The sequence below is a fragment of the Heloderma suspectum genome, chromosome 6, assembly GCF_057233095.1.
Source record: "Heloderma suspectum isolate Gila_16-S chromosome 6, 16-S_ref, whole genome shotgun sequence".
Classification (NCBI taxonomy): Eukaryota; Metazoa; Chordata; class Lepidosauria; order Squamata; family Helodermatidae; genus Heloderma; species Heloderma suspectum.
Genome location: NC_139463.1, coordinates 128926206 through 129066630, shown reverse-complemented (window position 1 = coordinate 129066630; position 140425 = coordinate 128926206). Strand labels below are relative to the sequence as shown.

The window sequence follows — 140425 nt, the reverse complement described above, 5'->3', positions numbered from 1 at the left end:
ATTTATTTATTTATTTATTTATTCATTCATTCATTCATTCATTCATTCATTTCATTTCTATACCGCCCAATAGCCGAAGCTCTCTGGGCGGTTCACAAAAACTAAAACCAAACAACACACAATAAAACAATTTAAAATATATAGAACATTAAAACCACAATATAACACTACAACCACAATAAAACCTAGCAGCAGTACAGGAGTTTAAAATACAGATTTAAAACAGCAAAGATAAAAATTTAGAAAGCTAAAATGCCTGGGAAAATAAAAAGGTCTTCACCTGGCGCCGAAAGGAGTACAATGTAGGCGCCAGGCGAACCTCACTAGGGAGCTCATTCCAGAGCCACAACAGAAAAAGCCCTCCTCCTAGTAGCCACCCGCCTCACTTCCTTTGGCAGGGGCTCACGGAAAAGGGCCGCTGATGATGATCTTAAGGTCCGGGCAGGCACATATGGGAGGAGGCGATCCTTCAGGTAACCTGGCCCCAAGCCATTAAGGGCTTTGAATGTTAACACCAGCACTTTGAATTGGGCCTGGAAATGGACTGGCAGCCAGTGCAGCTGGAAAAGTACTGGCGTAATATGAGCTCACAGGCCAGTCCCTGTTAACAATCTTGCTGCCCTATTTTGGACCAGCTGAAGTTTCCGGACCGTTTTCAAAGGCAGCCCCACATATAACGCATTGCAGTAATCCAGACGAGAAGTTATCAGAGCATGGATAGAGGGGTCCACACTAGAGGGTGGACCCCTGGCTCCATCCTTCCCTGGACCTCCCCCCTACCCATATATCTGCCACCTCAGCTCACCGGAGGGTGCTCAGCGTCTCCTCATAGTTGATGTCTGCTGGGCTGAGGGCAGCAATCATGGCGGTGCGGGAATTGCCCCCTGAGGAACAGGAAAAGAGGAAGTGGGGCATGGAAGGAGGCGCATAGGGTGGGCTGGGAATACCCACTTCCTAGCTGCCTGCCTTTGGAATGGTTAAAAATAACAATGTCCAAAGCTCTGGGGCGCCAATGCCAACATTTCTAGGCCCTTGAGGCTTTCCCCCAGCCCGGCCTAAGAGGACACAGAAACACCCATCTCTGACTCCACAGGACCAGCCTCCTGAATCTTCCTAGGGAAGTTCGTCCCAATGAAGCAGCCTTCAACCATGCTGGCGAGGGCTGCTGGGACTTGTGGTCCAACACATCTGAAGGGCACCAGCATGGGGAAGGCTGCTGGAATGCAGTAATCCTAAAATGTGAACTTCCTCCTCCTCCTCCAATCCACGTTCACATTTTTGTCCCAACCTGAGCCTTTCCCCCCACCCACTGCCACCCTCCCTCTAAAGCAGAGGTGGGGAGCTTATTGGGGGGGGGCAACTTATCCCCCCACGACCCCCCTGTGGGCAGTATGAGAGAAGGGGCAGGGCCACGCCCCCTGACACTGCCCGGTTCCGGGCTTCAAGGCCTGCAGGCCTTCCGCCACACCTGACGGCTCAGTCAGGACACCGGACGGGTGATGCACGTCGTGCGCTACTCGCCCTCCCAGCTGCGAAGACAAGCAGCACGCGAAAGCCGAACAACCCCCGCGGTTACTTCCAATCAGGATCAGAAGTACGGTATGGATGACAGCAGGGATTCCAGCTGCGGCGTGCAGGGGAGTCCCACTGTTGCCGCCAACTGCTGACAGGAGACAACGGCGGGATGCCCCTCCGTGTGGCGGCAGGGCGGCAAGCCCCGCTGCCGTCCCACAGTGGCCTCCAGGGCCCGGATGGGGAGCCTCCATGGACTGGATGAGGCCCGTGGGCTGGAGGTCCTCCACCCCTGACCTAAAGTGATCCCTGCCTTCCTGCCCCCAGCTCTGCCTTGCCAGAGTCTCTCTCCGATGCCCCTGCCTTCCCTGTCCCCACCTCCAAAAATGGTCCCTTCTGCGCTCACCCAAGTTCTCTTTCAGCAGCCAGGTGAGCACAGAGTCACGGTAAGGGATGAATTCAGACTTCTTTTTCTTGCTGTTTTGCTGGAGAGGGAGGAAGGGTGAGAGAAAAGCATCCCCTCCCCTCCCCCCCATCAGCCTACCGTTCTCCCGCACTGCACAGACGTGGGAGGAGGAAAAAGGGAACAGCAAAATGAACAAAAAGAGGCGGTTTCCTCCTGGCCCGGTGGGAGGGTCAGGGGGCTGCACGGAAACGCCGAGCCTGAACCCAGGAGACAGCCTCCAAAGCCAGGGGGGGACAGCTGTGCCCCTCCCCCGTGCTCTCCCAGGGCGCTTCGCAGCGGGGCCAGAGCCTGCAGAGCGGCTGATCAGAAGAGGAAGCCCAGAGGGCTTTTCACAGGGGACCTTTCTGCAACATCCCCCAGGCTGCTGGCCGGCCGCGTACTGGGGAGGGGCTTGGCTGCTCCCTCTTCGCCAACCTTCCTGGGACTAGCAGAAGCAGAATCCTGGCCCTCCACTGTGTCCTGCCCCTCACTGCCCCACACAGACATTGTCCCTGAACCTCTGCAGCACCTTAGACTGAAGAATGAGGAGAAACCTGGAACCCTAAACAAGCCCCAAAGAGCGTCGCTTACCATCTCTGCCAGTGCTGAGATGACTTTGCCCAGCGTAGTCAGAGATTTGTTGATGTTGGCACCTTCCTGGAAAAGGGGAGGGGGGAGGGGGGGAGCAAGAGCGCGCGCATCTTGGTTAGAATGAAGCCCCATATACGCTCATGTGCGCACAGAGTGACTGGGAGGGCTTAACCTATTTATTATTTATTTATTATTAAATTTATTAATCGCCCATCTGGCTGGTCACCCAGCCACTCTGGGTGATGTACAACGTACAATAAAACAGTTTAAAACAATAAAATTCTACAATAAAAACATGTTCTAAAATACCCTAACCCACCCCAAATGCCTGCCTGAACAACCACGTTTTTAATGCACGATGGAAGCTCATTAAAGAGGGGGCATGGCGGAGTTCCCTAGGGAGGGAGTTCCACAGAGCGGGGGCCACCATAGAAAAGGCCCTCTCCCTCATCCCCACCTGTCTAGCTGTCCTGGCTGATGGGACAGAGAGAAGGCCATCTGAGGCTGATCTGGTTGAGCGGCCTGTCTGGTGCTGCTGGAGGCGCTCCTTGAGATAGGCTGGGCCGGAACCATATAGGGTTTTAAAGGTCAAAACCAACACCTTGAATTTGGCCCGGAAAACAACTGGTTTTCCAGTTGTTAAAAACCTAGACTCACCCCCACAAACATGGCCACTTCGGCATCCACGAGGTGAGCTCTTACCTTTAACCTCACGCCCTTTGCCCCCGACGAATCCGCTCGCTCGCTCCCAGCCAGGTCTACTAGGCTGATCTTGCTCACCTGGAAAGGAAGGAGAGAGGGGAGTGGAGAAGGTACGGGGCACGGGCGGCCCTCCTGGTGCTGGGCTGCTCTGTACCACAAGGGGTGGGAGCCACGCTCTGCACCCGCTGCTGGGACGCAAGTTGCAAACGCGGCGGAACGCCGGGGGTTCAGGCAACGAGGCCGGTTGTTCCAACCCAACCACAATGTCAGCACTGCTGCTCATCCCCGAGCCCAGTGTGATACACCAGTGATGATGAGCTAATGCTGAGGAGGAGGGGGGGATGACACGCACGTTTTTAGTTTTGCTAATGTTACCGAAGGGCCGAGAGAAGACGCAAGACATTTGGCATACGCTGCAAGGCACAGGTGCCCCAGCCAACCTCTTGCCTCCGCAAGCACAACTCCCTTGGCTGAGGAACAAAAGCCTCCACTGTGGATTGGGGCCGAAGCCAGGCCAGGCCTGGTGCAGAGGCTGGCTCTCCACCACACCAAGTGGCCGGAGCGTGCCCACCTCCCAGAAGGCCCCCCCACCCCCCGCCCCGCCCTGTGACTGCCACAATCTCACCTTCTCAGTGTCAAGGTCCGTGAGTTCGTCATGACGGCGCTGGGTGAACACAATGGTGAAGACGGCGTGGGAGCGGCTGCTGGTCTCGTTCATGTTGGTGGCAGCGACAGTCCTGGAAACCGGGGGGGGGGGGGGGGTTATGCGAGTGAAGGCAGGAGAGGACTCCCAGCCACCATCAATTCTGGCTCACACACACCCACCCCTGCTCCAAGTTGGTCCATTTCCTTCTTTCCCAAAAGAATCTAGAACTCCTAGAAATCTCCCCATCCCATGTTTTGGGATCCCTTTGCAAAGCCCCTTCTCCTCTCTCAGTCAGCAGAGAGCTACCTGGCTTTATTGCCACAGTCCATGAGATCTGCAATATCTTCATAGGAGGTTACAGCAAGCTTGGAGAGGTCTTCAACGTAGGGCCCCATGATGGGGTGCTCCCGCACACGCAGGTTTCCACGACTTTTGGGGTTCAGGAGATCACGCACACGCTCACAGTAGATTTCCATGTAGCTCACCTGGGCAAGGCGGCCGGACACAGGACGTTATGAAAGGAACACCCAGCAAGGGGGCAGGAGGCTGGGAGCATGGAAGGGGCGTCTGGGGGTAGGAAGGGGGGGCAGGAAGGGGCAGCACTGACCTCCACAGAACAGGAGAGGCTGGGGGAGTTGTTCTCATTCACTCGGGCAAAGAGATCTTCACAGAGCTGGAGAGAAGGAAGAGGGAGGAGCAGATCAGAGCTCGTGGGGGTCGGGGCAGGGTTTAATTCATCCAAACCTACAGTGGAGCTCAAGGGGAGGGGAGGGAAGGGGGGCAACAAAAAACAAGGACAGCCTGGATCATCTTCCCTCGCTGTCCCTCTTTACTATTTTATGCTGTAAGCCGCCTTGGGAGGGCTTCTGCCCTGAAAGGCAGCCAAGAAATGTCTGAAATAAACACACACACACACACACACACACACTATGTTCGGTCCCCAGCACCACTGTCCAAGCCCTCCCCCCTTCTCTCCACCCCCGCCCCCTGGCCAGCACCTGAGGGATGATGCCTTGCTGGTTCTGCTCCTGCTTGCCCATCATGGTGTACGACTTGCCAGCCCCTGTCTGCCCATATGCAAAGATGCAAACGTTGTAGCCCTCAAAGGCATGGAGCAGCATCTCCTCGCCAATGTCTTTGTAGACCTGCCTCTGGGACACAAAGTTGGGGTCCTCCTCCTAGAAGAGAAAGAACCCGCTGCATGGCGTTCCAAGGGCTGCGGCTGCCTCCCTCTCATTGGCCTGGCTCCAAGCCCAGGGCTCAGCCGAGGGCTGTTCTGCTGCTGGACCAACCCAGGCACCTGGTTATGGCACACACCCACCCCCAGAGCTCTTATCCCCCCACTCAGGAAACTCACCGAGGTATGAGACCAGTAGGAATAGTCAAAGGTGAAATTCTTGAGGGCATCCTTTGCCTGCTTGGGATTGGCAATACCTGCAGAGAAGGATTGAAGAGCCCAAATGAAATTCAGGCGGGAGAGCATACGCGTGCGCCACCTTCATGAACTGCTTGCTGTGAGGCTGAATTATGGGAGCTGCGGTCCAACAATTCCGGAGCGAGGCGCGTTGGGACAGCTGGCGAAGAGGGACAGCGGCGTATTCTGCACACGCAAAAAGGAGTTGTATGGCTTATGAACCACAATACTAAATCCGAAAATGATTCTGGCAACACCATGCCTACGAGGCCCACCTTCAAGGGAGCTGCAAGTGTTGATCAAGTGACTGGGTAGATGACCCATTCAAGCTGTACCAAAGCCTTTCCCAACCTGGGTCCCCCATCATGCTGCGGGCTACAACTCCTATCAGCCCCAGGTGGCATGGCCAATGGTCAGGAATTACGGGAACTGTTGGGCTACTACAGAGAGAGCTTCAGCTATTGGGTGGTATAGAAAAGAAATGAAATAAATACAGCAGATTGGGGAAGGATGTGTATGCCATCTCTCTCTCCCCCTCCCCCCCACTCTTCTCCCTGTGCCAACGTGGAGGAGGAGGAAGAGCAGGATGGTTGTCCAGCATGCATCTCAAGCAAGCTGGGATTTTGCACTTCAGGCGTGAAACTGGTTTTCCTTCTAGCAGCCACACAGAATTTAAGAGGGTGCTCTTGGCTGACCTCAGAGCACACAAGGTCTGATCCTGGAACTGGATCAGACCAAAGGGGGCCCCTCAAGCCCGCAGCATCCTGCATTCCCACTGTGGCCATCCAGATGCCCCAAAGGGGAGCCCACAAGCAGGGCAGGAAGGCAAGAGCCCTTCATGGTGGGCTGCCTCTGAACTTGGAGGCTCTATTTAGCTCCTGTGGCCAGCGGCCACTGGTTGTAATGAGACCTGGGAGAGGAGGTAGGTAAACCATTCACAGCTTTGGAGGCCAGACCCAGCATCTTGGGTGGTGCCTTAAGACAATCAGCTGAGATGCATTTCCTGCACACATAAAAAGCATTAGTCCACGAGGGGGAAAATCCACAATGGGGCAATACTATTATTAGGATCAGCCAAATTGTCGCAGAAGAACCCCAAAGCTTGCATGTTCTTTCGTGACATTATGGTTGGCCATACTGAAGGTACTGCCCGACTTTATTCTTCTCACACACACATGCAGCATGTTCACCAACATCAATGGCACCTCTGAAAAGTCTACCCTGCTCTGCATCCCATCCCATCCCAGCCCTGTCTCCCTCCCTCCTGCTCTCTCCCAACTCTACTGCTCAGTTTGAAACCCCTGTTCATTATGTCTGCCCATGGCATGGCAGGAGGGTGATGGCAAGGAAGGGGCTAGGAAAGAGTCGGGTAGATGGCCAGGCTCTCGTTTAGTAATCCCAGGTTTTGCTGATGGAAAGTTTGTGTGTGTGTGGGGGGGTCCTTTAAACAAGACAATATCAGACAGTGCCAGTCTCCAGGACTGTCTGATTTACTCCAGAGAAAGAGTCCCCAGTGCACAGCACCACCAGTCTGCAGCACATGGAGGTCAGTGGCTGGCTTCTGAGCGGGGGGCGGGGCAGGGGCGCCCACCTAGAAGGGGCCACAGCTCAGAGGCAGGGCACGTGCTTGGCATGCAGATGGTCCAACATTCACTCCCCAGCAGCATCCCCATTTGTTTTAAAGGATCAGGTGTTTATTTCATTTATTTACAAGATTTATAAGCCGCCTTTTGTAGACCCAGGAAAGCTGCTGGTCGTCAGGGTGTAGCTCAGCCTTCCCCAACCTGGTGCCCTCCAGATGTAGAATCATAGAATCATAGAATCATAGAATCATAGAATAGTAGGGTTGGAAGGGGCCTACAAGGCCATCGAGTCCAACCCCCTGCTCAATGCAGGAATCCAAGTCAGACCATCCCTGACAAATGGCTGTCCAGCCTCGTCTTGAAGGCCTCCAGTGTGGGAGAGCCCACCACCTCCCCAGGTAATTGGTTCCATTGCCGTATTGCTCTGACACTCAGGAAGTTTTTCCTGATGTTCAGTCGGAATCTGGCTTCCTGTAACTTGAGCCCATTATTCCGTGTCCTGCACTCTGGGATGATCGAGAAGAGATCCTGGCCTTCTTCTCTGTGACAACCTTTCAAGTACTTGAAGAGTGCTATCATATCTCCCCTCAGTCTTCTCTTCTCAAGGCTAAACATGCCCAGTTCTTTCAGTCTCTCTTCATAGGGCTTTGTTTCCAGTCCCCTGATCATCTTTGTTGCCCTCCTTTGAACCCTCTCCAGCTTGTCTGCATCCTTCTTAAAGTGTGGTGCCCAGAACTGGACACAGTACTCCAGAGGAGGCCTAACCAGTGCTGAGTAGAGGGGAACTAGTACTTCCCGGGATTTGGAAGCGATGCTTCTATGAATGCAGCCCAAAATAGCATTTGCCTTTTTTGCAGCCACATCACATTGTTGGCTCATATTCAGCTTGTGATCGACGACAATTCCAAGATCCTTCTCGCTCGTAGTGTGGTTGAGCCACGTATCCCCCATCTTGTAACTGTGCATTTGGTTTCTTTTTCCTAGGTGCAGAACTTGGCATTTGTCCCTATTAAATGCCATTCTGTTGTTTTCTGCCCAGCACTCCAGTCTATCCAGATCACTTTGAATTTTGTTTCTGTCTTCCAAAGTATTAGCTATCCCTCCCAATTTTGTGTCATCTGCAAATTTGATCAGCATTCCCTGCACCTCCTCCTCCAAGTCATTAATAAAAATATTGAAGAGCACTGGGCCCAGGACTGAGCCCTGCGGTACCCCACTCGTTACCTCTCCCCAGCTTGAGAAGGTCCCATTGATAAGCACTCTTTGAGTCCGATTCTGTAGCCAACTGTGGATCCACTGGATCGTTGTTTCATCTAGCCCACTTCGAGCTAGTTTGCTCATCAGGATATCATGGGGCACTTTGTCGAAAGCTTTGCTGAAGTCGAGGTATATGATGTCTACAGCATTCCCACGGTCTACAAGGGAGGTGACTTGATCAAAAAATGAGATCAGATTTGTCTGGCAGGACTTGTTTTTGACAAATCCATGTTGGCTTCGAGTAATCACGGCATTGTTGTCAAGGTGCTTCCAGATGGATTGCTTTATGATCTGCTCCAGAATTTTCCCAGGGATTGATGTCAGACTGACTGGTCTGTAGTTCCCAGGTTCCTCCTTTTTACCCTTTTTGAAGATAGGGACAACGTTAGCCCTCCTCCAGTCATCTGGCACTTCCCCGGTCCTCCATGATTTCTCAAAGAGAATAGACAGCGGTTCTGAGAGTTCTTCTGCCAGTTCCTTTATGACTCTAGGATGCAGTTCATCTGGCCCTGGAGATTTGAACTCATTCAAAGTAATGAGGTGTTCCTTGACCATATGCCTGTCGATCTCAAGCTGCAATCCTGCCCCTTCAGCCTGTACTTCGCCTTTGCCAGGGGGGTCATAGACCCTCTTTTGGGAGAAGACTGAGCCAAAGTAGGAATTGAGCACCTCTGCCTTTTCTTTGTCCTCTGTTATCATTTTGCCATCCTTATTTAATAGCTGAACAACCATTTCTTTCCTCTGCCTTTTACTATGCACGTAGCTGAATTAAGCCTTTTTGTTGTTTTTAGCATCCCTCGCTAACCTCACCTCGTTCTCCGCTTTAGCCTTCCTGACGCCATCCCTGCAATTCTGTGCTACCTGCCTGTACTCTTCCTTTGTTACTTGGCCTTCTTTCCACTTCCTATATGTGTCCTTTTTTGTTTTCAGGTCATCCCTAAGCTTTTTGTGAAGCCACATTGGCTTCTTCTGTTGTCTTCCACCTTTTCTTCTTGTTGGAATTGTTTGTGATTGTGCCTTGAGAATTTCCTTTTTTAAAAGTTCCCACCCATCTTGGACTCCTTTTCTCGCTAGCATTGCTTGCCATGGGACCTTACTGATCATTGTTCTGAGTTTATTAAAATCAGCTTTCCTAAAATCCAGGGTACGCGTTTGAGTACACTCAGCTTTTGCTTCCCTTAGAACCAAGAACTCAAGTACAACATGGTCGCTTTCCCCCAGAGTTCCTGTAACTGCTACTTTATCCACTAAGTCATCTCTGTTGGTTAGGATCAAGTCAAGGATAGACGATCCTCTAGTTCCTTCCTCTACTTTCTGTAGGAGGAAGTTATCCGCCACACAAGTCAGGAATTTCCTGGAGGGGCCATGTTTTGCAGAATTTGTCTCCCAACAAATATCGGGGAAATTGAAGTCCCCCATTACTACTACATCATGCTTCCTTAAAACATTGGCTATTTGCTTTTCAAAAGTTTCATCCTTGTCTTCTCCTTGATTGGGTGGCCGGTAGTAGACTCCGACCACCAGGTTCCTTTTATTCTTTGCTCCATTTATTTCAACCCAGATGCTCTCGATGGGGCTACCAAGCTCATCCTCCTGTATTTCTGTGCAGAGATATGTATTTTTCACATACAGTGCAACCCCGCCTCCCTTTCTGTTCCTCCTGTTCTTTTTGAACAAGTTATATCCTTCAACTGCTGTATTCCAGTCATGAGAGTCATCCCACGAAGTCTCAGTTATACCTATCAAGTCATAATTTCCCTCCTGTATTAAGAGTTCAAGTTCGTTCTGTTTGTTTCCCATACTCTGGGCATTAGTATATAGACATCGATGTGCTGGACTAGATATCCCAGCGATGCTGGCTGGGGTAGTTGTAACCCTACACATCTTTGGGCCACCAGGCTGGGGAGGGCTGGAGCAGTGGGCTGGGTGGACAAACCAGCAGCTGCCTCAACCCAGATCAGACGATGTTCGACCTGCTACGAAGCCGCGCCTTTTGACCTAGAAGCTGGAGGGGACAGGACAGGACGGGATTAAAGGGAGACAGTCAGCACATGCTCAGAAGTACTCTTCTTACTTCACACGTTCCGTGTCAAACAGGCCCTGGGGTCGAGCCCAGACAGGAAATAAAGGCCAGCAATAACATGTTGCTAAGCATGTGTTGGACTGATGGAGGCCTTGCTCCGCTTTTCATGCCAGCCACCTGGGGGCATTATTCCAGCACTGTGGCCTATGCCCTGGTTCAGAGAGCTTCTCATACTCTACTGTCAGGATGTTGGCAACCACTGATCACCTGTCTACTGTGTCTACAGTCAGGTTTCTCTTACAGCCAGATACCATCTAGAGCCAGTTCAGTACTTCACTCTGATATGGGTAATACAGAATTCTATTTCTGAAGAAGCACTCTCTCAGACAAGATTTGTCTTTTTGTCTTTTACCGCAAAGTATTAGCATTACAGAGCTTATGCATGCAGAAATTCAAACACATGAATCATTCTAAACAAACTTTCTAAGCAGAGTCAAGTACATTTGCTAATTCTCAACAATACTCAATATCAACTTACCTGGTTGATTCTACAGGCAACACGTTACGGAAAGCTGATCCTACAGGAGAGCTTCCACTGTTGCGTGTTCCAAGCCTCCTTTATATACTTTTTGGACGCTATAAAATATGTCCAAACTATTTTTACTATAACTTACATTTCGTATCTAAGAATTCCAAAGATATTCTTTAAATATGAAGATTTAAAGTAGAAAGGTTATCAAATATTGATGCTTTTTATCAAAATTAATGCATGTAACAACATACTTATCCAAACCTTTTAGCTTTCTTTGACATGTTACAGGTATGGTTTTCACACAAACATATTCCGTTGATATCATCCTGTCATGTGAGCTTGTTTCTCTTACATATTTACAGTCTGGAATGAGGTCTCGCTCACTTACCTGATGGCCCATCTGGCCTCATTATTTTATGGTACCCTGCTAAGTGAAAGTTGTCACCCTAAACAACTAGTAGTCACTAGCACTTCTTCATCTGGATTCCTTTCTAATCAGTAAAAGGGTGCTAATGATCTATTTCTAGTGGCCTGGTACAATTGTCTCTCATCTGGCAAACCTCAAAGATGAGACATCTTTATTACTCCTGGATGTGAAAGCGTTGGGATCTCACTTTTAATTCCAGAATTTTCGTGGAGGCATTTGATTACAGTATTTCCTAACTGAGCAGCAAGGGTAAGATGATGCACATAGGAAAGAGGTGATGATCTGCCACAGCACGCCAGAAAGAAGCAGCCCTTTTCTTCCATCAGTTTGAACACCCTGCTTGGTCCAAGAAAGAAAACCCCCACCATGATCCAAGCAGTAATTCTACAGAAGCAAAAGTCCAACTGGGGATCTTGAATGGTGCTGGGGAAGAGGAGGACTGGTTCAGCACACCAGAAGTGGTCTGCCTGTGCAGCAGCTGACCCAGGAGGGTGGTCTGGGTAGGGCTGGAGGGAGGGAAGCAATCCTCAGACATCCCTGCTCCAGCCTAAGGCGACTGGACCGCTGGCAGATGTTACCAGATGCTCTTGATGAGAAATGGCTCATTAGGTGGTGACTTCTGTACCACCAGTCTCAGCCTAACCCTCCTCGCAGGTAAAAGAGGGGACACCATGTATGCTGCCCTAACTCCTTGGATGAAGAGCAGGATAAAGACAGAAGAAACAGGCACAATAAATATGTAATGAGTTAAGCACCCCACTTCTCTGCACAGGCCTGTAGCACACAAGAGGTTAAGTCGTGGGTTTCCCCGACAACCCGCTTGGCAGGGTTGACTTTCATCAGGACACACGAGTCCCATTCATGGAGGACTGGGCTCACAGCCAAAAGCTGGGGAAGCAGACGGCAACGCATCAGCCACCAAACCACAGGTCGCGTTGTATGCTGGTTCCTCCATGGCGGAAGTTTGAACCACAGAAACAAAAGACAAGGACCAACGGGGGTAGTGTAGAGAGGCACCAAGCTGCCTTCCCATCCCTGTTTTCAGAGCCCCTCCCCCCTTTTTTGCAAACTGTAGCACTGACCCAAATTTATATCTCCATATAGGAAACTAGCCACGGCCATCGTTTCACCATATCTACAAGTCGCAACTGACAACGTTCTCACTCAGAGGTTTGATGTGTGACAAAACCAACTCAAGTTGGCGGCAGTGTCAAGAAGCGAGCAGGTAAATGACCATATGGTCAGGCCCAACTTCCTGGACTGACAGCGCCCAGCTTCCGCACTGCGGTGGGCCTTGCAGTTTATAGCCATGATCCGATCAGAAGTAGTCTGGAGAGGTCTGGGCTTATTCACCCTGTGGAATGTCAGAATCTGTGTGAGTTTATCTCTGTCAGCATTCCCGGAGCAGAGCCAGGGGAGTCCCCTACTCCCTGTGTCTACCTGCTAGATTGGTCTTGGCAAGAAGGGAGGCTGGAAGCTCTCCATGAGAACGTGGCAGAAGCGGGGTGGGGTTGCAGGAGGGTTGCTGAAATTGAAGCATCGTCGCTAGAGGGCTGAGCAGCGATGCCCTCTTTGGGCAGGGCCTTGCTGAAAGGCCAAAAGCCCTTCTCCATCAGGCGTCCAGACGAGGTGTCCTACAATCACATCATCCCCGACTACACTGAAGCAAAGGCGAGCAGCCTTTTCTAGAAACATCTCATCTTCATTGCTCAAAACCCTCTCTGTTTGGATCCATCACTGTCTGAGCCTCTGCAGGCACTCTGCACATGGACTCACTTTCAAATTAGAACTTTGGACTGCTAAGGACTTGCCATGACAAGTACCATGATGCTCTTCATAGACTTTGAACCCTTGTTTTTGCTGTGGACTGTGTGTCTTCCTTGTTGTCAGCCCAGAGTCCTGGAAGGCTGGGTTTGATTTTGACTCTTGGACTTTTCTCTGCTTGGACTCATGCAGTGTGGGGGCGTGGTACCAAGGCAAAAACTATGGGATAGAACTCTCTGCTCATGTGGACTTCCTCTTAGACATAGCAGGCCTTGCCATGCATTGCAGAGATCCCAATGAAGATTCGAGGTTGGACGAAGTCTCTCTCTGTGTGTACTTGTCCAGGCCTTTCTAGAACTCTTATCTCTGATTGCCTGGGAAGCTTGACCCCAGGAATTATTCAGGTTACTGTTCCTTGTCTTTGTTTGCCTAGAATGGCTTATGCCAGGAATCACTGAAGCCCCTTTCCCTGTGTTTTGATCCACAGAAATTTCAATGAGGAAACCTGTTATGTGGATCTCTGTCATGGTTCTAGTTCTAGCTTTAGGCAGTTCTGGAATTACACAGAGCCTATATCTACTGACCATCAGCTATATGATTTCTGAACAGTGTAACCATTAAGCTTTCGCTGTGAGATTGCCTACAATAAAGAACTCTCACTGATTTGGGTGTTCTGTGTCGGTTTGCCAGAACTTGTGCTTGAAAGTTCGAGATCATGACATGGACAAAAACATCTGGCTAAAAACGTGTCGGGGGCCTGTGTGAACACCTCTAAGCTCACACTTGCAGTCTATGCACCATTCAGGCTGCTGCTTTGGACTGCTAAAACCCCAAAAGGCTTGGAGCGAAACAGGACACCCTCTTATGTCCCATCACCTTCAATCAACCAAGGGCGCATCTCTTAAAATAGGCTAGCCATGTGGCACGGCCTCCAGGACTCGGAGCACTTTTTCGCAGCTTTGGCTAGTTCACCATCTGCAGCCTTTCCTGGGCAGGGATAGCCTTGCAACGGTGATACTCTGGTAATACCCAGGGTGATTATTGTAATGCATTATGTGTGGGCCTACCCTTGAAAACGAAACAGAAGCTTCAGCTTGTGTAGAATACTGCAGCTAGGATTCTGTCCAGCTTACCTAGGCGGGAACCATGCCACACCAATTCTTAAGGAATTACACTGGCACCCTATTTGCTAGAGTCCAGTTCATGGTTCTGGCCATCCCAACAGAAGTGATCCCAACAGAAGTTATAATTTGTTCATCAAGTTACAAATTCCTCCTCTGAATCCTGTACGAAAGTTCTCCATGAGTTTAAGATCTTGTTGTGTATGTATGAATCGTTGTGCAACCACCTCAACAAAGTGCATCTTGGAAATTGTAGCATGGCTGCACGCTCTGTGTGATGACATCATGCAGCATTACGGCACGTTCTCCCCTCTGACTGACTGTTTTCACATGCCCCAGGGTTTACCACGCGATCGGCACAGAGCCGCAGACGTCAGGCCAAGCAGCTGACACGAGAGGAGGAGCTGCAGAAGAGGAACTTCCATCAGCCGAAACACAGGTCTCCTCCTCACCCACCTGCTGCCCTAGGGTGACCCATTCCCTTCCCAGCCTCCTCCTCCTTTGATTCCCTTTCCAGCACCCAGGTCTAAAGTAAGCTTTTATTTACAAAACAAGACAAAAAACTGCCTGATGCTAGAGCAAAATAGCCTCAGTTGACTAGCTAAATACAGAAATGAAGCCACAAGCAAAAAAGAGAGGCTGAACAAGGGGTGGATACTAACCTTTGTGGCTGCTTTGCACACTCCACGTCCTCCCCAGTAGGGAAAGGCATGACAAGGCAAAGCCTCGTTGACCAGGTCACCTGATTCTCCAGCCAGGGCCTCGGTCATGGACCAAGCTGGGGAAAGCCCACACACAGCAAAGGCTGATCCCTGAGCAAAGCGCCGTCTGGGGGAGCTCCCGTTGGGCTTTTGACCACAGACTAAATGATTCCAGGGGCATGGCCCCATCCCCCAATGCCATCCAGCTGCCGAGGGCTCGGTGGGGAGTCATCCAGCCCCCCACCTGCAAAGCAGCTCCCCACCCCTGGCTTAGACAAACTTACAGAGGAGAGGACCAGAGGTCCATCAAGCCTATTACTAGTCATGATGACTAGGTTCAAGTGGAGAGAAAAGTCCTCCTGCCTCTGTGGCAGCTCCTGCCCGACTGCAAAGATCGTCTTCGGAGGCACTTTTCTGGGCAGTGCGAGATGGGAAGCCATCAGGGTAAGGGCCTTCTCTGTAATGGCTGCCCCTCGGTGGAATGCCCTTCCCAGAGAGATCCTCCTGGCATCGTCACTGTATACATTTAGACACAAGGATAAGACCTTCTTCTTTAAGCAGGCATTTAACCTTTAATCTGTTGCTTTATGAATTTTACTGTGGTTCCTCAATGTTCTTAATATTTTTAATGTTTAATATTGTATTATTTTGATACTTGTATTGTCATATCCTTCTTCTTCTTCTTCATTTATTTTGGTTATTTTGTTGAGGTTGTTTGATTTTATGATTTTAAACCACCCCAACAGCATTTGCCAGTTGGGCGGTATACAAATCGAATGAATGGAAGAATGAATGAATACACGTGCTGCTAGAATAGGGTGGGGACCACCCAGTGAAACTGACTGACAGCAGGTACAGAACACATACGAGAGCGTATCCTTCACACACTGCAGAGTTAACTTGTGGAACTCATTGCGACATGATGTGGTGATGGCCACAGGCTTCAACAGAGATGAAGCCACTTCTCGGAGGAAGGCTGCTTGTCATGATGGCTCTGTGCCTCTCCTCCTGGGGTCAGAGGCTCCATGATGTGGAATGCCACATGCTGGGTGGCACAAGGGAGGAGGACTTTTGCCCCATGCTCTCCTTGTGAGCACCTGGTGCAACACTGTGGGAAGCAGGAGGCCAGGATGGACAAACCCCTCAGGTTTGGTTCCATTCATATGCATTTTTGCAGGCACCCTTGCCCAATACATGCATTTTTGCAAGCCTTCCCCCCTAACATAATGCATGTTTGCATGTTATTTTCACCAGTATATGTACTTTTATGTGCACATTCCGTAATATACATTTTTGTACACATTCTTTTGGCTGGAGAGCTGCATGAGCTTCAGTTTGTGTATCCATCCAGGAAGTGTGATGTACATCAGTTCATGTGAAAATGTGACTTGAAAAAAAATTCTCCCCCATCTGTAGGTGGCAGAGGTCAGCATTCCTCAACCTGGTGCCCTCCAGATGTGCTGGACTACAACTCCCAGCATCCCCCAGCCAACCCTGGGAGTTGCAGAGGGTACACATCTAGAGGGTACCAGATTGAGGAAGGCTGGACCAGAATGGACCTTTGTTCTGATCCAGCTTCAGAGCTCTTCTTATGTTCTTATGAAAAGCCCTGCCTTAAGAGGCTCAAAATCCCAGCCTGAACGTTTCCACGGGTGCTACAGTGACCTTTCCAACTGCCATTTGGTGACTGATACTGCAGCGTGGGAAGGAGGTTTCAAGGCATATTCTTGTTTTATTGCTGCTTTCAGATTTATTAACTCCTGTGTTGCCTCCAAACTATGGAATGCACTCCCTCAAGAACTACAACTGGCCCCCAATCTCTTGGCCTTTAGAAAAGGTGTACATAGGAACAGCAAAGCTGCCTCATACTGAGGTCAGACCCTGGGTCCATCTAGTATTCTTGACACTGACTGGCAGCAGCAGCAATCTGGGGTTTCAGGCAAGATTAATTCCTAGCCTTACCTGGAGATGCTGCTGGGGATCAACCCTGGGGCCTTCTGCGCACAAAGCAGGGACTCTCCCACTGAGCTACGGTTCCTCCCCATGTGTAAAGATGCATATTTTCAATTTAGCCTTTTAAAATGTGCCGTTTGTAATGTCTTTACTGCTTTTAATGTTCTCATGTTTTAATGTTCATGTTATTGTTGGAAGGCTTTATTTTTTTAAATCTTATATACCGCCTTGATGGCTCTTTGGCAGATAAGGCAGTATATAAATGATAACAATAAATAAACAACTGGCAGTTCGTATACAGGCCTGAGCATATTGTTTGTCTTTGAGAGCTTAAAAGAAAAGGCCGCTTACTCTGCAGAAAGCTGCAAGGCGCTCTCTCTCTCTCTCTCTCTCTCAGTGGAGCCAGGACGGAGCAGGCTGAGAGCGTCGGAGGCCAAACGCAAACGAGCCCTCCAGCATTCTAGGAAATCCATGACCCCCTCGACGGAGCAGCGGAGGGGAGCAATGCCGCCCAGCCTCCTTGCAACGACAGCGCAGTGGCTGGATTCCTCAGCCTCGGCTCTCGGGAAAACATTCCGCACATAACTCAAATAGCAATGGCTTTGAAGCTGCCCTCTTGGCCGGGCGGGGCGGGTGGATGCTGCCTGGCATAATGCATTTAGGGGGACGAGAGGACACAGAAGAGCAGCATCCTTACTTTGGGAATACCACTGGGTTCACCCCCTCCCCCTGCCCACCACTGCACCCCTTGCCATGGCCTCTCAGCTGTTCCAGGGCTAAACATAGACAGGGACGAACAGCTGATGAGATGGCCTAGTTGCGCAGTTTCGAACGCCAAAGCCAATAAGTAAGATCACGCTGGGGCAGGCAGAGGCTGCATCAAGAATGTGGGGAGATCCTCTTTGACCCACGCCATCCCAGGCAACGAGGGGGTTGATTTAACCTTTACACTGCCTTAGCAAAAGGTGGCTGAATTTTTAGAGATTAGAACGTAAAACAAAAACCAAATGAAAAGCCCCCAGCAACTTCCATTTTTGCAGGTGATGAAAGATAACAGATTTCTTGAGAAGTATTTATACAAAAACACAGCCAACTGAATGCAAAGGGTTTTGGATGTTCACAAAATCCACTCCCCCATCCCATCTCCAGACGACAGGATTAGTTCAACATAAATGAGCCCCAAAAGATGCTTATCCAGTTTGTTTTTATAAGCTGTGAACTCGTTCACTTGCTCAGCCAGCAAAATCTCTTTCTCTCTCTCTCACACACACACATCCCCATATAATGGTTTACCTACAACTTTTAAGTCAACTTCCTCTCAAAAGCAGTAGGTAGCATGTTTGATTCAATCAAAGAATCTTTAGAGCAAGTTATGTAAGATGTTTGCAGTCTTAATAAAATTAGCATGGAAATTTACTCGCAGAAGCTGTTTTTTTCTTTACTTTCACGCTTTTTATTCTTCCCCCACCGATCCAAAGCAAACTTTTCCAGACCATCCTCTGTTTGGGGTTGAGTTACAGAGTAGCAGAAGAGGGGAGGAGGTTGGGTGGGGGGGGAGGGAGGACCAACCCTATGGCTTAGTGGGGCTGGAACTGTCCCAGAGGAACCCAGGAAGTTTGGCAAAAGTGGCTGAGGAAACAAATAAGAGTTACGGCTCTTGGCAATTAAAGTTCTGCCCTGATTAACTGATTTAATTAAAGTTAACCCATGTGACCACATTAGAGTATTTTAAAAATGGGTGACATTTTTGGGATAGTTGACTAAAGCGAGCAGTGACTAAATGGACAGTTTGTTCTTAGGAGGGCCCACCGATGGAGGCTTAAAGCTACACAATTTGGCAGCATGACCTGTCCATTAGAACAGCCGCTGTGCCAAATTCCTATACAGGAGGGGAGGCGGGAAGAGGCCAATTTAAAGTACAGAAGACATGGGAGGAAGGGAGTACTGAAGCCTGCCCATGATTCTTGGACCCCAAACCCCCCCTCCCACTTTCCCACAGACCGTTTTTTCTCCCAGTAAGAAACCAAAGTAAGAAGTATCCCCATCAAGGCAGAAACACCTGGGAAGAAGCGGGAGAGCCAGCAGAAGGATTGGGGGGGCCTCACCCAACCTGGTGCCCTCCAGGTGGGTTGGACTACAAGCCCCGTCATCGCACCCCACCAACAAGATAACTTACAGGTGGTTTTTCCCTGCATCTGGATCACACATCTGGCATCCCGGCTGATTTCGCGGGCGTTGAAGGGCCTCACCCGGACGGCCACTTTGACAGATGCGCCGGCCATTTTGGGTCTGATTCACCTGCAGCTCACGGTGAGATTACCTGGGGGGAGAAGGCAAAACAAGCCCATGTGATATTCGCACTCTTTTCCCAGCACGGTGGAGACAAATGTGCCCTGCATCAAGAGTCAAAGGGAACACGCAATGCCCGTGGATGGGCAAATCAGTCTATTTCCAATCATGTAACGTTTGCAGGCACTTACTCATAACTCCATTCTGTCTCATTTTCAGATTAATCTGTGAACCTTTTTAAAAATCTACAAAAAATTAACATCTAAATACATATTTTTAACACTACTGTCTTTCAAGATATACGCTTTGATCCTTCTTCTCAGAGCCTCAAACTGTGTTGGAATGTTCAGGAAATGCAAACGCCTGCGGATAACTGAGTTCCAACCCACATGTTGGTTCCAAAGAGGGGCGAAGCCAATCAGTTTGTGTCAGAATTCAGAAAGATCAAATTCCTCAAGCAGCCCTAATAGCCACCCAGGGGGCTTCGGGCAATGCGCATATTTCTGTGGCACACTGGTGGTATGAGGACTATCCAGGCCAACTTTCAGGGGGCTGCATGCCAGAAGTGGCTCCCCTGCAAAACACGGGCAGGCTCAAAGCTAACGTGGGTGGCATCACCCGTACACTTTCTCATACACACACACACACGACAACCCATGCTCACTAATAACATGCTCAGTACTACACACAGGTGGAGACGGCTCTAGAGGCCACATCTGGGCTGTGAGCTGGAGCCTCTCCACCCCTGTTGCAAAACCTCTCCAGAACACTCTGAGGTTTGGGTCTCTGAAGTGCTTGCAGAAACCTCTCTTGGTGCCCACTCGGCTTCCTGCCCCTCCTAATTTTTATTTTATTTCTTACAGATTTTTTAAAACTGGGACACTGGCATGTGGCAAACCAAAGTGCTGCCCTCCAGCACCATCTTTGTTGGGGTTCCAAAGCGTGATTGTGTGTTTTGGAGCTGAGATTCCACCTCTGCCTTGGACTTAGGTTCTTGGGCAAGTTCCTTTTTGTTTGGTCTCACCAGTTTGCCTCGTGGGAAATGAGTGTTTTCGACTGGCCATGCACACCGTAGCAGCCATCCTGGTAGCCATTTTGTGAGAGTGCTCATGACACTGCCTCAAAATTTCAAACGTGCCCACCAGCCAATAAAGGTTTCGCTCTAAAGCGAAGCAGAGCAGGGAGGGGGCCATAGCTCGGTGGCAGAGCCCTTGCAGAAGGCCCCAGGTTCAATCCCCGGCATCTCCAGGTAGGGCTTCGAAAGACTCTTCTCTGCCTGAAACCCTGGAGAGCCTCTGCCGGTCCATGTTGGCAGCCCTGGGCTAAATGGACCAATCGTCTGACTCAATATAAGGCAGGTCCACCCGTTTCTGGAGCACACACAGCTCGCCCCTGCCCCCCACTGCAACCCCAACAGGAGCTGTCAGGAGCTGAGGCGAAGGTAATCTCGTCCTTCAAGACAGAAGGGCGCGCCAAACACCTTCACAGCAGCACGGACTGCTCAGCTTCCCCACCCACCGTGCTCCAATTCTCACCCGTATGTGGGCCGCCTTGGGACGCACCAGCCGCCAAAAGGTTTCAAGCAGGAGTCAGGGTTGGGCTCCCTTAAGCCTCCTTCTTGCCCACCGCTCCAGTGCTCTAATTTAATTACACCCCAGGAGAGAAGATGTGCGAGCCTGGAAAGGGAAAAGGAGCACAGGCAGTGCTAAGATCTTAGGCTGCCCTCATTCCCCTTCCAGTGGCCTGCATTCTTGCCACAGGTGCTCTTCCAAGCACACTTGCGACTCCACCCAACGGCTCATGGAGATAATGGTTGTGGCACTGATGAGGCAGCTCAGCAAACTCACAGCAAAAGGTCTTCAGGTGCCTCAAGCCGAGTTTCTAGGGGCATGTGAAGACTAGAAAGTGCACCTGACTTCATTCCCAGCACCCTGCCATAACTAGACCTAAGGATGCATGACTCAAATGAACATGCCTTCCTCCCCTGTTTACACCTGCCCAACACCATCTCTCCATCTGTTGTCTTCCCTGCCCCAAATCTTAGACTGTAAGCTCCTTGGTGGCAAGGACCTGCCCTCTTATATTTTGTAAAGCAGCCTTCCCCAACCTGGCACCCTCCAGATGTGTTGGATTACAACATAGGGCTGGCTGGGGGATTATAGGAGTTGTAATCGAACACATCTGGCGGGCGCCAAGTTGGGGAAGGCTGTTGTAAAGCAACATGTACACTGATGGCACTTTATAAACAACAAAAATGAGCATGTAATAACAAACAGACATCCCATGCTCAATAAAGCCCCTTTGGACATGCCACAGTGCTACATTTTCCCCAGCTAGTGAAGGAAAAGATGGGTATGCACGCGCACACATTCACACACACACACACACACACAGAGTCTCGGACAGACCCAGAGTTCTTCCACTGGTTTTTTTTAAAGTGTATCAGAAATTTAATGAATGACTTAAAATTCAAGGTGGTTATAATTCAGTGAGTGACAGAGTCTTTCTAGAAGAGGGGTAATGAGAGACTAGAAGGCACAGGGCCCATGCCCCCTGCAGCAGAAACATGGATTCACCACACTTTGTGAAGCCTTGGAGCTGTTACTAAGAAACAGCAGCCCCCCTGACCTGCTCCTAGTCACTACCATTTCGATGACTGGTTAAATTTCCCAGCCATTCTGCCCCCACCAAGGACTCCCTTCCTGGATCAGATAGGGGCAGCTAAACTCCCAGTTCTGGGAGCTAGTTGTGATTGCTCAGCAGTGAGACAGTATCTCTCTGAACATGCTCAAAAGCACCTTTCTATTAAGTTACAAGTTTTCAAGCCATCATTAAAACAGGTACCACAGATGATCTGCGTGAAGGTTTAATTAAATGTTTGCCCAGGCATTTGAAACCCCAAACACTGAATAACTATGAGGTACCAGAGGCAGATGAGCAATTATATTCTGGGTTGGAACGCACAACGCATAACATAAGTGCACAGGTGCGCTTTTAAAACAGTCACAAGAAATTCATAGGAGCTCCACTCAGATCTCTTCTTTCCAAACCAGCAGTAGAAAGAAATGGCACCTACAATTAGCAGAAGCAACCCACAATCACATCTTCAAAAGATCCAAATACTCTAAAGTCTGTGGCAGATTCTGCAAGAGAAACTAACCAAAGTATTGGAGGTGAAAGTGCCTTTTCTCTGCTAAAACCAAAGCCTTTGCTCTGTGGCTCCCAGCTTTCAAAAGGACTGAAAACAACAGAAGTCAGCTTCTACCCCTTAAAACTGTGAAAACAAGTTTGAAGTTGTGCACATTTTGTGAATTTTTAAAAAAGGCGATGGGGGTACAACATCCAGTGTCATTAGCAGGAGGCCCAGTGCCCAAGGGGGAATGAACGGCCTTTCGGTGCTCTACCAAGACCCCTCTCATGCCAAACCACAGCCATGCCCCCCCATCCCCCACTGCTCCACTCGCCCCTTGCAATACAACTTGTGCCTTTTCCTTCCACAATGTGACCCCAAGGACATCAAAGGAACAGCATAGAGATATGCAACAAGTCTGTGTGCTCACATGATGGCTGATGACAGCTAAAATGGAATTATTTTTAGCCAAGACAGCTGTTCCCTGGCAACCAAGAGTGGGAAGAGAGATGAAACACGTCAGATGCGCGCTTGCACAAAGACGCCAGCAAGAGGCGATTGAGCACGTGGCTCTTCCACCCCTACTCACACACAATGCAGGGGCACACCTGTGCCTCCCACCTACAGGTTTAGGCCTCCACCCCAAAGGAACGCTCGGGAGAGTTAGGGTGAAATACATGGGAAGAAGCCCATCTCCGCTGAAACAAAAACATCCAAGTCAGAATTATTTCACAGAATCATAACATTGGAAGGGAGCCCAGAAGTCACTTGTTTGTTTTTTTGTTTGTTTATTTATTACATTTCTATCCCGCCCAGTAGCCGAAGCTCTCCGAGCGGGTTCACACTTAGCCCTACCCACTGCCCCAAGATAAGATATCCTGGACTTGCCCAACCTTTGGGGCGGGGGGGGACCTTCCACGGAAGGATATTCCAGAAGGTATTTAGTACATTTAACATTTGTATGCTTCTTTTGGACCAAGAGGCCCCCAAAACGTCTCACAAACACTAAAAATAAAGTGCAGTTAAAATCGAAACAGCACTCCTTGAAGTGTAGGTGCAAAAATAGCCTCGCAGTCCTCGAGCCAGTCTTAATAAAACAATCCAAAGGGCCAGGCCGGGGCAACAACCTCTGCCAACAGATCTGAAAGAAAGGAAGGGGCCAAAGAGGCCTTCCCAGGGAGGGAGTCCCAGAACCACAGCACCACCACAGAGGAGCCCTCTCCCTGCCCTGTGTACTCACCAAGCTACCCTCAAGTGCCGGTGAGACACAGAGCCTCCTCTGAAGTGCTCAGCTCGGGGGCAGTCATTTCCGCAGAGGTATCAGGTGACATACCAAGTCATCTTGTCTGCCTCCTGAGGAATCTGTATAGCGACCAACTAGCAACGGTAAGAACAGACCACGGATCAACGGACTGGTTTAAGATTGGGAAAGGAGTACGGCAGGGTTGTATACTCTCACCCTACCTATTCAACCTGTACGCAGAACACATCATGCGACGTGCTGGGCTTGCTGAAGCCAAGGCTGGAGTTAAAATTGCTGGAAGAAACATTAACAATCTCCGATATGCAGATGATACCACTTTGATGGCTGAAAGCAAGGAGGAGCTGAGGAACCTCATGACGAAGGTGAAAGAAGAAAGTGCAAAAGCTGGGGTGCAGTTAAACCTCAAAAAAAACAAGATTATGGCAACCAGCTTGATTGATAACTGGCAAATAGGGGGAGAAAACATGGAGGCAGAGACAGACTTTGTCTTTCTAGGCACAAAGATTACTGCAGACGCTGACTGCAGTCGGGAAATCAGAAGTCGTTTACTTCTTGGGAGGACAGCAATGACAAATCTTGATAAAATAGTTAAGAGCAGAGACATCACATTGACAACAAAGGTCCGCATAGTTCAAGCAATGGTATTCCCCGTAGTAACCTATGGCTGCGAGAGCTGGACCGTAAGGAAGGCTGAGCGAAGGAAGATAGATGCTTTTGAACTGTGGTGCTGGAGGAAAATTCTGAGAGTGCCTTGGACTGCAAGAAGATCAAACCAGTCCATACTCCAGGAAATAAAGCCAGACTGCTCACTTGAGGGAAGGATATTAAAGGCAAAACTGAAGTACTTTGGCCACATCATGAGAAGACAGGACACCCTGGAGAAGATGCTGATGCTAGGGAAAGTGGAAGGCAAAAGGAAGAGGGGCCGACCAAGGGCAAGGTGGATGGATGATATTCTGGAGGTGACGGGCTCGACCTTGGGGGAGCTGGGGGTGGCGACGGCCGACAGGAAGCTCTGGCGTGGTCTGGTCCATGAAATCACGAAGAGTCGGAAGCGACTGACCAAATAAACAACAACAATCAGGTGACATTGGGAGGCTGCTCCGCAGGCATGACATCAAGTCAAAAATGGTGGAACAGTGGATTGCGTGCCACTGGGATGCTGTGGGGACAGTCAAGACCTGTAAAGTGCTTTGCATGGAAGGCCACGATTCCCAGCTACAGGCCTGGAGAAGTCATTAAATCTGCTCTCAGTTTTTGATCAGGTCACCTCCCTTGTGGACTGTGGGAATGCTGTAGACATCATATACCTCGACTTCAGCAAAGCTTTCGACAAAGTGCCCCATGATATCCTGATGAGCAAACTAGCTCAAAGTGGGCTAGATGAAACAACGATCCGGTGGATCCACAGTTGGCTACAGCATCGGACTCAAAGAGTGCTTATCAATGGGACCTTCTCAAACTGGGGAGAGGTAACGAGTGGGGTACCGCAGGGCTCAGTCCTGGGCCCAGTGCTCTTCAACATTTTTATTAAGGACTTGGAGGAGGAGGTGCAGGGAATGCTGATCAAATGTGCAGATTTGTACTGTACTGGAGGTTGGGCCCGAAGGGCAGTCTGGGGATTCTGCTCGTGTACCGTCCACCCCGCTGCATGACTGACTCCCTGGCTGAGGTGCTTGGGGTGGTCTCTGATGTGCATGTACAGTCTCCTAACTTATTGGTGTTGGGGGACTTGAACGTACATTCGGAGGCCATCCTCACAGGAGCACCTCGGGACTTCATGGAGACCATGGCCTCCTGGGAGCTGCACCATATTCTAACTGGGCCCAGCCATGTAGCCGGTCATGCACTAGACCTTGTGTTTGTTTCTGGAGAAGTCGGGAGTCATCTGGAAGTCGGGGGCATATCCACCACCCCTTGTCATGGTTAGACCACTATCTGGTGGCGTTGGACTTCTCGGTTCCACAACCCCTCTGCAGGGGTGGAGGACCCATTAAAATGGTCCACCCCAGGCGTCTTATGGATCCAAATGGATTCCTGAACGCGCTTGTGGATTCTCTGGGGCACGCCAACGGCCACTCGGTCGAGACCCTGGTGGGTGGCTGGAATGCCACCATCACTGGGGCATTAGATCAGGTGGCTCCGAAACGCCCTCTCCCCCTGAACAGGGCTTGGACTGCACCATGGTTCAATCCACGGTTACGAGCTCTGAAACAGGAGGTGAGACGGCTAGGGTGCCAGTGGCGGAAGTCTCGCTCCAAAGACGATCAGACACGGGCTAGAGCTGTATCTTCAGCCTATCACATGGCGGTGAAGAAAGCAAAAAAGGAATATTATGCTGCCTCTATCACGTCTGCAGAGTGCTGTCCCAGGAGGCTGTTCCAAGTGGTCCGGAGCCTGGTCGATCCTGTGGCTCCTGAACCACTGGAGCATTCTAAGGCCTCCTGTGAGACCTTGGCAAGGTACTTTGCAGATAAAATTGATTGGATTAGGTGTGTTACTCTGCACGCTATGGATACAGTTAGTGAGCAAGAGGCAGCCTGTGGCAAACCGGTTTTGTGGGATCGGTTCCAGCTTCTTCCTCCTGATGAAGTGGGCAAGGTGCTTTCATCTGTAAGGCCGACCACCTGCTTACTTGATCCTTGCCCATCTTGGCTCATTATGGGCTGCAGAGAGAGACTGGGTGAGGGGATCAGGGCGGTGGTGAACCTTGAGGAGGGAGTGATGCCATCAGCCCTCAAGGAGGCAGTGATAAGACCGCTCTTAAAGAAGCCCTCCTTGGATCCTCAAGTTCTGAACAACTTTCGCCCAGTCTCAAATCTGCCATTTTTGGGCAAGGTGATTGAGCGGGTGGTGGCGATGCAGTTGAAGGCACACTTGGAAGAAACTGATTATCTAGACCCATTTCAGTCAGGCTTCAGGCTTGGGCATGGGACAGAAATGGCCTTGGTCGCCTTGGTAGATGATATGAGGAGGGCTCTGGATAGGGGTAAATGCTCCTTCCTTGTTCTCCTCGACCTCTCAGCGGCTTTTGATACCGTTGACCACGGTATCCTCCTGGACCGCCTGGAGGGGTTGGGCATTGGAGACACCGTATTGCGGTGGTTCCGGTCCTTCCTCTCCGGCAGGTACCAGAGGGTAGCACTGGGAGAGGAGGTGTCGGACCCATGGCCACTCACTTGTGGGGTGCCACAGGGTTCCATCCTCTCCTATTATGATGCTATTATGATGCTATTTAATATCTATGTGAAGCCGCTGGGGGCTATCATCAGGAGGTTTGGGGTGCGGTGTCATCAATATGCGGATGACACGCAGCTCTACCTCTCATTCAAATCTTCACCAAGGTTGGCCATGGAATCCCTGTCCAAATGTCTGGAGACGGTGAGTGGCTGGATGGGGAGGAATAAGCTGAAGCTGAACCCTGACAAGACCGAGGTACTTTTGGTGGGAGACAAGAGGAGGCTGGGGGATGTTGACCTGGTGTTGAATGGGGTACGGCTACCCTTGAAAGACCAGGTCCGCAGCCAGGGGGTCATTTTGGACTCCCAGCTGTCCATGGAGGCTCAGGTGTCAGCTGTGAGCCGGACAGCGCTGTATCAACTCCATCTGATACGGCGGCTGCGCCCCTTCCTTCCCGACCATCTGCTCCCATCGGTAGTACATGCCCTGGTCTCCTCTCGTTTAGACTACTGTAATGCGCTCTACATGGGGTTACCCTTGAAGACGGTTCGGAAGCTGCAGCTGGTACAGAACGCTGTGGCTCGCCTGATTAAAGGGAGCCGCCGGCGAGATCACATCACTCTGGTGCTGAAGGAGTTGCAATGGTTACCAGTTGTTTTCCAGGACAAATTAAAGGTGTTGGTTTTGACCTTTAAAACCCTATATGGTTCCGGCCCAGCCTATCTTAAGGAGCGCTTCCAGCAGCACCAGATAGGCCGCTTAACAAGATCAGTCTCGGATGGCCTTCTCTCTGTCCCATCAGCCAGGACAGCTAGACTGGAGGGGACGAGGGAGAGGGCCTTTTCTGTGGTGGCCCCCGCTCTGTGGAACTCCCTCCCTAGGGAACTCCGCCATGCCCCCTCTTTAATGAGCTTCTGTCGTGCATTAAAAACGTGGTTGTTCAGGCAGGCATTTGGGGTGGGTTAGGGTATTTTAGAAAATGTTTTTACTGTAGAATTTTATTGTTTTAAACTGTTTTATTTATGTTGTACATCGCCCAGAGTGGCTGGGTGACCAGCCAGATGGGCGATTAATAAATTTAATAATAATAACAACAACAACAACAACAGATGACACCAAATTGGGTGGGATGGCTAATGCCCTGGAAGACAGAAACAGAATTCAAACTGATCTTGATAGGCTGGAGCACTGGGCAGAAAACAACAGAATGACATTGAATAGGGATAAATGCCAAGTTCTGCACCTAGGAAAAAAGAAACCAAAGGCACATTTACAAGATGGGCAATTCTTGGCTCAACAACACTACGAGCGAGAAGGATCTTGGAATTGTGGTAGATCACAAGCTGAATAAGGGCCAACAATGTGATGTGGCTGCAAAAAAGGCAACTGCTATTTTGGGCTGCATTCATAGAAGCATAGCTTCCAAATCAGTGTCAGCACTGGTTAGGCCTCATCTGGAGTACTGTGTCCAGTTCTGGGCACCGGACTTTAAGAAGGATGCAGACAAGCTGGAGAGGGTTCAGAGGAGGGCAACAAAGATGATCAGGGGACTGGAAACAAAGCCCTATGAGGAGAGACTGAAAGAACTGGACATGTTTAGCCTTGAGAAGAGAAGACTGAGGGGAGATATGATAGCGCTCTTCAAGTACCTGAAAGGTTGTCACAGAGAGGAAGGCCAGGATCTCTTCTCAATCATCCCAGAGTGCAGGACACGGAATAATGGGCTCAAGTGACAGGAAGCCAGATTCCGGCTGAACAGCAGGAGAACCTTCCTGACTGCAAGAGCAATACGACAATGGAACCCATGACCTGGGGAGGTGGTGGGCTCTCCCACACTGGAGGCATTCAAGACGAGGCTGGACAGCCATCTGCCAGGGATGCTCTGACTTGGATTCCTGCATCGAGCAGGGGGTTGGACTCGATGGTTTTGTAGGCCCCTTCCAACCCTATTATTCCATGATTCTATGGTTGTGTAGTGCATTGAACTCAGGTCTTCTTGGTGCTGCTTTGGCTCTCCTAACCATCACTGTACCAGGCTGGCTGTCTCAGACTATACCACTTGTGCTGTTACCTCTCGTTGGAAGTACAGCCAGCTCCTCACAGAATTTCTTAGTAAGAGTTGTGCCTGTGTTTTCATGGCCAACTGGCATAAAGGCCCAACCAAATTCTATGGTTTCCTTAGAGCAGGTGTGGGGAGAAGGTAGATCTCCAGATGCTTTGGACTTCAGCTCCCACCTTTCCTGACCATTGGGCATGCTGGCAGGGGCTTCTGGGAGTTTATGTCTGAAACATCTGAAGATCTACCTTCTGCCCACACCTGCCTTAGAGCCCAGGCTGGGTTCTGGAACATAAGTGGAGGCATGCGTAGAGCACCTTTTCCTCACCAATTAGTCCCTTCACATTTGAAAGGAAAGATCCCCAAACCTAGCACTTCTTCATTAGAAATAAATGATTAATACATATCTCTGGTATTAACCCTGGAAGGCAGAACAAGCCTACTGCCGTGGGACCAACCTCTGGAGGTGAACGTGCCACCGGTGCAGAAGAACCGAAGCCTCCTTCCATGTTGTACACTGCTCACATGTTGTCACTTAATATTGGCAAATTAAAGTCAGATCTTGTACTCCTGCAACGCCAAAGGACAATAATAATGTGTGTGAGTCTGAGGAGCGGGAAATGTACACATTGCATCCTCTGTGACCCTAACCCTTGGCCTTCCCAACCCTGCAGTGTGCCAAGCAATTGTGATGATCAGTGGTGTGTTGGTTTATTTATTACATTTCTATACTAGTCATTAGCTGAAGCTCTCTTATCTAGGGTTTTGCACCAAGTCACCAGGAAACAGAGGGTCGGAATAAAAGGGGCTTTCAAAATGGAGGGAAGTAAGCAAGGCGTGTGTTCACCTCAGCCATAAATGATCTGGTGTGAGGGTGAACGAGAAGTAGCCGTTTTTGCAGATCATTCAAGGACAATGAAATTGAAAGCAGACCGCAAAGCTCCAGAAGATCACTCCAGACTGAACAAAGGGACAAGCAAATGGCAAATGAGATTTGGTGACAGTGAAGGTACAATGATGCACCTTGTTTCAGCAAAATCCTAAATTCACACATAAACTGATGGGGTCTGGTGACGGCTAACTGGGAAAGAGATTGTGAGTCTGTTGTGGATAACGAAGTGAAAATGGAGGAGGAAAGGAATGGTGAATGGGCCTGACAGAGGTTTGCAAAACTCTGACTGGTATGGACTACGGACTTTGCTCCCTTTCCCAAAATAGTGGAACTCAGGAGGGTCACCCAACAAAATGGACCGACAGTAGGCTCAGAACAGAGAAGAAGTCCTTCCTGCATAACTAACGCTTATGGAATTCGCCGCCACATGGTTGGTGAGTGATGGCCATGGGCTTAGGCGCTCTAAAAAGAAGTAGACAAATCAGTGTGTGGGGGGGTGTCTCTCAGCAGCTATTAGTCCTCATAACCCAGTTGAACATCCATGCTGAGACTCTGTGTGCCTCTGGATACCACAGTGACTGTGCGGGGGGGGAGGGGGCTTGTGGGCTTCCCAAAGGCATCTGGCAGCCACTGCTGGAAGCAGGATGAAGCTGACCCAGCTGGGTCCGCTGTCCAGTCCAGCAGGGCTCTTCATTGGTCGAGCCGGCCTTCCACAACCTGGCACTCTCCAGATGTGCTGGCTACAACTCCCAGCAGAGCTGGCTGGGGAATTCTGAGCATTGTAGTCCAACACATCTGGAGGGCACCAGGTTGGGGAAGGCTGTATTGGGTTCTTAAGCTGGAGGGTCTGGTCAGTCTCCCATGATCCAGCATGCGCCACCCCCTCCAGGGCCACCCTAGAGAGATCTGCGTCACCAGCTCCACATGCCCAGGGGGGCTTTGGACTCTCCCCTTGCTGCCCAGGGCAGAGTGCTTTGGAGTTGCAAAAACTGGTGTTTCGTGAACAGGGACCTGCTCAATGGCAAATGCATATGGCTGGTCCAAGTCATGAGGGGCGCCCAGAGGAGCCCTTAAGACCACTCTCCGTAGGCTGGTGGGAGTGTCAAGCGCCCTCTTCTTGGTGTAGCCTCACTCTGGCCTGCCAAACAGTAATGATCAGCAGCAGGCGCGGTGGGTGAGGCTGTTAATCATAGTTTGAAGAAGAGTCTGCTGGGGAGGGTGCCTCATCCGTGCTGCAGGGTGTGATTATGGAGGTGCAATGCTCGGCCAGCATCCAGCACCTTCTTTTGGATTTAGAAGCCCTTGGGAAAAGGCCTGCATTGTTTCCGCCTTTTCACTGAACTTAAAACGTGAAATGATGCAAAATGCATCCTCTGACAAAGAACATGCTGGCCGCTTTGTCATTCCCTCAGCAGCCCTTGAAGCAACATCTCAGACGAATGCTTCACACTGCAGAGGCAGCAAGGGGGGTATTGAGGCTGGGTGTGTCCTGCCCCCTCCCTCACACCATCCAAATTCTGAAACCAGGTGAACCCTAATTTTCTATAACTAGAGACATGCAAATGCAGTGGATTTGCTTCAACTTTAGTCTGCTTTGCGCTTTTCAAGCAATTTGATGGTAAAGCACCTCCATGCTTTCCATGCATGAGATCCCTGCTTCAGTTCCTGGATTTCTAACTGGTGGGAACCAGGGTTGCAGGTCATGGGGAAGGCCTCTGTCTGCCTGTGACTTTGGAAAGCTGTGATCAGTCAAAGCAGGAAACCTTGGGCTAGATCTGACCTGGAAGAAGGCAGCTTCTGGTGTTCTCGTGTTACAGAGGAAGGTGAACTGCATGTACCGGCACTTGGCTTCTCGCTGCAATGACCTAAAGATCCCTTTAGCCACCCAGCTGAGATTGTGGGGAAACACACATCAGTATAACTCCATAGGCACTTGCCTAGCCCAGTTGGAGGGCGTGACTTAGCTGGCTTTGGGAACTGGGACTGCCGGTGTTGTTGCATGGGGTTATGAGGCTGGAGAGCAGAGGGAAGGCAGTGGTGAGCATCCATGGGGAAAGACCAGTCGGGACTCAGTGGACTCCGCATTTCAAAGGAAAAATCTTACTCAGCACTGGTTAGGCCTCATCTGGAGTACTGTGTCCAGTTCTGGGCACCACACTTTAAGAAGGATGCAGACAAGTTGGAGAGGGTTCAGAGGAGGGCAACAAAGATGATCAGGGGACTGGAAACAAAGCCCTATGAGGAGAGACTGAAAGAACTGGGCATGTTTAGCCTGGAGAAGAGAAGACTGAGGGGAGATAGGATAGCGCTCTTCAAGTACCTGAAAGCTTGTCACAGAGAGGAAGGCCAGGATCTCTTCTTGATCATCCCAGAGTGCAGGACACGGAATAATGGGCCCAAGTGACAGGAAGCCAGATTCCAGCTGAACATCAGGAAAAACGTCCTGACTGTCAGAGCAATACGACAATGGAACCCATTCCCTAGGGAGGTGGTGGGCTCTCCCACGCTGGAGGCATTCAAGATGAGGCTGGACAGCCATCTGTCAGGGATGCTCTGACTTGGATTCCTGCACTGAGCAGGGGGTTGGACTCGATGGCCTTGTAGGCCCCTTTCAACCCTACTATTAGAATCATAGAATCATAGAATAGAATAACAGATGAAGGGTTTCTTTTCAAAGCTTTATTCTTCTTTTACAACTTAACCACTATACCGTTTGCAACTAGATCTGACCAGCACCGAACATATGCCCTAAGTTGGAACAGATGGTCCCCGTTTGAAAGGGAATTACTGGCAGACCCCTGAACTTAAGGACTAGGGAGAGTCCCTCCCCTTTTCCCTTGGATCCTCTGGGCGCAGCTGTTGTTTGCACGCCAACCGGGCACTCCGCCTCCTTTCTGCGCCCTCCATCTGGCGCCGCTCTCTGCGTCGGCGTCGCGCATCCACCAAGTTTGCTATGCGCTCTCTGTTACTCCCTGGACTGCTATCTGAGCTAGGAATGTTGGTGGGAGGAATCTCCGTCAGCTGTTGGCCCTGGGAAAGAGGAGCACGCACCCCTCCCAGGAGCGACTGCTCTTCCTCAGAATCAGAACTACTCTGGGATTCTATGGGCTCAGTGTCCACCCTGACAGTAGCCAACTGTGGATCCACCGGATCGTTGTTTCATCTAGCCCACTTTGAGCTAGTTTGCTCATCAGGATATCATGGGGCACTTTGTCGAAAGCTTTGCTGAAGTCGAGGTATATTATGTCCACAGCATTCCCACGGTCCACAAGGGAGGTGACTTGATCAAAAAATGAGATCAGATTCATCTGGCAGGACTTGTTCTTGACAAATCCATGTTGGCTTCGAGTAATCACAGCATTGTTTTCAAGGTGCTTCCAGATGGATTGCTTTATCATCTGCTCCAGAATTTTCCCAGGGATGGATGTCAAACTGACTGGTCTGTAGTTCCCAGTTTCCTCCTTTTTGCCCTTTTTGAAGATAGGGACAACATCAGTCCTTCTCCAGTCATCTCACACTTCACGCGTCCTCCATGATTTCTCAAAGAGAATAGACAGTGGTTCTGAGAGTTCTTCTGCCAGTTCCTTCATTACTCTAGGATGCAGTTCATCTGGCCCTGGAGATTTGAACTCATTCAAAGTAATGAGGTGTTCCTTGACAGGATGCCTATTGATCTCAAGCTGCAATCCTGCCCCTTCAGCCTGTACTTCGCCTTTGCCAGGGGGGTCATAGACCTTCTTTTGGGAGAAGACTGAGCCAAAGTAGGAATTGAGCACCTCTGCCTTTTCTTTGTCATCTGTTATCGTTTTGCCATCCTTATTTAACAGCTGAACAATCATTTATTTCCTCTGCCTTTTACTATGCACGTAGCTGAAGAAAGCCTTTTTGTTGTTTTTAGCATCCCTCGCTAACCTCAGCTCATTCTCAGCTTTCGCCTTCCTGACACCATCCCTGCAATTCTGTGCTACCTGCCTGTACTCTTCCGTTGTTACTTGGCCTTCTTTCCACTTCCTATATGTGTCCTTTTTTGTTTTCAGGTCATCCCTAAGCTTTTTGTGAAGCCACATTGGCTTCTTCCGTTGTCTTCCACCTTTTCTTCTTGTTGGAATGGTTTGTAATTGTGCCTTGAGAATTTCCTTTTTTAAAAGCTCCCACCCATCTTGGATTCCTTTTCTCGTCAGCGTCGCTTGCCATGGGACCTTACTGATAATTGTTCTGAGTTTATTAAAATCAGCTTTCCTAAAATCCAGGGAACGCATTTGGCTACACTCGGCTTTTGCTTCCCTTAGAACCAAGAACTCAAGTACAACATAGTTGCTTTCCCCCAGAATTCCTGTAAGTGCTACTTTACCCACTAAGTCATCTCTGTTGGTTAGGATCAAGTCAAGGATAGCCGATCCTCTAGTTCCTTCCTCTACTTTCTGTAGGAGGAAGTTATCTGCCACACAAGTCAGGAATTTCCTGGAGGGGCCATGTTCTGCAGAATTTGTCTCCCAACAAATATCGGGGAAATTGAAGTCCCCCATTACTACTACATCATGCTTCCTTAAAACACTGGCTATTTGCTTTTCAAAAGTTTTACCCTCGTCTTCTCCTTGGTTGGGTGGCCAGTAGTAGACTCCGACCACCATGTTCCTTTTATTCTTTGCTCCATTTATTTTGATCCAGATGCTCTCGATGGGGCTAATATTCTATGATTCTATTTCAAATTCCTGTGTGGCAGCATCTTGTTTTTAGGTGTACAAAGTGCCCGGGGTCTTCCAGAATCATGCTTATTCCTGGAGGGGTTATTTTCAGTTTTGACTCGCCTACTCACAGCATCAGATCACCAACCTGATTTTTATACCTGCTGATGTCTTAAAAGCTGGTCGACCAAGCAATGCTGATGTTCTTTTATACCTGGTGTGTTGCAAAAATTCCAAGCTCTCAGCTCCTCTGCAAAAGGGGATATTTCTGTTTGACAGCCAATAATGAGGAACCAACTCATCCACTTGCTGTCTGCCTTGGCCCTGTGATTTCTGAGGTATTTACTTCTGAGCAGCCCTATTTAATTAATCTGGAGTGCACTGGGCTAAGCCAGCTGCAGACTGCAGCATTCAGTTATAAACAATGCTCTTTTTGAAAAAGAAACTGTTTCTGCAGGCATTTTTTACTATATCGATTTGACCGCGAGGGAAATAAGCTGTATAGAAGATAAAGGGGTGAGGTGGGGATATGGTTTTTGCACAGCAGACCCTCCGTTTGCATTCGTTCCGCCAACAGGGCAGCCAGCCAAGTAGCTGGCATTCCTGAAGGGTGTGTGTGTGTGTGAAACATGTAAGTGAATAAGTGCACTGGAATCTCAACAAAGAGATCCTTCCTGTTGTGAGGGCTCCTCCCAGCCACAGCACTCAGCTAAGCCCAGCCCAACTAGTTCATCTGGGTCCACAGGCCTTGAATAAAGGGGGGAAAGCAACACAACAGCTCCTGGGGCTAGCTGACACACTCGTCACATTTATAAAACCATGCGCCACCCAAGGGTGAACACTCTTCCTTATATGTAGTTTCAGGGCAGGCCAAGATGGGCCCACCCATCACTTTTGCCGGCACTGCCCTCTCCCACTGGGAAATGGAAAGGTATAGCGAGTACATCAACGTAAGAACATAAGGAGAGCCATGATGCGGGATCGGACCAAGGCTCCATCTAGTCCAGCATTCAGCTCTGACAGTGGCCAACCAGCTGCCTCTGGAAACCCAAAAGCAGGACAGGAGTGCAAGAGCGCCCTCCCGCCCGTGTTCCCCAGCAACTGGTGTACGTAGGCTCACTGCCTCTGATACCAGAGGTAGCATAGAGCCATCAGGACTAGTGGCCATTGATAGACTTTTCCTTCAGGAATTTGTCCACCCCCCTTTTAAGGCTGTCCAAGATGGTCACCATCACTACTTCTTATGGTAGCAAACTCCATAGTTTAACTCTGCGCTGTGTGAAGAAGCCCTTCCTTTTATTTGTCCTGAATCTCCCACCATTCAGCTTCATAGGAGGACCCCATTGGGTTCTAGTATTATGGGAGAGGAAGAAAAATGTCTCGCTATCCACTTTCTCCACACCAGGCATAGCTTTTTTTTGTATCTGTCATGTCTCAATTGCCTTTTCTCTAAGCTAATCAGTCCCAGATGTCGTAACCTTTCCTCACAGGGGAGTTGCTCCAGCACCATGATCATTTTAGTTGCCCCTTTCTGCACTTTTTCCAACTCTACAATATCCTAGGGAGGATATTTACCTAGGGAGGTGGTGGGCTCTCCCACACCGGAGGCGTTCAAGACGAGGCTGGACATCCACCTGTCGGGGATGCTCTGACTTGGATTCCTGCACTGAGCAGGGGGTTGGACTCGATGGCCTTGTAGGCCCCTTCCAACCCTACTGTGCCATGATTCCATTCTTTTTAGGTGTGGTGACCAGCACTGCACACATTTCTGTACAGAGTTCTGTATACAATATTATATAATATCAATAATAATGAGGTTGAGGATAATGTCAATATAAGGAACTAACGTTTCTCTCCTTTTCCTCCCTCTGTGCTTTCTGGGGAGGTTTTCTTACTGCTTCAGGTATCTCTCCACTACAGGTCCCTCTCTCTCATTTTTTGGGCCCCGCATCCCAATTTTTTTCCACTCAGAAGGTGTTGTGGAACTTGCTCTCATAGAAGCCAGTTTTGGACATCATGATAGAGACCAGAGATTTGGCACTCCGCTGTATTCTGCTGTTTTGCTTGTTTTTTGCAATATTTATTACATGTAGTTTTGAATAATTCAGAAATAACACTTGTTTGCATATATCGTTTCCAGGGAACTGTTTACAGTTTTGGCTTTTCTATTCATCTCAACTTTGTTTTATTGTATATAATTACCTTTTTAAAAATAATATAGCAGTAAGGCCTGAAACAGTGAACAATAGGCTGATTGTTTGTTAAGGAAAATACCTATTACCTGCGCCCCAGGCCAAGACATGTTTTTGATAAGAATTAAGAGAGAAGTTTTAAATTTCAGTTTCATTTTGCAAACTATCGCTCTTCTTATGCTACGAGCTGCAAAATCAGATCCAGCTACACCAGCCTTCCCCAGCCTGGGGCCCTCTAGATTTGTTGGACTACAACTCCCAGCATCCCCTGGCCAGGTGGGGGAAGGCTGAATTGCACCATGTTTCCCACAGCGAGGAGATTGCCAGCCCCTGCCCAAGAAATCAAAGTGAATTTAAGCCCTGTCTAAGTCAGCCATTCGTATTTCCGCCTGTTACACTAGAAACACAGACAAGACAGTTTGCAGCAGGACATGTGTTTCGAAGGCCAGAAGACGGGACATCCCTCGCTCGGTGTGGAATTTGACCTCCTGAAAACAAAGGTTGGGGAGGCCAGCCATGGAGTTTAAGCAGCATGCTCTCCGAAAGACCTGCCTGTGAAGACATCTAAACCTTCTTTGGCTAGGCACAGATTTCCTGCTGGGCACATTGCCAAAACATGCCAGCATCAGTCTAAACTATTTATGGACAAGTCTGAGGAATTTTTTTTAATGCATCAGTCTCTACTGTTTAAATGGTTGGTTGCATCTGATGAAGTGGATGGTGCCTTATGCCAGAATACATTTGTTAAGTCTTTAAGGGGCCACCAGACTCTTTGTTGTTTTAAATGTTTGGTGTTTCTTTTATCTCCCCACCCCACCCCACAGAACTTTGCCTCAGTGTAGGATGGGGCAGAACACCTAAGGAAGAGGCTGCTTCCTTGGAACATGACCCAGCTGGCAATGAAGCAACAAAGAGAAGACACAGTGAGGAAGTAGTGGCTTGGCTGGGTTTAAATGGACCTCTCCACATTCCTCCAAGCCCGCAAACCCCAGTTCCTAAAGCCCTCCTTGTTATTCAGCAGCAGTTCTCCCGACCACTGCACCCACCTGCCTGAAGCTTCGCTCCCCACTGGAAAACACACACACATCCAGCGTTCCTTTGAGCCTGCAACACTCTCAGACACTCTGAATAAAGCACAAGGGGATGTTTCAAAGGCCTCTTCACATTTATGTGCAGGGCAGAAATCTTCCCCTCACCCACTTCTGATTCCATGAGCAGAAATTTTCATGGCATGGCGACTGAGGATTGTATGTTTAAAACATTTGCTGTTTCAGCTCTGTTCTCTGAGCCATACTCCCATTCCGTGCCCTCCTTCCTCTTCCCATCTGCCATCACCCCTGGACCCTCCTGGCTGCAGAACTACTCGGACTGGGGAAGGGGGAGGGAGAAAGAGAAACAACCGCTTTGGGTTGGCAGCATCATTTTTAATGCACAATAGAACTTGCAGAAAGCTAAGAAGGGAATGTCTCTTACTCTGAGCCACTTGGCCAGTTCTGACCAAGTGAAACTCTAGATAGCATCTCCACTGGTGTCAGAGAGGGGTGAGGTGCAGAGGCAGCCCCCTCTGCTTTATGAAAGACTTGCCAAAACCAAGTGGGAGAGTTTAGGGAAGCTTGGGTGTACCTGCAAATGAACTGGGGTGAACCACCTCTCCCATCTGGACTGGTTCAGAGCAGAGGAAGTGCGGAAACCCACTCACCTCTGCGAAAGGGGAGGGTGTCTGGGAAGGAGTGACAATGCTCGTGGAATAAATCTTGCTAGACCTTTTCCGGAACCCCCACAGGCTCACCTTCGGAGCTCCTCCTCTGCCTCACTGCTCAGTCTTTAGTTTCTGACCTCTCCCTCACTTGACCATCCTAACAGCTGTATGCTCATGGATGCAGAGGCTGAGCTGGCACTAAATAAACCTCTATAAGAGCAGCACCACTCCATTAATTTACTCATCTAAAAGCATACATCACACAATTAGCAAAAAAGATACCACAGGTGTGGAGGTTAACTTCCAGAAGGGTGCTGGGGCTAAAACCTGCTCAGAAAGCACACCTTGTTTTGGAATTGTGCAGGTGATGTTTTGCAAGTTTTAGCAAGGCAGGTTCTGATAAACTCCCAGTTAACCTTAGCTCTGCACCCCGGTGGCATTAGTTCATGGCATGACTTATTAGATCTACGGCCACATGCTTCTGCAAATGATAACAGATCTGTCACTGGTTATTACAAAGGAGCATTCCCAATTCCATCCTCACCTGAATGTCCCACACTAGTTCTCTCTCTCTCTCTCTCTCTCTCTCTCTCTCTCACACACACACACACACACACACACACAGCTGCTTCTATAAACTGGCTGTCAATTCAGTCTTTCCTGTGGCACCCTGAATGTGAAGGAGCCACCCCCATGCAACTCAGCAGGGGAGGCAATGACCATAAGACTTTAATTACAGCTTCTCAAACATCAAATAGTGTTAATTACCATAATCATACAGCTGGTAAGAAACTGACACACACCCTGCATAAAAAGCACAACTGAAACATCCACTTGAAGAATCCACCCTCTCTCTCCTCCTGCCCTCCCACCCCACACACAAATGAGGGTTGGAGATAATTTCCAAACAACTATAAAGCATCCAGAAAATGGATGGACACTTGTAAATCCAAGGCAATACTTGAATCAAGTGGTGTACAAAATTATGCATAGTGCAGAGAATGTGGATAGGGAGATATTTTTCTCCCTCTCCCATAATACTAGAACCCAACGGGGTCATCCCATGAAGTTGATTGGTGGGAGATTCCAGACAGATCAAAGGAAGGGCTTCTTCACACAGCACATAGTAAAATTAAGGAATTCGCTACCACAAGATGTAGTGATGGCCACCAATTTGGAAAGCTTTAACAGGGGGCTAGACAAATTCTTGGAGGAGAAGGCTATCCATGGCTACTAGCCCTGATGGCTCTATGCTACCTCCAGTATCACAGACAGTAAGCCTATGTACACCAGTTGCTGGGGAACATGGGCGAAAGGGTGCTGTGGCATTCATATCCTACTTGTGGACTTCCCACAGGCAGCTGGTCGGCCACTGTGTGAACAGAATGCTGGACTAGATGGAGCCTTGGTCTGATCCAGCAGGGCTCTTCTCATGCTCTTAACATTTGCTTTCCTGAAATGCAGCCATTTGGCCCAACAAAATTACAGTGCTGTGCAAAACTATAAAACTATCAACAACTTCGATCCAGACAGGCATAACGCATAGTCACGATCAGGCTCTTTGGCAAGGGAGAGCTAGAACTGACTGCACAGAAGATATTTGGAAATAAGATTTCTTGCAAGGGCAAGTCATAACTTGGCTTGGGGCAGCTGCAATAGCACAGCAACTCAACAGCATTCCGTCAACATCGTGGGAAGTTCGGGTGGTGATGGTGACTGATTTGCCACAGAGAAGAGTCTTACTGGAAAGGCAGGAGGGGCACAGATGATGCAGAATACAGTAGGGACTACACTTGGGAGCCAGATATAAGGCAGTAGGGGTAGGGGGCAGCCTGGGGCACAACCTGACATTGAACTCAACTCATCACACTGCTCCAATGGTTATTAGGAGGACAGAGTGATTGTAAGGGGCAGGCGGGGGTGGGGTGAGAACAGCAAAGGCTGTTTAGAGGGCAGAGTCAGCAACTAGACGATGCTCTTTTCCTCTCTAGAGGCACCATTAGACATCATCACCATCATCATCCCAGATACAAGGGCACCTAATAAGAATTTGATCCTGGCACTAAGGAACCTGAAATATCATCCAGTCCTTTGTGCATACAATTGGAATCAAATGTGCTTCAGTTGAGAAGAATAGAGCAGTAAGGAAGCAACGGCATCCCTTCCCAGCAGCCACACTCCCCGCAAAAGGCTGAGCTATCAGCAAACACCACAGAGAGCCTTCCTTCTGGCAACTGAAAGGCTAACAGATTAAGCATGGCAGAAGCTTTTGCAGACTAGAGCATGACTCCAGCAGATGCATGAAGCATTATCCCCAGTTGAGGACACACAGACACGGGTGTAATAGGAGGGACTGTAAAACAGTAGGGGCCAAAGGACTCTGAAATGCAAAAGGTACCATCTGCAACAATTCTATGTAAAGCTTAAATGTATACAAAGAAAGTACAGTGGGCATTTGCAACAACAGCAATTGGAGCAGGTGCATAGATTGGAGATGCTCTTTGATCCAGCATGGCCACCAGAGGCTCGGGTGTCTTTGGAGGCTTGGAGTGGCTGCCGCTATGCTGCCAGGCCAGGGCTGAGGCTTTGCTTCTTGTTTACAAAGCCCTAAACAACTCGGGACGAGGGCAATCAAGAGATCACCCAATCCCCTGCTGGCTTGCTCAGTGGTTCCTAAGGTATCAGAGGCCCAGTCCATGATGGCTCAGAGCAGGGCCTTCAGTATCACGGCGCCCGCTCTCTGCAACACCCCACTAGTGCAGATGAGGCACCAACCCTTCTGGGTTGAGGCACCTCCTGAAAACTTACTTGTTTCACCAACCTTTTCCAGAACAGTGACCTTGTCTTTTTCTTTACTGGTGCTATTGTCTCTTCTACATTTTATACAGTATTTTATTATGCTCTTATTGTTTGTATATTGCTTAGAAGTTTATTTTAATGCAAGTGATTCATAAATATCAGTAAATAAATATATAACACAACAATGTGTTCATTTGTTTTATTTACGAGTATTTGTAAACTGCTAATATCTAAAGCCCCTTCATGGATCACTGCCTTGCTGTGGCGAAGGGGCTTGCGTAACTCAGTGAAGCCATAAGCTATGCCGTGCAGGGCCACCCAAGACGGACAGGTCATGGCAGAGAGTTCTGACAAAATGTGGTCCACTGGAGAAGGAAATGGCAACCTACTCCAGTATTCTTGCCAAGAAAACCCCATGGAACGTACCACAAAGCTAAAAGATATGACGCCGGAAGATGAACGCCTCAGGTCGGAAGGTGTCCAATATACTGCTGGGGAAGAGCAGAGGGAATTTCCAAGTAGCGCCAGAAAGAGTGAAGCGGCTGGGCCAAACCCGAAAGGACACTCAGCTGTGGATTTGTCTGGTGGTGAAAAGAAAGTCCGATGCTGTAAAGAACAATATTGTTTAGGAACCTGGAATGTCAGATCAATGAATCAAGGTAAGCTGGAGGTGGTCAAACATGAGGTGGCAAGATTGAACATCGACATCCTGGGAATCAGCGAACTAAAATGGACAGGCATGGGCGAATTTAATTCAGGTGACCATCATATCTACTATTGTGGGCAAGAATCCCCTAGAAGAAATGGAGTAGCACTCATAGTCAACAAAAGGGTGGGAAAAGCAGTACTGGGGTACAATCTTAAAAATGATAGAATGATCTCAGTACGAATCCAAGGCAAACCATTCAACATCACAGTAATACAAGTCTATGCCCCAACCACTGAGGCCGAAGAAGCTGAGGTTGATCGGTTCTAGGAAGACCTACAACACCTTCTAGAACTAACACCAAAAAAAGATGTCCTCTTCATCATAGGGGATTGGAATGCTAAAGTAGGAAGTCAAGAAATCACCGGGATAACAGGCTTGGTGTACAAAATGAAGCAGGACAAAAGCTAATAGAGTTTTGCCAAGAGAACACGCTGATCATAGCAAACACTCTTTTCCAACAGCACAAGAGGCGACTCTACACATGGACATCACCAGATGGTCAATATCGAAATCAGATTGATTATGTCCTTTGCAGCCAAAGATGGAGAAGCTCCATACAGTCAGTAAAAACAAGACCTGGAGCTGACTGTGGCTCAGATCATGAGCTGCTTCTTGCAAAATTTCGGCTTAAATTGAAGAACATAGGGAAAACCACTAAACCGTTCAGGTATGACCTAAATCATATCCCTGATGAATATACAGTGGAGGTGAGGAATAGATTTCAGGGATTAGACCTGATAGACAGAGTGCCTGAGGAACTATGGACGGAGGTCCATAACATTGTTCAGGAGGCAGCAACGAAATCCATCCCAAAGAAAAAGAAATGCAAGAAAGCCAAGTGGCTGTCTGATGAGGCCTTACAAGTAGCTGAGGAAAGAAGGGAAGCGAAAAGCAAGGGAGAAAGGGGAAGATATATCCAACTGAATGCAGAGTTTCAGAGAATAGCAAGGAGAGACAAGAAGGCCTTCTTAAATGAACAATGCAAAGAAATCGAGGAAAACAACAGAATGGGAAAGACTAGAGATCTCTTCAAGAAAATTGGAGATCTCAAGGGAACGTTTTGTGCAAAGACGGGCATGATAAAGGACAAAGAAGGCAGGGACCTAACAGAAACAGATGAAATTATGAAGAGGTGGAAAAAATACACAGAAGAACTATACAGGAAAGATCTGAATGTCCCTGATAGCCATGATAGTGCGGTCACTGAACTTGAGCCGGACATCCTAGAGAGTGAAGTCAAGTGGGCCTTAGGAAGCATTACTAACAACAAAGCTAGTGGAGATGACAGTATTCCAGCTGAGCTATTTAAGATCCTAAAAGATGATGCTGTTAAAGTGCTGCACTCAATATGATTTTACTTTCTTGGGCTCCAAGATCACCGCAGATGGTGACTGTAGCCATGAAATTAAAAGACGCTTGCTCCTTGGGAGGAAGGCTGTGGCAAACCTAGACAGCATAGTAAGAAGCAGAGACATCACCTTGCCAACAAAGGTCCATCTAATCAAAGCTATGGTTTTCCCAGTAGTAATGTATGGCTGTGAGAGCTGGACTATAAGGTAGGCTGAGCGCCGAAGAATTGATGCTTTCGAACTGTGGTGCTGGAGAAGACTCTCACGAGTCCCCTGGACTGCAAGGAAGTCAAATCAGTCAATCCTAAAGGAAATCAACCCTGAGTGCTCATTGGAAGGACAGATGCTGAAGCTGAAGCTCAAATATTTTGGTCACCTAATGCGAAGAGAAAACTCTCTGGAAAAGACCCTGATGCTGGGAAAGACTGAAGGCAAAAGGAGAAGGGGACGGCAGAGGATGAGATGGCTAGATAGCATCACCAATGCAATGAATATGAACTTGAGCATGCTCCGGGAGAGAGTGCAGGACAGGAAGGCCTGGCGTGCTATGGTCCATGGGGTCACGCAGAGTCGGACATGGCTGAAGGACTGAACAACAACAACAACATCTAAAGATTTCAAAACAGTAAACAGAATTCATAAAAAAATAAAAATAAAGACTAGTACATACAGTTAAAAACAAATCATCAAATATAACAGATAGCCTAGCTACAGTTATCCATGCTCTGATAACTTCTCGTCTGGATTACTGCAATGCGTTATACATGGGGCTGCCTTTGAAAACGGTCCGGAAACTTCAGCTGGTCCAAAATAGGGCAGCAAGATTGTTAACAGGGACTGGCCTGCGAGCTCATATTACGCCAGTACTCTTCCAGCTGCACTGGCTGCCAGTCCATTTCCGGGCCCGATTCAAAGTGCTGGTGTTAACATTCAAAGCCCTTAACGGCTTGGGGCCAGGTTACCTGAAGGATCGCCTCCTCCCATATGTGCCTGCCCGGACCTTAAGATCATCATCAGCGGCCCTTCTCCGTGAGCCCTGCCAAAGGAAGTGAGGCGGGTGGCTACTAGGAGGAGGGCTTTTTCTGTTGTGGCACCCCGGCTCTGGAATGAGCTCCCTAGTGAGGTTCGCCTGGCGCCTACATTGTACTCCTTTCGGCGCCAGGTGAAGACCTTTTTATTTTCCCAGGCATTTTAGCATTTCAGCTTTCTAAATTTTTATCTTTGTTGTTTTTAAATCTGTATTTTAAACTCCTGCACTGCTGTTAGGTTTTATTGTGGTTGTATTGTTATATTGTGGTTTTAATGTTCTGTATATTTTAAATTGTTTTATTGTGTGTTGTTTGGTTTTAATTTTTGTGAACCGCCCAGAGAGCTTCGGCTATTGGGCGGTATAGAAATGAAATGAAATGAAATAAATAAATAAAAACAGAGATAAAAACAGAGGCATAGAATTAAAACATATCTGTTTGATAAAACTAACAGCTGCCTAAAGATCCCATTAATGGGGAGAAAAGCCTCTTCCATTGGGGAGGGGCCACAGCGCAGTGGTAGAGCCCCTGCTTTGCATGCCGAAGGTCCTGGTTTCAATCCCCGGCAGCATCTTCTGGAAGGGAACCCTGAAACCCTGGAGAGCCACTGCTGCCAGTCAGTGTTGACAATACAGGGCTGGATGGGCCAAGGGTCTGACTCGCTCTAAGGCAGTGTTCTATGCGCCATCAAAGCTGCCAGCAAATCTACCACTGTACATCTGCCTCAGAGTTATCACAGTGAGCATGGAAAGGGTCAGGAAGCTACTGAAGGAACGCAAAACAAGCAGACTCAGGCCTAGATTTGAACCATCAGTTGATGTTTAATTGACTGCCAAGATGTGAGGAAAATTCATCAGGTTCCAAGTTCTCTGTGAAATTTCACTAACCACCACTTCTGGTTACAGGAAGGACGCGATGCCAAAGGCTGCTGCGGATAAGCCACGAAAGTAGAGGGAACACACCCACATGTTATCTCAGTTTGATGGCGCAAAGGGAAAAAGAAAAAACAAACAAGGGGAGGGTGAGTAAATGGGGAAGACAAAATCCTCTCCTTTATCAAGCTAAACATGAAAAATAAACTCAAGGTGTTTGCAGTGCCAAAACCCAAGCAAAACTCCTGTGGGCCGGATCAACAGGCTGTAGCATATGCAAACAGAGAGAGAAAGGAGAAGAGCCAGCTCAGCCAAGGAGGCAGCTGAAAAAAGAACAGATGATAAGAACACAGGGTTGCTGTCATGTTCACAGTGTGTGTGCATAAACGGCACACCCTGTATTCATATAGAGAGCAAAAAAAAAAAGCATGCTTGAAAGGCATACAAAAACCTAAGCAACCTGTGGAGATTCCCAAGTTATCTTTCTTTGGTAGAATTGTGAGCACAAACTCAAAGAATATATTGTGGAGCGGGAGAAGGTGCAGTAAAGGGCAACCAAAATGTTCAAGGGGTTGAAGCAACTCCCCTATGATGAAAGGTTACAGCGTTTGGGGCTCATTAGCTTAGGAAAAGGTGAGTAACCGGGGACATGTTAGACATGAATAAAATTATGCATGGCATGGACAAAGTGAATGGAAAATTTCCCCCCCTCTCTCATAACAGTAGAATCCAAAGTCATCCAGTGAAGCTGAATGGTGGGAGATTCAGGTTAGATAAAAGAAAGTCCTTCTTCACACAGCACATAGTTCAACTATGGAGTTGACTTCCAGAACATGTAGCATTGGCCACTAACTTGGATGGAGAATAAAAAAAGAGAATAAAGAGAAAATTTTATAGAGAATAATCTATTCTCTATAAAAGGAGAATAGAGGACAAGGCTATCAATGGCTACTAGTCATGATGGCTATATATTACCTCCAATATCAGAGACAGCATGCCTCTCAGGACCAGTTACTCAGGAACATGAATGGCGGGAGGATGCTATTGCACACATGTCCTGCATGTGGGCTTCCCAAGAGAGATCTGGTTGACCACTGTGGGAAACAGAATGATGTACTAGAGAGGCCTTTGGTCTGATCCAGCATAGCTTTTCTTAAGTTCTAATAGTAGGCCATATAAGCTGCCACTCTCTTCCAAGGATCTGCTCTGGATGCTGTGAAGGAGCCACACCAGGTGATGGATGATGCCACTGGATATTTTCCCTTCGCCAAATTAGGCATTTATAAAACCTGCTCCATTCTTGGTCAGATACTGGGAAACGGAGACTTGGGAAGAGGACTGGAGCTATAGGCAAGCTTGAAACACAAGATACCCAGATGTAGGAGAGCAACAATAGGAAAGGGGACATTGTAGGCACTGGGCTGAGATGCAGTGAGGGAAGGATGGGTAGCCAGAGGCAAAAAATACAGGAGGTGAAGAAAGAAGGGGCCAACAAGGATAGGGAGGAAGCTTCACACAGGGCATGGAGACAGACTACATGGTGTTGGCAGGAATGAAGTGGATGGCAAAAGGGAACTTTGGAGGAGAAAGAATTGCAAGGCGGGGGGGGGCAAGTGAGATGGAGAGGGAGGAGGACTGCATGTCACCTTTTGAACCAAACTAAGCTATATGAGCCAGAGATCTGCATGAGGCCAATGACCTTTCCCCTCACAGCAAGCAGGCAGGGACCACTTTTGCCTCCCTTCCCCCTCCGAGCCCAGCAGCAAAACCAGCAAGGTTGCCATACTGAAGTGCCCTTTGCCCCCACTAACTGTAGCCCAATATTGGCAAGTCAAACTATAGGCAGAACCCCAATGGAGGAACCCCAATCTGGGAGAAGCAGACAGAGAGAGAGAGAGAGAGAAGGTAGAAGACTTTTTGTTGTTGCTTTTTTCAAAGAACATAAACAGCAGCATGGTGAAGCAGGCAAGTTCCCACAATCAGCCACTTCAGCAAAGTTTTATGCTGGGGCATTACGGTTTGGTCTGTCTAGAGGCCTTCTGGCAAGGCGGGAGATATTTGATCAGCTGCTGGACCTCAAAGAGCAGTCATGAGAGAAGGGATCAGGAGGGCTTCTGCTTATACAGGCCAAGGCAGATGGGAATGCTCGCCAAAAAAACAAGAGGTGATCACACACACCCCAATGCAAATGGGGAAACCTGAAGAAAAGAAGGGTCTGACCTCATGCTGAAAATGCAGTGACTGCGGGAGGCAGGAGGGGCCAAGGGGGAAGAGCTGCAGCACTCCAGACTATTTAAAAGCTGCACACAGAATGTGTGGACTTTTCCCAGATATCACAGCAAGCAAGGGACGAGGGCTGCCACCCCTCCTTGACAGAATCACACACAAGGTCCAACCCAAAGGTCATGGAGCCCAGTTAGGGCCAGCCATTCTCCTCACCATTCCACCCCTATGGGTCAGCCCAAGCAGACCAGACAACCGCATGTGCAACAAGCAAAAGTGCATGCCCTGCATGGGATGCTTACAGAGCACAAGGAGCTGCAGACAGCTCAAGCAAGTAAGCCAAGCCATATGATGCAGGGGGAGCCCAAAGAAACAACTCAGGGTCGCCATCCATAAAAAAAAAAGCTGAGGAAGGAACAATCTCACACAATGTAACGTCCTGTCGTCAGTTGCCACAGTCCCTAAGCACCCCAGGAACGCAGGTGGGAAGAGAATCAAGATCACACAAGAGGGGTGGGGAAACCTTCCCAGCTCCAATGTACCACAAATGAGGCACCAGGAGAGAGATCACAAGAGATCCTTCATCTTGCTACAGATGAAACGAAATGGCTCCTCGTGACCTTTGCTAGAAACAGAAAAATTCAGGAGGGTGTCAATTTCCCTAGAATTTAGCAATCGCGTATTTCCCCTGTTGGTCCTCTCACCTTTCTCCCAAATGGCAACTGGCAGTGAGTTGGACAAGCAGCCCTGTGGCCTGAATCTCAACCAGGGAGCCTCTGGGCAGAAAACTCTCCAGCAGGGTTTGAGTTCAGAGGGAAGGGCCATTGCTGAACAGTGGATAGTAAACCCATCCACCTCTCTATAACTTTTTAAAAATTACAGTTTGTGAGGACAGTAAGAGAACATCCAAGCTTTTAGCACTCACCACAGACAAAGGAAAACCCTGACCACCACATGCAACGAGTACCTTCTTTGTTCAGTGCAAATCCATAAAACTGTCCACAGCGCTGGGCTGCAACCCACCAAGCGCTGCAGCTTCCATTACCTCGTTAACAAGTGTTTGGAACCCATCCATGCTCAGCCGTGGAAATGTTTTCCACTGCTTGCAACCCCTGCTGTGTGTGTTACCTGATGAAGAAGAGTTCAGTGTGACTCAAAGAAGTCTGCATATGCCTTCGTCCATCTAGGCTGAGCCAAAGGAGAGATAGAATTTTACCCATTTTGAATTCCCAGGTGGAGAACGTACAGCATGTCCTTCAAGATACAAGTCTGCCACTGGCTTAAAGAGCCAAACAACCTTCCCCCTGCACCCCAGCATGGAAATATTTCTGTGTATTCATCACATCGCACATGAAGGAGAGGTCACTCTCCTAAAAATAACTCCTGACAACAAGGGATCTCTCCTTTATGCTCCCAGTCCCGCCCTTCTCAGTTGCTCAGTGATGATCTAGAACCATCAACAACACCGCAATCCTCCCCTTTGCTTCCACCAACTTCCATAGACCCCAGAATCATGCTACAGGGGAGTGGGGTTAAATGTGGCCTTCCAGCATTCATCCTAGCATTTAGAATATTTCTGGGAATGGTATTGGGACCTTGGTCTATTATAGAATTCATTAAACCTTTTCATCCATGTGTGTGTGTGGGGTGTTATTAGAAGCACAGGCCATGTGGCCTTAAACCCCAGCCTCCTATAGCAAGGCATGAACATTTACCTGCCTGCCCCCATCAAAAGATACACACACACACACACACACACTCAGTCTACATCCATCTATCTACCAACTGGAGATAACACCTCACTTCATGCATCTAAGAAAGCAGGCTCTACTAGTCCAGAAAACCTTCTGCCACAATAAATCTGTTAGTCTTTCAGGTACCACAAAGCTCTTTGTTGTTCTTACATGGTTCATGGTTCATAAGTCCCAGAGTGTGTCAAAACCAGACGACTTAAGCAAGTGAGCCAGGTCACATGCGAGGAGAAAAAAAAAAATCCAATCCACTCAGAGGACCCGATCTTTAGCAATTGGTCCGGATTCCAAACGTGGCAAAGGTCATCCACCGAATCCCCCAGAAACAAAGTGTCATTAGCTACACAGCCTAACCTGACTCTGATTTCTCTCTCGCTCTAGAGAAAGACGCGCGCGCGCGCCCCCCCACCTTAAAAGGGCAGGATGGGTGAGCGAAATCAGAGGCCCGTCTCTCCTTAGCCGCAGCGCCCGCCCTCCCCGGTCCTGAGCCCGAAAACTTCCGATGAACGGCGTAAGGCCCGGCCTGGGCAGCCCCCGCCCCCCCGGAGCTGCTCTGTTCGCACAACCTCTCTCGCTGGGGCGGGGCAGGGGGCATCCGACCTGCCCAGGGTCCCGCCGCCCGGACCTCCCCTAGCATTCCAGAGCAAGGCGCCGCCCGCCCGCCCGCGCGCCCTTCTCCCCGCGCCTCGCCGCGCTCACCTTCCCGGGCAGGGCCCTCCACGGCGCACAGCCCCCGGCGCGCGCTGGAATGCCAAGCGTCGCCGCCTCTCCGCCCCCGAACCTTTTCCCTCTTAGGGCTGGGGCCGCCGCGGAATCATGGCCGGGCAGGGGGGTTCTGGGGGCCAGCCGGGGTGGGGAGGGGGCCGGGGCGACCTCCCCGGCCCGCGAGAGTGGCGAGGGGGAGCAGCAGCCTCCGCCGCAGTTGCCGGCGCCCGCCGGGCAGGGCAAAGGGACAGCGGGGAGGAGCACGAGGGAAAGGCCGGGGCGGGGAATGTCGCGAGACGGGAAAAGTTTCCTGGCCCCTCCCCGGGACGCGGCGCGCTCTTAAAAGGGCAGTGCGCCCTCCAAGGGGCCGCGGACTGGCGAGGAGGGCGGGTCTCGCCGCCTAGCTGCCGCCTGGAGGGTCCCCGCGCGCTGCTTCAGAGGCGGTCCAGCGCGGTGCGATGCGCGAAAGCGGAGCAGGCTCTCGCCCAGCGCCCCGGGAAAAGTCTGCCTCCTCTCTCCTTTTGGAGACTGAGCAGAAGAAACAGAGGAAGTTTTCCGAAGGCGTGACAGATGCCGGGCAAAGACCTTGCAGCAGGGTTGGCATGGCGACAGTTGCTCATTTACTGTCAAGTGTCGTCCACTGGCCACCTGTTAATTCGATCGCAGGCAAATATGGGACACGGTGGCCACATAAACAAGTGCAGCTACTGCATTTTCTTTCTGTTTTATTTATTATTTTGATTTTAAGCCTTTTTAGGCCTGCTTCCCCAGCCTGGTGCCCTCCAGATGTATTGGACTGCAACTCCCATCATTCCCAGCCAGCATGGCCATTGGCTGGAAATGATGCGAGTTGCAGTCCAACACATCTGGAGGGCACCAGGCTGGGGAAAACTGCTTTAGGCTGACCCTGGTGTCCCAGGATAAAAACCAAGAAGCATCCAGTGACTCTTTCCTATGTATAAGAAAGCCACTGCCAAGCCACTGTCCAGGGCCCAGGAGCTACCCCACACATGTTGGTCTTTCCCTTTCAGGATCTGTGCCCCCCACCAAAGGAAGTGAGGTGGGTGGCTACCAAGAAGACAGCCTTTTCAGTGGTGGCAACGTAGTTGTGGAATGATCTCCCCAGAGGCTCGCCTGGCACCTGCGTTGTAATTTTTTTGGCACCAGGTGAAGACCTTATTTTTCCAGACATTTTAGTTCTTCACTTTCATTGTTTTTAAATCTGTTCTTGTATCTTTACTGTGTTGCTGGTTTTTACTTTGTTTTATACTGTCATTTTAATTTTTAAAAAAGTTTTATATTTTATTTATTTTTATTTATTTCAATACATTTCTTGGCTGCCTTTCAGGGCAGAAGCCCTCCCAAGGCGGCTTACAGCAACGGAATGCATAAAAACAGTTAAAATATTAAAAGCGATAAAACATAAAAATAATAAAGACAACAATAAAAACAACAATAAATCCAGCAGCAACAATAGCAGTCATATCAAGAGAAGGCCACAGTAAAATAATATGTTTTTAAGGCTATCTTAAATGCCTGCAATGATGGAGCATGGCAGACCTCCAATGGCAACTTCTTCCAAAGGTGTAGGTCCACTGCAGAGAAGGCCCTCTCACACATGGTCACCCACCTGACTGCTCTCACAGGTGGGCAAGTGAGAAGGGCCTGTCTTTCTGATCTTAAAGTGCAGGCAGGCTGATATGGGTGAAGCCAGGCCTTCAAGTAACTTGGTCCCAAATTGTTTAAGGCTTTAAGGGTCAAAACCAGCACTTTGAATTGGGCTCAGAAACACATTGGTAACCAGTGCAGCTGGCACAGCATAGGTGTTATGTGATCAAATCGCCTCGCCCCCACCAATACTCGAGTGGCCACATTCTGCACAAGCTGGAGTTTCTGAACCGTTTTCAAAGGCAGCCCCACATATAGTGCATTACAGTAGTCCAGCCACCCTTCATGGATCACTGCCTTGTTGTGGCAAAGGGGCTTGCGTAACTCAGTGAAGCCATAAGCTATGCCGTACAGGGCCACCCAAGACAGACAGGTCATGGCGGAGAGTTCTGACAAAATGTGGTCCACTGGAGAAGGAAATGGCAACCCACTCCAGTATTCTTGCCAAGAAAACCCCATGGAACGTATCACAAGGCTAAAAGATATGACGCCGGAAGATGAGCCCCTCAGGTCGGAAGGTGTCCAATATACTACTGGGGAAGAGCAGAGGGAATTTCCAAGTAGTGCCAGAAAGAGTGAAGCGGCTGGGCCAAAGCCGAAAGGACACTCAGCTGTGGATGTGTCTGGTGCTGAAAAGAAAATCCGATGCTGTAAAGAACAAAATTGTTTAGGAACCTGGAATGTCAGATCAATGAATCAAGGTAAGCTGGAGGTGGTCAAACATGAGATGGCAAGATTGAACATCGACATCTTGGGAATCAGCGAACTAAAATGGACAAGCAAGGCCGAATTTAATTCAGGTGAACTATACAGGAAAGATCTTAATGTCCCTGATAGCCATGATAGTGCGGTCACTGAACTTGAGCCGGACATCCTAGACAGTGAAGTCAAGTGGGCCTTAGGAAGCATTACTAACAACAAAGCTCGCGGAGATGACAGTATTCCAGCTGAGCTATTTAAGATCCTAAAAGATTAGGCTGTTAAAGTGCTGCACTCAATATGCCAACAAATTTGAACACTCAGAAATGGCCACAAGACTGGAAAAGGTCCGTTTACATTCCAATTCCAAAGAAGGGCAATGCCAAAGAGTGTTCAAACTACCGTACAATTGCGCTCATTTCACATGCCAGCAAGGTTATGCTCCAAATCCTACAAGCTAGGCTTCAGCAGTATGCGAACCGAGAACTACCGGAAGTACAAGCTGGGTTTCGAAGAGGCAGAGGAACTAGAGATCAAATCGCCAACATTTGCTGGCTCATGGAGAAAGCAAGAGAATTCCAGAAAAACGTCTATTTCTGCTTCATTGACTACGCTAAAGCCTTTGATTGTGTGGATCACAACAAACTGTGGCAAATTCTTAAAAGAGATGGGAGTGCCAGATCACCTTACCTGTCTCCTGAGAAACCTGTACGAGGGTCAAGAAGCAACAGTAAGAACCGGACATGGAACTGAGTGGTTCAAAATTGGGAAAGGAGTACGAAAAGGCTGTATATTGTCACCCTGCTTATTTAATTTATATGCAGAGTACATCATGAGAAACGCTGGGCTGGATGAATCACAGGTCGGAATTAAGATTGCCAGGAGAATTATCAACAACCTCAGATACGCAGATGATACCACCCTAATGGCAGAAAGCGAAGAGGATCTAAAGAGCCTCTTGTTGAGGGTGAAAGTGGAGAGTGCAAAAGCTGGTTTGAAACTCAACATTAAAAAAACTAAGATCATGGCATCTGGCCCCATCACTTCCTGGCATATAGAAGGGGAAGAAATGGAAGCTGTGACAGATTTTATTTTCTTGGGCTCCAAGATCACCGCAGACAGTGACTGTAGCCATGAAATTAAAAGACGCTTGCTCCTTGGGAGGAAAGCTATGGCACACCTAGACAGCATAGTAAAAAGCAGAGACATCACCTTGCCGACAAAGGTCCGTCTAATCAAAGCTATGGTTTTCCCAGTAGCAACGTATGGCTGTGAGAGCTGGACTATAAGGAAGGCTGAGTGCCGAAGAATCAATGCTTTTGAACTGTGGTGCTTGAGAAGACTCTTATGAGTCCCCTGGACTGCAAGGAAGTCAAATCAGTCCATCCTAAAGGAAATCAACCCTGAGTGCTCATTGGAAGGACAGATGCTGAAGCTGAAGCTCAAATATTTTGGCCACCTAATGCGAAGAGAAAACTCTCTGGAAAAGACCCTGATGCTGGGAAAGCCTGAAGGCAAAAGGAGAAGGGGATGGCAGAGGATGAGATGGCTAGATAGCATCACCGATACAATGAATATGAACTTGAGCACGCTCCGGGAGAGAGCGCAGGACAGGAAGGCCTGGCGTGCTGTGGTCCATGGGGTCACGAAGAGTCGGACACGACTGAATGACTGAACAACAACAACAAAGTAGTCCAGCCTGGACATCACCAGTGTGTGGATAACTGAGGCAAGGTCCGTCCTCTCCAGATAGGGTCGCAGCTGCTGTACCAGCATAAGCTGGTAAAAAGCACTTCTGAACAATGCAGCCACCTGGGCTTTCCCAGTTAGCTCAGAGTCCAGGAGGACTCCCAGACTGCATACTTGGTCTTTTAGGGGGAGTGCAACCTCATCTAAGACCAGTTGTAAACATCCATCCAAAGTAGTTGGTTTCCCAACCCACCGTACCTCCGTCTTGTTTTATCGTGCTGTGATTTATGCTTATCATTGATTTGAACCACCCAGAGAGTTTTGGCAATTGGCCGGTATAGACACGTAATGAATAAATCAATAGGTTTTTTTTATGGTCAGGGATTAATAGACAGGGATCCCTTTTCCACACCCTAGTATGATCTGGCTTCAGCTGGACTCGGGTGGGGTGAGGCAGGGAGCTTAATGGGCTTAGGGGCATCATAACAAACATACACAAAAAATTAAAAATATGTTACAGTAATTCATTCATGTTTGTGTCTATAAAGATGGCGGGGGTGGGGGGTAACAACACTCACATTCATAATCCAGAGTAGGGCAATATCTTTATTAGGACCAAGCAAAATGTCACATTCATGAGGAGAAGCTGCCTTGCTTTTTCCATGGTTTGTATGTTGTTACCTCCCATACCTATTATAAATGTTTATGGCAAATTGACCTGGATAAATATGGAAGGCAAGAGGGTGCTTTTGAACAAAACGGTTAATTTCCCCGCTTTGACTGCCTCACAGCTTTTATTCCAGACAACGCTGCCAAAGAGACGTGCCGAAACGGAGGCGTGTGTGTGTGCGTTTGGGGGGAATTCTCCCCCAATGGAGCCCACTATTGTGCTGCATGGAAAATACAAAAAGCCCAGGAAGGGCTTGGAAAGGGCGGTGGGGCTGTTGTACTCCTGTGTCAGTCTGCCTAGGGCTCCACTGCTGGGCTCCATTTGTGCTGCTGTGGTGGGGGAAAGAGGGGCTTATAGAGACCCCTCCCAGCTTTTCAAAGGAAGAGCTGTCTTCCCCCATGTTGACTCCTGTGCTGTTTAGAGGCCTCTCCAGTGGAGGAGCATGCACATGGGAAGCGGCCCTCCACCTTGGGAGGGCTATGGCTCAGTGGCAGAACCCATGCTTGGCCTGCAGAAGGCCCCTGGTTCGACCACCAGCACCATCTGCAGCATCCTGCCCGAAGCCCTGGGGAGCCACTGCTGCCGGTCAGTGTCAACAGTATTGGGCTAGGTGGACCCAGGGTCTGACTTGGTATAAGCCAGCTTCTGATGTTCCTATGACCAGGTCAGAGACACTTTGTCCATCTAGCCCCGTACGGTCTGCAATGGCTCTCTGGGCTCATCTCAGTCAGAAAAGGCGGCCTTGCCCCTCAGCTGCTGCCTGATCCTTTTAACTGGAGGTGCCACCAGGGACTGCTGGGCCAGGGGCTTCTGCATGTAAAGTAGAGGCTCTACCACAGACCCAGGGTCCCTCCCCTAGCCGACTAGTAAGAACATAGGAATTCTGATGCTGGATCAGACCCAGTGTCCATCTACAGCATTCTGTTCACACAATGGCTGACCAACTGTTGACTGGGAAACCCACAAGCAGGACACAAGTGCATACTGGCTCTGGTACTGGAGGTAGCACATGATAGACTTCTCCAGAAATGTGTCTAACCCCCTTCTAAAGCCATCCAAGTTGGTGACCATCACTACATCTTGTGGTAGCAAATTCCATAGCTTTATTATGCACTGAAGAAGCCCTTCCTTTTATCTGTCCTGAATCTCCCACCCTTCAGCTTCATAGGATGACCCCTTTGGGTTCTAATATTATGAGAGAGGGAGAAAAATGTCTCCTATCCACATTTTCCACACCATGCTTAACGCTGTGCCCCTTCTTGTCCACAAGCAGAGCAGTGCAGTATGGTGCACCCCACGTTGTTCCCTGTCACGAATAGTGATTAGTGGTGCAGCGGAGGAGCTGCAGAGAAAAAGGGAGTTGCGTTGGGCTTGGATGTGGAGGAACCCAGGTTTAAATCCCCACTCACCCACCCATAGTGCATGGCCTCATCTTTCCCCATCTCACATGCATCTCGGTTGCACTGTCCTCTCAGCTCCTTAGAGGAAGAGAAGGACATAAAGGGGAGATTTAATACTACAGGAATGCCTCCATCAGGGCCTAACCTGTTCTGTGCAGAAATGGAACCATTGTTTTCTGTGACTTGGATAGGACTCATCTCTATGACTTATTTATTCTCTACACAATATTGATTTATTTTCTAGGAAAAAAATGGCATTCAAGGTGGCTTACAAAAACAACGCAGCACAGAAATTGTGGACTCCCCTTTGTTGAAGGCAGTTGCTATTCTCAGTCATCATAGAATCATAGAATAGTATAGTAGGGTTGGAAGGGGCCTACAAGGCCATCGAGTCCAACCCCCTGCTCGATGCAGGAATCCAAGTCAGAGCATCCCTGACAGATGGCTGTCCAGCCTCGTCTTGAATGCCTCCAGTGTGGGAGAGCCCACCACCTCCCTAGGGAATGGGTTCCATTGTCATATTGCTCTGACAGTCAGGAAGTTTTTCCTGATGTTCAGCCGGAATCTGGCTTCCTGTAACTTGAGCCCATTATTCCGTGTCCTGCACTCTGGGATGATCGAGAAGAGATCCTGGCCTTCCTCTCTGTGACAACCTTTCAAGTACTTGAAGAGCGCTATCAGATCTCCCCTCAGTCTTCTCTTCTTAAGGTTAAACATGCCCAGTGCTTTCAGTCTCTCTTCATAGGGCTTTGTTTCCAGTCCCCTGATCATCTTTGTTGCTCTCCTCTGAACCCTCTCCAGTTTGTCTGCATCCTTCTTAAAGTCCGGTGCCCAGAACTGGACACAGTACTCCTGATGAGGCCTAACCAGTGCTGAGTAGAGGGGAACTAGTACTTCCCGGGATTTGGAAGCTATGCTTCTATTAATGCAGCCCAAAAGAGCATTTGCCTTTTTGGCAGCCACATCACATTGTTGGCTCATATTCAGCTTGTGATCGACAACAATTCCAAGTTCCTTCTCGCGTGTAGTGTTGTTGAGCCACATATCCCTCACCTTGTAACTGTGCATTTGGTTTCTTTTTCCTAGGTGCAGAACTTGGCATTTATCCCTATTAAATGTCATTCTGTTGTTTTCTGCCCAGCGCTCCAGTCTATCCAGAACACTTTGAATTTTGTTTCTGTCTTCCAGAGTATTAGCTATCCCACCCAATTTTGTGTCATCTGCAAATTTGATCAGCATTCCCTGCACCTCCTCCTCCAAGTCATTAATAAAGATGTTGAAGAGCACTGGGCTCAGGACTGAGCCCTGCGGTACCCCACTCGTTACCTCTCCCCCATTTTGAGAAGATCCCATTGATAAGCACTCTTTGAGTCTGATTCTGTAGCCAACGGTGGATCCACCAGATCGTTGTTTCATCTAGCCCACTTTGAGCTAGTTTGCTCATCAGGATATCATGGGGCACTTTGTTGAAAGCTTTGCTGAAGTCGAGGTATATTATGTCCACAGCATTCCCACGGTCCACAAGGGAGGTTACTTGATCAAAAAATGAGATCAGATTCGTCTGGCAGGACTTGTTCTTGACAAATCCATGTTGGCTTGGAGTCATCACTGCATTGTTTTCAAGGTGCTTCCAGATGGATTGCTTTATCATCTGCTCCAGAATTTCCCCAGGGATTGATGTCAGACTGACTGGTCTGTAGTTCCCAGGTTCCTCCTTTTTACCCTTTTTGAAGATAGGGACAGCATTAGCCCTCCTCCAGTCATCTGGCACTTCACCCGTCCCCCATGATTTCTCAAAGAGAATAGACAGCGGTTCTGAGAGTTCTTCTGCCAGTTCCTTTATTACTCTAGGATGCAGTTCAACTGGCCCTGGAGGTATGAACTCATTCAAAGGAATTAGGTGTTCCTTAACCATATGCCTATTGATCTCAATCTGCAATCCTGCCCCTTCAGCCTGTACTTCATCTTTGCCAGGGGGGTCATAGACCCTCTTTTGGGAGAAGACTGAGCCAAAGTAGGAATTGAGCACCTCTGCCTTTTCTTTGTCATCTCTTATCATTTTCCCATCCTTATTTAATAGCTGAACCACCATTTCTTTCCTCTGTCTTTTACTATGCACGTAGCTGAAGAAAGCCTTTTTGTTGCTTTTAGCATCCCTCACTAACCTCAGCTCGTTCTCAGCTTTCGCCTTCCTGACACCATCCCTGCAATTCTGTGCTACCTGCCTATACTCCTCCTTTGTAGCTTGGCCTTCTTTCCACTTCCTATATGTGTCCTTTTTTGTTTTCAGGTCACCCCTTAACTTTTTGTGAAGCCACATTGGCTTCTTCTGTTGTCTTCCACCTTTTCTTCTTGTTGGAATGGTTTGTAATTGTGCCTTGAGAATTTCCTTTTTTAAAAGCTCCCACCCATCTTGGACTCCTTTTCGCGTTAGAGTCGCTTGCCATGGGACCTTACTGATCATTGTTCTGAGTTTAGTAAAATCAGCTTTCCTAAAATCCAGGGTACACGTTTGACTACACTCAGCTTTTGCTTCCCTTAGAACCAAGAACTCAAGTGCAACATGGTCGCTTTCCCCCAGAGTTCCTGTAACTGCTACTTGATCCACTGAGTCATCTCTGTTGGTTAGGATCAAGTCAAGGATAGCTAATCCTCTAGTTCCTTCCTCTACTTTCTGTAGGAGGAAGTTATCCGCCACACAAGTCAGGAATTTCCTGGAGGGGCCATGTTTTGCAGAATTTGTCTCCCAACAAATATCGGGGAAATTGAAGTCCCCCATTACTGCTACATCATGCTTCCTTAAAACACTGGCTATTTGCTTTACAAAAATTTCATCCTCGTCTTCTCCTTGATTGGGTGGCCGGTACTAGACTCCGACCACCAGGTTCCTTTTATTCTTTGCTCCATTTATTTTGATCCAGATGCTCTCAATGGGGCTACCAGGCTCATTCTCCTGTATTTCTGTGCAGAGATATGTCTTTTTCACATACAGTGCAACCCCACCTCCCTTTCTGTTCCTCTTGTTCTTTTTGAACAAGTTATATCCTTCAAGTGCTGTATTCCAGTCATGAGAGTCATCCCACCAAGTCTCAGTTATACCTATCAAGTCATAATTTCCTTCCTGTATTAAGAATTCAAGTTCGTTCTGTTTGTTTCCCATACTCTGGGCATTAGTATACAGACATCGAAGACCGTGTGCTTCATAGTCTGGCTTTCTTCCTACATGTGTCTGAAGACCATTATTGGGCGCTCTTAGAGCTGTTCTCTCCGTTGCAGTGCATGTGCCTATGTCCATTGTTACCCCCAACTTTACATCTCCCTTCCCTGTAGGATTCATTTTAAAGCCCTCCTGATGAAGTTCTTCATGCTGTGGCCAAACACATTCTTCCCAGCCTTTGTGAGGTGCAACCTGTCCCTTGCCAACAGCCCATCTTCCAGGAAGTATAGCCCGTGGTCCCAGGATCCAAATCTCTCTTGTCGGCACCACCTTCGTAGCCAGTCATTCACCCGGAGTATTTTTCGTTCCCTTTCTATCCCTCTTCTAACTACTGGAAGGATGGATGAGAAAACTATCTGGGCTCCAAAGTTCTTGAGTTTCCTTCCCAAAGCTTCAGAGTCTGACATCATCACTGGCTACAGCCATTCCCACACGAGGTGAATACTAAGATTGTCCAAAGTTTGTGGGGAAGGTTTGCCACAAATAGCAACGATTTCCAAGCCCAGGTAATGACTGCAGCCCATGAAGGGAGGGCCTCCTATATGAGGGCAGGAAGCCCTCTCTGCATTTCCTTACAGAGTTGACTGCAGCAGGAAACAGATGGACCGAACACGGGTTGTTGGCACCCGCTGTATCAGCTGGAAAATGCTATTCATTGTGGTGTAGGGCTGAGAACGTTATACCGCCTTTGAACTTAGGAGTTCCATGTTTTGTATAGAATCAGAGCTGAAAGGGCCAACACAGCTGGAGGGCACCAGGTGGAGAAAGGCTGAGCTAGGGTGGATTTACTGCACATGGCGTGGCCTTGTTGGGGCACGTATGTGTGTCTAGCTGGCTATTCACCTTTTCACACAGAGCTCACAAGTTCCTCCAGAACGTTGCTACTTAAGTCCCAGACTCAAAATGTCCAGGAGGCAGCTACTCTTCTCCATCCCTGCCTTATACCACCTCAGCCTTCCCTTGAAACTCATAATAGCAGAGTAATTCCTGCAGATGCTGGATCAAGAGCCACCTTGTAGTCCACTCCAAACTCCTGACTACATATTCCAGAATAACTGCCCCTTTCCCCCCACCGCAATTTTGTACTTCTTCTCGGTTCCAGCACTTTCCCTATTTTCCTACTCAGGCTCTAATATCCCCCCACACCCCCAATGACAGGCCCTAATGTTCCGTGCCTCAGCCACTACTTTGTTTTCCCCCTTCAGCATTATTTTGCCCTTCCTCTGTCTTCAGCTTCCCTTTCCCTCCTCCTCAGTCTCAGATCATGTTCTCCTCACTGCTCCCTTCCATTCTGTCTCCCCACCTTGCTCTTACCCCACAATCCAAAATGTCCCCCATTTGATTATGGCACAGCTCCAATGCACCTACCCTTCAGTCTGTTAAAGGGAAGAAGAGAAGGGAATGTCTTCGGGGCTGAGAGCGGGAGAGGCGAGAAGAGTTTTGGCCGCCCCTGCCCCACAGCCTCAAAGACATTCCCCATCTCTCCCCTTGAAGCCCTAGCAGAACATTCTACCCGCCATCCCCCTCTCTACCCCGCCCTCTAATGTCCTTCCTCACTTAAGTCCCTAATCATTTTCCCGCCTTTTTTCCCTCCATCCAGACGCCCCTAACAGGCTTTCCTGCCTTCTTGCCACACATCCAGCTGCTTTAGTTTTCCCCAACTTTCCCCTTCCCATTACCTCTTTTAAGCAGCCTGAGGTGACTTGGGGGAACTAACCTATCTGTGAGGGAAATCTGTCAAAACCAAAATGGAGTATGCCTTTAGCGACCCTGGGATGTAAGGAAAGAAGGAGGATTTAACACTCCCACACTCTGACTACAGAATATGCCCACCAGTATTAAGGGGCTGGGGTATCCCTATGTTTCTGCCACACTCAGGTATTTCCATTCCCAAGTGATGGAAGGCATCCTCTAAAGTCACATTTGTATGAGGAGAAATATCACAGGAGGGACCACAAGGGGGGGGGATGGGGGGGGACGTGTTTTCATAGAATCACATGAAGAAAGTGTTAGTAATTTCAGATTTGTCACAGTAGGAGTGAGGGTCATTTGTTGAGGCAGGGGTAACAGGGACAATATCAGTGGAGCAGAAGCTTTAAAAAGGCTTTTCTTTTTAAAGTGGTGGTGATGTAAAGGAAGGGGCATTTGTTTCATCAAGCAGACATAATGGATGGTTATTTACTGGGGTAAATCAGTGCTCCCTACAATACCTGACTACCACCACGCTACACTGTACCTATGTAGATATCTCTGGCGTAATTTCTTTGTTGCTATTTAACTGGCCATAATGGAGAGTTTTACTGGGATATCATAAGAAGGGGGTTCGACATATTTTACATTGGGCCTTACAGGTCATCTTCATATTAATATTTGTTTTCACGTAGTTTAAATCCTAAAGCGACTGAAAGAGAGTAGCTATTGTGTTAGCTGTGTTGTAACACACACACATACACAAAATAACAACCACAAAGACCTACACCACCGAATAGTCCTATGTAAGGTGAGAATCCTATAGGAATGAGGTGCCTTGTGAGGCATGCTGCCTGGCTTGATGAGTTCAGTGTGTGAAATGGCTGTTATTAATTTCAGGCTAACCGGAGAATTGAGAGAGGAGAAAAGGTGTAATTGTGAGTCAGCGGTGGGAGATCTGAACAGCAGATACACAAGGTCTGTCAAGCTATGGAAGGAGACGACAGCTGTGCTTCTCTGATGCCCTTCGTAAAGTATGTTTCTTCAATTAACCACAGAGATCAATATTGTAGTTTTAAAAAGAGGAGGAAAATGGCTGGCCTTGTAACATGTACATGGCTTTTATATGTCTGTGCTTCTGCTTGTTGATAAATTCACCTACACATTTTTGTTGCATACACCACATCGGCAGTCACAGGTACTTTCAGATTTAATGCCAAACCATGGCATATGCAGTTTTCCACTTCCCCTACTTTGTCTGAGAATCCCCAGATGCTCCGAGGGCTATGGACACACACACACACACACACACACACACCCTTGGTTTGTTGGGCCAGGTACAACACAAAGCCAGTTTGCCCAAACTGTGTCTTTCAGACCAAATTCAAACCATGGACTCCAGTCCAAATTTGGTGACCACTTGCAAACCATAGTTTGTTCAATGGTGCTATTTCGGACACTAACACAAATGATGGCTTGGCATTACATCTGAACCATCTCACCCTGTATTGTTTGGTAATAAAACTGGATTGGCTCTTCCGCTGCAGCAAATCAACCCCTGGTCTCCTCCTTTATCTTGTTTTTCCTCGTGATGGCTGGGAAGAAATTTGTAAAAAGCAACAAGGAAATTATGAAAAGGAATCATAATCTAGTTATTTTTGTAGATTGGTTTGGGCTGGCTCACAATTCTGAATGCTTGTGAGTGGCAAGAGCATGATAATAAGGAAAGACTGAGAGGGGGAAGTTTGCCTTTTTAGGATTTCTTCAGTGAAGTCATCATCCCGAGAGTTCAAGGAGCCCCACCTGCAAAATGATAAAATACTGCTTTGATTGTTGTTGCTATTGACTTTGCTGCTGTTGCTTTAACAGGGAGTGGAAGTGATAAAGAGCAATTTGTAAAGTGTAAAACAAGACATCCTAAGCAAAGGTTACCAGCAGGTGGCAGAGAGAAACGGAACTGAAAGATGTGAAGATATTAGTACCGCTCAGTATAATCTTTAACTACCCCAATTTTTCTTCTAGAGGTTAGAAATAACCTCTTACTTTGGATTAAGATGCTGTTGTGTTTTAAACAATCCTTGATAAATCTGTGAGAAAAAATTGCCTTCCTCTCTGTGATGTTCATTCCCCTTGGAGTTTTTTTTCCCAGTTCTTATAATATCTTAGTTCAGCACAGCCTTGAGATTCACAAGCCAGATGTGTCCAACTGTGTATAAATTTAGAGCAATTTGGCAAAAAAAATGAAGAGGTCCACCTACTTCAATATTGCCTAGAACAGCCTAATAATCTTGAAAAGAGGAAATGTGCACATATTGCAATCAGGTTAAAGTCAGAACGCTCACTATGGCTGACTGCTACAAAGGGACAAAAAAAGAAAAAGAAAATGTTATGGTTTTTAATAGAGGTGCTTGGTATGAACTCAGCATAAGACACAAGAACATAAATACCATTTTTTAGAAAAATTAAGGATTCAGTGCTCATGGAGGGCGGCATCATCATCATCATCATCACATTTTTATCCTGTTCGTTTTCCTCTTGCAAGGAACCCAAGGCGGCTGACATAATCTTCCTCCTCTCCATTTTATCCTCACAACAACCCTGTGAGGTAGGTCAGGCTGAGAGTCAGTGACTAACCCAAAGTCACCCAGTGAGCTTCATGGCCAAGGAGGAACTAGAACCCGGATCTCCTGAGCCCCAGTCCAACACTCTAGCCACTACACCACACTGGCTCTCAGTGTTTTTGGGTAGTGTATGACTGCTTCAGACAGTGTTAAGTGGAGTGTTTCTGCCACAACAATTGTCTAGGGGTACTTCCAGACAGGCGGCTCTTACTGCTACCAATCAAAAGGCATTGTGCTTTGTTCACAAGTCAACTGGCACATGTACACATGTCAAAGCAGACATGGGAACAAAGGGACTTTTTCCAGAGGTGTGGCATGTACACAGCAAACATATGTACCAAGCTTCAACAACATGGCGGGGGGGAAGCTACGCTAAAGTGGGGGAAGTATCTTAAACTTTATTTTCAACACATAGGCCTGTTACAAAACAGAACAAAACTGCTTAGATATTTTACTATATTAAGGCTTAATATAATAAAATATGTAAGTGGTTGTGTTCTTTTTTGTAACATGCATCTGTATGTTGAAATAAAGTCTACCCTTTCATTTGAATGGTTGTTTAAGCTATAATAATTAAGCAGCATATGACTATTATAAACAAATAAGAGAAAGGCTTGGTTAGCATACCAACCCCTAGCGCCTAGTGGCATGCCAGATGGACTGCAACTTCCATCAACCCTCACCATTGGCTATGCTGGCTAGGGCTAATGGGAGTTGCAGTCCAGCAACATCTGGAGGCTACAAGTTACTTACCCCTGCCCTAGCACATGGGATGCATAAGAAGAGCCCTGCTGGACCAGACCAAGGATCTACCTAGTCCAGCATTGTGTTCATACAATGGCTGGCCACCTGTTGACGGGAAACCCACAAGCAAGACATGAGTGCAACAGCACCCTCCCTCCCATGTTCCCTAGCAACTGGTGTACATAGGCATACTGCCTCTGATAGGAGAGGTAGCATATGACCATCAGTAGCCATCGATGATAGCCTTCTCCTCCATGGATTTGTCTAATCCCCTTTTAAAGCCATCCAAATTGGTAGCCATCACTACATCTTGTGGTAGTGATATTTTAAACACGCACTTCCAGGCTGATGGCTCCTAGTGCCATTGTATGGCTATTCCTTCTTTCCTCCTTAATGGATTTTTTTGTGGAAAGAAAAAAGATGGAAGAAGTGAGGGTTACAAGTGGAAGACAATGATGTCTGGACTGCCTGTAAAATCCCATGGTTGAGGCAGGGAGATTGCAGGATAAAAACCTAATCTGGAAGCAGCCTACATCTTTTCCATACTTGAGTTTTATCTCTAGAACCCTGAAACCATTTGCTCATAGAAACTGATTTCAGTGTTGGTGGGTAAATGGTTTCAAGATCATGTTCTGTTTCTTCTATCAATTTCCAATACTGTAAGAAAAAGTGGTGGTGGTGGGGAGAACAGGAATTAAATTATCAGCACCGCCCATAAAACCACACCAATTAAATATTAATTTGTTAACTTCACAGAATCTTACCCTACCCTCTGACGAGACACAGCTCATTCTCTAAGCCATAAATGTATTTCAGAGTCTTCTTGCAGATCTCCCTAGGATCTGTTGGAACATTTGCTGCATTTACTTACTTGGGGTTATTAAATTTAACAATCCATTATTAAATACAAGTGTAGGAGGATGCTTGGAAAACAAGCAATTATGAGTATTTATGTGTCTGTGTCTACTTGCTTATCATCCTGGCTGTACCTGAAAGATGGACTGATAATGGAATACTGGGCAATGAACTTTGCATTCTCTGTGAGCTACAAGCAAAGATAATCCTTTACTCTCTTTTTGTGCTGTGATTATCAAACAGGAAAAAAATTGCTGGGAAGTTTAGAGTTGCCAAACATTACCCAAATATCTAGCAGGGAGGTGGCGGGAGCCCTGTATAGCTCAAAATATATTCCTACTTGTGAAGAGAGGTGTTTTACCTAGCACTCTTGGCAAGAGAATGGCCTGAATATATTTAAACTTCGGTTACCTGCTTTACAGTGCAACACCAACTATCTTCACTCAGAAGTAAATCCCACTGAGTTCAATGGGACTTGCTGAATGTGTTTAAGATTGCAGTTCAATTTACTCTCTTGGTGACCAAGATCAGAGGCAACCTCATTGCCCCCAGGCAGTGGTATTATTGTAACTTGAGCATTTTAGCAAGAAAAAATTCATGGAAAGAGTCCCCTGAAGTAGGAGGAAGAATTATTTGTTTTATTAGTTTGTTTGTTTGTTTTAATGGCGGTCTTATTGGCTCTGCTCAAGGGGTCTCTTTTAATCCTGATCAGTTGACAAAAGAGGGATTTCTTATTTTCTTATTGGAAACTGTAGTTCTATCAGTGAATTCCTCATTTTTTGCTGGTGATCATTGGTATTTTGAAGTTAGTGTATTTTCTTAAGTTTATTCAGTTATAAAGTTATAATATCGATTATAGTTATAAGTTATAATATCGATTCTGGTGTGTCTAGTGTGAAATCTATTTGTCAACCTAAAAGTGCAAATTTGAAAGCAAGATATGATGTGGCGAGAGTGTTGGACTGGGAGCCGGGAGATCCGGGTTCTAGTCCCCACTCAGCCAAGGAAGCTCACTGGGTGACTTTGGGCCAGTCACACACTCTCAGCCCAACCTACCTCACAGGGTTGTTGTTGTGAGGATAAAACGGAGAGGAGGAGGATAATGTAAGCCGCCTTGGGTTCCTTGCAAGAGGAAAAAAGGCGGGATAGAAATGCAATAAATAAATAAATAAATAAATAAACTGGAAAGCATCCCCCATAGATCTACAGAGAGAGAATATGGCTCAAGATGCTGGAAAAGATTCCTTTATTTTCAATAAAGCCCAATGTGTTTCAACTCTGATATTTTTAGGGGCCTTCTTCAGGGTTAGATGTAAAATTGTCTTCTGAGAACTCAGAATGATATCTCTCTTCAACTCAACAACTGCCAGTTATCATTCTAAGTTCTCAGAAGTCAATTTTAAAGCTACCCCTGAAGAAGGCCCCTAAAAATATAAAGGCCAAAATGCATTGGGCCTTATTGAAAACTGGTGAATGGACCCAGCTTCGCACAGGCTGGACTAGCCCTTATGTTGATACACCGAAGCCTTCAAGCAAACTTAACAGCTGTCAGAGTTGGACACATGATGCCCATCCCATCTGAGTGCAGCCACACCCACTGACACCCCTAGGCACAGCCCCTGCCATGGCGCACCCCTAGAGCCCCCTGAGGGAGGGGCTGCCCCTGAGAAGCACGGCCCTACGCAGCCGGAGGGTCAGGCGTGCAGCTGCGCCCCTCAGCCTACGAACCTGCTGCGGCCTCAAATGGCATGGAGTGCAGGCTATGCGCTAGAGCCTCAAGTCTGCCCCTAGTGGCTGAAAATGTAGCTGTAGGCTTCAACCACATGGATACACTTACATTAATTAAAACTAATGCGTTTTAAAACAAACAGTCCTGCAGTGCACATTCCTAGGGTCCCCCTAGTATACATGCCACATTTCAGGTGCCTTGTTTTCACGGTCTTGGAGCTATGGTGGTGATGGACAGATAGAAAGACAGAGGCACATCCTCTACTGAAAATAAATATTCGTATGAGACAGCAACAATCCAGTTCCCCCCCTTTTATTCACATTATTGGCTGATCTGTCTAAAATGTTACACTGCCACTCTGATGTGGCCTCAGCCTCCCTCATGTTCCTTTTACATTAAGGATGCACACTAAGCTTTGGGGGCAACCTGATTCCCTCACCAGTCAAAAAGTCCAGCTATTATCCTTGATAGCCCATTTCCCCTCCCCCCCTCTGTGAGCTAATGCTGTGTTTTAGTGGAGAGTGGGCTGATCTGCAGGGCAATCTGGTTTCATTGTCGTTTTGAATGATTCCTCTCCAGGAAATAGAGGGGGTTCTTTAATGCAGAATTGGTGGTATATAAGCCTGTTGTTTTCTTCCAAGAAATTTGGACGAAGGGTCCAGAGGGGATGTCAAATTAATTCAGAAAGGCAAGTAGATGATGGCAGGCTTTTCCCTCACCCCATGGGGTAAAGGTGGAGTCTTGTTGGCAGCTTCTGGACTGTGGACCTGTAGATGAGGGGTGGGCAGAAGGTAGATCTCCAGATGTTTTGGACTTCAACTCCTAGAAGCCTCTGCCAGCACACCCAGTGGTCAGGAATGCTGAGACTCGAAGTCCAAAATATCTGGAGTTCTACCCATACCTGCTACAGATAAAGGATTGGATCCAGATTTAGTTACACTTTGTTCCAATTGAAATTGCTGGGATCTAAGTTAATAACAACTAACTATTCACATTGATTTCAATGCAACCTATGCGTTCCTACCCTGGATCCAATCCATTGGTTCCACAGCTGTTGAACTAACGCCCCCTGCCCCTGGAGATGCCAAAGTCTGAGCATTCTAGCATGCTTTAAAATGTCAATGCAATATTTATGTTGGACCTGCTTCTATGTAATTTATATTTGCTCCATCTCCCATTCAAGGCAGTCCAAGATGGTCAGCAGATATCGACCAGAAGATACTTCCAGCTCTGCCTATCCCAATAGTGACTTCTGGGATAGGCTGAGCCAACAACCAAGGTAATTTGCAGTGCCAAACCAGATTGTACACAGGGGCAAAGCACAGGCCCAGTCCTGTGGGAGATAGTGTACATCCCTGTGCTTGCTGAGTGCCCATGGCTTCTAATGTAGCAGCCATATCGGGGGTCAGACTGAGTAGCCTCATGCAGTCTCATGCTTCATGTTCTTGCTGAGCTCTTGCTCTCTGAAATATATGTTTGTAAGCTGACGAGACACAGGAATTTCTTATCTTGTCAACAAAGGCTAAGGTCAGCATAGAGTTGTATATCTTGTTCTCTGCTGTTCTCTTCTGTTCTCTGCTTATCATGGCTACCCTATAACCCATTTCTTGTATTATAAACAATGGTGCTAGGAGAAGAAATGCTAAATACTGCAAACCCAGAAAGGGCACAGAAAGGGGTGGGAGAGATTTTGCATATGTGTCCTAATATCTATAAAAACAATGTGCTGATGTAAATTGGGGCTTTTGGCTCTTTGGAAGTGATTCCAGCCTTAAGCCCGCTTGTGTTTGGGATTCTAGCAGGGGGGGTATCTATATGATACACTAAAAGCATCCCCACCCTCCTAGTAATGAATTTAATATATAAGGAAGTTTGAAGTAAAAGCCAACAGTACTTAGCTGCACATTTATCTTTCAGCTTCCACTGCATGGAAGATTACCGCGAAGCACCGCCCCTGCTGGTAGGTTTTTCATGGATGGCATGAGGCTTTATTTGAACTTATTTGCTATTTATTTATTTATTTATTTCTATACCGCCCAATAGCCGAAGCTCTCTGGGCGGTTCACAAAAATTAAAACCAAACAACATACAATAAAACAATTTAAAATATATAGAACATTAAAACTACAATATAACAATACAACCACAGTAAAACCTAGCAGCAGTGCAGGAGTTTAAAATACAGATTTAAAACAACAAAGATAAAAATTTAGAAAGCTAAAATGCTAAAATGCCTGGGAAAATAAAAAGGTCTTCACCTGGCGCCTAAAGGAATACAATGTAGGTGCCAGGCGAAACTCACTAGGGAGCTCATTCCAGAGCCGGGGTGCCACAACAGAAAAAGCCCTCCTCTTAGTAGCCACCCGCCTCACTTCCTTTGGCAGGGGCTCATGGAGAAGGCCTGCTGATGATGATCTTAAGGTCCGGGCAGGCACATATGGGAGGAGGCGATCCTTCAGGTAACCTGGCCCCAAGCCATTAAGGGCTTTGAATGTTAACACCAGCACTTTGAATCGGGCCCGGAAATGGACTGGCAGCCAGTGCAGCTGGAAAAGTACTGGCATAATATGAGCTCGCAGGCCAGTCCCTGTTAACAATCTTGCTGCCCTATTTTGGACCAGCTGAAGTTTCCGGACCGTTTTCAAAGGCAGCCCCACGTATAACGCATTGCAGTAATCCAGATGAGAAGTTATCAGAGCATGGATAACTGTAGCAAGGCTATCTCTGTCCAGATAAGGGCGTAGTTGGTATACCAGCCTAAGCTGATAAAAAGTGCTCCGTGCCACTGAGTTCACCTGTGCCTCAAGTGACAGTTCTGGATCCAAGAGCACCCCCAAACTACGAACCTGATCCTTTAGGGGGAGTGCACCCCCTCCAGAACAGGTTGAATATCACCTAGCCAGGCAGACGAACCACCCACTAACAGTACCTCCGTCTTGTCTGGATTGAGTTTCAGTTTATTGGCCCTCATCCAGTCCATTGCCATGCCCAGGCACTGGTTCAGGACAGCCACTGCCTCACCTGGTTTTGATGAGAAAGAGAGGTAGAGCTGGGTGTCATCCCCATATTGATGGCACCTCAGCCCACACCTCCGGATAACCTCCCCCAGCGGTTTCATGTAGATGTTAAACAGCATGGGGGATAAAATAGAGCCCTGTGGAACCCCATGGCACAATTGCCATGGCACAGAGCAATAATCCCCCAGCACCACCTTCTGGAATCGGCCATCCAAGTAGGAGCGGAACCACTGTAGTGCAGCGCCTCCAACTCCCAACCCAGACAACCTATCCAGAAGGATGCCATGGTCGATGGTCTCGAAAGCCGCTGAGAGGTCCAGGAGAATCAACAGGGTCGCACTCCCCCTGTCCCTCTCCCGGCAGAGGTCATCCCACAGGGCGACCAAGGCAGTTTCTGTTCCAAAACCAGGCCTGAAGCCCGATTGAAATGGATCTAGATAATCTGTTTCATTCAAGAGTGCCTGGAGCTGTCCTACAACCACCTGCTCAAGCACCTTGCCCAGGAAGGGGATGTTGGCCACTGGCCTATAATTGTTAACATCCTCTGGGTCCAGGTTAGGCTTTTTCAGGAGTGGTCTAATTACTGCCTCTTTTAAAGCGGCAGGCACCACTCCCTCTCTCAAGGAGGAATTTACAACCTCCTGGACCCAGCCAGACATCCCCTCCTTGTTTGATTTAATAAGCCATGAAGGGCAAGGGTCAAGCACACAAGTGGTCGATCGGACTTGGCCAAGCACCTTGTCCGCATCCTCAGGCCTCAGTAACTGAAACTCATCCAATAAAATTGGACCAGACGGTGCTCTGAACGCCTCTACCAATGGAACTGCATTAATGGTGGTGTCCAATTCATGACGAATCTGAGCGACTTTAACCTCAAAGTGCCGTGCAAACTCGTCACAGCGTGCTACCGAGGGTTCCACCATCTCTCTCCCTGGCCCAGAATGTAACAGGCCACGAACCACTCGGAAAAGCTCCGCTGGACGACACTGAGAAGATGCAATGCTGTTGGAAAAGAACTGTCTCTTTGCCACCCTCACCGCCACAGAGTAGGCTCGATAGTGGGCTCTTACCTGTGTTGGGTCAGACTCAGCACGAGTTTTCCTCCAGCTGCGTTGTAGCCGTCTCCCCTCTTGCTTCATTGCCCTCAGCTCAGGTGTATACCAAGGAGCTGGCCGGGCTCTGCTCAGAGGGAGAGGGCGCTTGGGCGCGATCGTGTCAACCGCCCGAGTCATCTCTGCATTCCACAGAGCGACCTGGGCTTCGACAGGAGCACCAGCCATACCAGCAGGAAAATCCCCCAGAGCCCTCTGGAATCCATTAATCTCCGGGGGCGGACCATTTTAATAGGTCCCCCACCCTTGCAGAGGGGAAAGGCCGCCAGGAGTCTAAACCTCAGCAGGAAGTGATCTGTCCATGACAAAGGGACAGGTGTTAATTCCTCCACTTTCAGATCACCATCCTCCTGCCCAGTCGAGAAAACCAGGTCAAGCGTGTGTCCTTTTGTATGCGTTGGACCGATGACATGTTGGGACAGCCCCATGGTTGTCATGGCGGCCATGAAGTCCTGAGCCGCCCCGGATACAGCGGCCTCGGCATGGAAGTTGAGATCCCCCAGGACCATCATCCTGGGGGTCCTCAACACCAAGTCTGAGACCACCTCCGTCAGCTCCGGCAGGGAGTCTGATGGGCAGCGGGGTGGGCGGTACACCAACAGAATCCCTAATCTGTCCCGGGTACCCAACACAAGGTACAAACGCTCAAGATCTGCATTCGAATGAGCAGGAAGCCTGGAGAGGGAGATTGAATTCCTATAGACCACGGCAACCCCCCCTCCCCGACCCTCAAGTTGGTGTTGGTGCTGCACCAAGTACCCAGGAGGGCACAGCTGGGAGAGAGTGACCCCTCCCTGTTCCCCCACCCATGTCTCAGTAATACATGCCAGGTCAGCCCCCCCATCCACAATCAAATAATGGATGAGGGAGATTTTATTTTGGGCCGACCTGGCATTCAGCAGCAGCACCACCAGACCCGAGGGCAGACTGGTAAGGCTGCCAGGAACCATCAGGTTGGGGGAAGAACCAGAAGAGGGGACTGCTGTAAGGTATCTAGCCCCTCTTCTCCTCAGCTGGCCTGAGCTGGCTTCTCCTCCTGTGGAACTAATGCCCTATGTAAAAATAGGAAAACACAAATAGCATTTGTCCTGATAGTTGGCTTAGTTCTGCAGATGTGTTAGCAAACCTCATTTGCTCTAAGGAACCTGATAACTTTCTGCGAGGGGGGGAATGCACCTGAAGCTGAGCGTGCCTGAGATTCTCCCCTCTCTTCACAGTGGAAGATAATTCTTTTACCTGGAGAATCTCAGACACACTAGGCTTCAGGCCAAGCAATCCTATATGTCTATTTCACTGAGGATACACCTTGCTTGCTGCTATACCAGCAGAGCAGATACCATATCCTATACCCCCTCAGCCCAGGAGGGGAGGGGGAAGCACATAACTCATAAAATGGCGTAAAAATGGTAGCATTCCTGGAAACACCACCAAAGCCCACTAATCAGGGACTCTGCCAGTGACAACTCCCACATGCTGCTACAGGGAGGAAGCCAATGAACCATGATGATGAGGACATGCCCTCAGCACACACCCCTGCATCACGACATATGCACATCACACGAAATGACGCCACAGTGCCCCCAGTTCATCAGCCTCAGTGGCACAGCCCACAACGATAACGCTACTGCCAGTCCCTAACCCCTACAGGCAGGGGGTTGAACCCCCTATTGCTGCTCACAACCACCATTGTGGAAGCACAAAGGGAAAGGACAGCCCATGCAACATAGCACCCACAAAACTCACCGGCAGGATCCCTGCAGTGATCACACACAGTCCTCCTTGGGACATGGGTTCAAGACCTACCCAGGGAAGGAAAGACCCTTTTGTCAAGCAGCCAGGGGGAAGGCTAGAAAATACAACAAAGGCAACCACAGCTGACAGCAGCAGCCCCCAGTGGCTCACGCCATAGTATGGGATAGGGCATGTGTGTGCTCTTCCCATTCTCTCCAGAACCCCATTCCACTTTGCCCTTTTCACTAGTGTATCTTTCTGGCTGAAAGTGCAGCACGCTCCACCACCTTATCTTTCATGCAGGCTGCATATTTCATGTTCTGCTGGCAAAGCAGGGCTTCTGCCAAAACATATGGCTCCCTCAGCCAGCATCAGCACATAGTATTGCTCTGTAAATACGTTTAGTTTGCTTAAAAGTTGGCAGGGCGGGGGGGGGGATGCAGAATCCAAATGGCAACCTCCTCCCACAGGCTAATATAGGGCAGAACCACCACCCCCTCAAGAAAGTTCTCCTGCGCAAGCCCCACTGAAAAGAGATGGAGCTGTGCAAGGGCACCACAGAGCCAGCATCTGAGAACTGGATCCAGGAGCTTTGCTGGCCTATACTCTCAAGAATCTGGCAATCATGTAGAGGAAGGGACATAGCTCAAAAGTAGAGTGCATGCAGAAAGTCTCAGGCTCAATCCCTGGTTGGCATCTCCAGGCAAAAAAACTGACCCAATAGGAAGAATTGGGGACAGCCTCTCTCTGCCAGAGACCCTGCAGAGTTGCTGCTAGTCAATACAGACAATACTGGACTAGATGGGCCAGATAAAAGGCAGCTTCTCATGTCCCTCATAATCCCCTTTTCTTCTAATTTTATTGGGTTGCGAGGTCTGGGGTTGGCAAGAGAGCTTTTCTTTTAAAATGTAGATTTACTGCTGTCCCCATCCCAAAGTGCAAGTGCTAGGGCTTCCACGTCCAATACATAGAATCATAGAATCATAGAATAGTAGGGTTGGAAGGGGCCTACAAGGCCATCGAGTCCAACCCCCTGCTCACTGCAGGAATCCAAGTCAGAGCATCCCTGACAAATGGCTGTCCAGCCTCGTCTTGAAGGCCTCCAGTGTGGGAGAGCCCACCACCTCCCCAGGTAATTGGTTCCATTGTCGTATTGCTCTGACAGTCAGGAAGTTTCTCCTGATGTTCAGCTGGAATCTGGCTTCCTGTAACTTGAGCCCATTATTCCGTGTCGTGCACTCTGGGATGATCAAGAAGAGATCCTGGCCTTCTTCTCTGTGACAACCTTTCAAGTACTTGAAGAGTGCTATCCTATTTCCCCTCAGTCTTCTCTTCTCAAGGCTAAACATGCCCAGTTCTTTCAGTCTAAAAAGCCTTGTTTCTACTGCTCATGGAGGATAAGGATATCAATGGCTACTAGTCATGATGGCCATGTATTACCTCCAGTGTCAGAGGGAATATGCCTCTCCATATCAGCTGCTGGGGAACATGAGCAAGAGGGTGCTCTGGTACTCATGTCCTAGTTGTGGGCTTCCTGTGAGCAGCTGGTTGGGCACTGTATGAACACAAAGCTGGACTAGAGAGGTCTTTGGTCTGAGCCAGATTGCTCTTCATATGAGCCTGTATCTGAAAGTGAAGTCACTTTTCCCACCTTAGATAGCACCAATTCCTCCCTTCTCACCACCTGTTTGGTTCAATATGACTTAAGATGCTGCTACACCAATAACTCCCAAGTCTTATATTCATCGTACGAACAGTGTTCCTGGCTGCTCCCACAGTTACAGGAATAACACAAACCAGTATGTATGGCAATTTCTCATGTTTGGGGTGTGTGATAGCAGCACTATCACTCTCTCTTTTTTAACAGATTGATTGCTTTGCAATTCTAATCCACATTTTGGTAGCCCAGGTTTATGTTGCTTTCCCCTCACATTCCAGTGAGCAGTGGGACCTCCCTGGCAGCCTTTTGCACTTAAATTTCCTTCTAGGGAGACAGTCAGGAGTCTGACCATCAACAGTCATGGGAACGAAGACCATTTTCAGTGCCAGGGAGGGTTCCTTTTCTTCTCTGTTTTCTGCCCTCCACCAGCTGTGGATAAGTATACATGGGCAATAAGATGGCAATCTCCTGAAATAAAACAGCTTTCGTGGGTTGTCACTCCTTTTCCTCCATAAATAAAGTAATTCTCTTGGGGAGAAGCAGGTGAATCTTGGTTTTAAAATAAAAATATATTTTAATGAGCTGGAAAAAACAATTGGAACTGGGATTTTCACCTCTTCACTTTTACTCCTCTGGATTAATTATCTTCTGACATGCAGCATGGTGCGTATCTTCAAGTGTTATGATTTCTCTACACTTAGCTCACTGATAGTTGCTAATTAGGGATGCTCTTGGCTGTGTGGAGCTGAGCTCATTAGGTTGAGGACTCATAGGTTAGTTGGTGCTCCCCCACTCAATTTTTCTCCCCCAGAAGCCTGCCACCAAAGGGGCAACTGAAGTCTCGTATAGAATCATAGAATCATAGAATAGTAGGGTTGGAAGGGGCCTACAAGGCCATCGAGTCCAACCCCCTGCTCAATGCAGGAATCCAAGTCAGAGCATCCCTGACAAATGGCTGTCCAGCCTCGTCTTGAAGGCCTCCAGTGTGGGAGAGCCCACCACCTCCCCAGGTAATTGGTTCCATTGTCATATTGCTCTTGCAGTCAGGAAGTTTTTCCTAATGTTCAGCCGGAATCTGGCTTCCTGTAACTTGAGCCCATTATTCCGTGTCGTGCACTCTGGGATGATCAAGAAGACATCCTGGCCTTCTTCTCTGTGTTGTTGTTGTTGTTGTTCAGTCGTTCAGTCGTGTCCGACTCTTCGTGACCCCATGGACCATAGCACGCCAGGCCTTCCTGTCCTGCGCTCTGTCCTGCTTGGCAAGAGCAGCAAAAACTGCTGCCACTGCTCTGCTCCAGCCAGCAGATCTCTGTTTCTGATACCTTCCTAGCAGCCAGGTACAGAGAGCCAATGAGAAAAGCTCTAAACTGCCCCTGAAACACCAAAATAGCGCTACCATGAAATAGCGCTACTGTGACATAGTACATAGTAAAAATAAAGAGCAGCATCACAAAGTGCCAATTGTCCTATAGCCAAATTGCACAACTGGGAAGTAGCAAATGAGTGAAATAGTGCTGCCTCAAAATAGCGCTACTGTGCTACTGCAAAATAGCACTACTGCAACGTAGTGCACAGTGGGAAAAGAAGCCTGTGTCAAAAGTGCGCTACTGCCAGTGGGGGAAATGATGGGAAGGAGGTGGGGAGGGTGCAGGGTTTTGATGGAGCATCGAATGCCTCCCTACTCGGAGAAGCTGTGTATGAAGTTTAGCCCCAATCCTGCAAACTTCCAAGGGTTTATAGACGCCACCCCTTTTGGTGCACATGGGGTTTTTGCTCCTTTGGGTGGCTTAGCAACTGCTTAAAATAAAAACAGCCTGGCCTGCTCTTATCCACCTAAGAGCAGCATGGTGTGAACTCCATAATCAGAGTTGCTGGACTCCGAGAGCAAGTTCTGGTGTGACACAGCTTGTGGGGGGTGATGGTGCGGGGGGTGCCAGGAAGCGGGTAAGGATTGACACTGGGGTGAGATTGGTGGTGACTAGGCAGGGAAAGAAGAAGATGCCCGCTCGCATGCAGCTGGCCAACTGGAGAGAGGAATGTGACGTAGCTGCAGTGTGAGAGTTGGCGGGGAGAGGTATCCAGCACAAAGGAAGCTGGGATACCATCCCAGCCAAGCAGGAGGACCGTAGAGGGAGGTGGGGCCAGGGCGGCGAAAATAAGCTATGCATAGTAGCTTATTTATCTGATTGTGTGTGGGGGACAGTGGCTTATAAGTGAGGAGCTCATAAACCACTATGGCTTAAAGTGACGTGCAAACCCTCCCACAGCCTGAAGAGGCAAAAGAACCTTGGAAGTAGAATGAGTGGGGGAAGTCATTAGGAAACCAAGGGAGCTGTGAAGTATCTGGGGGATGGGGGAAGAGAGATTCACAGTGTGAACTTATACATGTTTGTTGTTGTTGTTCAGTCGTTCAGTCGTGTCCGACTCTTCGTGACCCCATGGACCATAGCACGCCAGGCCTTCCTGTCCTGCGCTCTCTCCCGGAGCGTGCTCAAGTTCATATTCATTGCATCCGTGATGCTATCTAGCCATCTCATCCTCTGCCGTCCCCTTCTCCTTTTGCCTACAGTCTATCCCAGCATCAGGGTCTTTTCCAGGGAGTTTTCTCTTCGCATTAGGTGGCCAAAATATTGGAGCTTCAGCTTCATTATCTGTCCTTCCAATGAGCACTCAGGGTTGATTTCCTTTAGGATGGACTGATTTGACCTCCTTGCAGTCCAGGGGACTCGTAAGAGTCTTCTCCAGCACCACAGTTCGAAAGCATCAATTCTTCGGCGCTCAGCCTTCCTTATAGTCCAGCTCTCACAGCCATACATTACTACTGGGAAAACCATAGCTTTGATTAGACGGACCTTTGTCGGCAAGGTGATGTCTCTGCTTCTTACTATGCTGTCTAGGTTGGCCATAGCTTTCCTCCCAAGGAGCAAGCGTCTTTTAATTTCAGGGCTACAGTCACCGTCTGCGGTGATCTTGGAGCCCAAGAAAGTAAAATCTGTCACTGCTTCCATTTCTTCCCCTTCTATATGCCAGGAAGTGATGGGGCCAGATGCCATGAGCTTAGTTTTTTTAATGTTGAGTTTCAAACCAGCTTTTGCACTCTCCTCTTTCACCCTCAACAAGAGGCTCTTGAGATCCTCTTCGCTTTCTGCCATTAGGGTGGTATCATCTGCATATCGGAGGTTGTTGATAATTCTCCCAGCAATCTTAATTCCGACCTCTGATTCATCCAACCCGGCATTTCTCATGATGTACTCTGCATATAAGTTAAATAAGCAGGGTGACAATATGCAGCCTTGTCGTACTCCTTTCCCAATTTTGAACCAATCGGTTGTTCCATGTCTGGTTCTTACTGTTGCTTCTTGACCCTCGTACAGGTTTCTCAGGAGACAGGTAAGGTGGTCTGGTACTCCCATCACTTTAAGAATTTGCCACAGTTTGTTGTGATCCACACAATCAAAGGCTTTAGCGTAGTCAATGAAGCAGAAATAGACGTTTTTCTGGAATTCTCTTGCTTTCTCCATGATGCAGCGAATGTTGGCGATTTGATCTCTAGTTCCTCTGCCTCTTCGAAACCCAGCTTGTACTTCCGGTAGTTCTCGGTTCGCATACTGCTGAAGCCTAGCTTGTAGGATTTTGAGCATCACCTTGCTGGCATGTGAAATGAGCGCAATGGTGCGGTAGTTTGAACACTCTTTGGCGTTGCCCTTCTTTGGAATTGGAATGTAAACGGACCTTTTCCAGTCTTGTGGCCACTGTTGAGTGTTCCAGATTTGTTGGCATATTGAATGCAGCACTTTAACAGCATCATCTTTTAGGATTTTAAATAGCTCGGCTGGAATACTGTCATCTCCGCTAGCTTTGTTGTTACTAATGCTTCCTAAGGCCCACTTGACTTCACTCTCGAGGATGTCCGGCTCAAGTTCAGTGACCGCACTCTCATGGCTATCAGGGACATTCAGATCTTTCCTGTATAGTTCTTCTGTGTATTCTTGCCACCTCTTCTTAATCTCATCTGCTTCTGTTAGGTCCCTGCCTTCTTTGTCCTTTATCATGCCCGTCTTCGCACAAAACGTTCCCTTGAGATCTCCGATTTTCTTGAAGAGATCTCTAGTCTTTCCCATTCTGTTGTTTTCCTCGATTTCTTTGCATTGTTCATTTAAGAAGGCCTTCTTGTCTCTCCTTGCTATTCTCTGGAACTCTGCATTCAGTTGGGTATATCTTCCCCTTTCTCCCTTGCTTTTCGCTTCCCTTCTTTCCTCAGCTACTTGTAAAGCCTCATCAGACAGCCACTTTGCTTTCTTGCATTTCTTTTTCTTTGGGATGGATTTCGTTGCTGCCTCCTGAACAATGTTACGGACCTCCGTCCATAGTTCCTCAGGCACTCTGTCTATCAGGTCTAATCCCTGAAATCTATTCCTCACCTCCACTGTATATTCATCAGGGATATGATTTAGGTCATACCTGAACGGTTTAGTGGTTTTCCCTATGTTCTTCAATTTAAGCTGAAATTTTGCAAGAAGCAGCTCATGATCTGAGCCACAGTCAGCTCCAGGTCTTGTTTTTACTGACTGTATGGAGCTTCTCCATCTTTGGCTGCAAAGGACATAATCAATCTGATTTCGATATTGACCATCTGGTGACGTCCATGTGTAGAGTCGCCTCTTGTGCTGTTGGAAAAGAGTGTTTGCTATGATCAGCATGTTCTCTTGGCAAAACTCTATTAGCTTTTGTCCTGCTTCATTTTGTACACCAAGGCCATGCCTGCCTGTTATCCCAGTGATTTCTTGTCTTCCTACTTTAGCGTTCCAATCCCCTATGATGAAGAGGACATCTTTTTTTGGTGTTAGTTCTAGAAGGTGTTGTAGGTCTTCATAGAACCGATCAACCTCAGCTTCTTCGGCCTCAGTGGTTGGGGCATAGACTTGAATTACTGTGATGTTGAATGGTTTGCCTTGGATTCGTACTGAGATCATTCTATCATTTTTAAGATTGTACCCCAGTACTGCTTTTCCCACCCTTTTGTTGACTATGAGTGCTACTCCATTTCTTCTAAGGGATTCTTGCCCACAATAGTAGATATGATGGTCACCTGAATTAAATTCACCCATGCCTGTCCATTTTAGTTCGCTGATTCCCAAGATGTCGATGTTCAATCTTGCCATCTCATGTTTGACCACCTCCAGCTTACCTCGATTCATTGATCTGACATTCCAGGTTCCTAAACAATATTGTTCTTTACAGCATCGGATTTTCTTTTCACCGCCAGACACATCCACAGCTGAGTGTCCTTTCGGCTTGGGCCCAGCCGCTTCACTCTTTCTGGCGCTACTTGGAAATACCCTCTGCTCTTCCCCAGTAGCATATTGGACACCTTCCGACCTGAGGGGCTCATCTTCCGGCGTCATCTCTTTTAGCCTTGTGATATGTTCCATGGGGTTTTCTTGGCAAGAATACTGGAGTGGGTTGCCATTTCCTTCTCCAGTGGACCACATTTTGTCAGAACTCTCTGCCATGACCTGTCCGTCTTGGGTGGCCCTGCACGGCATAGCTTATGGCTTCACTGAGTTACGCAAGCCCCTTCGCCACAACAAGGCAGTGATCCATGAAGGGGATACATGTTTACTCAGAAGTAAATCCAATTGAGTTTGATGGGACTTACTCCCAAATAAGTAAGGATCGCAGACTGAATTTCACACACTGAACTAGCTTAGCCTTCCACAACCTGGTGCCCTCTAGATGTGTTGGACTACAATTTGCAGCATCCTTGGAGTTGTTGTCCGGCACATCTGGAGGGCACCAGGTTGGGGAGAGCTGGGCTAGTCAAACATAACTGTGGCTGAAGGCCTTTCTAGTGTACTATATATTTATTTTGAATCGAAAACATTCAGAGTAGGGCTGTCACCAGACTAAAGAAATCTTAGTTGATTAACCATCTGAGTTTTAGTTGATTGCTCATTGATCAGTTTATTAATATCAGAAAAAGTGTTCATTCTTATGAAAAAAGCATACTTTTTAGGTTTTGAAGACAATGCATAGATGTGTCACAGCAAATATCACTTTAGATGAGGCACCCCTCCCCTTCACACACACAAAGGAGTTCCTCTTTTACGATGGCACATCTTGCCACTTGCAATTTTGATAAGTATGTGTAAGAAAAAAAATAATTGGTTTGAAGTTGTTGTTTTTACAACATTGCTGATTGATTAATTAAGGGCACCTTCTGAGTTGATTAAACTTTAGAGAGACCAAATATCAGTTGTAGGTGCTACAACATTCCAGGAATGGAAGTTTGTAAAAATCCTCCACACAGCCCAAATGGTGACTGAAGACATACCTCCAGCTTCGGCCATCTCTATGAACGTCTTTGTTATCATCATCATCATGAAAAGTAATGTCAGCTTATGAATCAATGTCGAACTTGTTTTCTTTACGCTTCAGACATCTGGCTGCGTAGCACAAAGACCTGCTGTGGCTGGGGAAAGCTCCTTCCCCTGGCCGATGATTTCAACCATGCAGAAACTTCCACCACCCAAGGAGCTGTGCCAGAGGAAGAAAAAGGGGCCAAAACGAAAAAGGCTTGACAATGTCAGAGACTTGTCAGTTCTTTATCATCTGGAGGAGCTGAAGAAAAGGCAAAGCAGCATAGATGAGTAGGAAACCAACTTGTCATAATAAATGGGAAACTCAGGACATACCCAGACTGTCTGCTTGTGGGGGTGGGGTGGAAATGATGTAGTTCAGTGGGAGGGATGTGCATATGTAGCAACCTGTTAAATCTCAGTTCTCTGGTGTGTTCTTAGGTATAGGTAAAGATAGCTTCAAACATTCTCTAAGAAAACGCTTAATCTGTATACCACAGAGCTGAAGCAGTTGGCTGAAGTCTGGGCTGCAGAAAAGCGGAGGACATACCTATGCATTCAAAAGCACAGACCAACAGGCTCTTTGCAATGTTATTAACTACGAAAGGACTGGACTGGAAAGTGTATTGCTGCTGTATGACTAGTCAGATTCCTCGCTTTTACTTACAAAATGGAGTATAGTCCAGGAACCCAAAATGTGATTGCTGGTTGCGTCTCTTCCCCACGCACGCACAGACTGTCTTTGCCTTCATCAGATATTCCACAGATGTAGAAATAGCGGCAGTTGGGATTATCAGTTAAAGAAGTGCAATTCCAAGCTGCATTATTTATTTTTTTTAAATCCCACTTTCCCACCAACAGTGGTGCTCCAGGCAGTGAACAATAATAAAATACAAGTTAAAAACAAAATTTTAATTAAAACAGAACATAAAACCAGATCCATAAATACACAATTAAAAACACAACAATAAAACAAATAGCACCCAATCAATTAAAACATATTTAGTTGTTGGCCAGGGGAGTTGCAGTGGTAGAAGAGACAAAGGAGACAGAGGCTAAGAGGTAAGTGGGCTGCAGGAAGCCCAGGGGGCTGCCCTTTATCCTTCTGAGTGGCCGTGAGCTCACCAGGTGCTTCTGAGAGCTCCAACTGAACTGGGGGTGTGTGGCCTGAGTACTCCCAGCAGCTGACTGGGCAGGAAGCTTCAGTCTGTTTCCCGCCTCCCAGCTGAGCAGAGCAGAGCAGAGCAAGCTGCTCCAGCTGGTCCAGGGACTACAGAAGCAAGCAAGTTCCCAGAGATTGAGCGACCAGAGCAAGCGGACAGGGGGAGCAAACAGGAGTTGGCCAGGGGAGTTCGGCAGGGGAGGTCAAGGGGGAGGTCCCTAACATGTTTTTTTCTTTTTTAACTAACTTTTTCCCATTTATTTGTCTTGTAACACACACTTCCACACCAGTGGGACTCTGCTTTTAACCTCTACTGAGTAGAGGAGCAGGCACAGGCTAGTCTAGAACAATCACAAAGCTAGACACAAAAAGGGAAAAGAGGCAATGGAAGGACAGGACTCTCCAGTGGTGGTGACCTGCAAGGTGCGTGCAGTGTTTGTTTTCTTGCCTGAGAACAACATGGCCTACACCTGCAACAAGTGCAAGTTGATCACGCTGCTGGAAGAAAAAGTAAGTGGGCTGGAGCGGCGACTGTCGACTATCCCGGGAATGAACACGAAGCGTTCTTGGACAGAATGGGGGAACTACAGCAGCAAAGGGAAGACCAGAAGCTTGAAGAGCAACAGCAAGATGAGGCAGAAGTGGGAAATGCTGAGGTGAGGAAAAATGCAGTAGAGGATACTCCTTGGAAAACAGTGACAGGAGAAGAAGAACTAGATGCCACTCTGCACCAGTGGAAGCAGTGGAGCTGTGGAACCGATTCCAGGTACTTGCGGATGAGACTGGAGGACAGCCTGCAGAGGAAGAATCATAGGGGAACCTACATGAGAGTGAGCAAGAGGTCGAAGGTCAGTCAAACAGAGGTGATGAAACCCAGGCCTACAACAAGAAGAAGAGTGGTAGTAGTAGGAGACTCCTGGCTGTGTGGGATCGAGACCCAAGTATGTCGCGAAGACCCGTGGACTCGCCAGGGATGTTGTCTCCAGGATGACGGATTAGAGACGTGACTGAAAGGTTGCCTGCACTCATAAAGCCCACTGACAGGTATCCCTTTCTTCTCATCCATGTGGGAACAAATGAAACCGCAAAGCGGAGCTACGAAGAAATCACGTCAGACTTTGAAGCTTTGGGAAGGAAACTCAAGAACTTTGGGGCCCAGATAGTTTTCTCATCCATCCTTCCAGTAGTTAGAAGAGGGATAGAAAGGGAACGAAAAATACTCCGGGTGAATGACTGGCTACTAAGGTGGTGCCGACAAGAGAGATTTGGATCCTGGGACCACGGGGTATGCTTCCTGGAAGATGGGCTGTTGGCAAGGGACGGGTTGCACCTCACAAAGGCTGGGAAGAATGTGTTTGGCCACAGCATGAAGAACTTCATCAGGAGGGCTTTAAACTGAATCCTACAGGGAAGGGAGATGTAAAGTTGGGGGTAACAATGGACGTAGGCGCATGCACTGCAATGGAGAGAACAGCTCTGATAGTGCCCAATAATAGTCTTCAGACACATGTAGGAAGAAAGCCAGACTATGAAGCACATGGTCTTCGATGTCTATATACTAATGCCCAGAAGATGGGAAACAAACAGAATGAACTTGAACTCTTAATACAGGAAGGAAATTATGACTTGATAGGTATAACTGAGACTTGGTGGGATGACTCTCATGACTGGAATACAGCACTTGAAGGATATAACTTGTTCAAAAAGAACAGGAGGAACAGAAAAGGAGGTTGCACTGTATGTGAAAAATACATATCTCTGCACAGATATACAGGAGGATGAGCTTGGTAGCCCCATCGAGAGCATCTGGATCAAAATAAATGGAGCAAAGAATAAAAGGAACCTGGTGGTCGGAGTCTAGTACCGGCCACCCAACCAAGGAGAAGACGAGGATGAAACTTTTGAAAAGCAAATAGCCAATGTTTTAATTAAGCATGATGCAGTAGTAATGGGGGACTTCAAGTTCCCCGATATTTGTTGGGAGACAAATTCTGCAAAACATGGCCCCTCCAGGAAATTCCTGACTTGTGTGGCAGATAACTTCCTCCTACAGAAAGTAGAGGAAGGAACTAGAGGATCGGCTATCCTTGACTTGATCCTAACCAACAGAGATGACTCAGTGGATCAAGTAGCAGTTACAGGAACTCTGGGGGAAAGCGACCATGTTGCACTTGAGTTCTTGGTTCTAAGGGAAGCAAAAGCCGAGTGTAGTCAAATGCGTACCCTGGATTTTAGGAAAGCTGATTTTAATAAACTCAGAACAATGATCAGTAAGGTCCCATGGCAAGTGACTCTAACGAGAAAAGGAGTCCAAGATGGGTGGGAGCTTTTAAAAAAGGAAATTCTCAAGGCACAATTACAAACCATTCCAACAAGAAGAAAAGGTGGAAGACAACAGAAGAAGCCAATGTGGCTTCACAAAAAGCTTAGGGATGACCTGAAAACAAAAAAGGACACATATAGGAAGTGGAAAGAAGGCCAAGTAACAACGGAAGAGTACAGGCAGGTAGCACAGAATTGCAGGGATGGTGTCAGGAAGGCTAAAGCTGAGAACGAGCTGAGGTTAGCAAGGGATGCTAAAAACAACAAAAAGGCTTTCTTCAGCTACATGCATAGTAAAAGGCAGAGGAAAGAAATGGTTGTTCAGCTATTAAATAAGGATGGCAAAATGATAACAGATGGCAAAGAAAAGGCAGAGGTGCTCAATTCCTACTTTGGCTCAGTCTTCTCCCAAAAGAGGGTCTATGACCCCCCTGGCAAAGGCAAAGTACAGGCTGAAGGGGCAGGATTGCAGCTTGAGATCGATAGGCATATGGTCAAGGAACACCTCATTACTTTGAATGAGTTCAAATCTCCAGGGCCAGATGAACTGCATCCTAGAGTAATAAAGGAACTGGCAGAAGAACTCTCAGAACCGCTGTCTATTCTCTTTGAGAAATCATGGAGGATGGGAGAAGTGCCAGATGACTGGAGGAGGGCTAATGTTGTCCCTATCTTCAAAGAGGGTAAAAAGGAGGAACCTGGGATCTACAGACCAGTCAGTCTGACATCAATCCCTGGGAAAATTCTGGAGCAGATGATAAAGCAATCCATCTGGAAGCACCTTGAAAACAATGCAGTGATGACTCCAAGGCAACATGGATTTGTCAAGAACAAGTCCTGCCAGATGAATCTGATCTCATTTTTTGAACAAGTCACCTCCCTTGTGGACTGTGGGAACGCTGTGGACATCATATACCTCGACTTCAGCAAAGCTTTCAACAAAGTGCCCCATGATATCCTGATGAGCAAACTAGCTCAAAGTGGGCTAGATGAAACAACGATCCGGTGGATCCACAGTTGGCTGCAGAATCGGACTCAAAGAGTGCTTATCAATGGGACCTTCTCAAACTGAGGAGAGGTAACGAGTGGGGTACCACAGGGCTCAGTCCTGGGCCCAGTGCTCTTCAACATTTTTATTAAGGACTTGGAGGAGGAGGTGCAGGGAATGCTGATCAGATGTGCCGATGACACAAAATTGGGTGGGATAGCTAATACTTTGGAAGACAGAAACAAAATTCAAAGTGATCTGGATAGACTGGAGCGCTGGGCAGAAAACAACAGAATGACATTTAATAGGGATAAATGCCAAGTTCTGCACCTAGGAAAAAGAAAACAAATGCGCAGTTACAAGATGGGGGATACGTGGCTCAACAGCATGACAAGCGAGAAGGATCTTGGAATTGTTGTCGATCACATGCTGAATATGAGCCAACAATGTGATGTGGCTGCCAAAAAGGCAAATGCTCTTTTGGGCTGCATTAATAGAAGCATAGCTTCCAAATCCTGGGAAGTACTAGTTCCCCTCTACTCAGTACTGGTTAGGCCTCATCTGGAGTACTGTGCCCAGTTCTGGGCACCACACTTTAAGAAGGATGTAGACAAGCTGGAGAGGGTTCAGAGGAGGGCAACAAAGATGATCAGGGGACTGGAAACAAAGCCCTATGAAGAGAGACTGAAAGAACTGGGCATGTTTAGCCTTGAGAAGAGAAGACTGAGGGGAGATATGATAGCACTCTTCAAGTACTTGAAAGGTTGTCACAGAGAGGAGGGCCAGGATCTCTTCTCGATCATCCCAGAGTGCAGGACACGGAATAATGGGCTCAAATTACAGGAAGCCAGATTCCGGCTGAACATCAGGAGAAACTTCCTGACTGTTAGAGCAATACGACAATGGAACCCATTCCCTAGGGAGGTGGTGGGCTCTCCCACATTGGAGACGTTCAAGACGAGGCTGGACAGCCATCCGTCAGGGATGCTCTGACTTGGATTCCTGCAGTGAGCAGGGGGTTGGACTCGATGGCCTTGTAGGCCCCTTCCAGCCCTACTATTCTATGATTCTATGATTCTATTTAACATATCCAATTCAGAAAAGATACAGGAATTTCTGACAAACAGATGGTCCAACAGTTCTGAAGGGCCTGATTCAATATCACTGCCTTACTTTAGAGTACATGATGAACATTCCTTACAAAATGTCTGTGTGCACCCAGGCTACTTGTGCCAGAAGAACTGCAGTCTGCACCTTACACAGGATACTCATCAAGGGATAACATCTGTATTGGTAGCTACCACCAGAATGGACCCCTGTGCTGAAGTCACAATTAAGGCCAAATCTGTTCTCCTTCATTCCTGTTCCCTGAGCTGTTAGACCTCTCCCAGCAAACAGTGCTTTAACTCTGAGGTATACAGATCCTACCATACCTAAGGACACAGCAGTAGCTATGGGCTGGGAAAGAGGGAACGTGCAGGTTTAAAAAGGTCAGCACTTGCTAAATGGAGGTGGGTCATATCTTTTCTTCTCAAGGCTAAACATGCCCAGTTCTTTCAATCTCTCTTCATAGGGCTTTGTTTCCAACAAAGATGATCAGGGGACTGGAAACAAAGCCCTATGAACAGAGATTGAAAGAACTGGGCATGTTTAGCCTTGAGAAGAGAAGACTGAGGGGAGATATGATAGCGCTCTTCAAGGACTTGAAAGGTTGTCACAGAGAGGAAGGCCAGGATCTCTTCTCGATCATCCCAGAGTGCAGGACACGGAATAATGGGCTCAAGTTACAGGAAGCCAGATTCCGGCTGAACATCAGGAAAAACGTCCTGACTGTCAGAGCAATATGACAATGGAACCAATTACCTGGGGAGGTGGTTCAAGCCACACTGGAGGCGTTCAAGACGAGGCTGGAGAGCCATTTGTCAGGGATGCTCTGACTTGGATTCCTGCACTGAGCAGGGGGTTGGACTCGATGGCCTTGTAGGCCCCTTCCAGCCCTACTATTCTATGATTCTATGATTCTATATGAACACAAGAAGCTCCCTTATTGGTCCATCTAGCCCAGTTTTGTCAGTGTTAATCTGCTGAAACTCTCCAGGATCTTGGGCACAGGGAGGTCTCACTTTTCACTTATCGGAGATCTTTCCTTGGGGATTGAGGCCAAGACCTTCCCGTATGCATTGGGGCAGGGGGCGCGGGCTGTAGCAGCCTTGCTGAAGTTCACCACTTCGTGGGATAAAGGTCTAGTTCAGTGCATGTAGACCAGTCTTCCTCAACCTGGTGCCCTCTGAATGTGTTGGACTACAACTCCCATCATCCCTCAGCCAGCATGGGCACATCTCGGGGGGACCAGGTTGGGGAAGACTGGTCTATATGCACCTATGTGGCACTGTATTGGCAAGGGGGGCTCCCCATACCTGAAGATTTGAAAATAAAATGTAACTTTAAATATATAAAACAGTACAGGTACAGAAGAAGGAATTGTGTTATTTATCTTCAGTTGTGTCATAGCCTCTGACCAATGAGTGTAGTTATCTATAATAATATTTTACCTATGTACTCTATCTTGTTTTTGTAAATTACTTTGGATACTCTGTGTGGTATGTGTGTGTGTATAACCAAACAAGCAAAGTGTGAGTGTGTATAAGCAAACAAGCAAAGTTTCTTGTATGCGTAGCATTCATTAGTGCAACAGATGCAGTAGCTGGAGTGAAAATTGTATTTTCCCAGGAACAAAATATTTCATTTTGAATGCTGAGAATATGTTACCCTGCAACCAAAGGCCCTCCCTTGATGAACAATGTCTGGATCCCATGTATCAGATGAGTAATAATAACCAAGCAATGATCATGTTTCGGGGGGCAAAAACAATCTGGGAAAAAAACTTACATGTCAGCATTCCAGTTTTTATAACTGCTATACCCACTTTCTGTTTAAAGGCTAAAGAAAGCTAAATGGGGTGTGTCGGTGCCCCAACCATTCTATGAAGGAGCAGTAGGGGCTGCTGACCAATTCACAAGAGCAGCATATCCTGTAGGTCCCCTGAGCCCATTCTCCACCCTGGGGATGGACCAACTCTGTGAAGAGCACTCAATCTTCAACAGACAGCATCATGTACAGGTAAGCTAGATTTATGAAGCAGTTTACAGGTGGAGAAAAATCAACACTGCAAGCTCCTTCCCACCCGGAAAACATGCTGTGATGCAGACACATTGCCTGCTGATGCCATCTGTCATTGAAAACATGACAGGGGGAGGGGAAATCTGCCTGCACCTCTTAAGTAGTTGTGACTACAGCAGAATCAAGGGCGGCAGCATCCTCTCTCTCTCTCTCCCAGGATGCCCAGTTGCCAGCTTCTTTAAACTATGAGAGAGGGCTAGACACCGCAGCCTCTTTCATGCTTCCACTCATATGAGCTGCTCTGTACTGAGAGAGACCAATGGGAAGGGAAGCAGAGAAGCATAAGGGAACTTTGAGTTAAAGGCAGCAGCTCATCAATGGATTGGCCAAGTCCAGGACATGAATGTGAGGCAGTTTGAGCCAACCAGGATCCAGTTAGAGCTGCCTGAGGAATACTAGAGGGAAGTTACAAGTGGAGGGATTCCTCTGCTTTCTTTAGGGTTCAATCTTATGCATGTTAGGACAGAGAAGTCCTATCGCTCCCAGTATTCCCCAGCCAGCATGACTGGCTGCCTGGGGAACGCTGGGAGCTTTGGATGTTTTTCTGTCTAAATGTACATAGGATTGTGCCTTTATGGCTAAAGGGAAAGATTTCTGCCCCTGGCTTAGAAGGATGTGAGTCCTCTGGGCTCTGCGGGTGCCACTCGCATTCACTCTGCTGTGTTATAGGGGTTCATCACATGGAGGCAGAAATCTGCTTCAATACTCCATCCAGTTTCATCGTGGGATTAGATCGGGCTCCTTTACACAGTTGTTTCTATCTCCGTTCCTTACCTTTTCACAGGATGGTTACTTTTCCACGAAAAGCCTTTACATGCACTGGGGGCATCACAAAATTTCCTCCATGGTTCCGGCCTCTTTCCCTCCCCTCGCAGATTACTGGTGGTCTGGTTGCGAATGACATGCAATGTGGGTGGACAGCAACCTCCACCGAACTGCCCAGACCCCGCCCCCAAAGGCACAGGCTTTCTAGTGAACTGCTGGAATGCCAGCATGCTGGCCATTCTGTGTTGTGGAGTAAGCAGCCGAAGTCCGGAGCAAAAATCAGTGCGTTGCATTTAGTCATGGCATGGTGGCATGGCAGCAAGCCAGCAGGTCAGTATACTGACATGCCCACCACCCCAACGTTACTGCCATTGTCATCATGACCGCACCCCCAGCAAAGCAAAACAACCACCCACAGCCACACACACACCATGGTTTCTTTGAGCTATGGGAGAGATACATGGGGAGGTCATGGCACTCCTGCTACGCAGGCTGAAAACATACTGCATTTTTTCCGTGTGGGGATAACATGGGATTGTTGTTGTTGTTTATTTGGACAGTTGCTTCCAACTCTTCGTGACTTCATGGACCAGCCCACGCCAGAGCTTCCTGTCGGCTGTCGCCACCCCCAGCTCCCCCAAGGTCGAGCCCGTCACCTCCAGAATATCATCCATCCACCTTGCCCTTGGTCGGCCCCTCTTCCTTTGGCCTTCCACTTTCCCTAGCATCAGCATCTTCTCCAGGGTGTCCTGTCTTCTCATTATGTGGCCAAAGTACTTCAGTTTTGCCTTTAATATCATTCCCTCAAGTGAGCAGTCTGGCTTTATTTCCTGGAGTATGGAATGGTTTGATTTTCTTGCAGTCCAAGGCACTCTCAGAATTTTCCTCCAGCACCACAGTTCAAAAGCATCTATCTTCCTTCGCTCAGCCTTCCTTACAGTCTAGCTCTCGCAGCCATAGGTTACTACGGGGAATACCATTGCTTGAACTATGCAGACCTTTGTTGTCAGTGTGATGTCTCTGCTCTTAACTATTTTATCAAGATTTGTCATTGCTGTCCTCCCAAGAAGTAAACGTCTTCTGATTTCCTGGCTGCAGTCAGCGTCTGCAGTAATCTTTGTGCCTAGAAAGACAAAGTCTGTCTCTGCCTCCATGTTTTCTCCCCCTATTTGCCAGTTATCAATCAAGCTGGTTGCCATAATCTTGGGTTTTTTTGAGGTTTAACTGTAACCCAGCTTTTGCACTTTCTTCTTTCACCTTCGTCGTGAGGTTCCTCAGCTCCTCCTTGCTTTCAGTCATCAAAGTGGTATCATCTGCATATCAGAGATTGTTAATGTTTCTTCCAGCAATTTTAACTCCAGCCTTGGCTTCAGCAAGCCCAGCATGTTGCATGATGTGTTCTGCATACAGGTTGAATAGGTAGGGTGAGAGTATACAACCCTGCCGTACTCCTTTCCCAATCTTAAACCAGTCCGTTTATCCGTGGTCTGTTCTTACCGTTGCTACTTGGTCGTTATACAGATTCCTCAGGAGGCAGACAAGATGACTTGGTATCCCCATACCACCAAGAACTTGCCGCAATTTGTTATGATCCACACAGTCAAAGGCTTTAGAATAGTCAATAAAACAGAAATAGATGTTTTTCTGAAACTCCCTGGCTTTTTCCATTATTCAGCGGATATTGGCAATTTGGTCTCTAGTTCCTCTGCCTTTTCTAAACTCAGCTTGTACATCTGGCAATTCTCGTTCCATGAATTGCTGGAGTCTACCTTGCAAGATCTTGAGCATTACCTTACTGGCATGTGGAATAAGTGCCACTGTTCGATAGTTTGAACATTCTTTGGTGCTTCCCTTTTTTGGTATGGGGATATAAGTTGATTTTTTCCAATCTGTTGGCCATTCTTGTGTTTTCCACATTTGCTGGCATATGGCATGCATCACCTTGACAGCATCATCTGGCAAGATTTTAAATAGTTCCGCTGGGATACCATCATCTCCTGCTGCCTTGTTATTAGCAATGCTTCTTAAGGCCCATTCAACCTCACTCTTCAGGATGTCTGGCTCCAGCTCACTGACCACACCGTCAAATCTATCCCCAATGTTGTTATCCTTCCTATACAGATCTTCCGTATATTCTTGCCACCTTTTCTTGATCTCTTCTGCTTCTGTTAGGTCCTTGCCATCTTTGTTTTTGATCATACCCATTTTTGCCTGGAATTTACCTCCGATGTTTCTAATTTTCTGGAAGAGGTCTCTTGTCCTTCCTATTCTATTATCTTCTTCCACTTCCGCGCATTGCTTGTTTAAAAATAATTCCTTCTCTCTTCTGGCTAACCTCTGGAATTTTGCAATTAATTGGGCATATCTCCTCCTATCACTGTTGCCTTTTGCTTTCCTTCTTTCCTGGGCTGCTTCCAGTGTCTCAGCAGACAGCCGTCTTGCCTTCTTGGTTTTTTCTTTGGGACGTTTTTTGTTGCCGCCTCCTGAACAATGTTGCAAACTTCTGTCCATAGTTCTTCTGGGACCCTATCTACTAAATCTAGTCCCTTAAATCTATTCTTCACCTCCACTGCATATTCATTAGGAATATTAGTGAGCTCATATCTAACTGATCTGTGGGTCTTCCCTATTCTCTTTAGTATGATTCTAAATTGTGCAATAAGAAGTTCGTGATCTGAACTACAATCAGCTCCAGGTCTTGTTTTTACCAACTGCATAGATGTCCGCCACCTTTGGCTACAAAGGATGTAGTCAATCTGATTTCAGTGTCAACCGCCTGGTGAAGTCCATGTATAAAGTCGTCTCTTAGGTTGTTGGAAGAGAGTGTTTGTTATGCATAGTGAGTTGTCTTGGCAAAATTCTATCAGCCTATGTCCTGCTTCATTTTGTTCTCCCAGACCATGCTCGCCTGTAATTCCAGGTGTCGTTTGACCACCCACCTTAGCATTCCAGTCTCCTGTAATGAAAATATCTTTTTTTGGCGTACTATCCAGTAGGTGCTGCAGATCCTCATAGAACTGATCTACTTTTGCTTCTTCAGCATCTGTGGTTGGGGCGTATATTTGGATCACTGTGATGTTAAATGGCTTACCCTGAATTCGAATTGAGATCATTGTCATTTTTTGGATTGTATCCAAGCACTGCTTTAGCCACTTTATTAATTATGAAGGCTACTCCATTTCTTCTGTGGTCCTCTTGTCCACAGTAGTAGATCTGGTGGTCATTTGATGTGAAGTGGCCCATTCCAGTCCATTTCAGTTCACTGACACCCAAATTGTCTATATTTAATCTTGACATCTCCCCAATAACCACATCCAATTTGCCCTGGCTCATAGATCTTACATTCTAGGTTCCTATGGTGTGTTGCCCCTTCATGGATCACTGCCTTGTTGTGGCGAAGGGGCTTGCGTAACTCAGTGAAGCCATAAGCTATGCCGTGCAGGGCCACCCAAGACGGACAGGTCATGGCAGAGAGTTCTGACAAAATGTGGTCCACTGGAGAAGGAAATGGCAACCCACTCCAGTATTCTTGCCAAGAAAACCCCATGGAACGTATCACAAGGCTAAAAGATATGACGCCGGAAGATGAGCCCCTCAGGTCGGAAGGTGTCCAATATGCTACTGGGGAAGAGCAGAGGGTATTTCCAAGTAGCGCCAGAAAGAGTGAAGCGGCTGGGCCCAAGCCGAAAGGACACTCAGCTGTGGATGTGTCTGGCGGTGAAAAGAAAATCCGATGCTGTAAAGAACAATATTGTTTAGGAACCTGGAATGTCAGATCAATGAATCAAGGTAAGCTGGAGGTGGTCAAACATGAGATGGCAAGATTGAACATCGACATCTTGGGAATCAGCGAACTAAAATGGACAGGCATGGGTGAATTTAATTCAGGTGACCATCATATCTACTATTGTGCGCAAGAATCCCTTAGAAGGAATGGAGTAGCACTCATAGTCAACAAAAGGGTGGGAAAAGCAGTACTGGGGTACAATCTTAAAAATGAAAGAATGATCTCAGTACGAATCCAAGGCAAACCATTCAATATCACAGTAATTCAAGTCTATGCCCCAACCACTGAGGACGAAGAAGCTGAGGTTGATCGGTTCTATGAAGACCTACAACACCTTCTAGAACTAACACCAAAAAAAGATGTCCTCTTCATCATAGGGGATTGGAATGCTAAAGTAGGAAGTCAAGAAATCACCGGGATAACAGGCAAGCATGGCCTTGGTGTACAAAATGAAGCAGGACAAAAGCTAATAGAGTTTTGCCAAGAGAACACGCTGATCATAGCAAACACTCTTTTCCAACAGCACAAGAGGCGACTCTACACATGGACGTCACCAGATGGTCAATATCGAAATCAGATTGATTATGTCCTTTGCAGCCAAAGATGGAGAAGCTCCATACAGTCAGTAAAAACAAGACCTGGAGCTGACTGTGGCTCAGATCATGAGCTGCTTCTTGCAAAATTTCGGCTTAAATTGAAGAACGTCGGGAAAACCACTAAACCGTTCAGGTATGACCTAAATCATATCCCTGATGAATATACAGTGGAGGTGAGGAATAGATTTCAGGGATTAGACCTGATAGACAGAGTGCCTGAGGAACTATGGACGGAGGTCTGTAACATTGTTCAGGAGGCAGCAACGAAATCCATCCCAAAGAAAAAGAAATGCAAGAAAGCAAAGTGGCTGTCTGATGAGGCTTTACAAGTAGCTCACGAAAGAAGGGAAGCGAAAAGCAAGGGAGAAAGGGGAAGATATACCCAACTGAATGCAGAGTTCCAGAGAATAGCAAGGAGAGACAAGAAGGCCTTCTTAAATGAACAATGCAAAGAAATCGAGGAAAACAACAGAATGGGAAAGACTAGAGATCTCCTCAAGAAAATTGGAGATCTCAAGGGAACGTTTTGTGCAAAGACGGGCATGATAAAGGACAAAGAAGGCAGGGACCTAACAGAAGCAGATGAGATTAAGAAGAGGTGGCAAGAATACACAGAAGAACTCTACAGGAAAGATCTGAATGTCCCTGATAGCCATGAGAGTGCGGTCACTGAACTTGAGCCGGACATCCTCGAGAGTGAAGTCAAGTGGGCCTTAGGAAGCATTAGTAACAACAAAGCTAGCGGAGATGACAGTATTCCAGCCGAGCTATTTAAAATCCTAAAAGATGATGCTGTTAAAGTGCTGCATTCAATATGCCAACAAATCTGGAACACTCAACAGTGGCCACAAGACTGGAAAAGGTCCGTTTACATTCCAATTCCAAAGAAGGGCAACGCCAAAGAGTGTTCAAACTACCGCACCATTGCGCTCATTTCACATGCCAGCAAGGTGATGCTCAAAATCCTACAAGCTAGGCTTCAGCAGTATGCGAACCGAGAACTACCGGAAGTACAAGCTGGGTTTCGAAGAGGCAGAGGAACTAGAGATCAAATCGCCAACATTCGCTGCATCATGGAGAAAGCAAGAGAATTCCAGAAAAACGTCTATTTCTGCTTCATTGACTACGCTAAAGCCTTTGATTGTGTGGATCACAACAAACTGTGGCAAATTCTTAAAGTGATGGGAGTACCAGACCACCTTACCTGTCTCCTGAGAAACCTGTACGAGGGTCAAGAAGCAACAGTAAGAACCAGACATGGAACAACCGATTGGTTCAAAATTGGGAAAGGAGTACGACAAGGCTGCATATTGTCACCCTGCTTATTTAACTTCTATGCAGAGTACATCATGAGAAATGCCGGGTTGGATGAATCAGAGGTCGGAATTAAGATTGCTGGGAGAATTATCAACAACCTCCGATATGCAGACGATACCACCCTAATGGCAGAAAGCGAAGAGGATCTCAAGAGCCTCTTGTTGAGGGTGAAAGAGGAGAGTGCAAAAGCTGGTTTGAAACTCAACATTAAAAAAACTAAGCTCATGGCATCTGGCCCCATCACTTCCTGGCATATAGAAGGGGAAGAAATGGAAGCAGTGACAGATTTTACTTTCTTGGGCTCCAAGATCACCGCAGACAGTGACTGTAGCCCTGAAATTAAAAGACGCTTGCTCCTTGGGAGGAAAGCTATGGCCAACCTAGACAGCATAGTAAGAAGCAGAGACATCACCTTGCCGACAAAGGTCCGTCTAATCAAAGCTATGGTTTTCCCAGTAGTAATGTATGGCTGTGAGAGCTGGACTATAAGGAAGGCTGAGCGCCGAAGAATTGATGCTTTCGAACTGTGGTGCTGGAGAAGACTCTTACGAGTCCCCTGGACTGCAAGGAGGTCAAATCAGTCCATCCTAAAGGAAATCAACCCTGAGTGCTCATTGGAAGGACAGATAATGAAGCTGAAGCTCCAATATTTTGGCCACCTAATGCGAAGAGAAAACTCCCTGGAAAAGACCCTGATGCTGGGAAAGACTGAAGGCAAAAGGAGAAGGGGACGGCAGAGGATGAGATGGCTAGATAGCATCACGGATGCAATGAATATGAACTTGGGCACGCTCCGGGAGAGAGCGCAGGACAGGAAGGCCTGGCGTGCTATGGTCCATGGGGTCACGAAGAGTCGGACATGACTGAACGACTGAACAACAACAAATGGTGTGTTGATCTTTAGAACATCGGATTCGTCATTCACCACCAGCACCATCGGCTCCTAGCCGTCCTTTCGGCTTTGAGCTAGCTGTGTCATCACATCTTGGGCTAGTTGAACTTATCCTCTGTTCCTCCCCAGTAGCATTTTGACCATCTTCCGACCTGGGAGTCCCATCTTCCGATGGTATACTGACATATCTCTGGTTGTACTGATCCATTTAGTTTTCATGGCAAGAATACTGGGGTGGGTTGCAGTTTCCTTCCCCAGGGATCGTATTTAGTCTGACCTCTCTGCCATGACCTTCCCATCTTGGGTGTCCCTTCACAGTTTAGCTCATGACGTCATTGAGGTGCTCAAGCTCCAGCACGACAACAAGGTAACGATCTCCTTTGCTGAAGTATGGGATAGGTAGGGGGAAATGGTGAGAAAATCACTGGAGGATTATGATGTTGTGTGATGGACCCGCAAACTTATGTGAGTGGCCAAGCATAAATGTGCAATAAATTGCAGATGTAGAGATGCCCATAGGTATTACCTGTCATTGAGGGTATCTGGATGTAGTTGCATAATGGCCGAGTTGCGAGATGGCTAGCTGTTACAGAATCTATGGGTGGATTCAGAGAGCCATTTCCCCCTGTGTCTGTTGCACTTGAAGTTGCCAGGGGATGGAAATCAATTTTAACTTTTCCTATGAGTGATGGCTGCAGAGCCCACCATTCATGGGTTACCCCATTCAGACAACTATATCCCACTGTATATGCATCACTTGGTGACTGCAAAAAGGCAGCACTTGTTGGGAAAGCCTGGTTACCCGAGTGAGGAGGTTGTTTGATGGGGTTCACCATCAACCTTCCCCAGCCTGATGCTCTCCTGGGGCATTGGACTACAACTCCCATACCCCCCCTGCCAGCTATGAGTTATAGTCCAATGACTCTGGAGGACACTGGATGGGAAGGCTGACAGATGCGACTTGTGGGATTTAGTTCATTTGGGGAGCTGTCGGTTTGCAGTTACTTTCTGCCCGTGTAGAACATGGATCAGACCAAAGGACCATCTAATCCTTCATCCTGCCTCCCCCACCAGCCAATCGAACGCCTCCAGAAAGCCCACCAAGCAAGACATGAAGGCAATAGCCCCAATCATGCTGTGGTGTCCCCTCCCAGCAACTTTTATTGAGGCAAATACTGCTTCTGAAGATGAAGGCTCCATTTAGCCATACTAACAGCTGTGCATGAACATCTAATCCCCCACAAATTCCCCCTTTAAAGCCATCTGAGCCCATGACCATGGCCATGTCTCGTGACACTGAATTCCATACAGTAGTTATGTATCACTTGCATGAAGAAAGACTATCTTGTCTGTCCTGGATCTACTGCTAACCCCTCCGTTTCATTGGAAGACCGACCGTTCTAGTAATATGAGCAAGGGAGACAAAGTTCTCTCCGGTAACCTCTAACTCCAATTTCAGCTCCTGTATCCAGAGTGGAACCCCACCATGAGAGAGCAGCTGGCAATCCCTCAAGAAAGGCCCATGATCTCCTACACGATGGCTACGCAGGACAGAAATCAAGCGGCAGCAATGGGATGCTGGCCTGTGGAGGACTTTGGGGGATTTAGGCTGCAGTCAGAGGAATGATCCTGATGGTGCAACCAGTTGCTTGTAAAAGAAACCCTTCCTCAAACTGCTAAAGCTCTGTGTGGTGGAAGGGAAGTGGCTGTCTGTTGTTGGTCCATGCAGATAGGACTAAGAGACAGACATGGGCAAATCAGATGTGTGGATGTAGACATATTTATATATAGCAGACCAGCCCAGTTTGAATCCTGTTGCTGATCTACCTGTTCTTTGATCATTTTTTGTGTTGCATTTTATGTTGCATTGCAACATAATGCAATGATATGTGCAATGATACTGTGGCCTTTTTATTGACTTGGCTTACATAGACCCACAAACACACACACAGTGCCTTTTTCCCTCTTTGTGCTGTCAGAAAACCTGCTGTAGGTTGCAAAAAGGAAAAAAGGGGGGGGGGAGCCAATACCATGGGAAACTTCAGTAGTGTTTCCATAGTAATGCAGCACCAGTGGAAGAGGACAGAGGACCTTGCTTGTATCTAGTTTGGCATTCCCCCTCCCTCCCTACATAATGTAGGTGTGTTGTGTAGTAATCAAACATTTATTTGGAAAGAAAGAAAACTCCACAGGCAGCTTCCATTGCTCTGGAATCGTTTTACTTATCTGCGACTCTTAGTAATAAAATAGATTATCTTTCCCCAAAGGACTACTTCTTGGCCTTTCAGAGGAACCATCAGCCCCCAGCCCCTGGTCGAAGAGGTCTTATGGATGTCAAAGCCTTCTGGGAAGTACTTTTCTTCTGCAGTGAGACCACCTGAGCCAGGTAGAAATGCAGAAATAGACTGCAGAAACAATACCAGTAGCACTGCTCCCTCCTCCAAATCCAGAAAACTTGGCAGTGCCCAGGGTGTCCTCTCCCCTTTTGTCTCACCCCACTTCCCTTCGTCCCCCAGAGTGAATTCTAACATGCTTCCGAGGCTGACCAGACGTTTGTTGCAAACTGACTGCTGTGTCATCAGAGCAAAGGAATACAAACTTTCCCTGGATGTTTGACTTACTCTGTCTGAGGTGAATTACTGCCCGTTTAGGGGCAAATTAATTCCGAGAGGCTGCTTCACATCCACCCAGAAAGCCGCTGTGGGGAAAATAAACATTGCTCTGGACTCATTAATGATGAGAAGTAATGCTGAGACCTCACTATCCAGCCGTGTCCCAGTATGGGTGCACCCTATAGCTGCAGCGGTTTGAAATGGAATCGAACCCCTTGACGATGCTTTTGAGACAAACCCTATAAAACAATCACTTTGGGCTTTCAAGGTACTGTTCTGAGGCCCTTGAGAATGCACGGCTGTGACACTTCTGGAACGCAGGTAACTTTCTTAAACAAAGATGTTTTAAATTCTAGCTGTTTCGTGCAGGGGGTGGGGCACGGTTCCGTCACAGGTTCCAGTGCAACCTCTTCTAATCTCAGCAGCGTGTTGAGGTCCTCCGCCCTGTGGAACAAAAAGCCATAGTATAGTAGTCATTGCATTGTTGCTCTCAGTAGCTCCTTTGCCGCATAAAGAAGATGAACAGATTAAAACATCTTTTGTCTTGTACAAGTTAATGTCAAAGCAATGTTCTTGTGAAAGACATGCGATACAGCTAAGTTTGAAAGGTAAGGAGAAAAAACAAGGTTTCAGTTGCCACAACTGTCTATTAAACGTATTGCGAGATCAAATTGTTGTTTTCTAAATTTATTTATTCATTTATCACATTTATCTACTGCCCAATAGCCAAAGCTCGTTGAAACTTCTTTGTTATTCATTTTTACCATGGCTGGGAAAACAGCCTCACTCGCATTTTCACATGCCTGTTCTGCTTACTTGAGCAAGAGCGAAAGAACAGCCCTGCTGGATCAGGCCGTCCATCAGGTCCAGCCTCCAGATCCCAGCCAGGGGCCGCCAGACAGCTCCAAGAAGCCCACAACAGCCCGCCCGTTTTTTGTCCCCAGCACCTGATGGTCCGAAACATGCTGCCTCTGAGCATACCTACATGCAGGGGAGGCTCTACATACAGGGGAGGCCGGCCCTCCCCAACCTGGCGCCCTCCAGCTGTGCTGGACCACCGCTCCCATCATCCTTAACTAGCATGGCCAATGGATAGCTTACGGGATGCACAGATCTGCCCCCCAAGACCTCGCTGCTGCTCCCCGCCCCCCAGCGTTTGCCGCCTGAGGGGAACCTCTCGCTTTGCCTGCGGGCAGGGCTGGCCCGCCTCTTCAAGCTCTGCGGGCTGGTACATCGACGAGGAAACGTTACGCGGCGGCCCCGCGTGGTCCGCGGCAGGCTGGCCCTTCCAGCTGGGCGCGCAGACGGGAGAGAAGGGCAGCCTCGCGGAAGGAAGCGCGGCTCCGTGACGGCCTGGAGCGCAGCGGAGAGCGCAACCCGGGGAGGGCCGCGCGGGCTGCGCCGCTCGGCGAGGGCTGCGGCCGCCCCGCGAGACGCGCAGGCTGCCCTCCGCTCCCCGGCAGCGCCGACACGAGCCCTGCGGGGAGGCGCGCGTTCGCCTCGCGAGGCTGCGGCGGGCTGCCTCGCGAAGCCTCCCGTGCCGCGGCTCCCCGAGAGCGCTCGCGCCGTCCCCGGAGAAGAGCGCCCCGGCTCGCGGCCGGGCAGACGCGCCTCTCGGCCCTGGCCCAGACGGGGGCGCGCAACAGCGAGCGCCTCGCAGCCTCCGCCGAGGACGGGGCGCCGGCTGCACGGAGCCGCGGCGGAGGCGGCGGGGCGGGCACCGCCTCCCGCCCTCCCCCTCGCAGAGACGAAGGCGGGCGAGGCCGCGACGCCCCGCACCGGCCCCTTCGCGCAGCCGCCGCCCGCCCGGAAGCCCCCGCGGCTGCTGTCTTCGCCCCGGGCCGAAGAGGGCCGCTGCCGCAGCCTTCGCTCGCGGGGGCGCCCGGGGAGGCGCTCGCGGCCAGCGCTGGCACGAGGCCGGGGGCTGGCAGGGCCCGCCGCCTCCCGTCCCCTGGGCCTGGGGCGCAATCGCCCGCGCCCTGCCGCGGCGGCCAGCGTCCCTTCCGCAAGCCTGGCCTGGGCCCCGCTGCCGTGGCTCTCGCGGGCCGGGGTCCCGGGGCGCCTCTGTCGCCGCTGGGCCCCGGGAAGCAGCGCCGCGGCCCGGGGCAGGCGGGCGGCAGCCCGAGCGCGCCCGCGCCGCCGCCGCCGCCGCCGCCCCTTGCGCGCTGAGCTCAGACGCTGCCGGGCCGGGCCACGGCGCGCTGTCAGCGCTCGGGGCGGGGCGGGGCGGAGAGGGAAGGGAGGCGGCGGCAGGAAGGGGCCGAGCCGCAGCCGGTGCTGGGCGCAGCGGGGAGAATGGCGGCCGCTGGCGGAGCCGGAGCCGCGAGCGCCCCGGCGGCAGGTGCTGCACCCGGCCGGCGCGGGGGCGCGGTGCCCCGCCGTGGCGGGGGCAGCCCCGGTGGCGGCATCGCGCGCCGGGCCGGCCTCGCCAGGCGGCGGGGCCTGCTGGGCGGGGGGCCGCTGGGCGGCCGGCGGCGCGCGGAGGAGGCTGGGCTGCGGGGAGATGGGCATGCCCGGCAGGCAGGGATGCGCTCGGGCGAGGGGATGGGGCGGCGCCGGGCGTGCCGCGGGGCGGAGGAGGGCCGGAGGTGGGGTCTGGTTGCCAGGGGGCTAGCGAGGGGCGAGGCGGGCCTGCCGCTCCGCGGCTGGAGGGGCTCCAGGGCCTTGGCTCGGGGCCGCGTGCGGTCGAGCTGGGTGGTGGGGGCGCTGGTGCAGGGGCGCCCGAAGGGCTGAAGGAGATGGATGCGGGCGGGTGGGGGACGATGGGCCCCTGGGCAGTGTGTCGCGTGCGTGGATATGCCCCGGGGGGCGGAGGCGGAGGAGCCTTGGCGGAGGGTAACTGTAGTGTGGGGGCGGGAGGGATGCCTTGCTGTGACCGGCCCTGCCTCTAGGTGCCCCCTCATCCACGGCCCCGCCTCTCCCTTAAACAACCCCCTCCCCGCCGCCCCGCTGCAGGTCTGACCCCAGTCCTCGTGTGTCCTGATCTGAGCCCCCCTGGCCGAGAACTCTAACGCTGGCACCACTCAAAGCCCTGAAGATGAACAAGGAAGCCACCGAGGTATCTGGTGAGTAGGGCCGAAGATTTCCGTGTCATGCCTTGCCCCCCACCCCAGGGGAGGGCGCAAGGGCTCACCGGCTCGTTTCCGCCCTTCTCCCACAACCCAGGAGTCCTGACGCCCTGCCGTGCCCTGCCCTGCCACCAGCTCCTCCTTGCTTAAATCCATCAGCCTTCCCCAGTCTGGTGCGCGATGGATGTGTCGGACCACAAGTCCCATGGCCACCTGCCAGTTGGGGAAGCCCGGAGGGTTCCCTACAGAGCCTCGCCTGCATGTTCCTCCCCATTCCCTCGATCAGCGTGGGAGCCCATGTCCCTCTGTGCTCACAAGGGTGACCGACTGGGGAGCAGCCGGGCAAGGCCTTCTCAGAGGTGGCACCCTTGCTTCTTGGAGGAAGTTGGCTTTGCCACTTCCTCGGAGGTGCTTTTGTCACCAAAGGTGTCGTTATTCTGGAAAGCATTTTTAAGCCGCCGAGTTCAGTTGCTGCCGAGAGGCTGCTTTGAGTTTCGCTGAACGATGGATCTGGCTGTTGGCTGTTTCCGTTTCATGGTGTGGGATTGCACGTGAGGTGCATGGTCTGACAGTTCTGTTCTCGCCAGCCTTGTATGTGAGTGCCGCTCTGGCCGTGCAACTTGTACATTTTAAAAACCAACTAATGGATAAACGCTGCCGCTGCCCAAAGCATGCAGAGCAGCCCGGAGTTGTCCTTCCATGGCAGAGACCAGCACCCCCTTAATGTTGAACACCCCCTCCGTAAAAGGCTCCCTGGAAGCAGAACACATGCACACAGGGAGAAAACTCTGCCGTGCAGGCTTTCTGTCTGCACCGGGGCCTTGATGCAACACAGGGGAGCATTAGCAAAAGGGCCCCCCCTCCACTGCTGTGGAGTGGAGCTGCCCATTCTGCTGTCTCGGCCTCTCACCATCTTATCCTGCTGAGTCTCCCTGAAGTTCGGGGCTCTCGGCGCACCCCACCACCCCGGGTGCAACAAGGACAGGGGAAAGGGGAAGCAGACATGCCTTTGGATGCACGTCAGGGCCTCCCCCTGTGGGCGCTGCGGCCCCCTCCCTGCCCGGCCCCACTCCCCGGAAATCCGGGTGGCCTGGCTTCCCTCTCACCCCCTGGATGCGTGGGGCTCATTCTCTGCCTGCCTCCTGCCCTTTGCAGAAAACAGCCACCACCTGAAGGTCTTTCTGCCGAAGAAGCTGGTGGATTGTGTGCCCAAGTGCCCGGGCCTGCCGAAGGAGCGCCTGCGCTGGAACACCAATGAGGTGGGCCCCGGGGGGGCGGCTGCTTGCCATTGCCGCGTCTGGATCCTGCCTCAGACTCAGGCGCGTGAGCTGGCCAAGCTCGCAACGTTGCGGAAGAAGGCGCGTGCTTGGGACACGATGATGGGAGCAGACTCAGCCAGCAGCGCGGTCAGTCGCCGTTGCCTTCGTGGGGGCACGTGGGGGCCAGCTTGGGCGGCTGTGGCAGCTCGATTGCCATGTGCCCTCCCTGGAGAGGCCTGACTGGCACCTGCATCACAGGCTTTCTGGTGCCAGGTTAAACGTGGGTGTTTTCTCGGGCATTTTAATCCGCCATTGCAGATTAAACCCTTGGTTTGAGGGTTTGGGTATTTAATTGCTGATTTATGATTGGTTTGTGGCCACGGAGCAGCAGAGAAATGTAATAAATAATACATAGTTTTAAATTGTATGCCATCATGAAAACCAAAGCAGGAGGAAAACGGTGGCATATCGCATTTTTGAAATGCATTTTTAAGAGCGTGAGGACACGGTGAGGCTGGCTGCATGGCAGGTGGCCGAGGGTGGGGAGTTCCGACAGCAGATGCATTTGGGGCAATGTGATCTGGGGAAGGGGGCTACCTCGCCCCTGTCAGGTATTGGAAGCTGTCCTCTTTGAGCCCCCGGAAGGAAGAGGATCGTTCTGGTATCGTTGCTCGATGGATAGTTTGTGACAACTGGGGAGCAGATTGCACCTTGTTAGCCCCAGAACCTAGTTTTTAGCTAATAAGTTTAGCCCCAAAGCCTTTTTTTGATTATGGGCTTAACCCTAGAACATAGGAAGTAGGGATAATGTTTACTGATTTAGCCAAACATTTTAATAATGCTTTTCCAAAGCTCTAAGTAGCTTACACTAAAAGAAACAGCATCTGTAAACAAAAGGGAATTATAAATTATAGCGCACATTGTATGAGAAGAGGGAGTGGCCGCAGAAAACCCAAGTCTTCACTTCATTGCGTGATGGGATGACTTGGGAAGGTTTTACATTTTTCTTCTTTAAATGACAGCACTGTTGGAGCCGTCCTAACTTCTTCTGGGAGCAGGATGCAAAGTTTGGGGGGCGTTGCTTTAAAACCTGGCCTCCAGCCCCCCCTGTCCAGAGCTGTCATATGGAAAGAACCAACAGCCAGGCTGTTTGACGGGACCCACTTGGGGTGGAAAGATGGTCCGTAAGGTATGGGGGTTCCAGGATATGCCAGATGTTAAAGCTTAAAGCGAGCACCTTCAGTTGGGCCCTCCGGAAGGACCAGCACAGCTGGTGCAGAACAGTCTGAATACGCGGCCACTTCCCTGCATCCCTTGGCTTCCGCGCTGCAGCATTCTGCGCTAGCTGGAACTTCCAAGCTGTCTTCGAGGGCATCCCCCCCAAGAGCACGTTACAGTAATCGAGTCTGGAGGTTATGGAACTATGGAGCAGCGTGGCAAGATCTGACCTGTACTGCTGAGTGTTCCCATTCACACGCATGTCAAGGCGGAAGCAGGAACAAAGGGAGGTCTGTTCCGGGGTGCAGCCCACACAGCAGACGTATGCCTTGTGCTCCAGGGACAAAGCGGTGGGGGACAGACAAACAAAGGCCGCAGACTTTATTTTCAACACACGCATGCATGTTGCGAAAGAGAAAATGGCCCAGTTTGTCTGTCGAGGCCCTGGCACATGGGGTGATTCCAGACTGACACCTCCTAGCGCAACCCATCAAAAGACATCGTGCAGTTATCCTGGAGCCACCACAAATTGGTTTCAGAGTATTAGGATGAAGAGCCTCGAAAAGGGGCTTGTCCTTCATCCTGACTGCACCAAAGAAAGCAACCAACTCAGAGGGAGGCAAGGAGGCAAGAGAGAGGGAATTGGCTAAAAAGTTATCCCCAAACTAAGAAGCATGGCCCGTGTTGTGCTTGGCTCTAGACTCCCACAGCAGCTTCCACAATGCCCTAAAACCCCTGCTTGACCACCACCATTGGACTCGAAGCCAGCATCCCCTGTGGAGGACACAGCCCCTGGGGGGCACCAAAGGGGTATACAGGGAGCCCCACGTCATATATGGAGCCAGGCTCGGGACTCGGCAGGGCCACCGATCTCTCTGGGGCAGTGAGGCAAGGAGGTGGTACAAGAGAAGGGCACGGATGACTCTGACCCCGCAACATGGGTTAGGCACAGGGTGGAGCAGGGACAGTGCTAGGAAGAAAAGGATCGCAAGGAGCAGTCTTGGAAGCCATGGGAGACCGGGTTGATCCGATGCGCTGAGTGCCCAAACAAAGAGGCAGAACGGAAAGGACTCCATAGCTCTGAGGTTGGAGACAGGATGGGGTAGGACAAGGGGATCAGTCGTCTGACTCGGGAATGAAAGGCGACCCTATGGAGGCTCCTGGCGACTAGACTGAGTTAACGTTAGTGAACTTAAACATCACAAAACTTGCTTGGAGACCATAGGGAGCTGAAATAAAGGCGTTGATCCGTCAAGCAGTGGGTCTCAACTGAGAGCGGATAAGCTAGAACTTCCAGAGCCCCACCCAGGACTCAGCTGTAGCACATCAGAGGCTTCTGGAAGAAGTCCTCCTTGTGAGGAGCACCCTACTCATGAGGAGCTCTTTACTAATGAGAAGCCTTCCTTTGCAAATGGGCACTCCTCAGGGGGTTCTTCTGGCCTGCCTCTTGAGATGACAACACCCTTGGGCTAGGGGCCCTTCAGCCGGTGTGTTGGAGGCGTATGTCTCCTCCTCATCTCCCCCAAGGGCCCAGGCACCTCCTGGTCCTGATGCTGTTTGTCTCCAGGAGCTCCTCCTCTGAAGAGGATTCCTCCAGTGAGGGCATGACACTGCCTTGCTGCGAGAGGCTTGGCTCCTTTTTACAAACCAAATAAATACTCCAGTGCATCTGCCCTATAATTCTGGGATGCTGTGGGATGGATTGCGCAGGATGAACTTTTTGGGAGGCTGGGCGGGGTGCAGTGGGTTGGGGGGAGGTGTTTTTGCCCTTGGCTTTAGCGTTGGACTTGCTGCCCAGCTGGTCCTTCCCATGGTTTTGGAATCCTGTGTAGCCTTCCCATCCTGGATGTTTCTCCTAAGGATGGCGGTGGGAGGTAGCGTCATGTTTTCTGACCCAGTTGCGTTCCCCCCCCCCCCCCCCGGTCTGCCACAGGAGATCGCTTCCTATTTGATCACCTTTGAGAAACATGAAGAGTGGCTCTCGTGTTCACCCAAGACCAGGTAGGAAGATATCCTGCCTCCGTCTAGCGCTGGGGGTGTTGTGGGGAGCTCTCCATGGGGCAGGGCATCTCGGCCCAGAGAAGTCCTGTATCATGTTTGGAAATCTTTGAGGGAGGAAGGTAACTTGCAACACCTACCAGATATATTTTATATACAATTTGGTGGGCTGATGCCAGAGAGTGCTCTCGCTTTGCTTTTCAAAATTGCCTTGACGCCCCATGTGTTGAACTGCAACTCCCTCCCTTGGCAGCCCGCACGGCTGTGGCCGTTCAACACATCTGGAGGGCAGCAGGGAAAGGCGCTTTGCTCTGCTTCAAGGACATTTAGTGACCATGGCATGACCCTCGCCGCCTTTGCCCTCCATTTCCCCTTGAAAAGTCATAAAGCACGATCCTATGCTTGTTGAGACACAAAGAAGTCCTATGGCACAGCTGGCTGGGAAATGCTGGGGGTTGGAGGCCTTTCTTCTGTCTAAACATGCACAGGATTGTACCCTTGGTTTGTCTTCTGGTCCCCAAGTTTGTTTTATTCAGCCAGTTTTTACACCACTGTCCTATAACAAGGACGCCCAAAAGCAGCTTACTTTAAAACATTAAAAAATGAAAAGAGATACAACCTAAGGGACAAAAGTTTTTAGGAAATGGCTAATTTTGCTTTATTGGAACAGCCATAGCAGCAGCAGAGTTATAGAATCATAGAATAGTAGGGTTGGAAGGGGCCTACAAGGCCATTGAGTCCAACCCCCTGCTCAATGCACTGGTTAAATGTTTCTGGAAACATAAATTGGATCTCATAGACTTCATTATGTCATTGATTCCAAACATTCCTTAAAACATACCAAAAGGGCTCAAACGTACATCTCTCAGGCTAGATAAGGTCAATCCTCAGTCATACTTGTGAGAAGATTCATTCAACATATGTTAATTAAACCTAAGTCAATATTTTTTTCTGGCTGTGTACCGAGCTTTTTGATGTGTATACCTCACACAATGTTTTTTGCTCATTAATTGATAAGCAAGAGCTTTCATAGAATCATAGAACAGTAGGGTTGGAAGGGGCCTACAAGGCCATCAAGTCCAGCCCCCTGCTCAGTGCAGGAACCCAAGTCAGAGCATCCTGACAGGTGGCTGTCCAGCCTCGTCTTGAAGGCCTCCAGTGTGGGAGAGCCCACCGCCTCCCGAGGGAATGGGTTCCATTGTCAGATTGCTCTGACAGTCAGGAGGTTTTTCCTGATGTTCAGCCGGAATCTGGCTTCCTGTCACTTGAGCCCATTATTCCGTGTCCTGCACTTGGGGCTGATTGAGAAGAGACCCTGGCCTTCCTCTCTGTGACAACCTTTCAAGTCCTTGAAGAGCGCTATCCTGTCTCCCTTCAGTCTTCTCAAGGCTAAACATGCCCAGTTCCTTCAGTCTCTCCTCACAAGGCTTTGTTTCCGTAGACTTTTGACCTGGAACCACACACCTCTTCAGGACTCAAATAACTCTTTGGCCCAAGGTCTTCAACTCAGCATTTTCCCTTTGTAGACCATCCAGGTCATCCTGACAATTGTTTCTTGATGCCAGTTACCCAGAATTCATTCTGAATTTGCTTCCCTTTAATACAGCGATTACTTTTTACTGTTCTGTATTTCTGTGCTGCTAATTATTTATCGTTAAGCTTTTCTGTTATTCATCCCTTGGCGTTCCACAGTAAGACATTCTATATCGTTTTGGGAGGGGTGGTGTAACGATTTCATAGAATCAAAGAATATTAGGGTTGGAAGGGGCCTGAAAGACTGTTGAGTCCAGCCCCCTGCTCAATGCAGGAATCCAAGTCAGGGCATCCCTGACAAATGGCTGTCCAGCCTCATCTTGAAGGCCTCCAGCACGGGAGAGCCCACCACCTCCGTAGGTAATGGGTTCCATTGTCCTATTGTTCTGACAGTCGGGATATTTTTCCTGATGTTCAGCCGGAATCTGGCTTCCTGTCACTTGATCCCATGATTCCGTGTCATTCACTCTGGGGTGATGGAGAAGAGATGCTGGCCATCCTCTCTGGGAAAACCTTTCAAGTCCCTGAAGAGCGCTATCCTGTCTCCCCTCTGTCTTCTCTTCTCAAGGCTAAACATGCCCAGTTCTTTCAGTCTCTCTTCATAGGGCTTTATTCCCAGTCCCCTGATCATCCTCGTTGCCCTCCTCTGAACCCTCTCCAACTTGTCTGCATCCTTCTTAGAGTGTGGCGCCCAGAACTGGACACAGTACTCCAGCTGAGGCCTAACCAGTACTGAGTAGAGGGGAACTAGTACTTCCCAGGATTTGGAAGCTATGCTTCTATTAATGCAGCCCAAAATAGCATTGGCCTTTTTTGCGGCCACATCACATTGTTGGCTCATATTCAGCTTGTGATCTACCACAATTCCAAGATCCTTCTTGCTTGTAGTCTTGTTGAGCCAAGTATCACCCATCTTGTCACTGTGCATTTGGTTTATTTTTCCTAGGTGCAGAACTTGGCATGTATCCCTATTAAATGTCGTTCTGTTGTTTTCTGCCCAGCGCTCCAGTATATCAAGATCCCTTCGGATTCCGTTTCTGTCTTCCAGGGTATTAGCCATCCCGCCCATTTTTGCGTCGTGTGGAAATTTGATCAGCATTCCCTGCACCTCCTCCTCCAAGTCCTTAATAACAGTGTTGAAGAGCACTGGGCCCAGGACTGAGCCCCACGGTTCCCCGCTCATAACCTCTCCCCTGTTTGAGAAGGTCCCATTGATAAGCACTCTTTGAGTCCGATTCTGTAGCCAACTGTGGTTCCACCGGATCGTTGTTTCATGTAGCCCGCTTTGAGCGAGTTTGCTAATCTGCTGATTTCTCAACAGCCTTCCCAGCAATTCCATCCAATAAAGCAAGAGTAGGCGTTTCCTAAAAATCCAGGACAAGCAAGTGAGTTTTCAGTGGCTGTCTAAACGAGGGAAGACAGAGATCGTGGTGGCTCTCCCCAGGAAGCGCACTTGACAGGTGTGGTGCCACCTCCAAAAAGGCCCTGTACCCACCCAGAAAGCATAGCAAGGTCTCCGAGGCCAATCACAGGGCCTGGGCAAATGCCTACAGGTTCCTTGGACTGCCCAGTAGGCCTGTCTCTCCTGGAACCCTGTCCCTAGTGAGAAGGGAAGAGGCTGGCCCCTGCTAGGAAACCAACTTGGGGCCCTCTACACCCTGTTTCTCCACACTCTGTGTCTCTGTGACCCTGGACGTGATGCACACCTCAGAAGGGGATGTGGCGGCTGTGACAGGGGCAGTAGCCACCGCGTCATCTGACGGGGAATGGCCCCCGAGGCAGCTGTGTCAGGGAGCGTTCCCAGCTGTGCAGGACTATCTTGGCCCATGCAGGTGCCCCCCTCCCCTCCTTTTCCCAAGAGGCCTTTCCTGGGTTGCCCCCAACTCACGCAGAACGCCACAGGGTGCAGCTGCCCCAGAGCTGGCTGCCGGGTTGCGGGGCCTGCTCTGGTGCACCCGGGAGTTCTTGTGTCTGGATCCTATGCACTCACTGTGCCTCCTCCTTTGGCTCCCTGCGCGTGGCTCCGGGCAGACCCCAAAACGGCTCTATCGTTCTGTACAACCGCAAGAAGGTGAAGTACCGGAAGGACGGCTATTGCTGGAAGAAGCGGAAGGACGGCAAGACCACCCGGGAGGACCACATGAAGCTGAAAGTGAAAGGCGTAGAGGTAGGGGTGTGGGAGAGGGCCAGGAGGAAGAGGGCGGGGGCCGAGACTCTGCTGGAAGGCAGGTCGGCGGGGCCGGCGCCGGGCCTTGTCCCAGGCCCCTGCCCTCTCCAAGGAGGAGCGGCGGGAAGGAGCAGCTGCTTCCGCTGGCCCGGCCCTCTCCCGTGGGGTGGACTGGGCCCTGAGGAACAGGGCGAGGAGGCGAGCCGCAGCAGCCCTGGGGCAGGCGTGAGGTTACTCGGGGAGGGGGCTCCGGGGCTCCTGAAAGCCTGGAGCCTGCTCTGTGGTCAGGAGGGCAGCATGCAGCAGCCTCAGGGGAAAAGGACCGAGCCCTTGGCGGGGTGCGGCTGGCGCTTCACGGCAGCGAGGCAGCCCCGGGGGATGGGCGACGGGCCAGCCGGCTATGGGAGGGCAGCCTGGGCCCAGCCTGGGCACTGCGGTTTGCTGTGGGGGGCCGGGGGCCCACCACACGGCCCCAGCCATGTCCCTCTCTCCCCGCAGTGTCTCTACGGCTGCTACGTCCACTCGTCCATTGTCCCCACATTCCACCGGCGCTGCTATTGGCTGCTGCAGGTACGTCCCTCGGACTTGGAGGGGGCAGCCCCGCTGAGCGTCTGCAGGGAGGCGTGTCTCCCGCTGCCCTCCTCGGGGAAGAGGGCAGAGGACAGGTGCCACGCCCCAGAGGCAGCGAAACAGGTGAAATCCTAGCAGCAGCACTGGCCGCACGGCCACAAGGAGAGCCCTGTTGCGGGATCAGACCCAGGTCCACGTGGCCCAGCGTTCTGTTCATGCTGTGGCCAGCCAGCTGCCTGTGGGAAACCCGCAAGCAGGACAGGGGTGCAACTGCGCCCGCCCGCCTTCCCCAGCAACTTGTGTACACAGGCATCCTGCCTCTGGCACTCCACCAGGACAGGTAGCCCTGGATAGCCTCACTCCCTGTGAATTTGGCTAAGCCCCTTTTAAAGCCGTCCAGATTGGTGGCATCACCACATCTGTGGAAGTGAATTCCATAATTTAACTCTGCCCTCTGAGAAGAAGTCCTTCCTTTGATCTGTCCTGAATCTCCGACCAATCAGTTTCATGGGGTGACCCCACTGGGTTCGAGTCTCATGAGAAAGGGAGAAAAATGTCTCCTATCCACTTCCTCCCCACCGTGCATAATTGTGCAGCTCTGTCACGTCTCCCCTTACTCGCCTGTTTTCGGAGCTAAACACTCCCAGATGGACACAGTCCTCCTGATGAGATCTGATTAATGCAGAATAAAGTGGAAATGTCACTCCTTGTGGCTTGAAACTGTAGTTCGATTAATGCGGCCAAAAATTGCATTAGCCTTTTTTGCAGCGGCATCACACTGCTGGCTCATGTTTAGCTTGTGATCGACTGCAATCCCAACAACTTTTTCATATGTATTACTGCTAAGCCAGGCTCCACGGCCCCCATCTTACATGGCACTGATTCACAGGCCCCTTGCAATAACCCCATTGTCGCAACTGGGAATCGACAGGGCTGAGCTCCTGTCACTTTGACTGAAAGACAGGACTTGGTCCTGGGCCATGTGAACTAATAAAGAGGAAGTAAGAAGAGGTGCAGGTGGCTGTCGGCAGAGTGTCTCCCCTGCCCCGTGCTGCCACGGCAAGACATTGTCATCGGGGCCTACACAACAGGGATAGCGGGGGTGGGGGGCAGGGAGCAAGCTCCAGGGGCTTCAGCCCGGCACCTCTCTGTTCAGAAATGGAGTTCTGGCCACAAGAGGACCTTCCCTGTTCCTCTTCCCCAGCCCAGCCTCCACCCTGTCCTCCTTCTCCCCAGAATCCAGATATCGTCCTGGTTCACTACTTGAACGTCCCAGCCATCGAGGACTGCGGGAAGGTCTGCGGCCCCGTCCTGTGCTCCATCAACAGTGACCGCAAGGAGTGGCTGAAGTGGTCGAAGGAAGAGCTGGCCGGCCAGTTGAAGCCAATGTGTACGGAGCAGCAGGGGTGGGGGTGAGGGGCTGTGGGGGCTCCTCCTGGGGTTGTGGGGGCCTGGGGTACAGGAGGGGTGCCATGGAACGGGGGTGCCTTGAAGGGGCAGATTCAGGAGGCAGGACCTGCAGGAGACAGCTGTGCCATGGGGAGCAGGAGGGAGATACCCTCTCCTGTGGAAGTGACGGGTGGAACTCATCGCCACAGGGTGTTTGGAGGACCACTAGCATAAATGGCCTTCTGAGGGGGCTGGGAAAGTTCGTGGGGTGCATGCATGATCAGAGTCATGCGCCGGATTCATGGACGCGAGGCCTGGCCAGAGCTGGTAGCCAGGGAAGCCGGCAGAAGCATCCACATCAGTAGATGCTGGTGACCAAAGCCTGTGTGGAGGGAGGCATCGCGCCCTGGTCGTGAGTTTCCAGGGGGATCCGACTGGGGGATGCTGGAGAAAAGGCCTGGGCGGGAGAGATCCTCTCAGCCCGCTGTGGATCTGCTGTAGTAGCAGTCTGGCCGTGTTTGAGAGACGGCAGGCTTCCCTTGCCCCGAATCCCCCTCCGTCTTTCTCCTGGGCACATCTTCCTGTCGTTCTTAATCCAGCTTCAGGCTGACTTAGCAGGGAAGGCATCTCCCAAAGAACCCTGGAACTCTTGTTTTGTGGAGGCAAGGAGAGTTTCCCCTTTGCAGGTCGCTCCTCGGCGTGCCCGGGTCTTGGCGGGGGGTGGGGGCGTGTGCCCAGGCTTGGGAGCGGCGTGCGTTTGCAGCGTGGCCATGCCAGCTCTCCTCTCTGCCCTACAGTTCATGGGATAAAGTGGACGTGCAGCAGTGGGAGCGGCACTGCGGAGTTCTCCGTCGAACAGCTGGTGCAGCAGATCTTGGAGAGCCACCAGGCGAAGCCCTCGCCCCGGACTCACGCCTGCCTCTGCAGCAGCGGCCTGGGTCAGTCCTCGCTCCCCCCCCCCCACTTTCCAAGGTAGCTCCATCCCTCCTCCCTCACCAGGGAACCTCGGAGTCCTGGTCTCCAGCTCCCTTAGTCTGAATGCATGCCTGTCCGATCAGTGGTATAACGTCTGGTCAGCTCCTTCCTTCCTTCCTTCCTTCCTTCCTTCCTTCTTATTATGTCTATATCCCGCCTTTTTCCCCTCTTGCAAGGAGCCCAAGGAGGGTTACATGGTCCTCCTCTTAGAATCATGGAATAGTGGGGTTGGAAGGGGCCTACAAGGCCACCGAGTCCAACCCCCTGCTCAGTGCAGGAATCCAAGTCAGAGCATCCCCGACAGGTGGCTGTCCGGCCTCGTCTTGAACGCCTCCGGTGTGGGAGAGCGTTCAAGATCTTCTCCATTTTATCTTCATAACTATCCTATCCTGTGAGGCAGGCGGGGCTGAGAGCCAGTGACTGCCCCGCAGTCACCCAGGGAGCACCATGGCTGAGTGGGGACTAGCGCCGCGGTCTCCCGAGTCCCAGCCCACCACTCTTACCGCTGTGCCACACTGGCCCTCAGTTCTTGCTGTCAGATAATTTTGCTTGTAGAGGAGAGCACACAGTGCTTTGAGCAATTAGGAAAAATACTCTATGAATCCTAAGCTGAGCTGTCATTATTCATTTATACATTTCAGAAGATTTCTGCACCGCTTTTCAATTGAGATAAATTACAAGTTAAAAATGATAAAGTACCATAAATTATTAAAATAACCAGTGGTAGCAGGCAATGACAATAGTCAAGGAAATGCCTGGAAATTGTTGGTGACTGCCTATCCAATGCAAGGCAGGAGAGGCATGGGGGTGGGGGGGATCGGTCCCTCTGCGCCTCTCCTGCCCTGCTATTTTCCTCTAGACAGCTGTTTTTGGCTGTCTAGCCGCAGGGGGGCGGACTGAGAGAGGAGGCTGCTGTATGACGCGCTGGATGTGCTGTGCACGCAGCTCCGTTCTTCCCACCCCAGAACGCCCCCGCCCCGCCCCTTTCGGTCACTCCACGCTCCTCTTCCGAGCACGGAGGATAGGGCTTCTTTGCGCTGCCTCGGAGGCAGCGCAGACATTGGAGGAGGTCGGTTTTCCGGGAGCCAACCTCGAAGTGTGGGCTCCCGGAAAAGAGCATATCCTATGGCCCTCTAGACAATGCCTAGTGGTCATAGGATTACTCCCTAAGTGAGATTTTAAAAAATCTAATAACATTATTTGATGTATGTTATTCTATGACTTCTGATGGCATAAAAAGAACACTGAGTTACTGCCAATTCTGTGTGTGTGTGCGTGCGTGTGTGTGTGTTCATATACACACCCACACACAAACACAGAAAATAAAGACCGAATTTCCCCTGTCCCCTGCTTTTAAAAATTATAGTTAATAAAGTTTTACTCAAATGAGAGTGAATCCAGATTATCACACGACTGCATCATAAAGGCTTCTCTCTGTCTCTCTCTGACACACACACACACACACAAATAGTTGTTTGCATTTGCACCAATAATAAATGGGAGAAGCCCCAGACATTTTCTGGTAAGCCTGTATCCTGCCTGGTGTAAATCTGTCTTGGCGGGACCCCCTGATCGCCAAGAGCAGGCGCTTTGTCCTCTCCCTTCTGATGCTGGCTGTGAGCTTGGCCATGGCAATCGGGTCGTGGACTTCACACAAGCAGCCGTATTCAGAGGGCTTCAGAGCTGCCTTCCCTTGCATGTCTGGCTGTGATCAGAACCAGCTCTTAGGAGTGACCTAAAATCTGTCCTGAATTCTGCGGACACCGTGGCAGATCAAATTGTATTGAAATATCAGACATTTTGGGTTGGATCCAGATGTAGTCTTACTTCGAGGAGGCCCAATGAAATCAATGGGACTTCAGTTGGAGCCAACCCGTTGTGTGTGTGCTGGGCCTTGGCTGGGACCCCACTTGCCTCTGTTAAGCAGTGGAGTAGTGATACATTTTGAAGTGCAGGCGGCACCTTCACACCGCCCCAGGAAGGGCCAAAATTGCAGGCAGCTGTGTTGATCCTTGTCTTCATCTGCTAGGAGCAGGTCTTTTGTAAAGCTAACGGGCTTTAATGGCCCCTTGGATATCAAGGCACCCCAAAATACTTTGCATCACCACAGGGAACAATATATTTTTGCTAGGAAAATCCCCCCCCCAGCTACTCTGAGGGTTTCAGCTGGACTTGGGGGGAGGGGTGGTGGTAATTCTGCGGGGGGGGGGGCTGGCAGATGAGTCAGCAGCCTAGCCAGCAGAGAAGCGCCAACCTTGGGTGCTTTGCTGCACACTGGTGCGAACTGAGCAGGACGGTTGGTCGGGGGAAAAAATCTCAGGGTGATGAATCAAATTACTTTAATTGATAAATAAGTTTATTAAATCAGCATAAATTTGCATATGACTAAAACAAATATGTTGCAGTATATGTTCATTGTTTTTAAGTGGTACATGTGTAGTAGTAGTAGTAGTAGTAGTAATAATAATAAGGCACCATCTCAGAAGGATAAGGGGAGACAAAAGGTGTACAAAATAATACCTGGTGTGAAGAAAGTGGATAAACTTTTTTCTCCCTCTCCCATGATACTCGAACCCAACGGGGTCATCCCATGAAGCTGATTGGTGGGAGATAAAATGCGGGACTCCTTCACACAGCGCAAGGTTGAGCTATGGAGTTCGCTGCCACGAGATGCAGTGATGGCCGCCAGCGTGGATGGCCTTAAAAGGGGGTTAGACAAATTCCCGGAGGAGGAGGCTGCCAGTGGCTACTAGTCCTGATGGCTCCAGGACCAGAGGCAGCGAGCCTCTGTACACGAGGGGCTGGGGAACATGGGCGGGAGGGTGCTGCCGCACTCGTGTCCTGCTTGTGGGTCTCCTGTGGGCAGCTGGACAGACTGCTGGAAAAGACGGGCCCTTGGTCTGATCCCACATCAGGGCTCTCCTTGTGTTGTCAAGAGGCTTCACTCCTTGCCGTGTGGGTGGGGAAGGGTCTCTTTTAAGATGGTCTCTGTCGTTCGCAATTTTTCTCACATGTTTAGATTAAAAATATATTTTTTTAAATGCTGTGGGAAATGTTGCCTGATTTAACAACCCTTAAAGTAGATGAAAAAGATGTTAGTCCTCGTCCATTAACTGGAGCAAAATGTAGCAAAGGCTTTAGTGTTTGACCTTTTGCTGGGCAAACCCCTCTGCGGTCAAGAGATGGTGCCTGATTTCTCATTGTGACCCGGCAGGCCGTTCCCCCACGCACCCCATGGAAGAAACGAGAGCTGTGCAAGGGTGCCAGAGCCGATCAGTCCAGTCCCTTGGTTCGATAACACTGACTGTGGCCGGCAACCCTCGCGCAGGCACAGGCGCGAGCCACGTGCAGCCACGCTTCTGCCGGAGCAGCCCCTTCGCCGGCCCTCCAGAGGTCTTGGCCTCCACCTCCCGCACGCCTGGAGGGCCCCGCTCGGCAAAGGCAGCATGGGGCTGGGGGACGGGAGGGCTGGCTGCCCTCCAGTGGTGGAATGCGGCATTGCAGCGGCGCTGCAGCAACACTTCCCGGGAAAGGCACTGTCGCTCACGGGGCCGTTCTCTCGCCTTGTGCTGCAGGGCAGGCCGCCCCTCCGCAGCTGCTAGATGCTCTGTTAGCAGTGCCTGGGGTGGCGGGAGGTGCCAAAGGCTTTCCCTTTTTCTTTCGACTCTGATCTCGTCCCTTGTGCTCAGTCGCATTCATTCCTTCACTCCCGTGTTTGGCCCAACCTGAGCCTGGCCAGACTCACAAGGTGTCTTTTCATAAGGATAGGAGGCAAAGCTTCAAAGCCGCATCACTGCCCACCAGTCAGCAGCAGCCGTTAAGCCAGGGCTGGGCAACTTGTGGCCCTCCAGATGTTTTGGCCCACAGCTCCCATCAGCCTGGGAAGGCAGAGAGGGGTGGTGGAGGCTGTGGGCCGAAGTAGGGTGGTTCTGAACGGCTGGCACTGAATGGAAGCCCCCCCCCACTTTAAGCCTCCCTCTGTGCTGTCTTGGCTCTGCCTCCTCCACGCCTCCCGCCGGGGCCTCTCCGCCAGAGCCCCCAGGCGCCCTCCACCTCCTGCTGCGGCTGCATTCCCGGCATTGCCCCCTCTCTGTTCTCTCGGAGGCCTCCGGCCACTCCGGTGGGGCTGGATACTCTTGAGTGACACACAGGGGTGTAACTCCCTCAATGGCCTCCCGCGAGCTCAAGCTGGGTCCCCAGTGGCACCTGGGCTCGGTGGGAGCAGGGCTGCTTTGCAGGCAGCAGGCCCCCAGCCCGGCCCCCAGCAGCATCTCCAGGTAGGTCTGGGAAGGAGCCCACCCACCAGCCCGAGTCCCCAGGGGGCGACAGCTGCCTGCCAGCGGAGACACCGCAGAGCTGCCCTGTGCTGGGATAAGGAGCCGCGCCGCCTCTCCCTGGGATCCTGCTGGGCAGCAGGCACATCGGATGGCTTCAGGCATCCAGCGAGTGGCTCACGCGCCGGGCGGTGTGTGGGGGAGATGGGGCTTCAGGAGAGGCCTCTGCCTCTCCCTTGCCATGGCTGTGGCAGGGCCTCTTTCCAGGGCGCTCTGCTCACTTTCCTTTCTCCCACCCTTCTGTTCCCCCCGCCACAGGGAGTCCTGGCCACATCCCGCACAAATGCAGCAGCACCAAGCACCGGATCATCTCCCCAAAGGTGGAAGTCCGTCCTTGCCCCTACCCTGCCTTGACAGAGGTCCAGAACATCTCTGGCAGCCCCGAGGCGAAAGCCGAGCCAGAGCCAGCCAAGACTTCCGGCTCTGACGGCAAGGGCCTGAAGGCAGCCCAGGTGGCCTCCCCCAGCGTGGGCGACGCCGTCCCCGACTCCACGCAGCCCTCGCCCGGCCCGGCCCAGCCCAGCGGTTTCCCCAAGCAGGAGCTGCCTGTGGTCACCCTCTCGGTGGGCCTTCCTGGGAGCACGATCTTGGTCATGACTGGGCTGAGCAGCGCCGAAAAGCCGCTGGCGCTGACTCCCAGCCAGCACCTGGTGTCTGGGGACGGTGGGGGGGCGCCTGCCACTCCCCTGGGCCTGGCCCTTCTGCCGGGGCCGGGCCTGGTCCTGTCTCAGAACCTCGAGTCCACCATGGAGACCAGCGAGGCGGGTTCGGCGGCCTTTGACCCGGACTGCTTCCTGAACAGCCCCAAGCAGGGCCAGACCTATGGCGGTGGGCCAGTGCCGCAGGCCAAGCCCGAGCCTCCGGAGAGCGCCGTGCCCCCCGCCTACTCTCTGTACGTGCCGACCAACCGCTTCTTCATCCAGGACGATGGGGTTGGGCAGGCGCTGGGGCCGCCCTCGCCACCCTCCGCTGCTGGGACGGAGGCCGAGGACCCTCCCGAGGCGCCCATGGAGACTGTGGGGGGAGGGGGCTCGCGGGCGGAGGGGGCTCCCGGCCAGGCAGGGGGGCTGGCCGGAGGGGCAGCAGAGATTTCGGCAACCGAGCTCCAGGAGGAGCTGTACTCCGTGATCCAGACGGCGGCGGGGGCAGGCGACTCTTTCGGCCTCCCGTTTGACGGCCACTTCCCTGATCTCATCGGCGAGCTCATGACTGAGGAGGCGGGGAGCGGCAGCGTGCACAGCGCCGAGTGTGCCAGCGCCGGCTCAGAAAGCCCTGGGCCGGCCCTGCCAGAGTCGCGGGGGGAGCCCTGCTATGCCGCCAGCGGCGCCCCCAGGGGCTCACCACAGGCGCTGGTGCCGATCACGGACTTCTCACCCGAATGGTCCTACCCCGAGGTGGGTGTGCAGAGGAGGCAAGCTGGAGGCTGGGCCCCTGGTCCTCTGGATGGGCAGTGAAGCCCCTCGGGTTGGGGCGGAGGGCCGGGGGATCTGGTGCCCAGAATCCCTGCACTGTCTGGGAGGGGCCAGGGCCCTCAGGCTACGCTCGGGGGACGGGGGGTGCTGATGGGGCGATTGGCCCCGCATGCTGTGGCAGGACGGACGAGGGCGCCTCCTTCTGCGGACCCATCTGCCCCTCCTCTCTCTCTCTCTCTCTCTCTCTCTCTCTCTCTCCTCCCTGGGGGAACAGGGCGGGGTCAAGGTGCTGATCACTGGCCCCTGGGTGGACGAGACCCAGCCGTACCGCTGCCTGTTTGACCAGATCTCCGTCCCCGCTTCGCTCATCCAGTCTGGGGTGCTGCGCTGCTACTGCCCAGGTACAGGACCTGGAGCGAGGCTGGGGGAGACCCAGGGCCCCCTCCCCCCAGCGTGGGGGGCATCTCCAGCCTGGGGCTGTCTGGCAGAGTCACAGCACGGGGGTCCCACCTCTTTTGCTTTTCTGTCTTCCCCCTTGCAGCCCACGAGGCAGGCCTGGTGCCCTTGCAAGTGGCCCACGATTCCCGCTTGGTCTCCATGGCGGTTCTGTTTGAGTACCAGGCCCGGAACTTCATGGCCCTGCCGAGCACCCAGCTGGATTGGCTCTCTTTGGACGGTGAGTGGGCTCTTTGCAGCGGCGGGAGGGGGCAGTGGCAGCACTGAATTTCTGAAAAGAGAGGTGCTGGAGATCAAACCTGCCCAGAAGCCTCCTGGAATCAGTGGGGTCTGTTGTTCTTGTAGGTCAGGGCCTGCAGGGATGGAGCCCAGGGGGCCGTGGGGTGAGCAGGCTGGGGTGTGGGCCAGCTTCCCAGAAGGGAAGGTTACAGCGGACGGGATGGGACAGGATGGGGAGCCAAGGCGCTCTCCATGTTTCCTCCTGGAGATGGCTGCCCCGTGACTTGGTGCCTGACTTCTCTCTTTGGGACGGAACCCAGGAGTCCTGGAATCGGCCCCTCTCTGGCTAAATCTCCGCTCGGAGAGAACCCCAGGGTTCTGTGTCCCAGTAAGATCCGCGTTCCATTCTCAGTGGAGTTTGAGTTGGGGAGGGGATGGGGTGGGGTGGGGAGGGGGTGGAAATGGCGGGGCCTGACCCGGGGGTATTGTTTGTGGCGTTACTGTTGGGAAAAAACTGTGCAGTGCCCTCCAAGTCTCGCCTGGGGCTGGTTCCAGGGTGTCACCTTACTGGGGGGGCGGGGGGATATTCCTGGCATGCTGGTTTCTGTGCAATGGCTGGGAGGAGGAGTGAGAGGGAGTCGGGAGTTTCCATGACGGGGCAGGACAGGCCAAGAATAACAGGCAGGAGGCTTGGCTCTGGGCCCGCAGCTCCCCTCGAAGAGAACCCAGGAGTTGTGGCTGGCTCTCCGATGCAGTAATGGAGCCCTCTCCTGGGAAACCCAGGAGTCCTGCTGGCTGCTTCCAGCATAGATTCGACCCAGGGCCGAGGTATCCTTGCGCCTGCCCTCTGCCCCCGTTTTAATCTGCTTTCCCCACGATCTCCATGACTGTGATTCGTCTCTGTGTATTCAGAGAAATAGCCTCCAGACAGGCTCCCAAACGGGCTCCATGACAGTGTTTTGGAGGGTCCATTTCCACTGTTTGGGAGAGCAGCACCTGGCTTTTGTGCTGATGTTGAGGAGCAAAAGAGCTGCTCTGGAAACTCCCCTCCCCACCACAAGGCATTCCATCCGTGAAACCTGGAGCCACCCCGCCCTCTCTGAAATCCGCACGCATCACCACTCCACCCAGAGATGCGTGCGCATCATTGCAGAACCCGGGGTCCTCTGATTCCTCGTGCCCTTGGGAGGGAGAGGCAGGCAGACGGGCAGAGGGACACCTGTCTGCCCGTTTTCAACCCAGGGACTGAAAATGTCATGCAGGGAGGTTTGTCCCTAGTATCCACAGTGATTTTGCATGTGGCCAGAAATCTCCATGAGACAGGGAAGCTGCCTGCAAGGGCTGTGGCTGGCCCTGCGCTTGCGAGCAGGGGCTTGTGCAAGGAGTGCGCCACTGGGAGTGCGCCTTGAGCCCGACGGGAGGAAGAATAGTCTTGCTGTGAGCGCAAGAGGGGCACTCTTGTGCATAGGGAGGCGGGGGGCTCTCCCACCCTGGAGGCACTCAAGACGAGGCTGGACAGCCGCCTGCAAGGGATGCTCTGACTTGCGTTCCTGCATTGAGCAGGGGGTTGGACTCGATGGCCTTGCAGGCCCCTTCCAGCCCTACTATTCTGTGATTCTATGAATGCTGGGCTGCCCTCCAGAGGACACCTCGGGGAGGGGGCCTCCTAAGGACATCAGACGAGCCCCGCTGGGTTGGGGCAATTGCCCACCACGTCCGGTTTTCTGTTCCCACTGTGGCCAGCCAGGTACCCCAGGAAGCCCACAAGCAGGACGTGAGAGCGACCGCCCCCCGCCCTGCTCACAGTCCCAGCAAACCGCCTCACACGCCGGCGGTGCTGTGTCCTGCGTGGCAGAGCGGCCCTGGCCTGCGCGGCCTTGGAGAGCAGGCCTCCCCAGCCTGGGGCCCTCCAGACGACCGCGCTTCCATCGTTCCCTGCTGTGCTGGGTGGGGATGATGGGACTTGTACTCAGCCCCGCTGGAGAGCCCAAGGCTGGCTTCGAGAGCCTCTGCTGCTGTGGCCAGGGCCGTGGGCCGTTCCCCAGCAGAAGGCCCTCGGCCCTGCTCCCGCCCTCTCCAGGAGAGAGGCCCTGGGGGGCCGTCGGAGCCGCCGGGCCTGGCCGAGGGCAGCGGCTTCCGTGCTCCTGCTACTGCCGGCCTGCGCGGGCTGTGAGGGAGGGACCGTCCACGCTGTGCTGAAGGCGGGCTGTTGCACAGAGCCCCTGAGGGCGGACGTGTGTGCAGGCTCCTTCTTCCAAATGGAACTCTCCCCTGCTGCCCTGAAACGATTTCAGTTTTTCTTGATTTTCATGCATTACTAACGTGCGCATACCGCCTTACCCACAAAAAGCCATCAAGGCAGTTTACTGGGGACTTGCAGCATCTTTTTTCACTCATGACTGCTACTTATTTGCTATGAATGCAAACACTGCCAACCACAGTGGAGGCCAGCCGGCTCAGGTCGGCCGTAGCAAGCAACCTGGGTTTTGTCTTGACGTGGATAAAGAGTGCAGCGCTGTTCATGGATGCTGCAGTTCTCCTGGCCCAAGAGCAAACCAGCGGCCTCGCGGCAGTCGGGCGCAAGTTCCAGGCTGTTCGACCTGAAAGGGCCCCAGGAGGGCCACCCAGTCCATTCTCCCGCTCCAAAGCAACCCCGGCAAAACAGGGACGAGCCCGCCCCCCCGCCAGGGCCCCCACAGAAAATGCCCCTCCAAGGAAGGGGGGCTTCTCGATCTGACCCTGGGCAGGAGGGGAGCCTGGCCACTGCGAGGCAATTGCAGAAGGAGACATTTGTTGGGCACCCCACTTTCCACTTCACCAAAGGTCCTCTTTTGTTGGTGGCAGCCCCAGTGGAAGTGGGGGGGGGATCAAGGTGGTGGGGAAGAGACGAGGAAAGCAGTTTCACCCTTAAAGGCAGCCTAGAAATAGCGACGGCTAGAGAGGCAGAGCGATAGCAGACGCTTTTCTCTGGGGGTGGGGGTGAATCTACAGGCACTGGGTGTCTGCTTCTCCCTCTGTCGTTGGCTTCAAGCAGAAAGTTGACGGGCGAGGGTGTCTGCCACGCACCCCGGCGCGCGTGTCTCTGTGCGCGCCAGCTAGCGGGAGTGCTTGATCTCTCACTGAGCGATTGCCATGCGCCCTCCTCCCCATATCTGTGGCTATTTCGGGGACGGCTGGAGTCCTGTCACACTCTGCAGCGTAGCTGTGGCTGCCGCTCCCAGGTTCGCCCGGCTCCCACTTTGTCTCGGTGGGACAGAGAAAGAGCCGGCTTCCGCCCCCCGCCGCCTCCGGCCAGCTGGGCAGTGGGGGACAGCCCCACCGGCACACAGCTAAGCTGTCACTGCATACCAGGAAGGGTTGGAGTGCCCTGATCTGCCCCCCCTTGCCTGAGTGCCCGGGGGCGGGCGCTGCTAACCTGAGACTTCTGCACGGTCTCTGGCAGAGGCGTTGGATTCCCACGGGGAGCTGTGGGGCAGAGTGCTGGGTGCTGGGCCTGCAGGCGCGGTTTCCCTGGGCGATGGACAAAGCAGGTACCTGGGCTCGGGGGGCGGGGGGTTTCCCAGGGCAGAGCCTGTGCTGAGGTCTGGACGGGGGAAATGCTATGCAGAGAAGAAACAGGTGGTGGGCTGGTTGGAGGGCTACATGTGGGGCACAGTGCCTGATGGAGCAGGAGCAGGAAAGGAGGGTTGGGCGGTAGAGGGGAAGGTCATCCATGCTTGTCAGGAATCGTGTGTGTTTTTGTCTTCCGTGGGATACCACAAGGACATCCAGTCCGGCCCTCGGATGAATCCCAGATGGGGGTGAGTGGACTTGCTTGAAGTTTTGGTCTGGGTGAAGCAGTCCCTGGAGGAGAAAGGGGGCCTCCCACCGTCCTGCGAAGGGGAGTCCCTGCCGCCGCTGCCGCCTTCCCCGACTGAAGACGGCTTGTTGCTGTTGCTTGTGTGGTTGGATGCCTGTTCTTGTTTGCCCGGTGTCCGCCTCTGGGTGGGTGGGCGGGCGGGGTGGCCGGCCCTCCCTGGGCAATGAATGAGCCCCGTGCGCGTGTGTGCTTCGCAGAAAGGCGTGGCTGGCTGGCCGAGGCACCTTCGGGGCGGGCGGGGGGAGCGGAGCATCGTGGATTGAGGAGGAGTGGAGGGGCGGATGCAGCCTTTGGGCGGGTTCTGCAGCCGTATCTATTCCGCTCTGCATTTAGTGAAGGGTTTCGCTGCCGCTGCGCCGGTCTTTTGCCATTTCACCGGGTTGTGTGTCGAATATTTATGGCTGGATTGTTTTGTGTATGTTGCAATCTGCTTTGTGCGGGTTTTCGCCCTGAACCCTGGCGAGTCAGTCAGTCGATCGGATGGTGGCTGGTGACTGGCAGGAAAAGCTGGGGCTCCCCGGTGCCGAGTCTGCCCAGGGCCCCGCGCGCACGTTGCGCTGCCCTCCCACATCTTCTTGGGATTACAGCAGCTGTTGCCCAGCCTGAGGCAATGAGGCCAGGCCAGGCCAGCTAATGAGCCCGAGTCGGGATTAGCCTGGCATGCGTCTGTGCGGCCTTGACCTCCCCTCCGGCTCCGCTCCGCAGGGGAGCAGGCGGGGTCTCACCCCCTTCTCCTCCCCGCCCCCGTCCCCCCCAGATAACCAGTTCCGAATGTCCATCCTGGAGCGCCTGGAGCAGATGGAGAAGCGCGTGGCTGAGATGGCCGCCTCGGCAGGACCCCAAGCCCAGCAGCGGGGGGAGAAGAAGCCGCCCAGTCAGGTGAGGGGAGCTGAAGCAGAGCGGGGAGGCCTGGGCGGGCGGGGGCGGGTCTGGCTGCGTGGCGGCGTGTTTTGGTGGGCACGGTCCCCTGGGAGCGGGCTGATGCTGCTCGTGCTTCCAGTCCTTGCAAGAAGGCCCTCCTGCGTTCTCTCTGGGGCTGGGATGCTGTTGCTCATGCACCCACGCCGCCCCGGCCCGTCGTGGGGTTTTGCTGTGGGGGCGGGCGGAGGGAGCTTCCGCTCACCGTGCTGCGCATCCCCCCAAGCTGTGATGAGCCGCCTCGGTTTCTTGGGCAGAACCGAAAATGTTTTCCGAAAGGGATTTCATTTCCCTGGTGGGGCGGGGGAAGTTGCGGTTACTCCCACCTTAGGTGTGAGAGCAGTGTGGTGTAGCAGTTAGAGTGCTGGACTAGGAGACTCAGGCTCTAGTCCCCCCTCAGCCAGGAAGCTCACTGGGTCACTGCGGGCCAGTCGCTGAATCTCAGGCTAAACTACCTCACAGGGTTGTTGTGAGGATAAAATGGAGTGGAGGAGCATGTAAGCCGCCCTGGGCTCCCTGGAGGAAAGTGGGGATAGGAACGTGCCACGCCAGTGTGCCCTTCGGGGCCAGAGCTGCCGCTCTCCTCCCAGGGGCCTTGCAGCACCTGCAGGTCGTGCTTTGCGGGCGGGCCCCCGGGGCCTCCCACTCGCCCTTCAGTCTCCCTCTGTGATCTTCCGCCTCCCTCAGCGTAGCCTGGAGGAAGCTGCCGTGTGGCCCGGCCGGCCCTTGGCAGCCCAGCATCGTCTGTCGCGCGGCCGGGCAGCCGCTGGGCTCTCCCCTGCCCGGGGCTTCCAGCGGGATGCCTGCCGTGTCCTCCCCGGAGAGGCTGCTGGTGACTGGGCCTGGGCCCTTCGGTAGGCCACGCGGGGCTCTGCCACAAGCTGTGGCCCTCCCCAAGCTGCTCAGTCCTGGGGCTGCTCCGGCGCTCCCGTCGTCTCCTTCGCTGGAGGAAACACACCGGGGCGCGTCAGTCCTTCGCATCGTGGAGTGCAGGGAGGACAAGCGTGTCAGCGGCCACTACTGGCCATGCTGGCCACATACCACCTCCAGCGCTGAGCCAGTCTGCCTCCCCAAGCGCGTTGCGGGAGAACAAGGATGGGGGGCTCCTGTACTCAGGCCCCCAGCGGGCTTCCTGGAGGGCCTGCGCCTGGCCACTGTGACAAGGGGGGGCCCCGGGGGGCTGATCCAGCATTCCTCATCCTTTTCTCTCCGCCCATTTTGCCAAGATCCCCCCTTCTGCGCTCGGGGCACCCCTGAAGCCACCCACACCCTGCCCCCCAGCCAGAAGGCTGCAGGAGTGGCAGCCGCGGCCCCCCGAGGGGCGGCAGCCCCGCACAGCCTCCCTCCTCCTCCTCCTCCTCCTCCTCCTCGCTGTGCGCCTGCCCCGCTGGCAGCGGAGCGCTGTTCATGGGATGGTTTGGCCAGACCGGGTCATGCCTCAGTGGGGCTGAGCAGCAACCAGCAGAGTTTCAGCTTCTGGTCAACCCCCGTTGCCACAAGTGGGAGGGAGCAGCCGTTTCAGGCGTGCAGGGCGGGGGCGACACGGCATGACCCGGGCTTGTCCGGGGGTGGCGTGGACACACCTTCATGGTGGCCCCAGGGGTGACTAAGGTCCTGCAGCGCCGCAGCTCCCGTGGCGAGCGCCCAGGAGCAGCCGCTGGGGCGGGGGGCGGCGGAGAGGATCCGGAGTTGCCCTGCTCGGCCTCTACCAGGGCCCTGCACTGGCGCTGGTCACCGCAACAGAGGCCACTCTCTGCACCTGCTCCAAGTGGGCAACAGCACCCCTTGGAACCTGGGGCAGGGAATGGGGAGCGCTTCCGCCTGTCTCGAGGCTGGGATGTGGCGAAGTACGGGGGCGGAGTGGCGGGACACAGCGGAGGTTTTCTGCACGGAGAGTTCCGGGGGGCCCTTTTCTCTGGAAGACATGGCAGCTTCCCGGAGGCCTGCGCTCCCCCTCGGAAGGGCGGGGGTGGGGTGCCGCTGGGAGTTTGCCTGGCAACGCAGGGTCTCGGGCAGCCGGGGCCAGAAGCTGCTGGTGGGGCGGCAGGGCAGAGGGCCTGGTGGGGATGGAAGGCCCTGGGGGGGAGAGGGCCGGCTGTGCTTGCCCTTAAAAGTGAGGCATCCGAGGCCAGGGATGCCCGGCTGGCTGGCAGGGCAGAGGAGCAGCAGGTCGAACTTCGCCAGAGCACCTTCGGGGCCTGTGGCCATGCAGGGCGGGGGCCGGCGCCTTGCCCTTTCCCGCCGCCCCCTCGCATCCCTTCCTCTGGGCTGCCAGCTGCGGTGGACAGGCGTGTATATTTAGCCCCTTCCGTGGTGTCAGCTCTCGGGTTTCGCTGGGATTGGCACCTGCGGGGCCGGCCCAGCTATTTTCGGGCCGGCGGTGGGGAAGAGAGGCGGCAGCACTGCCGGGGTGGGATTGGGGAGGCTGGCAGGTGCCGGCCCCCCCTTGGCGGCCAGAACGGGCCAGGCATTCTTTCCATCGAGGTCAGCCACGGGGAAGGGCCTTGTGGCAGGGGACTGATCCTGGGGGCCGTCCGTTGTCGTTCGGCCCCCCGCCACCGCCCCCTCCTTTGCGGGGTGGTTTTCTACTCCTGCCAGGCAGCAGCACCTGGGCACAATTGGGGGGACGTTGGCCCAACCCGTTACTGCACAGGACTTTTGGCAGGCTCCCGGTTGTGCGTTCGAAGCATTCTCCGGTGTCCTGCGTTTCTGTGGAATGTGTTCCCGGCAGCTCATTGTTTTGGAGACAGCAAACGGCACCCTACAACAGGCTTCCCCAAGCTGGTGCCCTCCCGATATTTTGGACTGCAACTCCCAGCATCCCCAGCCACCTGTGCTGGGAGTCACAGTCCAACACATCGGGAGGGCACCAGCGAGGGGAAGGTTGCGCTGAAATCCACAGGGAAGCAGCAGTAAAGCCGTCTGAAAGCCCCGCGGAGCAGCGGCAGCACAGGCCGCACCCAGAAAAGCTGCTGAAGCAGAGCGCCTTTTCCTGCCCGCTAAACGGCGGGCCGTTGGTGGCGCCGAGGCCCTTTGGGCCGCCTTGCTCCTCTTCTGCCGACCTCGGGTCAGGACTAGGAGTGAAACTTGTGGGCAGCCGCTGTCCGAGAGGACCGCCCGGGTGCTTCTTCCACGTGGTCCTCGCCGCCCAACACCCGCCAGTCCCTCCATCGCCCCCGAGCCCCGCCACTCTTTGAACCAGCAGCACCCAGCCGGGGGCTCACATCCCTCCCCCCCAGCTCCTGTCTGGCCCTTGCCAAGTGCCCAAATCAGCCCATTTGGCACCCAGCAATCTGCCCCCCGCCGCCCGCATGCTTGGAAACCCCCTTGGCAAAATCCAGGGCAGCTGATGTACCAGGAAGCCGGTGGGACGCTGTCCAGGCAGGCCGGGTTGATGGACTGACTGGCGGCAGGCTAATTCCAGGGCCGGGCCAGGCCAGGCGCACAGCTTCCCGGAGAAGGTGGGGCAGTGCGGCCCCTACAGCGAGGGTGGTGTGCCCCACCGGGAGGCCTGCCCCGAGAGCAGGACTTGGGCAGCAGGCTAGCCCCCCCGCAACAAGCGCTGCAGGGCCCCGGCGGGCTCCTCCCGGCCAAGTCCAGCAGGCCCCCGCCCTGCTCCACACGTGGCACTGGATGGCCCCCGCACCTCTGCCCCGCAGCTGCCGAAAGAGTGGGACCCTGGGGGCGGAGGGCCTCGGCGGTGCGCTGCCACTGGGCGGGGACGCTGCCGGGCCGGGACAGCCCGAGGGGGCGCGCTTCCTCGAGGTCTCTGCCCCGGCTTTCCCGCTGGGGCGCCCGCATTTTGGCCTCTCGGGTTGCTCCAGGCCGGTTTTGCACTCCGGCCTCCCGCTGGGTGCTGATGTGGGGCTCTCGCATCCTGGGCCAGGCACGCCGCCGCCGGCCACCCCCTCCCTCATCCGGAGGCGTCTTGGCGTCTCTGGCACTGGCCCTGACGCCCCTCCCCACAACCCCCTGGGGAGCCGCAGGGGCTCTTTGCCCTCAGCCCCCCGCCTCACCCCTGGGATCTGTCATGCACAGCTTGTGGCCGTGCCCTGCGGGGGGGAGGGGCGGGGTGACTAGCACTTGGCCCTCGGCCGGCCGCTCCCCTGACGCTCCCCTGTGGCTGGGTGCCCACAGGCCTTTGGGGCAGGGCGGGCTGCTCTGGGTGCCGTGGAGGGCAGATGCCTCTGCTTGGCTACCTCTGAAGCACTTTGGGGGGGGGGGTCTGGGCGGGGCGGGCTGCATTCCACGATGCTGGGCTGCAGCCTCCTCATTCTCGCTGGAGCCACAGCCGCCTCGTGCTCCCCCCCGCGCAGGCTGCCTCCGACGCCTTTGAGGAGCGCATTGTGGCTCTGTGCGAGAAGATGATGTTGCGGTCCTGCTGGCTTCGTTCGGAGACCCTCGTGCACCATGTCAGCTTCCGGGGCATGACCCTCCTGCACCTGGCTGCTGCCCAGGGCTACACCCGTCTCATCGAGAGCCTCATCAAGTGGCGGTGAGTCGCCTTGGCCCGCCTTGTGGCACGGAGGCTCTGCACAGCCTTTGGCCGCGGCTTTACACGACCGCGGGTTCACGGCTGCCTTGCCTGCGGAGGGTCCTAGGTGCAGTCTCCAGTGGGGAGGAGCATGAAGCAGGGTGGGGGGCTGTGGGGGCCTGGGCGCCACTGTCGTCGGAGCGGGACTTGCCTTGGGCCAGGGGACAAAGTGCCTGGCCTGAGAGGAAGCCATGTGTGGTCTTCAGGTGCAGAGCACAGAGGTGGGGCTGCACAGAGAGGCTCGAGTCCCAGCGTTGGCAGGGACGCTGCCGGGCTCTCCGCCCCCCCAGTCAACATGGCCCTGTCATCTGCAGCGCAGACCCCTGGCAGACCCAGAGAAGGCTTGCCCCGCCTCCAGCGGAGACCTTTCTTCCTAATGCTTCCCCTGCCTCAACCTCCCTGCCTCAGTGGGCAAGTGGCAGGGCTGAGCAGTTGCCACCCTGCACCGTGCCTCTGTGACTTTCCGGAGGTGGGACAGCTGCCGCAAGGGGCAGCCAGGCGGTGGCGGTCGGGCTGGTGGTGCACGAGCCGCCCCGCTCCGCCACAGCTGCCATCACGTGGCCTTCCCAGCCTGGCTCCCTCTGGACGCGTTGGCTGCAACTCCCGTCACCCTCAGCCATTGGCACGCTGCCGGGGGCCCCGGGAGTTGCATTCCCCCGCGGGGGGTGGGGAGCCAGGTTGGGGAAGGCTGGTCTGCACGCTGCCTTCTCCCTGAGGGGGCCCAGGGAGGGGCTGCTGGGGCCGGCCTGACCCCTTGCCTGGCATGGGCCTGTTTCTTCCCCACAGGAGCCTCCATGCCCAGAGCCTCGACCTGGAGCAGGAAGCAGACCCCCTCAATGTGGACCACTTCTCCTGCACCCCCCTGGTGGGTGTCTGCGTTCATGTCGCAGCGCGTGTGCGTCGCTGACCCGAAGGGCGTTTGCAGGCGGTGCTCCCAGGCCGGTGCAGAGGGCCTGTTGGGAAGGGCCGGTGCCGCCTCGGCGCGGCTGGAGCGTCGTAGAGAGCGGGCGCTGTGGCGCTGAAGGCCGGCTCTGCGCCCTCGCGGGCTCGGCCTCTGGCACCTTAGGGAGCACCGAGCACGCCGGCAGGGGATCGGGCGATCTCGTGGTCGCCCTTGCCCCGAGTGGTTCCGGGCTCTGCGCGCAAGAAGCAACGCCGCGGCCCTGGCCCGGCAGCCTAGCGGCAGCCCGCACAACTCCCCAGCGTGGGTGTGATACGCTGGTGACGCAGTGCCCCCGCTGCGCCCCGGCTGCGGTGTCATGCACCAACTGCAGCTTCCGGACCAGCCCCGAGGGCCGCCTCGCATGAAGCACAGCGCAGCTGTCCAGTTTGGAGGTTGGCAGCGCCTCCAGCGCGGGGCCAGGCTCTGCCTGTGCAGGGACGGCTGTAGGTGCCCTGCCAGCGGGAGCCAGCTAAAGGCACTGCGAGCCGCCAGGCACCTGCGTGCCCAGCGACTGCTGGATCCGGGAGCCCCCCAGACTACCCCCTTCTCCTTCAGGGGAGGGCAACCCCATCCAGAAGAGGCAACAGGCCCACAGCTGGCTGCTGAGCTGGGAGCTCAAGCCGTGTGCCCCGAACGGCCTCCCCTCCCCCCATGGCATCTCTGCAGTCCCACTTTGCAGGATCCGTTAAAGCTTGCCTTGGACGTCCCCTTCCCCGTCCCTCCAGGCTTTGTGAGGAGTGACGGGAGGGGAAACAGGGCTTGTAGCAGAATAGGGGAGGAGTGTCTTGTGTTGGGGGGGCACTGCTAAAAATTGGAGCCCCTGAGGCAGGTTTCGAGGTGGGCTGGGGTGCCGAACTCTTCCTTCCCCACCCCATTTCTGCCATGTTTGCAGGCTTTCCTCCATGAGGGATAGAAACTTCTTTTTAAAACATGAGGAAAAGGCAGCTGCTTTCTATGCTCCTTAGCTAGAAGCAGAACATGTCGCTTGGTGAGATATCCCCTGCACAGCGCCCCACTTCCCACCGGGTTAATAAGATGGGACGTTATTTACTCACCGCTCTTCCTGCGGGCTCCCGGCTCCATCCCCTCCTCTTCCTTCTCTCTCTCTCTCTCTAGATGTGGGCTTGCGCCCTCGGCCACTTAGAAGCGGCCCAGCTCCTCTACCGTTGGAACAGCCATGCCCTTTCCATCCCGGACTCCTTGGGCCGCCTCCCGCTCACCGTGGCTCGTTCCCGGGGCCACGTGAAGTTAGCCACATGCCTGGAGGAGCTGCAGCGCCAGGAGGAGGCACCCGCTGAACCGCCAGGCATTGCGCCCGCCGTGGATCATCCTGAGAGTGCCAGCAAGGCCTGTGGCGGCCCACGCCGGCCTGCAGAAGCTCTGCACATCCCCTCTCCCCTCTCGGCCAGTCCAGACACAGGTAGAGTTCACGGCCGGCTGTGGGGGCGGGGGAAGGACCACCATTTTTAAACGTCCCACGTTCAGTTCCGTAGGTTTGGCCTCAGCGTCGCAGGCAGGGCTGGCTGCAGCACATGCTCCGTGGAAACCCACTGGGCCCCACCCCGGGCAGCAGCTCCAGGCTCACGGCCCCCCAGCGCCCCACGGCTTCCTGGCACTCCAGGCGGCCAATTCCTCCATGTCCTGCTCCTGTTGTGGCTCGTGCTGCTGCCAGGGCAAGGGCGGGCGGGGGGCGTCCTTCAGAGGTGCGGCTTCAGCACCGTCACCGGGGGCTCCCTGGCCACGCTGCAGGCCTGTGGTGAGAAATTCTGGGCTGCCGCCTCAGAACCAGTTTGAAAAGCCTGTGTGAGGCTCGGGCCTGTCGCAGGGTCCCGTGGCCAGGAGGGCCGGAGGTCAGCTGCGCTATGCGTGCAGACATGTTTCCCTCAGTCCAGCCTTCCCCAACCTGGGGCTCTCCAGACAGGGTGGACTACAACTCCCAGCATCCCACAGCAGGGAAGGGTGGGAGTTGTAGTCCAAACCATCTGGAGGGCTGCTTCAGTCTGCCTCACCGTGGCGTTGTTCATGTTCATTGGATGACCTCTGGGATCCTGGGGCGGACAGGGTCTCTCTGTTGGGCTCCGTTGCGCTTGGCCGCCCATTCTTCAGGGGCCCCCATGTCCTTGGCGGGCGGGACGGTGGGAGCCGCTTCATCTCTTTCTCTCCCCCTCTCTCCCCCCCCCCCAGGGCTGAGCACCGCGAGTGGCGTCTCGTCCCCCTCAGAGCTCTCTGAGGGCTCCTTGTCGGTCACCTCGGCCTACTCCAGTGGGTCGGCCTTGCGGGAGTCCCCAGCCCACAGCCCTGATGCCGAGGGGGCCATGGACATCTGCCAGGCCCCCGCGCTGGACAGCATTGCCAGATGGTACCTGCGGGAGGCCCCCAGCCCCCCCAGCCTCCCGCACGCCCCCTTCTTCATGGACTACGACGAAGTGGGAGCCGCCGGCCTGGCAGGTGGGCCTGAACCGGACCTGGAGCCTGGGTTGCTGGGCTACGGGGAGAACGCAGAGAACGAGGAGTACCTGCCAGCCACAGGTGTCCTGCAGGTACAGCGCTGGAGCAGAGGGTGGAGCAGAGGGGTCCACAAGGCCTGCGTTGCATCATCCAGCCGCAGCCACCCCCCCGGGGAGCCCCCGCCGCCCCAAGGGAGCCCCAGAGCCTTGGCACCCCTCCTCTCTGCCCCCTCCCTGCTTGGCCCCTGACCAGGAGGCCCTCCCCTCCCTCCTCTTTCTCTGGGTTTGGGGAACCCAGGAGTCCTGAGCCCTGAACCACCTACAGACACTGGAGGGGGGCGTGGCTCAGTGGCAGAGCCCCTGAAGGCGCCCGTCCTTGCCCGCCCGCCTCCTGCTGAAAGGGTTGTTCAGCAAGAGATGCGGCCCTCCAGGGCACCCTGGGCAGCCCCATCCCCTCACCACTGAGGGTTTCCCAGCTTCTGTGCAAGCCCCCCTCAAGGCTGAGACGTCCCCGAAGGCTCTGTCACTGTGGGCGAGACCTCCCGTGGAACCTGGCTGGGATTGTGGGCATCGTGGCCCCGCCTGCCGCTGGAACGCGGCCCCCAGAGCTCCTCTGACATGGGACGCGGCCCTCGGGCGGAAAGAGGCTCTGCACTCCCCGGGGTGACGTTGTGCCCCTTGCCCCCCCCAGTGCAGCTTCGCCACACAGGAAGGGCACAATGTGCTCAACACAACAGCAAACGGGTTTTTAAAACGTTACCGTGGATAAACTGAAATCCGCAATCTAAACTGGAGCTCGGGCAGGCCGCAGTAAAACTTCTGAGGCATCAGAAAGAAAAGAAGGCAGGGAGGGAGGCTGGCAGGCCTGCCCAGGGTGGGCATCATTCTTCTCGTCCCAGAGCCTCGGCACAGCCACCGCCAAGGAGGCTGCCCCGCCTCTCCTGGGATGGCTGGGGGTTGTGAGGAAGACCCCTCTTTCCCGGGCCGGGCTGGGCTGGACGGACTGACCTGCTCGGATGCCGCTTCCTGGGGTCCCGCTCCACTCGGCTCCCATTCCCTGCCCCAGCCAGAGTTCCAGGGCACGCAGGGGCCCTGGCCTCCCAGAGGGGCCCTGGCATCCTGGTGCTCAGCCACGCGTCCCCCTCCTGGCAGGTGGACATGATCACGCTGGCCAAGCAGATCATAGAGGCGACACCGGAGCGCATCAAACAGGAGGACTTCGCCTCCACAGAGACGCCCCTCCGAGAGCGGCCAGGAAACCTGGGCCTGAACGAGACCATGTCCTGGCTGGCCAGCTACTTGGAGAACGTGGACCAGCTGCCCGGCGCCCCCCAGCGACGGTATCCGCTCCCGTGCCGGGGCCTGGGGAGGAAGGGCTTTGGTGGGGCCGGGCACGGCGAGGGAGTTGCTCACCCCTCACCCCCTCTCCCCAGGTCCCTGGCGGCCTCCCCCTCCGGCCACTCCTGCCTCAGCCCCCTGCACTCCCCCCTGGGCGAGCTGTCCTTCGAGCGCCTCCCTCCGCCCCCCACAGCGGCCAGCTGGGCAGAGTTCCTCAACGCCTCCGCCAACGGGAAGATGGAGAGTGACTTCGCCTTGCTGACGCTCTCAGACCATGAGCAGCGGGAGCTCTACGAGGCTGCCAAAATCATCCAGACGGCCTTTCGCAAGTACAAGGTATCGGTTATTCGAGAAAGGGCCTGGGCCTTTGTGGCGAATCTTGCCCCTCCTTCATGGGCAGATGTCCACGGGAGGGGGCCGTCTCCATAGTGGTCTGCTGGGGGGCAGGGGGCCTCCCTCAAGCCACGCCCAGGGACGCCATGGGGCTGGGTGGCAGCCATTCCCTTCTCCTTCTGCCATGGGGTGTGGGCTGTCATCCTGCAGTGCTGCATTGGCTAGCCCCCTTAGAACCCCATAACTCTCAGCATGGCTTTTATATCAGGAACGTTTCTATCCATGGGGTCTTCAACATTGTGCCCACAGGCACCTCTCTTGGTGTCTGACAGGCTCCCTGCCCCTCCTGATTTTTATCTTAGTTTCTGAGATTTGTTTTTAATTTAATGGGGAGGCTGCAAAGCGAAGTGCTGCCCTCCAGCACCCTCTTTATTTGGGTTCAAATGAGCACTTTTGTGTTTTGGAGCCCAGAGCCCGCCTCTGCCTTGGACGTCGATTCCTGGACAAGTTACCTTCCATTTAGTCTCCCCAGTTTGCCCTCTGGGAGATGGGTGTTTTGTGCCCTGCCTTGCCCGCCATGGCAGCCGATTCATGAATGGGCAAGCCCCCACCCACCCCATGGCAGCCATTTTGTAAGTGCCTACAGCACTCTCTCCAAATTCCCAAAGTGCCGACCAGCCCAAACAGGTTGGAGGGCCCTGTCCAGTGGACTATGTAGGAGGAGTTCAGCTGTTAGAAACCCAAACATGGCTTCCTGCGCTTGAGCCCCATTCCTTGTCTTCACATGATGGGCTGGGCCTGGCAACCCACTGTGGATTCCTGTTCAGTTTGTCATTTGCTGAAATGGAAGTGTGCACATTTGCAGAATGTGAGCAAGGTCCAGTTGTAAAGAGTTTAGACTTGGCTTGAGAAGACACGTGGCCGAAGCGTGCAAATTCTGCCTCAGCAAGGGCAGAAAGCCCTGGAGATCTGCTGCTGCCTCCCTGCGGGAAGCCTGGAGTCATCCGGCTTTGGCCGCTCTGGGGCAAAGGGTCTGACCTCTGGGCCACCTTCCCTCCGGTCTCTCACAGGGTCGTAGGCTGAAGGAGCAGCAGGAAACAGCGGCAGCCGTCATCCAGCGATGCTACCGCAAGTATAAACAGGTATGGCCCAGGCAAAATTGGGAATCATAGAATAGTAGGGTTGGAAGGGGCCTACAAGGCCATCGAGTCCAACCCCTGCTTAATGCAGGAATCCAAGTCAGCTGCCCTGGGGGGCACTGGCCCTCCAAGCCCCCCCATGCCCCATGCCAGGCATCCCAGGGATGAGCCCCTCACACAAGCACCCCTTCGCCAACTAACCCTGCTCTCGTCTCTCTCTGTCTTCCAAGCTCACCTGGATTGCACTGAAGGTAAAACGGACAGGGGCAGCGGGTGTGGGGCTCTTCCTGCGGGCCGGCTGCTGTGGGCTGTGCGTGGGGGGAATACTTGGCATCGATCCCACTTGCACGGCTTGGGTGGGCAGAGAAACGTTTGCAAGGGGAGGTACTGGGAGGTTGCCGTTGTAAGGGGGAGGAAGGGGGCTGTCACTGCACAGCGTAGGAAGACAGGGGCGCTGGAGTGGTTCCTCCTTTTGTGCAACCCACTGCAGCCACTGCACATGCATTTGGGGAAGGCGAGGGCGCCTCTCCACCCCACTGCATGAGCGGAGAAGGGAGGCTGTGCTGGGGGACAGGCAGAGCAGGGCGGCCACGCAGCTTTCGCTCGGAGGGCAGGCCATCTGCAGGCCAGCAGAGGGAAGCCGCTTCCGCCTCCCACACGTTTATCCAAAGTGACCCCCACGTGGGATACATTTTTTCATTTTATTTGAAGCATTTGTATCCCGCCCTGTATCATTAAGATCTTGGGGTGGCGTACAGGTAAAATCAGTTTAAACAGTATAAAACAATAAATAGTTTGAACAGCTAAAAACATATTAAACCATTAAACAAGCTCATACCAATTAAAATCTAAAACAATAACACAGTTAAAGCAGAGTGCTACTTTAGAGGATGCACTTAGCCTTCCAAGGCTTTGGTAAAGAGACGGGTTTTTACTTGGCGTCGAAATGAAGTCAACATATGCGCCAGTCGGGCCTCCAAGGGGAGGGCATTCCACAACCACGGTGCCACAGCAGAGAAGGCCCTCTCCCACATCCCACCATAGTGTGTGTCTCAAACTGATGGGGTGCAGAGGAGGGCCCTTCCAGAGATCTCAGTCCTCAGGCAGGCATATACAGGGATACATGCCAGGCCGAATGGAGAGTCAGAGCTCTCGGGTGCTGGGATTCTCCGGGCACTGGACGGGGGGACGCTGGTGAGAGAGCGAGGTCCTTCCTGACTGTAATGGCTCCTTCCCTCGGCACAGTATGCTCTCTATAAGAAGATGACGCAGGCGGCCATCTTGATCCAGAGCAAGTTCCGCAGCTATTACGAGCAGAAGAAGTTCCAGCAGAGCCGGCGCGCGGCGGTCCTGATCCAGCAGTACTACCGCAGCTACAAGGAGTATGAGAGACTGAAGCAGGGGCACCGTGCCTCGGCCGCCATGCAGCAGAAGATCAAGTGGGTGACCCTTGAGCCAGGGGCGGGGGACCCGGGCGGGGGGCTCAGGTGGTCTGCATTCGCTGCCGGTGGCCAAGGCACAGTTCACGTTTCTGCCGTGCCATAAGTGAGCCGGGCGCTGTATGAAGTACAGGGGGGCGGGCCCTGCCCCGAGGGGCCTCCCATCTCAGGGTCGGCCCTGGGGAGACGACAGAGGAAGCCCCGCCGGCAGGCTCGCCACGGCTCCGAGCTGCTGGGCTGCGTCTCAGCAGAGTGCTGAGCCCTCAGGGCTCCGCTCCTCTGGCTGGCCTCCCCGAGGACCAAGGGTTCCACTGTCTGTCCGGGGGCAGGGGGCGTAATAGTGTCAGCCCTGGGATGCCCACCCTCCCTGCCTGCTCCAGCTTGGATGCCCCCGCAGCCTCTCTCTGGCGCTGATGGGCACAGCACCCTCTGCCGGCCCAGTCACTGCAGGGCCAAAGCAGGCGGCCCCCCGGGTCTGCGGGAGGCAGCACCTCCGGCGGTGCACACGCGTGGCCCGCTCCTGGGGCCCCTCCCGCCCCAGGGGATGGGAGCCTCGGGGGCCTGCTGGATGGGTAGGGCGGCTCTCGCCAGAGCCCGAGGGCACGCGTGGGGCCGTGCTCGGTGTGCTCATGTCCACACCCTTCATGCCCTTGAGACAGGCCTGCAGGCTGGGGCGTCCTGGGGGGCGGGGCGGCCAGGCAAGAGGGACATCGCCTGCCTCTGCGGTGGGGAGCGGGGCACGCGGCGGGGGCGACAGCCAGGCTGCGCACCTCTCGCGCTGCTGATGGATGTGCCGGGCGCCCTCCAGTCTCCGGGTCGCAAATACGCTGCCAGGGAAGACGCGCGGCAGCACCTGCACAGCGCCCGCAGGCCACCAGGGGCAGCCCCCCCCAGCGGGCGCCCCCCAGTGCCACCCAGCCCCTCTGGAGGGCGCCTGGCTGGGAAGGCTGATCCATTGCTCACGCGGCCCGTGGCACATTCAGACGGCCCGCTCCCGCCTCCACTACGCTTGTCCGCAAATCGCCCCTGCAGAGTGGCTCTCAATGGCGGCGGGTGACTGCTCGAGGAAATGGGGCCGCAGGCAGAGCGCCCGTGGCGCGGGCGTGGGGAAGCCCCGCTCCCTCTGCTGGCCTGCCTCCGGCACCACCCGCCCAGCGCTCCCTCGCCTTTGCTGTCTGCGTCCTCCCAACAGGGGAACCTTCCTCACCAAGAAGCAGGATCAGGCAGCCCGCAAGATCATGAGGTTCCTACGACGCTGTCGGCACAGGTGTGGCTGGGGGGCGAAGGGCGGGGGCTGCTTCCGCTTTGGACTGCGGTGTCCTGACTGCAGTGGGGGCGCAGGGGCAGGGAGTCCCGTGGGGGTGTTGCACGTGTGGGCCGAGGGGCGTTTCTTCCACCTGTGTTCGCAAGCCGGGTAAAGTGGGACATGTTGAAAGAAAGATTCTGAACGGCGTCTGAAGGAGCTGTCAGGAGGGAGGTTTGGGACGCAGGCTGGCGGGGCGGGGGCTGGGCCCTCCTCGGCGCCCCCTGGGCTCAGGACGGGCGTCAGAGGTGATCCCGGGGGTGGGGGCTTCTCTGCCTCTCCCCAGTTCCTGCACCACCACAGCTGGAGACGGGGCGTGGTGTGGTCCCCAGTTCAGTGCTGGGGGTGGGCAGTGGCTATCTGTGGGCACCTTGGGGGCCCCTGTAGTATTGTGTCAGGGGGCTGCTGCAGAGAAGACCCTCCCGCCCTCCCTTCTGGAGTCCCCTCTCTCACCCTTTGCCTCCCTGTCTCCCCACCCCCAGGATGAAGGAGCTGAAGCAGCGGCAGGAGATGGAGCCCCCCGCACAGAAGCGAGGCGTGGCCACTTAGCCAGAGGCGGCGGCGCTGGGACCGCGCCAGGCTGCGTCCTTCTGAGGAGAGTCTTAATCCCAGCCCTGGGCCCGCGAAGGAGCTGTGGGGCCGGCCGGCCAGGGCCAGGCTGACTGTGTGTCTCCCCCATTTCAAGGACTGTGCAATAGAGACTGGCCAAGGGGCTGGCCTCCCTCCCTCGGGGCGGGGGGGCTGCGTGGGGCAGAGGCATCCCTGGCTGTGGCCCGAGCACTGTGGACCCAGCAGAGCCCCCGCACCAGATGCTGGAGCCCCCCCCCACACACTCCACCTTATACCTGTGCCAAGTCTTCGCCCCTTTCTCCCTCCTGCCCCCACCTCCCTCAAGCCCAAGGGGCACCTGGCAGACAGCCATGTGTGGGTCAGAGGTCTTTCCAGTAGGTCAGACTAGTGACTGCTTGGAGGCAGAATGCCTGGGCTCTGTGGGGAAGAGGGCGTGGTGCGTGTGTCTGATACTTGCCTCTAGACCTGAGCTCCCCCTCCGCCCCACCATGGCCATCACTGAAGGACCTGATCCCTTCACTCCACCTCTTGCAGGGGGTCTTTTTTGAAGAAGCCCCCCTTCCCATCTCTCTCCTGCAGTGCACTTTTGGGAAAAAAACATCCCCACACACCTGGTTTGTTTCCTTCCCCCCTTCCTTTTTCAGAAGGGTGCATTGTCAGGGGCTCTGCACAAGTTGTCCCAACTGGTGGATTTCAAGGGTCTGTCTCTCCCCCAGCCACAGCGCCTAGTTGGACTGCCCCCCCCCCCCGTGTCTTTCCCTGCTACTTCCCCTCCTGTACATACTTGTAACATATGGACAAAGAAAAAGGTTATACTTCAGAATCTATTTAAGGTGAAGGCATCTTGCCTCACACAAGGGGCGGGGGGAATGCGGGGGAGATGCATGGATTTTAATTTCAGAGCCATACCCACGTCATCGTGTATTTAAACCCACCCATCGCTCCCCTCCATCTGTCATTTCTACATTTGTTGCATGAGTTTTTGTTTGTACAAATTTTCATTAAACAACAACAATGAAAAGTGTACAAAAAATTAATGAGTGTAACGAATGGGGAGAAGTTGTCTTAGCTTGAGCAGACGGGGGAAGAAGGAGGGAGAAACCTCCTTGCAAAATGGTGGATCTACAACAGTGTAGGCGAGCAAGAGGAAAGCAGTTGGGAGGAGCGGATCCGAGACAAGGGAGCCATGCTGGCATGTGGCTGGCAGGAGGATGCAGTGCTCGGTTTATGCTCAGGGGCTCAGCTCTGCAGACTGTCAGCGCCAGCACTGAGTCCTGGAACATGTGAAGTAACCACAGCTGCGCCCCACAAAGTTAGGATTAAGGAGCAGATTTGGCTTCTAGGTTGGTAGTTCCTCCAGGTGTGATGGACTAGGACGCCCATCATCCCCAGCCAGCATGGCATTAAAGCACCTTGCAACTACAAAGTAGATCGTAGGAAGGGCCCTGCTGCACCAGACCAAAAGCCTCTGTAGCGCACCATTCTGTTCCCACAGTAGGCAAGCAAATGCCCCCATGGGAAGCCCACAGGTAGGACATGAGCACAGCATCCTCCCACTTGTGTTCTCCAGCAACTGGTATTGAGAGGCATCCTGCCTCCGATCCTAGAAGTAGCCCGTAGCCATCATGTCGAGTAGCCATCAATAGCCTTCTCCAGGAATTTCTCTAACCCCCTTCTCAAGCCATCCAAATTGGTGGCCATCACTCCACCTTGTGGAAGTGAATTCCACAGTTTGACTCTGCGCTGTGTGGAGGAGTCCTTCCTTTGACTGTCCTGAATCTCCCACCCATCAGCTTCATGGGAGGACCCCGTTGGGTTCTTGTGTTATGAATGAAGGAGAAGAACTCCCTCTCTGCTTTCTCCACACCCTGCAGAACGTTATACACATCCATCATGTCTTCCCCACCTTATTTGCCATTTTTTTCTCAGGCAAATTGCCATAATGTCATAAAATCTTGGACAATATCCAGAATGACAGTACTCCCAAATCTGGGGAAAGATGCAGAAAAATGTAGATTCGTATTGCCCAAGTACCTTAATAAGATGCAAAAATATTAACAGGAATTTTAACAAACAGATGGGTAATTTGGCACCACATTATATTAATAATGTCCAATTGGGTTTTATTAAAAACAAACAGATTTCAGAACCTATTAGGTGACTTCTTAATACAATTATGGCACAATCCTATGCATGTTTAGACAGAAAAAAAGGCTTACAACTTGCAGCAGGGCTGGCTGGAGATTGCTGGGAGTTGTACACCTTTTTTCTGTCTAAACATGCATAGGATTGTGCCCTTAATTTTAGCAAAAGGAATAAATTAAAGTCAGCTGTATCAGTACACACAACAAAAGCTTTTGATAAATTAGAAGGTGTTTTTTTTTTTTAAGAACTGATGAAATGAATTTTGGAAATACAGTTTTAGACAGAGTCAAGAAATTATACCAAAATAAAGCGTTTTTCAGAATGCACGCATTGAACTCAAAACTAATATATATAAAGAGGAACAAAACAAGGGAGCCCTTTGCTGCCCACCCCTTATTAGCCTTTTCAACTGAACTCCTTGCTGACAATTAGAAAAAACAAAGATAATTATAATTAATGGAAAACAACATAAAATCAGTTTATTTGCTGATGGTATAGCTCTAAAAAAGAATCAGTAAAATAGTAATGAATGAAATTAAAATATATGGTAAAATAGTGGGACATCAAATAAATTCTTCAAAATCAGAATTATTACGCTTTACACAAAAAAGTACAAATAAAACTATGAAAACAAACTAGAATAAATTCCACAAATTTTTTACTGTTAAAAATATGGCTAGATAGGAAGTATTAAAAAAACACAACACATATTCCATTCTAATATACAAAGCAGTAACACTGAAAAACGTAGAAAATTCACTTCTACATTTAACACTCCAAATCTGGAAAAAATGGCCCAAAAAACATTCACATGCAAAATTGCCCTTAATACCCTTATGGTGCAATCCTGTGCAGGTTTAGACAGAAAAAACTCCCACAACTCC

At 51.5% G+C, this 140425-nt stretch overlaps 4 protein-coding genes across 10 annotated transcripts in view; 2 read left to right on the top strand and 2 right to left on the bottom strand.

The window, feature by feature from the left end:
- The window catches only part of KIF1C (kinesin family member 1C), a 58536-nt gene extending 8813 nt beyond the window's left edge, over window positions 1–49723 (bottom strand). For 2 of the 6 annotated variants that reach the window (XM_084806854.1, XM_084806859.1), the window contains exons 1-11: window positions 49489–49577; window positions 18848–18991; window positions 5254–5330; window positions 4895–5074; window positions 4504–4569; window positions 4203–4381; window positions 3876–3987; window positions 3251–3328; window positions 2549–2614; window positions 1919–1997; window positions 806–884 (exon numbers count right to left, since the gene is read on the bottom strand). In XM_084806854.1, coding sequence (XP_084662980.1) covers window positions 806–884; window positions 1919–1997; window positions 2549–2614; window positions 3251–3328; window positions 3876–3987; window positions 4203–4381; window positions 4504–4569; window positions 4895–5074; window positions 5254–5330; window positions 18848–18953 — 1022 coding nt within the window. In that variant the 5' untranslated portion in view covers window positions 18954–18991; window positions 49489–49577. Of the gene's footprint in view, window positions 1–805; window positions 885–1918; window positions 1998–2548; window positions 2615–3250; window positions 3329–3875; window positions 3988–4202; window positions 4382–4503; window positions 4570–4894; window positions 5075–5253; window positions 5331–18847; window positions 18992–29048; window positions 29161–48166; window positions 48227–49488 lie in introns of those variants that run through there. The other 4 variants (XM_084806858.1, XM_084806857.1, XM_084806856.1 and 1 more) reach the window with 4 other exon arrangements.
- An 11703-nt stretch (window positions 49724–61426) lies between these two features.
- On the top strand, window positions 61427–96990 carry INCA1 (inhibitor of CDK, cyclin A1 interacting protein 1). The gene is made up of 6 exons (XM_084806894.1): window positions 61427–61560; window positions 67659–67754; window positions 68393–68435; window positions 80434–80645; window positions 87766–87946; window positions 96823–96990. Exons 1-6 carry the CDS (start codon window positions 61517–61519, stop codon window positions 96988–96990), a joined length of 744 nt encoding a protein of 247 aa, XP_084663020.1. The 5' UTR covers window positions 61427–61516.
- Window positions 96991–97562: 572 nt separating this feature from the next.
- Window positions 97563–100878, bottom strand: LOC146343214 (uncharacterized). Its single transcript, XM_084808132.1, has 3 exons — window positions 100579–100878; window positions 99077–100468; window positions 97563–98419 (listed from the first exon to the last, which is right to left on the bottom strand). The coding sequence occupies exons 1-3, from the start codon at window positions 100876–100878 to the stop codon at window positions 98321–98323; spliced, it is 1791 nt and encodes a 596-aa protein (XP_084664258.1). The 3' UTR covers window positions 97563–98320.
- Window positions 100204–138423, top strand: CAMTA2 (calmodulin binding transcription activator 2). Of its 2 annotated transcripts, XM_084806848.1 has the most exons (22): window positions 100204–100316; window positions 100931–101040; window positions 102199–102302; window positions 105454–105521; window positions 109083–109218; window positions 109717–109788; window positions 111025–111178; window positions 111975–112115; window positions 116745–117880; window positions 118173–118299; window positions 118440–118574; window positions 123190–123311; window positions 127667–127845; window positions 128671–128749; window positions 129944–130247; window positions 131012–131367; window positions 132427–132614; window positions 132708–132948; window positions 134016–134087; window positions 135330–135523; window positions 136716–136790; window positions 137309–138423. In XM_084806848.1, exons 2-22 carry the CDS (start codon window positions 101013–101015, stop codon window positions 137373–137375), a joined length of 3978 nt encoding a protein of 1325 aa, XP_084662974.1. In that variant the 5' UTR covers window positions 100204–100316; window positions 100931–101012; the 3' UTR covers window positions 137376–138423. The 2 variants fall into 2 exon arrangements, with proteins under 2 accessions (XP_084662974.1, XP_084662973.1); XM_084806847.1 differs by lacking the exons at window positions 100204–100316; window positions 100931–101040 and having other exon boundaries at window positions 101984–102302.
- The last annotated feature ends 2002 nt before the right edge of the window (window positions 138424–140425 follow it).

What these genes read in the sequence shown, in the direction of transcription:
- CAMTA2 (XM_084806847.1), top strand. Translation starts at nt 102,057, where the DNA reads ATGCACGTCAGGGCCTCCCCCTGTGGGCGCTGCGGCCCCCTCCCTGCC. An exon ending in ACTTCTCCTGCACCCCCCTG is followed by an intron (nt 128,750 to 129,943) that starts GTGGGTGTCTGC and finishes CTCTCTCTCTAG; the next exon opens with ATGTGGGCTTGCGCCCTCGG. An exon ending in CAGCCACAGGTGTCCTGCAG is followed by an intron (nt 131,368 to 132,426) that starts GTACAGCGCTGG and finishes CCCTCCTGGCAG; the next exon opens with GTGGACATGATCACGCTGGC.
- LOC146343214 (XM_084808132.1), bottom strand. Translation starts at nt 100,878, where the DNA reads ATGAGGGGGCACCTAGAGGCAGGGCCGGTCACAGCAAGGCATCCCTCC. An exon ending in CGCCCCTCGCTAGCCCCCTG is followed by an intron (nt 100,469 to 100,578) that starts GCAACCAGACCC and finishes ATCTCCCCGCAG; the next exon opens with CCCAGCCTCCTCCGCGCGCC. An exon ending in GGGGCAGATCTGTGCATCCC is followed by an intron (nt 98,420 to 99,076) that starts GTAAGCTATCCA and finishes TTTGTTCCACAG; the next exon opens with GGCGGAGGACCTCAACACGC.
- INCA1 (XM_084806894.1), top strand. Translation starts at nt 61,517, where the DNA reads ATGGAAGGAGACGACAGCTGTGCTTCTCTGATGCCCTTCGTAAA. An exon ending in AGGCAAAGCAGCATAGATGA is followed by an intron (nt 80,646 to 87,765) that starts GTAGGAAACCAA and finishes TTCTGTTTAAAG; the next exon opens with GCTAAAGAAAGCTAAATGGG. An exon ending in ACAGACAGCATCATGTACAG is followed by an intron (nt 87,947 to 96,822) that starts GTAAGCTAGATT and finishes CTCCAATTTCAG; the next exon opens with CTCCTGTATCCAGAGTGGAA.